The sequence below is a fragment of the Natator depressus genome, chromosome 2, assembly GCF_965152275.1.
Source record: "Natator depressus isolate rNatDep1 chromosome 2, rNatDep2.hap1, whole genome shotgun sequence".
Lineage (NCBI taxonomy): Eukaryota > Metazoa > Chordata > Testudines > Cheloniidae > Natator > Natator depressus.
The window spans coordinates 87,000,676-87,117,849 of NC_134235.1; the positions used below are offsets into that span (position 1 = coordinate 87,000,676).

The 117,174-nt window shown below is 43.1% G+C and overlaps 1 protein-coding gene across 1 annotated transcript; it reads left to right on the top strand.

Annotated features, from left to right (window-relative positions):
* The first annotated feature begins 1,801 nt into the window (after window positions 1–1,801).
* On the top strand, window positions 1,802–102,737 carry RAB31 (RAB31, member RAS oncogene family). Its single transcript, XM_074944645.1, has 7 exons — window positions 1,802–1,957; window positions 51,563–51,642; window positions 57,362–57,443; window positions 81,639–81,710; window positions 82,970–83,076; window positions 87,382–87,491; window positions 96,485–102,737. Exons 1-7 carry the CDS (start codon window positions 1,919–1,921, stop codon window positions 96,580–96,582), a joined length of 588 nt encoding a protein of 195 aa, XP_074800746.1. The 5' UTR covers window positions 1,802–1,918; the 3' UTR covers window positions 96,583–102,737.
* Window positions 102,738–117,174: the final 14,437 nt, after the last annotated feature.

A 117,174-nucleotide genomic window follows, 5' to 3' on the forward strand; every position in this document is an offset into this window, starting at 1 on the left:
GTGAAAATGTTCACCATTTTATACCAAGTGAAATTCAGAGGTTTAAACTGATTTGTGTGTCCACTCATGGGTTTGCACAGATTTAACTAAACCAATTTAAAAAAGCAATTTAAGTTAAATGGTGCAGCTTCTGCAGGTAGACCAGCCCAGAATGTGTACAGTTAAGCACATTTGTAATTCTTTGCAGGGTGGGAGCCTTACTGATTATTATTCTCATGGCAGTAAATATTTATACAATACCCCTAAGGTTATTCCTACTGATTGTTCTAGTAACAGTAGATTACTGTTTCTGAGGAACAGTTTATGTTAAAGAGCCACTTTTAGAAAAGGAGAGGATATGACAGAGGTCTATAAAATCATGACTTGTGTGGAGAAAGTAAAGAAGGAAGTGTTATTTATTCCTTCTCATAACACAAGAACTAGGAATCACTGAATGAAATTAATAGGCAGCAGGTTTAAAACAAACAAAAGGAAGTATTTCTTCATACAATGCATAACATATGGAACTCTTTGCCAGAGGACATTGTGAAGGCCAAGACTATAACAGGGTTCAAGAAAGAACTAGATAAGTTCATGGAGGATAGATCCATCAATGCTTATTAGCCAGGATGGGCAGGAATGGTGTCCCTAGCCTCTCTTTGCCAGAAGCTGGGAATGGGCGACAGGGGATGGATCACTTGATGATTGCCTGTTCTGTTCATTCTCTCTGAAGCATCTGGCATTGGCCACTGTCAGAAGACAAGATACTGGGCTAGATGGACCTTTGGGCTGACCCAGTATGGCCATTCTTATGTTCTTAAGGGAATCCCAAGAAGGAATGGGGCCAAAACGTAGATTATATTAATTACATTGTCATTTCTTTTGCAAAATGCAAAAGTTATCTTAAAATGAACCATCCATCTAACTGTTTGCTGTGCTGGATCCTATGGGGCATTACTGGTTGAGAACCCTTGGTGAAACAAGAGACAGGAGAGGAGAAGGTAACAGAACAAAAATCTCTCCTCTACAAAAGTTTTGTTGTGCAAAAAACAAACACACAAAAAGCTTTCCCCTCCAGTGATATAAAACATATTTTATTCTATTCTTACATCTCGCCCACTCCTGTTGTCCCTAATCTGAATGCCTTGTCATTTGCAGATCTGCCAGCCAAGTCTCAGTGACTGTCGAGGGAGACTCCTGTATTTGGGATTCACTACTCAAGCAGGTTTCAGAGTAGCAGCGTGTTAGTCTGTATTCGCAAAAAGAAAAGGAGGACTTGTCACACCTTAGAGACTAACCAATTTATTTGAGCATGAGCTTTCCTGAGCTACAGCTCACTTCATCGTGAAGTGAGCTGTAGCTCACGAAAGCTTATGCTCAAATAAATTGGTTAGGCTCTAAGGTGCCACAAGTCCTCCTTTTCTTATTACTCAAGCACTTTTTATAGCTTCTAACTCCAGGACGATTTTGCTGCATGCATTTGTAGTCTCTCCCCCATCATTTTTGCACCTCTCCCCCTAACTTCACCCTCGCATTTTGTGACAGCCCCCTGGCTGGTCGAACCCGCGCGGTGCACAATGGTTGGGGACCAGGCGAGGGCATGCCTGGCCCGGCAAATCCGAGCTGCCATTGCCGGGCAGCGGCGTGGGGGGGGTGTCCTGGTGCCCGCAGGGAGCCCAGCAGCAGAGTCCCAAAGAGAGAAACCGCCGCTCCTCCAATCTGCCGAAGTGGAGAGATTTGTGTGCGTGTGTTGGCTTGGGCTGGGGGGAAGCACCAAAAAGGACGAGGAGGAGCTGGGACTCTGCTCATGTGACCGGTGGCGGCTCAGGCTGTGGGGGCTGCCCAGAAAGTGCTGCAGCTGCTTTTCCGTTCCCTGCTCGGGAGAGCCGGCCGGGGAGTGACTCCGCCGGACAATGCGAAGCGGCTTCTCCCCAAGCAGATGATGGCGATACGAGAACTGAAAGTGTGTCTGCTCGGAGTGAGTAGCAGCGCCACGGCGTGCGCTGGCGGGTGGAGGGGCTCGGCTGGGGCAGACCCCGCTTGCCAAAGGGCAGACGCCGCCGGAGGGCTGCCCCCCATCCCCCGCAGTACAGGCTCACGAGAGAGAGAGACCAGGCTGCCAGCCGCCCCGGGAAGTTTGCGCCGAGTTCCTTGCAAACGGACTTTCTTTGTCCCTGGCTCTTCTTTGTGCCTGGCTTGGCTGAGCCCGCGATAAAGGGAGTTGCTTGGGCCCGCCCGCTTCCCCTCTTGGGCTGTGCTCCGGGGAAAGGCATTTGCGGGGAGGTTGTTGTGCTAAGGATGTGGGCAGCTGGGCATTTTTTCCTCCAGATTGTCTGTGGTCTCGCTCCACTGCTCCCTCACCCCCTTCAGTTCCCTTCTGCGCCAGGTGGGGCACTGAATGTTCTGTTTCCTGGAAGACACCATTTCCAGCTGGGACAAGGGCCTGCCGCACACCCCAAACCCATGGACCGCTGTATGGACCTTTGCCAGCCACTGCCCCGCGCTAAGCGTCTCTCCAAACATGGGTTGGGGGGTGTGTGTGTTAATTATCGAACTTTTAATGCTCCAGAGTTCAATGCACAGCTCCAGGGTGCTAGTGCATTAAGTGGAAGGAAGCTTTGTGGTACACAGAGATCATACCAGCTAAATAATAGATCCCACTCAGCTGAAAAAGTGCTTGTCTCTCCCTTTTTGACGGTTTTATTACCTGGCTGTGGTAAATTCCTTCAGACTGAAACTTGGTATACACCATACCAGGTTCCTGGGTGGGATTTTTCTTTCCAAAAGGAGATAAACTTGGCTGTTGAAATGAGATGCTGTTTATAGAGCCATGAAGGTTAACCTCTCTCTCTCTCTCACATCATAAATTTTCATAGATCATTTGAAGTGAAAAAATTTAACTGCTTTTTCTTTACCTTTTGTCTTTCACTTACCTTGAACAAGGAAAATGAGTCCATGTTAATTTTTGTTTCTAGTGATTTTCACTTTCTGATTCTTAACTACTAGCCAAGGCTGCAATGTTTGGGCAGGAAACAGTGAAGGAGAATTTTTAAATCCAAACTATTATTTCCATTGAAATTTTAAAAGTGAATCTCATATATAAAAGCAAAACTTAAAATTTTGCTGGAATCTGTTACTTTTGACAGTGTTCCTTTGAACCTCTTGATTACCCAGTCCTTAATACTTGCCATATACTATCTACCTAATCTAAACAATTCTTGTGGGACGTGGGGCACCTAACAACATCTGATTTACTTTCACAACACACTCCTGGGTTGCTCTTAGAGCTTCTGTTGCAACAAACTAGGATAGATAAAGAATTCTGGCAGAAGAATGTCTCTTCTAACTTAAGTCTTGCTTACACTAGAGAAACTTTTGACAAATGGCCTGTAATTATTACCATTTGTCTAACTGAACCAATGTTAACAAGGGTTAACAAGATTTTTCAAAATCTTTGTAGTGTAGAGAAGGCATTATTGTTACCCCATGTCATCGCTCGTTTCAGATACCCCAAACAAGATTTTTTGTGGTGTTTGATGTGTGCATGACTTCAGTGGAGTTACTAAAACTTGGTCTAATGAACTCATAACAGAAGTTTCATTCTGTATAATAGTAATTTCTTTTTGCTTCTTCTCTTTCTGCATTTGAAACAATAGTGTGCTTAGGTTTGTGATTTTGATCTACTCTCTGCCATTCACAAAAATAACTTTGCATTAAAATGCGCTGATGAAATTACTCTATGAATGTTAGATAAGCACAGCATGCAAAAATTCAGAGCTTTTGAGAGTCTCTGTCATAGCGTTTCATGTAAGTTTTAAAAACAGAACATGTCATATGTATGGATACAAATATTTTATATCATATCCCCATGAAACCGAGAATAGCTTTATAAACTTAGATATGTACAGTGAACTATTTTAATGCGATATAAATCAGATGCCACTTTAAAAAACACTCGCTGGCCAAATTCTTTAGTGCCTTGGTGTTGGCATTCACACCAGTACAAAGTAGGTACTGAAGAGTTTTGCCCAAAGTAGTTGGCAATAAACATTCTTCCCTCCCCAATGAAAATCTCCGCATTCATCTTTAAAATTGTATAGATGCAAAAGTAAACGCAGTTTACTCAAACTTGAGAAGTCTGTGTTAGAACAAGCAGATGCTTCTTTCCCCCCACAAACAGCAAATCCTGTAATCTTGGTGTTTATAGAGGCAGAAGCAGTCTTACGAAATGACATTCCTCTTGCAGTAAATTTATTGCTATTTTGTAACATTAAATGTAAGAGTTCTGTAGGATTTTTGTTGTTGTTTTGTTTGTTCTAAAGCAAGAAGAAGAACATACAGAACAACTACATGTGCTGTGAATTCAAAACTATTCAATACATTCACAAAAAACTTAGGGTAGCAGAGGAAACATTTAAGAAAACATGAAGAACTACAGTTACATCAGCCTTGTAGTTACTGAGAGGAGGTTCCCTCCTGAGTCTTAGTACACTTTAGTTCTACAAAACCATTCACTGCTGATCATAGTCATCTCACTTACCATGGAGGCTGGCAGTCAATTTTTCCAAGACTTCAAAAGGCTTCATCTGACAGATCCACTGGCTAACTGCAGAGACAGATTTCCAGAATTGGCCAATTGAGTGCCTGCCAGTGAGAACAAGTTCATCCATTAATCTTTTGGTCTACTTAAAAGAGCTCTCTGAAGGATGCCATTCCAAAATAGAGCCTGACAAAAGGAACCGTAGAGTTATCTTTTTAATAGTTCCTAGGATCTGGTTTCCTACGCGTTATGAAATGGGAGGGTCCAGCAGCAATGTATCCAGTAGGCCACCTGGTAATCAATAAAATCTGAGGCGCCTAAATGCTATAAAACAGGCAAATCCTTAAGCAAGGAGTTGCAAGAAACTGAGATCCTGGGAGCATCAAGTCAGATTTTGAACCCGTCTTCCTCCTCCATTTGTGAAAATAGCTCTAGATTACATTTCTCAATCTGACTACAGAGGAAGACCTCTCTTGTCCTATCCCAAACCATTACAGCGTACAAACCTATACAGCGCAAAGCACCTGAAATCTGTCTGTAGCTGTCCAGCTGACAACTCCCTTTTGGGAACTTTCAGCTGGCATAGAGCAAAACCAGCTCCTGCACAATTTGCAAACTTTCCACCCCAGTGTAGAAGGTGTGTGTTGTGGGAGAGACCAGAGCCATCCACCAGCCTCAGCTGACCATTAGATTCATAGATTCATAGATATTTAGGTCATAAGGAACCATTATGATCATCTAGTCTGACCTCCTGCACAACGCAGGCCACAGAATTTCACCCACCACTCCTGCAAAAAACCTCTCACCTATGTCTGTGCTATTGAAGTCCTCAAATCGTGGTTTAAAGACTTCAAGGAGCAGAGAATCTTCCAGCAAGTGACCCGTGCCCCATGCTACAGAGGAAGGCGAAAAACCTCCAGGGCCTCTTCCAATCTGCCCTGGAGGAAAATTCCTTCCCGACCCCAAATATGGCGATCAGCTAAACCCTGAGCATGTGGGCAAGATTCATCAGCCAGATACTACAGAAAATTCTTTCCTGGGTAACTCAGATCCCACCCCATCTAATATCCCATCACAGGCCATTGGGCCTATTTACCATGAATATTTAATTACCAAAACCATGTTATCCCATCATACCATCTCCTCCATAAACTTATCAAGTTTAATCTTAAAGCCAGATAGATCTTTTAGGGACAACAGCCAGCTATTGTGAACTACAGCAGCATTCCATAGCTGGGGCTTGAGCCACTGTACGAGAAATGGAGACCTGTAACTGGTTCCTTGATGTCCCAGTCCTCCTGCACTGAGCGCATCTTGGCACAGGAGAGAATCTGGCCCAACGTTCCTGATGTGAATGTACTGAAACTCAGATTTGGGGATCCAGGCTATATTTCACCATTTACTCATCAAAAGTGAGTAGCTCGTTGTTTTTAAAACACCTGGGTAGAAGGAAAAGGCTTGATTTCTTGCATTCTCCACCCCATGAAGCTCAGGAACGTGTGCGGTGCAGTACTGTAAGGTGACAGGAGAAATGTCCCTCCTTTTATGAGAAACCTTTAGACCAGGGTTTCTCAACCTGTGGGTGGTACCCAAAACTGGGTTGCCAGAATGTTTCAAAGGGTCGCGTAGCAGCTTCTGTCCCACAGGGCTGGCTGGGTTCACCTCCCTGCTCCAGGCACAGCAACCTCTGGGATCCCAGTGCCACTCAGTTTTGGCCCAGCCAACATGGTAACAGGAGTCCAGGTGGGCCAAATTTGAGTGAGTGGCACTGCAACTCCATGAACCAGGTCACAACTCCACTCTCACAACTTTGGTCCAGTCAAGGGGGAAGGGCCAAACATGAGCAGCGCTGCAATCCCAAAGGTTGCAACACCCAGAGCCGAGAGCCAAGCCCAGCCAGTCCTCCTGCATAGTAGCTGCAGGAGCTGCCACTGTGGGGTGAGTGCCAGAGAGGACTCATCCCACCTCCCCCACCCTGCCCGGGGGCAGGACCCAAATGAAACCGCCCCAGGCAGGGCATCCACCCCACACAATTTACTGGGTTGCAACAGGCCGTAAACATTTACAAATTGGTCCTGAGCCCAAAAAGATTGAAAACCACTGCTTTAGACAACGTTTTAAGACTACATGCTACTGGAGGATGGGCCCCCATGTGGTGTCTAATGGAGTCAGAAACATGAGAAATGAACAGAAGAGTGATGAAAGGGAACCACAGGGCAAACCTGTCCTAATCTAACCCAAATTTATACATAGGTTAATTTTATACATAGGTTAATTTTAGGATTAGGCTCTGAGCTGCTGGTATCCTTCCTTGCTGAGCATAGATTCATGGATTCCTGTCCAGAAGGGGCCATTATGATTATCTAGTCTGACCTGCTGTGCAGCACAGGCCATAGAACTTCCCAAAATAGTTCCTGGAGCAGATCTTTTAGAGAAACATCCAATCTCGATTTAAAAATTGCCAGTGATGGAGAATCCACCATGATGCTTGGTAATTGTTCCAGTGGTTAATTACCCTCACTGTTAAAAATGTATGCCTGATTTCCAATCTGAATTTGTCTAGCCTCAACTTCCAGCCATGGGGTGGTGCTTTGTTCCTCATGATTCAGTGAGGAGAAATAGTTTGAGGGGAAGCAGGTTGTGCTTGCTGGTGGGCTGTGAAGGACATTGCACCTCACTAATGTTGCAAGGTATTGAGCAGCTAGCTGTGAATTATCCTGTTTTCTTAGAACTCTTGGGGACATTTCAGTGTGAGTGGCCCCATGCCCGCCTCTTCTCTTGCTTTCTTCTAAGTAGAGCTGTTACAGCTGAATACACTATTACTCCTGGATAGCAGTATGAATAATATAAAATAGCCTTGGCACACATATTTTGCAAATACTAGGTTGCACTTAAGCATGTATGCCATGGTCATGCCCTATCTTTGCCCCTATAAGCACTTCATGTTCACTTCCTCCTATTCACCAGTCCTCAGAGATTTGCTTGAGTTACCTAGTTCTGTGCAGAGAAATCTAAACAATATAGAGGCCATTCTGCACAGGTGCTGAGTAAATCGTGAATGCTTGTACTTTGGATCTCTACTCTTCTTTCTGCAGCCTGTAGGACTGAGGTATAGCTTTTTGCCAAGTTCTCACGTAACTGCTGTGTGGCAACTACCAACAAGATTTCCAGCCTTTGGACTGAGGCTGTGCTCCTTGACTTTTGTTGCATTTTAGGGAAACTGTTAGCTTGCCCTGGTGGGGCTTCAGGAGGTCGCTTATTAGTTTTCATCTGCTGTAACCTACCTGCTCCTCTGCTTTCTTTATTTACCAAGTTTTTACGTTGTTATGTTTGGGCATGTGTTGCATGTACAGTACTGTACAGGTGTATCAACTTCCAGTGTACACACATGCAGACTATAAAAAAGTGGTCAGAATTCTTTGATAATGTAGGTAATCTGGAACACGTTGTTAATTTTAGTAAGGATAAAATCTCTCTGGCATTCCAGACGCGATGACATGATAAACTAAGGGAAAAAATAGGGCCTGGGCTGCAATAGAATGTGGAGCTGTTTTTCTGTAGCAAAATCTTTCTGTAAAAACTTGAAACAATTAATATACCTTTTAACTTAGCCATTACATTGAAAGTGTCTCTCTGAATATCTTTAAATTATACTAGTGTTTAAAAAACAACCAAACATATTAACTCTGATCTGCCTCCAAAAACTGTTATGTTATAGGGTTGCCGTCTGTGGAGTGAGGGGCCGGGGTGGGGAAATGGGGCACAGTGGGGCGGGGGGGTCCATCCCTGGAGCAAGAGGCCAGGGTGGGGAAATCAGGGCACAACAGGGTGGGGAGGTTGGGGAGGGGAAATCAGGGCACAGCGGGACAGGGAGGTTGGTTCCTGGAGTGAGGGGCTGGGGAAATCAAGACACAGCGGGGCAGGGAGGTTGGTTCCTGGAGTGAGGGGCTTGGGAAATCGAGACACAGCGGGGCAGGGAGGCTGATTCCTGGAGTGAGGGGCTGGGGAAATCGAGACACAGCGGGGCAGGGAGGTTGATTCCTGGAGTGAGGGGCTGGGGAAATCGAGACACAGCGGGGCAGGGAGGTTGATTCCTGGAGTGAGGGGCTGGGGAAATCGAGACACAGCGGGACAGGGAGGTTGGTTCCTGGAGTGAGGGGCTGGGGAAATCGGGGCACAGCATGACAGGGAGGTTGGTTCCTGGAGTGAGGGGCTTGGGAAATCGAGACACAGCGGGACAGAGAGGTTGGTTCCTGGAGTGAGGGGCTGGGGAAATCGAGACACAGCGGGACAGAGAGGTTGGTTCCTGGAGTGAGGGGCTTGGGAAATCGAGACACAGCGGGGCAGGGAGGTTGGTTCCTGGAGTGAGGGGCTTGGGAAATCGAGACACAGCAGGACAGGGAGGTTGGTTCCTGGAGTGAGGGGCTGGGGAAATCGGGGCACAGTGGGGCGGGGGAGTCCATCCCTGAAGCAAGGGGCCAGGGTTGGGAAATCGGGGCACAGCAGGGCAGTGGGGGGCAGACAGGTTACCTGGTTCCCTCCTCGGACAGCGCCAGTACCTACTTTGGAGCCTGATCTGGGAGTCAGCCAGTTCTCTCTGTCAGGCTGGGGGTGGGAAGAGCAGAGCCGCTCCTCCAGGCTCCACCAGCAGCTGCTGCTTTTCCCACCCCTCGGTGGCGGAGGCCAGTTACTGCAGGTAATCAGACACAGCTGACCGGACGCTGTCAGTTTCCCTTTTAGACTGGATGTTCCACTTGAAAACCGGACACCTGGCAACCCTAGGTTGTACAACGGTAGCCCAGAGGTCTTTGTCAGGATTGGGACCCCATTGTGCTAGGCACTGTACAAACATTAAATAAAAGAGTCCTTGCCGGAAAGAGTTTACAATCTGAGGACCCAGTCCTGCAATTGGCTCTATGGAGGCGGATCTTTATGCTGACATGGGATCCCAACGAAGTCAATGGGGCTCCAGATGGGTGCAGGGGTCCATCCACACATAATCAATTGTAGGTTTGTGGCATAAAGAGGAACAAAATGTAACGGATGGGTGCAGAAGACAAGAGTGGAAGTGAAAGGATTCCAAGATTATGTCTATTAGCTAAATGTAGATTTCATTAGGTTTTTTATTTATTTACTGAATAGCAAGATGAGTGAACAAGAGAGACTGAATCACCGACAGGCTATTTTCCAGTCAGTGATTCATCACTACCTTTTGTTCACTCATCCATGGGTGGCGGGTATCATAGGCTGGGGAAGGCTGTGCCTTACCACCAGCCAGGTGTAGCCCCGTCCATGCTCCGCCCCAGGCTCCCTCCTACTTCCTGCTCTGGCCACTTTTCCCGGTTCCCCTGTGCCGTGGCCCCGGCTCCTTTTTAATAAGCCTGATGAAACATTTTTATAAAGGGTCAGATTCAAATTTTCTTGTCAGTGTAGTGTTGGACATTGAACAATGAATATGATAAACCCAGAATGCTTCAGAATCCAGAATTTTCTGTCTTAAATGCTTTTCTGAACAGGTTCCAACACTTCTTATTATTATTCATTTCTTCCCAAAGTTTTGGGAGGAATTATTTAGTAAAATGACTCAATTACATTATGACCTGAAACATCCTTCAAGGAAAAAATAAACAGAGGCCACATTCTGCTCTCAGTTACACCTGTGCAACCTGACTGAACACACTAGGCCCTGGTCTACAACTACAGACTTATGTCGATTATAACTATGTCACACAGCGATGTGGAAAATCCACCCCCCTGAGCGTGCAGTTATTTATACTGACCTAACTCCTGGTGTAGACAGAGCCTCTCGGGGAGGTGGAGTACCTACGCCGATGGGAGAAGCTCTCCGTTTGGTGTAGATAACATCCTCACTAAGCTTTACAGTGGCACGGCTGCACCTGTAGTTCTGTAAGTGTGGACAAGCTGTCGGTTTGCACCATCATAACAGAAGGCAGAAGTGGGCCCACAAGATTTTGCACTACTTACCAGTAACCAGACTAGAAAAGGGATTCCTTTGTACAGCAGTTTGTTGTTCACAGAACTGTGTGATGCTCAGTGCATAATATGCATTTCTGAGTTCTTGATTTTACTAGTTTACTAGCTGAGGGCCTGCCATGTGATGGGGTTATAATGAATAAATTGTATGCAAGTTGTGGTTATTCTGCATGTTAAATCATATTACTACATTTTGGTTTCCAGATTATTGCAAAGTGCTTGTGTGTTTTTGCTGTTTTACCTTTCCATCTTCTCAGGGTTTGTTGCTTTTCTTTCTTAGTAATTTAGAAACAATTAAATTCCATCTTTCCACCAAAAGGAGGAATTGGAATAAATAGTAAACTCCAGTTTCTAGACACCACTTGCATGTCACCTATGGCTTTGCTAAGGAAACTCATGCTCAGGAAAATTTAATGGAGCAAACTGAAGCATTCCCTGTAAGAAATTATCCTGTAAATTCTCTTGACCATTATGTCAAGATGGTCACCAGATGACTGACTGAAAAACCAAAGCCATTCTTCACTTACAGATCAAGAGCTTTTGATTTGTGTGATTTATCCTTATCATTCAATAATACTTTTTCCTTTAAGGGCAACCAGAAAGGAAAATATTTTTTTTCTAAGGACATATCTTTATAATTGTAGAAAGACCTGTCAATCATTCAGTTCTGGTTTAATTATTTTCTTTAAAACATAGTTACATGTTTGGGGCTGGGGAGGAGGGAGAAAAAAAGAAAAACCTCCAAAAGGCAGCTTACAGAGAGAGACCAGATCTCTAAAAAGACATAACATTAAAAGACATAACATTAACATTAAGCAGAACTACCCTCATTGATAGGGTGTTTTGTGTTGTTTTTCTCCTTAAAATGGAATCTAAGCAGTGCTCTCGAGCTTTTCAAACGTTCATGCACACATCAGGGCTTGAATATGTGCAAACTCAGATATGTGCAGGTAAAACCCAATTTGTGCAAATGTATCAGTATGTGCATGTGCAAAGCAAGGGTTGCATGTGTGCTTTGGACCTTGCCAATGGGCAACTTGGACATGCACACATACATGCCTACGATGTGCAATCCTTGCTTTACACATACACATTCAAGCACAAATTAGGATTCTTTATACTACATTTTAAGTTTGCATGCTTGCAAGCCCTGAGGTGCACATGATTGGTTGAAATCAGGACCTTTATGGCCATAATGTTTAGATACATTTTTTTCCTCCTTTAAAATTTTATCAATTAATAGGTGTACATTTAAGGGTGTATTTTCCAATTCAAACTTCTGCATTCACTACACAAAGGAGTGAAAAATCATTTATATGTTAATGAAAATTTCTTCCAAGAAGTTGTTGCCTATTCTTATTAGTGATCAAGTGGCCAGCTAATTGCAATGTATGCAATTAATGTGTTTGCCCAGTTAGCCTGCGACAAGGGCACAACCCACTGGAATTAGACATGTTAATGCTAAACCAATAATGGGAAGAAAGAAGTTAAAATTTTGTTCATTTTTAACTGTAGAGAAGGGTCTGTTTAATCATAACTGGATTAGGGCTTTAGGGCAAAGACCTTTACTAGCTGAACAGTGTGAAGGGAGCATGCTGCTATGGGATTCCCAGGAGGAATTTATCTGACCACCCAGAATTCCCCTTAGGACATCCTGACAGTTAATGCTACAGTGGCACTGGCAGCTCTGCCATAATTAAAACAGTTGCATTGTGCGCTCCTGTCTCCCTGGTCAGTGTTATGGGAGTGAGTAGACACGGACCCTTTTCTTATAGGCTCCTGGCAGCCCTTGCAGGGAGTAGTGGCCCCACGCTTCAGCCACATTGTGACTGGCTCGTGAGCTGGGATGCAAAGGATGGGCAAGGCTTCTTATGTGCTTCTCTTCTCTATCTCATACATTTGAGCCCACAGTCTGGTTCTCAATACATACTTTGACAGTATTAATGAACTAACATCTACTCATTGACTGCCTACTATATGATTTTGACAGACAAGATGGCTAACTATCTTATGATTTCTGACTCCTTTACATTGAAGATGAGGGGAATTACAAATGATTTGGTTACTAGATGGGCTTCAGGTACCACATGCTGGGTACTAACACAAGAGGACTCATAAGTTTCTAAAACTAAACTGGCTCTTTATTAAGAGAATTATCTAAAGAGGGTGACGAGACAGCAAGTATGAAAAATCGGGACAGAGCGTGTGTGTGTGTGTGTGTGTGTAAGTAGGTGCCTATATAAGAAAAAGCCCCGAATATTGGGACTGTAAAATCGGGACATCTGGTCACCCTAATTGAAAGAGATGCTGTAACTGTTACAAAGAATACTAAATATTTATTCTGGGAGGATGTTACACTTCAGTGTTGTTCTGACAGCTTGGGTTCTACAGTGACAATGGCCATATAAGTACCTAGGTAAATGGACAGAAAGAGGTCATAAAGGAGGCACTAGACTAGGATAACCTTGAGTGCTTTAATCACATGGGAATGAAAAAAAAAAAACAACTAGGTCTTCTTTTGGTAACTTCATTGTGTCCGTTCCCATGAGTTTAATATTTCACTAATTTAAATTTTCATTGTTCTCTCTATTCTGTGACATACCCGTAAATACATTATTTAAGATGATTTGGGTTTTGTCTGAGGAAGCTTGGTACTCAAAAGAAAATGAAGTGCCCTCTTGAGACAATGTGTGTGACAGCATCTGCATGGTTTAAGGGTCTGGAGAAGGCAGTGCAGACTTCTATCTGGAACAGTGCCTCAGATGGGCCCAAAGGTCTCAGTGAGTGATGTACAGGAGGAGGAACAAATGACTCAAAGGTACAAAGTATTATAAGACAATTTCAGAAGAAAGGCTGCGGACTGAACAGGTCTAAAATTAGCAACTCTGTGCTGCTAGAATGGAAATCTAGAAAACCCTGTGTGTCCTTTTTATATGTAGAACCTTAGTGGCTTCTGGAAACTTGTTTTATAATTCCTGTAGTAGGAAGGTGTCAGGTATTATAGTAAATAAATCCCAAATTGCTACTAAGCTAGGATGAAAACAGAGGTAGAAACAAATTGATTGGTAGCACTTGTAGGCCTTTAAATAACAATTTGTTGTTTTATAACATGTTATGTGCTAATTAGCGGATGAAATAATACAAAAATAGAGCCAGGCATGAAAAATACCTTAGAAATCCATTTTTTGCTGCTGAACTTTTGTAAATAATGGCTTAACTGTCTCCTTAATAAAGTTTAATATTTAACTCCTTGCTACATGATGCCCTGTGATTCTCAGTGTTACATGTTGCTGGAGCCACAGATGCTGCATCCTTTTTTCCCCTGTTTGACCCAATCCACCAAAGCAAAAAACAAATCAAGTTCCTAAGAGTATACTATAAATACTTGATTTTTTTATTGTTTAACCCAGTGTTTCTTAGTGGATGGGATTGCAACAGCCCTGGGGGTCATGAGTTATTGAGTTCTGAGTTCTGTTACAGTCTAAAGCATAGAAAATCGTGCTCCCCCACTTCCCACCTTTCCTAATCAAGTATTCTCTGTCAACCTCTCAAAACACACCCACAAATAAATTATATAGGTTAATCATGGTTGCAGTAGCCTGGACTGTTACTTGGGTGTTGCCGCTAGCCACGCTTTTATCTGCACAGAAAAACCTCTCCCCTGAGTTAAGCGGTGCTTTCAGCCTGGATTAGCTGGCCTGTCTGGGGTTAGAGCCTAGGTTCCACTTTCACTCAGGGTGGTAACCCAACCATTTTGCAGTGACAACACAGGCTAAGTCACCTGAATGCTGATAGTCTTCCAGTGCCTTCCCACAGTTCCCCTTGTGTTCAGAAGGGTCGAGCAGCACCCCCCGGCACTTCAGAAAGTCAGCGCCTGTGTCAAAGAGTGTCCATAATTTTGCATACAGTGTCTTTATATACATTTCATAGTGATATTAATGACTAGTGTGTTATTAGTTTTCAAATTATATATTACAAAACACCTTTTAAATAAATAAAATCACAACAGTGTGTGAGGTATATTGAGCTAGTCAGGCCAGCTAAAACTTACTGTTACATACCAGGGAGCCCCTTACCATCTGGCATTGGGTGCTCTTAGGATACCCCTGTTTGCTCTAGTCTGATGTGGGGGTTTGTCCAATCATGCCATAGGATCTGTGTCTTTTACTTTTCCCAAATAACTCTATGATAGAGAGGATATAAAACACACTTAACCTTACCGTTGGGCTCATAGGAATAATGTTCTTCCCCGTCTGGCTGACCTTTAAAGGCAATGATTTAATTCCATCAATATAAATCCAAGGAGATTTGCAATTAATATTCTAAGATATGTTAGTAAAATCCCACTCTTTGGAATTACTTCTTTGTATTTGAATAATTTAGCATCGACTGGTCCCCCTTTTCCATTTTTTGTCGTCTTCTCACCCCTGAAGTATTCAACAGCTTTTTATCTGTGGGTGAAAAGTGCTATGAGAGTGCAAAATATTTTTTATACAAAATGCATACACACTGTAGGATCTGAATTATAAATGCAATGGGAATTCCTTCTAAACTTCCTTTAAAATATGTCCAAGGAGTCTTGTCAACTGACATAATTTTGCTAAACAAATATGATTAAGTTTTCCAGAAAGCTTGATTTTGCTTTCTTCTCTAAGAGCTTGTCTACACAAACATTATGTTCATGGCAAAAGGGGATGTAGTCTGCCATGTCTGTATGGACCCTGCTGACCCACACTTACAGTACTTTAGTGTGCTTTGATGTAGTCACTTTTCAGAGAGGGATAAATCAAAGTGCACTAAGGGACTGTTAGTTCACATCAGTAGTATATCACATGGACACTAAGCCCTGGTCTACACTGTAGGGGGGGAGCGATCTAAGTTACGCAACTTCAGCTACATGAATAACGTAGCTGAAGTCGACGTACTTAGATCGATTTACTGTGGTGTCTTCACTGCGGTGAGTTGACTGCTGCCGCTCCCCCGTCGACTCCGCCTATGCCTCTCGTGGCGGTGGAGTACAGGAGTTGACGGGAGATCGCTCGGGGATCGATTTATCGCATCTAGGCTAGATGCGATAAATCGAACCTCACTGGATCAATCGCTGTTCGCCGATCCGGCGGGTAGTGTAGACATACCCTGAGTGTGTGGCAGGCTAATGCAGAGCAGATTTACACCCGAACTTGCTACAAATTAAATTTTCATGTAGACAAGCCCTAAGGCACCTTTTAGGCTATGAAAACTGAATTTAACAATTTTTGTTAAACTTGGTAGCACCTCAAGCCCATTATAATGCAGGTGAAGTCCACTCTGCATGGATGTGGCTGAGATGTGTAATAACTAGGTTTATGTTTCTGTTTACTGAAGAAGAACCTGATTTAGTTTTGTATTTGAAATTCAGCGTTGTGGTTGAAAGGAGAGGATCGATTTCATGCTTTGACAGAAAAAAGTCTAATTTTTAAGATGAGAAAGATTTAATGCAATTATGTGTGCTATACTCAATATGCAAAACATGCACTTTCAGGACATTCAGTGGGGCCAGGTTTTTACTGTCGGCCTAGATGACTTATTTTAGATTTAGTAAAACAACAGACAAATAACCAATATAAAATATCCATGACAGAGAAAGGAGAATAGTACGTATGTTTCACTCAACAAGCTCCTCCATCTCAAATCTTCTCACAGCACTACCCACAAGCACAGTGGTGCCAAAACATTTCCTGTTATGCCCCCCCTTACTAGTAGGGTGGCCAGGTGTCTGGTTTTCAACCGGAAAGTCCAGTTGAAAAGAGAGCCTGATGGTGTCTGGTCAGATCTACTGACTGGACACCAAAAGTATGGTTACTGTGGTTGGGGGAGGTGCCGGTCATCACCTGTGCCAGCCCCTACTTAGCCGTGGCCACCTCCTACCTGCATTGGGTGGCTGCAGCTCCCAGCCCTGGCTCTGCAGGCGAGTCCCACCTGATCAGGGCAGGGAGTGGGGGAGACGGAAAAGCAGTGAGCGACGGAGGGAGGGGGAAAGAGGAGTGAAAAGCGGGGCAGGTCCTGGGACGGGAAGGGGCAGGGCAGGAGGGGGCAGGTCCTTGGTAGGATTGCCTACCCAAAAACAATGACACAAACCCAAAGACCCTTGCCCTGCCCCCTGCCCTGCTCTCTCCCTGAGGCCACGCCCCTGTCCTGCCCCTTCTCTGAGGTCACGTCCCCCCACTCAGTGCATCCCCTCTCCCTCCACCCTCATTCACTTTCACGAGGGTGGGGCATGGGGTTGGGATGCGGGAGGAGGTGCGGGGTGCAGGCTCTGGGAGGGAGTTTGGGTGCGGGGTGTGAGCTCTAGGCTGGGGCAAGGCCTTAGGGTGTGGGAGGGGGTGCAGGGTGTGAGCTCTGGGAGGGAGTTTGGGTGCAGGACGGGGTGAGGGGTCGGGCTCTGGGAGGGAGTTTGGGTGCGGGCTCTAGGCTGGGGCAGGGAGTTGGGGTCCAGGAGGGGGTCAGCGCTTACCTCGGGCAGCTCCTGAAAGTGACCGGCACATCCCTCTGGCAGTGGCTTCTAGGCGGGGGGGTCAGGGGGGTCTCCACGTGCTGCTGCCCATGGGTACCGCCCCCGCAGCTCCCATTGGCTGCAGTTCTCAGCCAATGGGAGCTGTGGAGTTGGCACTTGGGCAGGCGGGGGCAGCGTGCAGAGACCCTCCCCCCCCCAGGGGCCGCAGAGACGGTGCCGGCTGCTTCCGGAAGGGGCATGAAGCCAAGGCACGTAAGGGAGTCTGCCTTAGTCCCGCTGCCGCACTGGACTGTTAGTGCCCAAAATCTCCTGGTTTGGCTGAAGTAGCCTCCGGGAGATAGAGCGTGATTCCAGTGGACTCCTGGCGAAACTGGAAGGGTTGGCAACCCGAGTCCTCGGGGGAAAGGGGAGGTTCCAGTACTCCTGCCGGAGTGTCCGTTTTTTAAATATTACAAAGTTGGCAACCCTACTTACAGTAAAGGAATCTGTCTGTGCCCCCACCGCCCCGCTCCATTACAGCACAGTTGGCTCAGCAGAGGAGCTTGGGCTGACTGCGGAGCTGGGCTAGAGGCAGAGCTGGCCTGGGGGTGGAGAGGGAATGAAGGCACAGCTGGACTGAGGGCAGAGTGGAACTGTGACTGGGGCTGTAGCTGGGTTGGGGGTGGAGCAAGGGGCGGAGTGGAGCTGTGGCTGGGGCTAGAGCTAGGCTGAGGGCAGGGGGGGCTGGGTGGTGCTCCCACCTGGCCTGGGTCCATGCCGCATGCCCCCTGAACCTTTGCCCCACAGTTTGGGGACCATTGCGCGAGCAAAATATGAGGCAGTTCTTACATTTAAAGGTACACTACCCAGAAAATAGAATGTTGTGGCAATCACCATGAGAGGTAAATTACTTTACATGACCCGAATAAAATGATTGTCCTATGAACAGGCTTCCTAAAACAGTGTCATGTTTTAACGAATAGTCCAGTGAGCATGTCCACTGAAGCTGGCACAGGGTAGCAGAAGCCATCTTAAATTTTCCTTAAGGGCTGCTGACAGAGGCTGCCAAGGCTATGCACTGAAAGTTGAAACAGCTCATCCCTTGGCATTTGGACTCTGTGACCCTGCCCTCTGAGAGAAGAGAAATTGCAGCCACTTTTCCTTCATGGCATTCTCCTTCTAATGGACTTTCCACCACTGGAGGCCTACACCAGGATTTACATTTGCGGAAGCCACTGTAAAACAGTGCTCCGTCTAGCTCTTAACATGCAGATTGCACGTCCTAATCTGTATAACTGCCATTTGGTTGCTTACTAAACTTTAGAGCAGATTTAAAACATCTGCTCAAATTTTATAACATCATTGAATAGCCAAAGAAGGGTGGTGAGAGAGAAAGAAAGAACTTCCCCTGTCCGCTGCTAATCACACAGATTGGACATCTTTTCCTCATCTCTGCCTGGTTTTTGGACACTGTGGGCTTGATTCTCCAGTGCCCAGCACATTGTCAGAGCTGGATTTCTCATGTTCACTATGGCCACTTTACACACAGTGTAAAGGCAGCGTATAGTGGGTGTAAATATACTTTCTCTCCCTTTAAAGTTCTTTTACACTGCTTTAGCCATGTAAATGAGACTAAGACCCTACCATTCTGATATAGTAACATTTTACACCCACTTTGCATGGTATAAATAACTGCACAAGGTACAGGGTAATAAAGAAGCAGAACCAATCAGTGCTGTTTTTCCTCCTTTCCCCTCAACTTCTTAACTTATAACAGTAGAGAGAGATTTCTAAGCCCTATACTGCTGAAACATTTTATAAGCTCTCCCCATTGTGCTTTAAACAATTTTGAACATCAGAAGAAAAAAATATCGATTGAGTTTAAGGATGCAGTTGGTAAAATTGGACAAGAGGCTGATTCATCACACAGCCTGATGTAAGCAAAGAAAATTGTCTAAATCTACAATCGCAAGGCTCAAGGGAAGGCTGGAGCCACCGGTAGTAGTCACACAAAAGCTGCACATTGATCAGCTGAACAAATTACTCTGATTTTGTTGTAGCTATTTTTAAATGTAAGTGCTAGACTGTGGTTTTTTATTTCTTAGATGGTGTAGTATACTGTGTAGGATTTTATTGCTTCTCTTTGGGCTGCAAAACTACTTAGCAGTGCAGCACATAAAAGTAAATATTAAATGTACATGAATTCCGGCTGTCAAACAAGTTATGTTCCAAAGTTAATGTTTTTTTTCTTTGTCAGCAGAATGATAAAATGTTGCTGATGTCATTGAGTGTCTCAGTAGGCCTTGACATTCTTTGCCATCCAGAACTAAGCCGACTGTCAAATTCTTTTGCAGAAAATGGCTCTTATGATAAAACATCTAGTATGATTGCACATATAACTAAAAACACTCTGGGCTGGATTCTCATTCACGCTAAGGCCCCAGTATACTGTCAGATTGATGTAAAAAAGCCTTAAAGTAGGTGTCGTATATTGCACTTTTTTGCCCCGTGAATTTATGTTTGCTACAGAGTTAAACAGGTATAATTCAGACACAGTGGCTTAGATACCAGGCTGTGTTCCTGCTATAGTCAGCCCAGCTTGGTGGGAGGTGGGGGTTTGAATGTAGCCTTAAACCACCAATATGTCCTCCTACTGCACCTCTCCAATACTGAGACCTATTCTGTGCCAGGTCAGTCCCTGGCGTAGGGCAGAGCAGCTTTAAGACTTCTCTGTGTTATACTGGCCTGGAAGGGACCATTGCAGCCACTAAGGATTGCCTGGCATAGATTCCCTGGTCATGCCTACTCCCTGCTCCTGGGGCTGTGTTACCTGAGCATTCCCTTATACAGCCGGAATCCTCAGATAACTGGATATGCGGGCTTTATAGCTGCTATGTGCCATCAGAGCAATAAAAATCAGCCATTGCCCTGGTGCAGGATCATACCCAAGAGTGGGGCCAAATTCATCCTTGATGTATCTCCTTTGAAGTAAGTGGAGTTATACCAAGGATGAGATTCACTTTTGGCATTTCAATATATCATAAGTATTTGATTTAGAAAAATGTTCTCTGTGCTGTTTTCAGTATAGATCTGTTGACTCTCATGCTGGCCTTGAGGTCTACTGTTCATCAGTGAAGAAGCTGTCCTTTCTATCCCCATTGTTGAAGGAAAGTGGTTTATGGTTGTAGCTGGGTAGCTACCCCACTCCTAAAATAGAAGGGGTTAAAAGCAGCCCTGGAGAGGGCTGTGGCTGGGGATGGCTGATTGGGGAAGCAGCTGCAGCTGGGCCACGCCCCAATCGGGCCCCCACTGGCCTGTATAAAAAGGCTGTGAGCCAGAGGCCTAAGGAGTTTCTCTCCAGGCTGGGAGAGAGCAGGGCCTGCCTGTCTGACAGGGTACTGAGGGTGGTGCAATGCTGGGAGAGGAGCAGGCTGAGCGGGGGGCACTCCAGGCTGGCAACTCCCCAAGCTGTAGGGCCTGGTCCAACGCCCACTGAGGTACTGGGAGGTGGAGGAGGGCAGCATGTCTGAACCCCCTTGTCTATGATGAGTGGCCTTTACAAGGCAGTCTGCCCCAGGAAGCGGGGGCTTGGTGATGACTGGCAGTAGCCCAGACTGAGGCAAGGTGGGGATAGTGGGTTGGGGGTTCCCCAGGATAGGGAGACCCAGAGGCAGAGTGTGGGGATACTACCAGGGGGCAGAACCCCAGAGAAAGGGGCATCGGGGTCTGTGAGGGATATGGGGGCCAGAGCTCTGTGGATCACTGGCCAGGTAGAGGGTGTTCCATGTGGGAAAAGAGCTAATTCCCACTGACCAGCAGGAAGTGCCGCAGGGGTGAGTCCTGCACTTTTACACTGGTCTAGCACTGTTTTAAAGTAGAATATGGGACGTGTTTATGCATACCAGGTGAGGGCCCTCTGCCATCCAGAGAAGTAAATGTTCTGGAAATCTTTGCATGACATAATCTTGTCTGTTGATGTGAACCACTTACAATACACCAGGGCACAGTTCCAGACTGTGGCTTGGTAGAGGTGGGATGCTGCTTACAACTGCAGGGAATCTAGGAATGAGGAAAGAAAGGGAGAATCTGCCCAGAAAGAACTAATTTCCATTATTAAACAAGTCTATTTTTTAAAAGTACATGGAGTCCAAGGTGATCTTTTGTAAGAGTCATAAAAACAACATTTGGAATATATTTCCGTAAGTATGACGTGCACATGAAGCCTCCCACTGCACAGCTTTAATTTAGGGCAGGCAATCAGCCCTTAGGTGGCATATAATCCTCTTTGCAACATGATGCTGATAATCTTCATTTAAACAGTTCTTCAACATACCACAAACAATATTTCTCCCATACGGTACACATAGGTCATTTTCTCTGTTCTCTGTGCCCCCCCCCCCGACATAGTTATTGTGGCCACTACAAGGAAAATCCTACCCTGTTTCTGTTGTTAGTCCATCAACAGGAGGGACTTCAGGTTTGTGTTCCACACTTAACCTCTTTAACCTTCATGACTCAAGCAACACAGAGTAATGTGTGATGTTTAAGGACTTTCTCTAACCATTGTTTTTTCTGCAGGAGTGTGCTGTGTCCCATTGCATAACAGCATGCATGGGCACTAGAAAGAGAGCGAGTGGCTCACTTTTAGGCACAAAAATAGCTATTCTATAAAACCCTGTGTTAGAAACTAGCCCTTTATTTTCACTAGTGTTGATGAAGAAAGGTTTTTGCTAAATGCTAGTATAGGAGTGGAACCATCAATGGATCCGTGTCTAGTTGGCAGCCAGTACCAAGCGGAGTGCCCCAAGGGTCGGTCCTGGGGCTGGTTTTGTTCAGTATCTTCATTAATGATCTGGAAGATGGTGTGGATTGCACCCTCAGCAAGTTTGCAGATGACACTAAACTGGGAGGAGTGGTAGATACGCTGGAGGGTAGGGATAAGATACAGAGGGACATAGACAAATTAGAGGATTGGGCCAAAAGAAATCTGATGAGATTCAACAAGGACAAGGGCAGAGTCCTGCACTTAGGACGGAAGAATCCCATGCACTGCTACAGATTAGGGACCGAGTGTCTAGGCAGCAGTTCTGCAGAAAAGGACCTAGGGGTTACAGTGGACGAAAAGCTGGATATGAGTCAACAGTGTGCCCTTGTTGCCAAGAAGGCTAATGGCATTTTGGGCTGTATAAGTAGGAGCATTGCCAGCAGATTGAGGGTTGTGACCATTCCCCTCTATTCGGCATTGGTGAGGCCTCATCTGGAGTACTGTGTCCAGTTTTGGGCCCCACACTACAAGAAAGATGTGGAAAAATTGGAAAGAGTCCAGTGGGTGGCAATGAAAATGATTAGGGGGCTGGAGCACATGATTTATGAGGAGAGGCTGAGGGAACTGGGGTTGTTTAGTCTGCGGAAGAGAAGAATGAGGGGAGATTTCATAACTGCTTTCAACTATCTGAAAGGCGGTTCCAAAGAGGATGGTTCTAGACTGTTCTCAGTGGTACCAGATGACAGGACAAGGAGTAATGGTCTCAAGTTGCAATGGGGGAGGTTTAGGTTGGATATTAGGAAAAACTTTTTCACTAAGAGGATGGTGAAGCACTGGAATGCGTTACCTAGGGAGGTGGTGGAATCTCCTCCCTTAGAGGTTTTTAAGGTTGGGCTTGACAAAGCCCTGGCTGGGATGATTTAGTTGGGGATTGGTCCCGCTTTGAGCAGCGGGTTGGACTAGATGACCTCCTGAGGTCCCTTCCAGCCCTGATATTTTATGATCCTATGAACAGTAAAGCCCTGACTGAGCAAAGTACTTAAGCATGTGCTTAACTTTAAACACATGAGTAATCCCTGCTCAGCAAAACACTTGAGCACAACATATAAATTAAGCATTTGAGAACACAGCCTTTGCATTTCATAGTAAGAGCAGCACAGTAACTGAATGGGACAGTGTTTATAACAACATATAGGTAGTAGATTTAAAACATATATTAAGAGCTCAAGATTAACATTTCTGGTTGGTAGTGTATACTTTTCTTTTTAAGACAGTATCCAGGTTGTTGGGCTTTAAAACTAATTTTGATAGATGCTACGTATTGTGGGCCTTATATTGGTTGAATCTTTTGAGACATCTTGTTAAACTGATCTTTGTTGCAGAGCTAAATTAAAATATCCACAACGACCTCCAATTACCCAATATATTGTGTATCCCATTGTACGTGGGCTTTAGGATAGGAGATAACAAGAACTCTGGTTCGCTTGGAATAGATACACATAACATCAAGGTATTTTTAAGGCAACAACAAAGATCTTTGAGAAGTACAAATTATAGGTGTCTGTAAAGGTCTGTCTTCCGGTACCTGACAAATAATATGGTATGATAATTTGAAGACCTAACAATCTTGTCTGTGTCCCTTTAATTTTTAAAGTAACATTTGTATCTTGGAAGGGAGTGGAACAATGTAGTCTTAAATTCTTTGATGCTTCTTGTTGTGAAATTCTGCTCCTGTACAGAGAGGGAACATTCTAAACATTAAAGAACAGGACTGGGAGATAAGACTCCTGGGTTTTGTTTCTGATATGCCATTGATTTGCTGTTATTTCAGGCAAGTCACTTAAGCCAAAATTGCGTCAAATGAGTGGTGCACCTCACTTCTTAAAATCAGGCCCTAAGTGTCTCATGTTGGGCCCCCAGAACCGAGGCACTCAAAGTTAGAGGATACTTTAGAATATTTTGGTCTTAACCTGCTTCATTTTCTCCATCTGTTACCTGGCTATAATATTTGCCCGCATTTGTTGCTTGACATTATTATTATTATCAATATTATTTATTTATTATTAAATGTTTGACATCCTCAGATGAAAGTTTCTGTGTAAGTGAAAAGAAATATTATCTTGGACTTTGGTTCTTGATAAGGTGCTGAGTGCCCTTAACACCCTCAAAATGAAGTTGAGAGTATCCTAAAAGTTGCAGAATTGACTCTGTGGTCTGTTTGCTCAGTGGGCCAGTCCTCTGTTTGGGCTGCAGGACCATCTGAGATGCTTGCTTTACCTGGTCTGGTAAAGTGAGGTGAAATCTGGACCAGGTAAAGTGAGGTGAAATCTGGGTTCTCTCTCCATTGCTTTGTCTTCAGAGCCACCTATACAGGAAAGCTTCTTCCCCTAGCCTCTGTGAGAATTGTGTAACCAAGTTTCCCTCCTTCTGTAGGCCAGGGGGAAGGGGAAGGAAGCTGAGGCCTGATCTACAGTGCACAATTAAGTTGACCTATATTTGATCGACATACAGCCACCGCAGTAATTACTGTGTTTTTTCATGTCCACACTACTATCCTTCTGCTGGTGGTGCGCATCCTCACCAGGGGCACTTGCACTGACTTAAGTAGGGCAGTGTGGGGGACTGAGAGTCTCTCAGTGCTGGGCCGCCGGGCTCCCAGCTGGGAGCTCAGTGTGGAGCTCACAGCCCAGGCTCTGAGTGCCAGGCAGCTGTGCTCCTATCTGGGACCTTGGCACGGAGCTGGCAGCTGGGCTCCCAGCTGGGAGTTCCATGTGATGCTGACTGGTGATGTAAGTAACACTGTCTGTGCAGACATTGCTGATCACCCTAACTACATCAACCTAAGCTCTATGCCTCTTGTGGAGCTGGAGTTATTAGTGGGGGACTTACATCTGCGGGAGCAACACTGTTGTGTAGACTCTTACAGAATTAAGTTGACGTAAGCTGCCTTGCTCTGTAGTGTAGAACTGGTCTGAGTGACTGACCCTGCCTTGCCACATGGTTTGAGTTGAGAAATGGGGTGGCAGGAAATGGGGTGTGAGGTAACATAAGCAGAAAATGAGGATATTTATAGAGGCAAAGTGAGAAAGAATGATGGGAAAGGGAGAAACATTATTGGAGACAGAATGTGGAGGGGAGGTGTGGGGGAACTGTGGGATTGAGTGAGGAAGAGAAGGAGCAAGAGATTGAGAGGAATGGGGAATAGAGATGTACATAAAGAAGAGAGAAAGTGTGAGAGAATAGAGGGAAAGGAGAGGAAAAACATCACAGGGCCAAATATCAGAACAGTAGAACGGAGGGAGGAATATTAAGGAAAAATAAAACTGAGACACTGAATAAACAAAGACACATCAAGATATACATTAGAAGGAAAGAAGAAAACAAGTGTAACAGGACAAAGGGAAAGGAAGAATGACATCAAGGGAGATTTGCAGTAATGAAACATTCAGACATGATGTTTATATTGCATTAAAATCAAGCTGTATCTTTTGAGTAGCTCAGAACATTTTGTCGTAGGACTCTGCAGAACACACAGATTTGGTACAGAAAGAGGAATTCTGGTACAGTAACTCCTCGCTTAACGTTGTAGTTATGTTGCTGAAAAATGCGACTTTAAGCGAAACTATGTTAAGCGAATCCAATTTCCCCATAAGAATTAATGTAAATGCGGGGGTTAGGTTCCAGGGAAATCTTCTTCACCAGATAAAAAAACTAATATATATATACACACAGTATAAGTTTTAAACAATTTAATACTGTACACAGCAATGATGATTGTGAAGCTTGGTTGAGGTGGTGAAGTTAGAGGGTGGGATATTTCCCAGGGAATGCTTTATTGCTAAATGATGAACTAGCGCTCGGCTGAGCCCTCAAGGGTTAACACATTGTTAATGTAGCCTCACACTCTAGAAGGTGGCGCAAATGGAGGGAGGGGAGACAGCATGGCAGACAGACACACACACTGTGTGTGTGTGACAGAGAGATGTGCATTGCCCCTTTAAGTATGCTGACACCACACTCTAACTACATTGCCTTTAAAAAGATCAGGAAGTTGAGACAGCAGCTGCGGCCAGCTTTCTCCCCAGCTCTCTCCATCCTGAGCCCTGTTGTGTCTCTACCCTGCTCTATATGGAGAAGGGGTAAGCAAGGGGTAGGGGAACACCCTGACATTAGTCCCCTTCTTCGCCCCTCCCCTGCACAGCAAGCAGGGAGCAGCTCTTAGGCAGAGGTAGGAGCAGCACATGGCAGTGGGGGGAGGGACAGCTGAACTGCCAGCAATTGATAGCCTGCTGGGCAGCTGCTGCACAGGGAATTTAGGGGAGCGGGGAGCTGATTGTGGGGCTGCCGGTCCACCCTGGGTCCAAGCCCCCACCAGCTAGCTCCAATGGGCTGCTCTTCCTGCAAGCAGTGACAAAGCAGGCGGCTGCCAAACAACGTTATAAGGGAGCATTGCACAACTTTAAACGAGCATGTTCCCTAATTGTTCAGGAACTGTAACAAAACAATGTTAACTGGGAAGACTTTAAGTGAGGAGTTACTGTAGAAAGTCATGGGGCCCCTCGAGATACTGTCCAGGATACTTGTGCCTGTCAGTCACCTCCCTCCTCTTGCTTGTGGACAGCAATAACTTTGGACTTGATCCTGCAAGGTGCTCAGCACTCTTGCCCCACTCCAAGAAAGCACTTCAGGTGTATGAGTAGTCCCCATTGGCTTTACTGCTGTGCTGGATCAGGCCAGACTGCTCAGCAATTTGCAGGATTGAGCCTATTCTGCTTTGGAGTGAGAGCCAATCCACTTTTTGTTATGGCTTGGGCAAATGTGTCTTTTGAGCCGAGATTCCTAATTGTACTAAATTAAATGTCTTAGCATTGCCATTTGAAATTACAGCCCAGTGTATTTAAGATGAGATCTGTAAAGTCTTTTTACTTTTGATCTTTGGTTGGTCTTGTCTCTTGTTTTAGAGCTCAAAAGAGAAATACTGGCTGGGAATATTCAATCTTTGTTCTGTGAGTCAAATATTCAATTGTCTAACATCTGATTATTTTTGTGCTAGCTGTAGCAGTTTGGAAGGTACCTCTCTGTGTGTGTGTGTGTCTCTCTCTCTTTATTTAAAGGTATTCCCCTTAAAAACGTAATTCTGTTTTATGATGGGACCCATTCTGCAAGGTCTTGAACTCTCTCCATTCCTGTTGAAGTCAGTAAGAAGTTGAGAGCACAAAGTTATAAATGAACTTTGTTATAATTACTGCACAAAACCATTACACTTGATTAACCTTAATCCCTAACATTTATTTAGATTCAGTGTAACCTCTAAGTGCCCATTGCCTGCTCTGGGTATCCATTCTGTAAATTAAAATACACAATATCAAGGACTGCTCCTCTCACCTTGACACAGATAAATATCCACCAACTAATAGGTGGATAATGAAATAAATCCAACGCCCTCTAAGACTGAGCCAACTCCCTTCCCTAGAGCCTAAGAAAAAGGCAGGCTTAGCAGTGTGTCTGGAAGGATAATAAATCCAGGTTCTGGCAAGTGAGGGGGAGCGATTACCAAGGTCATGGAACCTTCACAGAGTATGTCCTACCAGCAGCTCCGTCCCATTTACAGCAGTAGCAAGAAGATTCCAGCTCAGGCACCTCCATTGATTGTATTTGTTGGTTTTTTTCCATTATGGACTCCGGATTTCAGGGCTTGATAGATCAGCTAAAAAGAAATCACTTTGGGTTTTACATTAACCATCCAAGTCTCAGCCCAAGAGCTAATTTGTCTTCAGAAAATATGAACAAAATTATCCATATTGCCACTGCATACAGTTTGCTTTTTATGATTCACATATGTAAATTAGGATAGGAGCTTTGGCATAAAACCATGGACCAAATTCTCAGCCCCTGTTCCGTCCTCTAGGTGCTTCCGGAGCAGCACAAGGGGGCTGGAGTCTGGCTGCATTTGGCCAGAAGAGAATTCCTCCAGTACAGGGAAATACTCCTCTAGTGTAAAGCTGGAGGAGCCAGCCTCACCACCTGCTTAGCAAAGAGAACGTCAGGAAGGGAGGGAGTCTGATGGGAGTGGGAAAAGACCATTTCCCTCGGGCAGTTCTGAGCTGGTACATGGTCCATTAGGGGTAAGGGTAGGTCTGCACTTGGAGATAGAGGTGTGATTCCCAGCTTGAGTGGACGTACATGCGCTAGCTCTCATTGAGCTAGTGTGCTAATAACAGTGGAGCCAAGTGTATGTGTAGGTACTTGGGTGGCTAGCCCAAGCCCAGGCCGTGGCTTAGGCTAGCCACCCGAGTACATACTTGGGGGTTCTGGCTGGGATTGTACTTGGGGCAGTGAGCCTGTGCTTCTGATTGCCACTGCCCGTGCTACCGCAGCTACTCTATTTTTTTGTGTGCTGGTTCAGTGAGGACTAGTACAAGTATGTCTTTGGGAGTATGTCAACCACCACCCATTTGTGGCACCAAAACGAGAAGTCACTTGAGAAACACATCCCTAGCTCCAAGGGTAGACATATCCTAAGGGCTCCACTAACTCATGTCAGGGCTGGGGCTTGAGTAGCTTGAGAATCAGGGTGCTATACCCAGTTCTGTTTTTAAGGGGAATGCCTTTAAATAACCTCACGGTGATGCCCCTCGCCCCCACCTGCGTACCTTGGTGCAGAAGAGAATCTGGTCTTTCATTTTCGAATAGCACTTGAATAACTTCTAATGATATGAATTTTTCCCTTTTGTTCAATATTGAAATATCAATTAATCAAATTGATGGCAAGTGCTCGACTGCAGTTTTTATATTGAATTATTTAAAGTTCATTGGACATAGTGTCCAGTTTTCAAATGTTGCACTTACAAAATGTGCATGGAGTTTACTGTGAAAAACCCACTTTGCTCTTCGAAGCAGGGACAATGTCTTCATATGTGTCTGTGCAGAGCCTACCCAATGGGGCTTTGATCTTAACAGAGGCCTCTGGGGACTACCTGATATAAATGTTAAATAATAATAATATAATAATGTATGCATATTGATTAAGTAATTGCATGCAAAAGCCCTCAATTTTTCATATCAGTTTTCATGCACTAAAGCTGTTTTGTGCACAGAGCAGGTGTTTACTCAATTTTTATTCAGCAGGTGAAACTTAGGAGCCTATGTCTTAAAAATATGGCCCATGATTATGAGATTTGACAATGAAGGAGGTAAAGTGGTGCACTTTAGAGAACACTGTCAGGCTATAAGTCAGAACAAAAGTTAAACATTTGTCAGGATGGTGGTGTTCCTTAATGTGTGTTATTGGCTTTGCTAACCTGAAAGACTCAGGTTGTGTATGTACTTAGGCCAAAAACTTAATTTAGTTTCTGTGATCACTGTAACAAATGCCAATTAACTAAATAGTTATGCTTGTGTGTGTGCACACACTGGAGAGATAATAAACTACAATCAATATTAATTAACATTGGAAATGTGAGGTAGCTTGCAAGTTGCTTCACAGCACATTTTCCTTCCTTACAGTTTTCAAATTCAGGACCAAATACAGACGTTCTTCAGCAGTTTTACTCAGTGGTTACTCACATGAATTCTCATTGAATTTAATGGGAGTTGGCCTGAATAAGATCCAGAGGGTGAGTTTTTGGGGAATAAAGATGGTGGTACTTTTCCAAGCCCTGCCCATGCAAATAACTCTCCCCAGGTGAGTTGCAGTAGATTGTAGAGATGTTCAGAATATGATTATATGTGGTCTCCAAGCTCCACTGGGCTCCTTAAGGGTGGCTTCCCCTTGTGGGGGTTTGACTATACCTACAGACTCATAGACTATAAGGTCAGAAGGGACCATTATGATTGTCTAGTCTGACCTCCTGCACAACACAGGCCACAGAATCTCACCCACCCACTCCTGTAATAAACCCCTAACCTATGTCTGAGCTATTGAAGTACTCAAATTGAAGTCCACCTTCAAGGTGCAGAGAATTCTCCAGCAAGTGACCCGTGCCCCACGCTGCAGAGGAAGCAAAAAACCCCCAGAGCCTCTGCCAATCTGCCCTGAAGGAAAATTCCTTCCCAACCCTAAATATGGCGATCAGCTAAACCAGGGTTTCTCAAACTGGGGGTCAGGACCCCTCAGGGGCTCATGAGGTTATTACATGGGGGGTCGCGAGCGGTCAGCCTCCACCCCAATCCCCGCTTTGCCTCCAGCATGTATAATGGTGTTAAATATGCAAAAAAGTATTTTTAATTTATAAGGGGGGGGTCACACATAGAGGCTTCCTATGTGAAAGGGGTCACCAATACTGAAGTTTGAGAACCACTGAGCTAAACCCTGAACATGTGGGCAAGACTCACCAACCAGACACCCAGGAAAGAATTATCTGTAGTAACTCAGATCCCACCCCATCTAACATCCCATCACAGGCCACTGGGCATATTTACCGCTAATAGTCAAAGATCCATTACTGGTAACTGCCAAAATTAGGCTATCCCATCATACCATCCCCTCCATAAACTTATCAAGCTTAGTCTTGAAGCCAGATATGTATTTTGGCCCCCACTGTTCCCCTTGGAAGGCTGTTCCAGAACTTCACTCCTCTGATGGTTAAAAACCTTGGTCTAATTTCAAGTCTAAACTTCCTGATGGCCAATTTATATCGATTTGTTCTTGTGTCCACATTGGTACTGAGCTTAGAAAATTCCTCTCCCTCCCTGGTATTTATCCCTCTGATATATTTATAGAGAGCAATCATATCTCCCCATAGCCTTCTTTTGGTTAGGCTAAACAAGCCAAGGTCTTTGAGTCTCCTTTCATAAGACAGGTTTTCTATTCCTCGGATCATCCTAGTAGCCCTTCTCTGTACCTGTTCCAGTTTGAAGTCATCCTTCTTAAACATGGGAGACCAGAACTGCACACAGTATTCCAGATGAGTTCTCACCAGTGCCTTGTATAATGGTACTAACACCTCCTTATCTCTACTGGAAATACCCTGATGCATCCCAAGACCACATTAGCTTTTTTCACGGCTGTATCGCATTGGCGGCTCATAGTCATCCTGTGATCAACCGATACTCCGAGGTCCTTCTCCTCCTCTGTTACTTCCAAGTGATGCGTCCCCATCTTATAACAAAAATTCTTGTTATTAATCCCTAAATGCATGACCTTGCACTTTTCACTATTAAATTTCATCCTATTACTATTACTCCAGTTTACAACGTCATCCAGATCTTCCTGTATGATATCCCAGTCCTTCTCTATATTGGCAAGACCTCCCAGCTTTGTGTCATCTGCAAACTTTATTAGCGCATTCCCGCTTTTTGTGCCAAGGTCAGTAATAAAAAGATTAAATAAGGTAGGTCCCAAAACCGATCCCTGAGGCACTCCACTAGTAACCTCCCTCCAGCCTGACAGTTCACTTTTCATTATGACCCATTGTAGTCTCCCCTTCTACCAGTTCCTTATCTACCTGTCTATTTTCATATAGATCCCCGTCTTTTCCAATTTAACTAATAATTCCCTATGTGGAACCATATCAAATGCCTTACTGAAATCGAGGTAAATTAGATCCACTGCATTTCCTTTGTCTAAAAGATCTGTTACCTTGTCAAAGAAGATCAGGTTGGTTTGGCACGATCTACCTTTTGTAAAACCATCTTGAATTTTGTCCCAATTACCATTGACCTCAATGTCCTTAATCACTTTCTTCTTCAAAATTTTTTCCAAGACCTTGCATACTACACATGTGAAACTAACAGGCCTGTAGTTACCCAGATCACTTTTTTCCTTTCTTAAAAATAGGAAATATGTTAGCAATTCTCCAGTCATATGGTACAACCCCTGAGTTTACAGATTCATTAAAAATTCTTGCTAATGGGCTTGCAATTTCATGTGCCAGTTCCTTTAATATTCTTGGATGAAGATTATCTGGGCCCCCTGATTTAGTCCCATTAAACTGTTTGAGTTTGGCTGCTACCTTGGATGTGATAATATCTACCTCCATATCCTCATTCCCATTTGTCATCCTGCCATTATCCCTAAGCTCCTCATTAGCATCTCTGAGATGCTTAGTCTACAACTCCTGCCTATGGTTTTTTCCCCCTTTCTTGGGATGCAGGCTTCTCATAGTTCCTTCAACTTTGACTTGAAGTAATTCCAGGCCTCCTCTGCCTTTAGATCCACAAGTTCTTCAGTCCAATCCACTTCCCTAACTAATTTCCTTAATTTTTTAAAGTTAGCCTTTTTGAAATAAAACCCGAGTCACAGATCTATTTTTGTTTATCCTTCCATTTAGTTTGAACTGAATTAGCTCAAGATTGTTCAAACCAAGGTTGTCCCCTACAACCATTTCTTCTGCGGTCCTCACCACTCACCAAAACCAAATCTAAAATGGCATCCCCTCTAGTCAGTTCAGCAACTACTTGATGAAGGAATCCATCAGCTATCGCATCTAGGAAAATCTGAGCCCTATTATTATTACTAACACTTGTCCTCCAGTCTATGTCTGAGAAGTTAGTCTCCTATGATCACACAATTCCCATTAGTATTTACTCAATTAAAAACATTAAAGAGGTCTCTATCCATATCCAAATCAGATCCCGGTGGTCTACAGCACACCCCAAGCACTATCCCGGGGAGGATCTAGTAGCTTTTTTCCCCGATGTGACTTTTGCCCAGACAGACTCTGTCTTATTCATTCCCTCTGTCTTATTTCTTTACAGTCTACCTCATCATTGATATACAGTGCTACTCCACCACCTTTGCCTTTATTTCTGTCTTTCGTAAACAGCACATACCCTTCAATACCTGTACTCCAGTCATGACTACTATTCCACCATGTTTCTGTTATCCCTATAATACCTGGTTTCACTTCCTGCACCAGTAGCTCTAGTTCCTCCATTTTGTTACCTAGGCTCCTCGCGTTGGTGTAAAAACATCTTAATTTTTGCTGTTTGGCCTCGCTCACATTCTTTACCCGATTAGGCACAGACATTCTACTGCCAGTATCACCTATTAGACTGGTATGTACACTACCCTTCCTCCTTATGTCCATTCTCCTACCCACGGCTGTATCCTTTCTTACTTCGTTTTCTTCCCTCTCAATGTTAAAATCTGGTGTGGAGATTACCTGGACATCTCCCAACCATCTCCCCCAAATTCCTTGTTTAAAGCTCTCTTAATCAGTTGTGCCAGCCTCCATCCTAGAAGTCTATTTCCCTCCCTACTCAGGTGAAGTCCATCCTGAGAGAACAGTCCTCTGTCCATGAATGCCTCCCAGTGGCCATACATCCCAAAGCCCTCCTTATAGCACCACTGCCTGAGCCATCTGTTGATCATCATAATCTTGTCCCACCTTTGTTGCCCTTCTCTAGGAACAGGCAGAATCCCACTGAAGGTCACCTGAGCCTCGATTTCCTTAAGCATCTTCCCCAGCCTGGCATAGTCTCCCTTGATACGTTCCAGCAAGAATCTAGCCATATCATTTGTTCCCACATGAAGGACAATCAGTGGATTCTTTCCTGCTCCCGTTAGGATCCTCTTCAGCCTCAGGTCCACATCTGTATCTTAGCACCTGGCAGACAGCACACCCTTCTGTTCTCTGGATCAGCTCTGGTTACAGGCCAGTCTATCCTTCTCAGTAAGGAGTCCCCAATCACGTAGACCTGCCTTTTCCTGGTGATGGTGCGATTCTCCAGTCTATCCCCTGTTCCCTCTGGCTGCAAGTTCTCTCGATTCCTATTCTCCCTTGCAATCCTCTTCAAGCTCTGCTTAGCTCCTGGGGCTTAGCTCCTACTTTTTTGGGGAGGAAAAATAAATGATGGAGCTCATCCAAACACCAAAATGAGAAGCTACCCACAGTGAATTGTGCAGATCTGTAACCCTCCCTCTCCTTTCTTATATGAGAAATTAAATAGTTAATGTGGACATTTAAATCATCATTGGACATCTGAGTTAACCCCTCAGATTTTCACACCTCTTAGGGCTAGTATTTTAGGCTTTCTGCCAATTCACATAGACAGAATGTGCAATGGCTACATGTTAATAGTTTTTGTGTTTTCTTTGCAACGATAACAACTAGCGACTTCCTTTTTTTCATGAAAGCTGAGTGTCTGGAGAAGAAGATAGTAGCTTCAGAGAGGTCTGGGTGTGGTGTATGGGCATGTACTGACTGTTTCTGAGCACTAGTAAGAGACTGAATAGCTACTTATTAAGGATATCAGGATTTGGCCCTCAGTGTACTAAGGACAACTATAAGAGACTTGGAGGTTTTAAACTAAAAACAAAGAGCAGAACTTTGATCTCCTTAATGGTCTGGAAGTCACATTTGGCAAAACCAGGCAGAAGAGATAAGAATGGCCTTACTGGGTCAGACCAAGGGTCCATCTAGCCCAGTATCCTGTCTGCCAACAGTGGCCAGTGCCAGGTGCCCCAGAGGGAATGAACAGAACAGGTAATCATCAAGTGATCCATCCCCTATCGCCCATTCCCTGCTTCTGGCAAACAGAGGCTGGGGACAACATCCCTACCCATCCTGGCTAATAGCCATTGATGGACCTATCCTCCATGAATTTATCTAGTTCTTTTTTGAATCCTGTTATGGTCCTGGCCTTCACAACATCCTCTGGATGATATAAGCCCTGGTGACCACCTGCTGCCATGGTGGCCACATTTGAGAAACACTAGGAGCCTGGGGTCTGCCATCATATTACATCATTGCAAGGGAAGACTCGCCACCTTTTAATTAAGACCAATATAGTTATTTTCATTGAGACATCCATCAAAGACACACAGTTGCAAGAGAGCAAGAGCACAGGAGAATGGGCGAGCTTTGGCTGAGGTTTCGCTGGGCAGACCTGGCAATGAGCAAAAGGGTTAAAGGACTCCAGGGTGATGGAGTACGTGGAGTGGAGAGATAGAGAAGAGGGGACTTAGAGCAGTGAATGTTGATGGATTAGAAGTAACGGATTGGGGAAAAGGAGGAGGCAGGTGAGAAATGTTGGAAGACACAAGGTGGTGGTCAGATGGGGAATTCAGCAGTGCAGAGCGAGTGGGAGAGCTGATCCAGGGTTGCAGGTTAAATGAGGAGGTGAGTTTGAGAAGACAGGAGGCTAAGGTTCAGATGGTAACTTGGTTTGTATAAAGTTCCCACTTGTTTATCAGACCCTAGATAACTAAGAAATTTTTCATGTTCACTCTCTTGACTAGTACATCTCTGTATGTCAACAGGGACCTGCTTTGTAGAGAGAAGCTCAGATGATGAACCAAAAGGATCTGATTCTTTTGTGCACGTGATTCCACAAAGTGCAGCAAGTGTACAACATTGTTACATTTTGGTTTTGTTTCCCTCTATGATTGTGTTGACATGCAGAGTAACCCTCCAGTCAGCAAACTTATGTTTGAGGATGTGTGACATCCCTCCACAACCACCAGGTGCTATTCACAATCACAAAGTCCCCATGGCAATTACAACAATTGCTCACATGGAAAAATAGTTAGGAAAGTCAGAGTTTTTAGCTGTCTTGTAGACAATAAGTGATTTGTCCTTTCTGGAAAAAGTTAATTGCACGCTCTCCTTGTACTTTTATTTTCATCTCTACCTTACATGTGGCCCGATCCTCTCTCTTCTTTTACCCCCTGTTCATGCTTCCTTACTCTGTCCCCTTTTCCTGCTATCTCTATGTACATGCTTCCCTGACACTTGGTTTCTTTTTCTCCTGAATACACTGTATGTTGCTGGTCCCTTTACTCACCTTGCTGTCCTGGATGTATTGTCTAGCTGTCTAATTTCCTCCGTTCTTTCTGCTGTTATGGCAGGCGTCATGAGGGAGTGCTAATACACAGTTAACAGTATTTTAATAGTGGGGAAGCACTGTCCAGTCTTTGCAGAAGTGCTGCATTGTTGTTAGCTTTGTGATGGAGTTTCTTTTGTAGGCAGCTGTGGCAAGCAGCAGGAGTTAGCTCTGTGCCTTCATCTCTAACTAGAATCAATTCTTGAGGCAGAGTTGCTCACTGGGAATCAGATGTTGGTGTTTTGTCTGAAACAGAGGATTGCTTGTGTGCTGTTTGTGACCACCTCTGTTCAAGGACTGGTGTATATAGTGCAAAATAAACAAGTTGAGCTAAGAATATACCCAGATTTCATGTCACTACTTCTGATGGAAAGCTGACCTGCAAGGCACTAGACATCTGATATTGAATGGGTAGCAAGATTCTGCTCTTTATTTTCAACTTAAAACTGTCTAGTAGGGATGGTTATTGCACTGAATTTGCAGTATGTGTGGGTGGGTGGGAAGGGAAATGTGTAAGAAAAAGTTCCAGCAAATTAGCTGGAAATATGCAATAGCTTGTAAATAATGAATATGCAATAGCTTGTTAATGAATATTGATTGCAGACTGTTGTCTCTCGAGTCCACACACACAGCTTAGCAAAACAATTCGGTAAACTGGCATTTTCTACAGTGCGTTGCAGTGCTCAAAGAAATATATAATTGAAAAAAATAGGTTTTTGGCTCCAATGCATGAGTTTTATAAATTGCTTACTTGGGGCATTCCAAAGGTGTTACATCCACAGACAATCTGCAGTGCTAAGTTGTGAAAAAAAAATTTAATATCTGTATTTTACATTGTTGCTGTTTTTGAGAGATTTTTGAAGAAGTTTGTTGAAGTAGCCAGGGCATCAGTCCGTAGGCCACATCCCCTCCATTTATCACACTTCTGTTTTGACTGGTCTTTATTTTACACGTGGAAGGCTTTAAAATGGCCTTAAAGGTAACGCTGGTCAGAAATGTTGCAATGAAATGAGGTTCATTGGAAAATACAGGTCTTTCAAGCCCAGAATTTCTCACAAAAGCAAGTAGTGTTTGATGAACCACAGAAACCTGACTGGTTCCCTGTCCGTTAACTTGGCGGACTCTGGGGCAGCCCCAACGTGTGGTCTGTTCTGGGGCTAGGAACCTAGCGCTTTGAAGATCTGAGGCTCTGGAGCAGTCCCACCATGCAGATTGCCATGGGTTGGGAACTCCAGGACTTCCAGGCTCTCTCAGCAGAGCAGGGAGCATGACACCTCTGGCTCTAACTTGGGTTTGGCTTCTGGCTCTGTAGCTGGAAGCCCGAGAAGTACCATCTCAAGTTATGGCTCTCAGAGTTTATGGCTCCAGCCCAGCAGTTTCCAGTGAATCATTTCAGTGAGCAGCTGCTGGAGATTGGGAAGCACACTTTGTTTTGGTAATGAAAATTTTGTGAATCCCTTGGCTTTTAAGACATTTAGGAATGTCATAGGTCCATTGCAATAGACCTCTGCCAGCTGTTGCCAGCTGAGGATCTGGCCGTTGGCGAGTAGCTTCCATTTCTATGTAAGCATGTAAATCAAAAAGTAACCCTTCACTTTGGAGTTAAGGCACAGTGACAATCTCCTTGGGTCAGGGAGTAGAGCTGGGCTGGAAACATTTTTCATGTCCCACTAAACTTTTTGAGATTTCATAATTTCTCCTTTTCCGTCTCAGGAGGAAACCAAAACCTTTTGAAGTTTTTTTTGTGAAAAATGAGACACCATGTGCCCCTCCCTAGAATAGCCAGGTTGTCAGGGCCCTCTGGTGGCATATTGGAGACCCAAGTTTAAGTCTTTAGTCTGCCTCATTTGGACCAGGGACTTGAAGCTACATATCTCAGGTGAGTATCCGAACCACCAAGTTATTGGATATTCTGGGGTGGGTCTCTCTCTTTTTGACCAGAAATTCCTCCCTGGACCCGAGAAACCTTTCTCATCAAAACTGGCATGTTCCTGTGAAAAATTTCAGTTTTGATGAATTGATGTTTTCCGATGAAAAACCATTTAATCAAAAAATTCCTGACCATCAAGGAGTAGGAGTCTGCATCTCAACTGTTAGTTTTGGTTTCTCTTTGTTTTTCGTGTGTGCATCTTAAAATTAAAACAAATCTGATTGAGGACTCCTAGTTTATTTAATCAGAACACCATAAGTTAGCAGGACCAGATGGATCGGAGAACACTGCATGGAGAACTGCTTGTAAAAAAGAGTGACTGCTTCCAGAAGCCAGTTAGTCCACCTAACTATTTTCAGTCTCCCAGTGCAACTCCAGATGTCTGCCATACGTGTAATACAGCTAGTAAGCATGGACATCTTGAAACTGATGCCTCAGTTAAGATTTTAGGACAATGTGAGGTAACCTTGGAAGCATTTTGAACAGAAATTTTTGCTTTATATGTCCATCTCTGCATACCCTGCAATGAACGCTGCTAGGAAAGTGAATTTATTTTTAATATTAGCTGTTGAGCAGACATTTTCAATAGCTTCCATCTCTCTCCCATGGACATACAGGTTGCAATAGGATGTCAGAACAGTTTAAGGCTTACTGGCCTGAGAAGCAGATGGGCACCGTTGGTATTTATTTTTTTATATTTATAATTTTCAGAAAAGATTGCAAATGTATATATGGATATAAAATGCACAGATACTAGATTATATCCTTTTCCTCCCACCTTTTGTATGTCACTAGTTTTTAAGTTCTTAGTGTCAGGGTCTGTGTCTTCATATTTGCTTATACAGTTCCTAGTACAATGGGGCCCCAATCATGCTTGAGGTCTCTGGGCATTACTTTAATATATAACAATGAGATGATGATAAATAACATTGCTATATTCCCAGGAAGAAGGAAAGATTATTTTTCTCTATGGGAGAGCAAAAGACACACAAGTATTAAGGAATGTCATAAGTGAAGTTATTGTCCCTCAAGAGATTCCCTGACTAATGAGAAGGATATAGTGATGGGAAGATATGTAAGCATTTCCTGAGAGATTGTTAAAATTACAAAATAAGCCACACAAACCTGCAACATGGCAGAACAGACAAAATTATCCATACTTCTTCTAAGTAAAGAAGATAGTCAAGAAACTATACATGCATGAGTTTACTCACATAGTGGGATGTACAGATCGTATGTGAAAGAAAACTACATGTTGAATAATCACACACAAGGAAGGGTGCCAAAACTTTGCAACAGATGTCCAGCCTAGAGAGTTGTGTGAGATCTAGAGATATGGACATGCATATAGACACTATCCAGCACTCAGGCAAAAATGCCCGATTTGCTCTAAGTGTAACCATTTTGCTAACCAGTGCAAATACTGTAAAAGAAAAACACAGCAAAGGAAACCAATGTGCATTGAATCCATATAGCAACTGCACCAGTAGACAAAGGCTGGTCTATATCAAATGAACACAAATGGCTTACAATGGCTTACAGCTTGGATGCTGACTCCCCAGCTGTGTATTTAGACCCATATATGGTCCTCATCACTGTAGAAGCGGAGTACTTTACTATTATTAATGGATTTTAGTCTCACAACATTCCTGACAGGTAGAGATTTATAATCCTCATTTAACACACAGAGAACTGAGACACAGGAGGTTAAGAGCAGGGTCGTACAGAAACTCTGTAGCTGAGTCAGGAATTGAACCCAGTTTTTTCAAGTCTCAAGCCACTGACTTAACCACAAGACCATCCTTCCTCCCTAGGGTACAGCTGGACAGATGACGAGGCAGACAAATGTGCTTGAAAGCAAGAATTGCAGTTCCTATTTCTACAGGGAAAAAATATCACTTCACTCTGCAACATGAGAGAGAAGTAAGCTTGGCTTTGTAACTATTACAGGGCATAGAACACCTATTTCAGGCCTGGAATCAGGCCAGCAATTGAAAATAAATACGTGGTTTTACTATGGAAGAATTGACTCAAACCATCACAACTTTACTGAAGAAATATACAGACTTAGTTAAAGGATAGGAAAAGTGATATTATATACTAAATTACTGTAAACAAAGATATACAACATATCATACAAGATATGATATGAGCAAGAGGACTGTGAGAGACAGCGAGAGCCCAAGAAAAAGCTGCAGAAGCAGCAGCATGAACTGGCGGTGGTGGAGCGGAGAGGCATAGGGGACTTCCCAGGGGTGAGTGGGGATAGACCCCGGGGTCTATCTGCAGGGAACCCCGACCAAATCGCCAGCCTGCTCAAAGGCAGTGAGGTGGGCATCCACATCTCCTCCCCCCCCCCTTAACCAGGGGCAGCAATTAGAGAACTGTGCAGCAACTCTTGCACAGCATTGATGGTGTAAGACCGTGCCTAACCTGGTGCGGCACTCTACATACCAAGAATACAATGCCAGGCATGTACAAGTTCTGCAGAGTGCCAGGGATAATGAATAAAGTGCCAATTCCAGAAAATAGGAGTCTTATCTGGAAGAAATGCTGTCAAAGTATAAAGATGGTTGTTTTTTATAAAGAGATAAGGACATGCTGAGTAATTAAAGTTCTATGTGAGAGATGGCTATAGAGATAAAAGATCATCCTCCACTGGGGAATGCAGAGATTGCCCCACTCCCAGAGTCGGAGCAGGAGGTGCTGCTCAGTGAGTAGATTCTTGTCTGTTTCACACAAGCCACTCAAAAATAAATAAATAAAATAAATCTTCTCTGAGAAGAGCACGACATACTCTTAAATAATGTCCTTTGCATCCACAGTGGGCCAGATGGAAAAATGAACTTTTAAAAAATAAATAAAAATAACCCTCACTTTGAAATATATGTTCTTTTGACTGTGGAAGCAAAGAGTTAGGGCACCTGAGCATAGGTTCTCCTCATGATGGCAGACTCAGTTTAAGGGCATAGACTCCTTTTACCTTCATGAGTCAGAGGTGAAAGACAGCAGGTCAGTCTAAAGGTTGCTCTTGGATTTTCACCTGTCCATTTAATCTGTAGTGGTATTTGCTGATTTGAAACATCTGCAGATGGAAGCACTTTGAATGCAGCAAAAGCTATTTCTAATTCTCACTAAGCACTGCTGCTAATGACCGCATTCTCTCTGGGACGGTTCCAGAACACACCAGTTGAATCCCCTGGTCTCCTGGAGGGTGGTAAGTTATGCCTCCAGCAGAGCCTTCAGACCAACCAGTAAAACAAAATTGTTTGTGAACAGAGAGGCTGTGTTTAAGACTAGTGCAAGTTTACTGGGCAGAATGGTTCTTTGATTAAAAAATTGTGATCAGGAGTCTATAGTGCATAACTCATGTATTTTTACACAACTGATAAACATCCACAGTCAGGTTCAAATGCTCTTCAAGTTGCCTACTAGAGCCTTTCAAAGTTTCTGCAGGAGCACAAGTGTATTAGTAAAAAAAATTAGTAAAAAATTGCAATGCTGCCCGTTTCTGCTCATCTGGGTAACCATTAAACATTACTGCTAATGTCAGGCATAGAGTACTAGGGCAGGCAGCAAATGGAAAAGCTTTATTTTATTATCATTTGGGAGTGGGAGTTAGAAGGTATAGCAGCTCCATGAGAGAAAAGGTAGCCGTGTTCCTGACACTCCTCTCAGCTGCTGTTTGGTGATGGATGGGCATCTTTGCAAACAGGATGCAGAATGAGTGACTCAAGAATATTGAGTGCCAGACACTGGATAGGAAGCTGTGTTCGATATGGAAATCAGCCTTGATCAGAGCTTAAGATGGGTTTCTGGAAAAGTCTACTAATGCTTTCTGATGTGGCATGGCAATTTGCTTGCTTGTAGCTAATAAGCTGCTAATCAGCCACCAATATTACAGTGTGATTGCACTCTACATAGTTACAACTACTGTGAATTTTTATATGCCAGAGACCATTAAAATGTTGCCATGAGCTAATGGGAATGGCTTAGAGGTTGCAGTAGAAGCTATAAATCATAGGCTAAAGTACAGCCAAATTCCACAGTGGAAAGAGCAGATATTTTGATGTGCAAAAGCTCAACTGCCAAGTCTGGTCTAGCTGTATTATATAACAGCATCTGGTAGAGCAGCTAGAATGAAAGGTCTCTCAACATTTCCATTTTTGAAGAAACTCATTGATTCCCCCCGCCCCCCCCAAGGTTAAATGCTGTCCTTCCATATTGTAAACTTGGCATACAGGTTGCCTGTCCAGAGGCAGGTTTTGTTTCAATTTAAAAATCATGTACCGGTAAATTGTCTTGAAATTATGGGTGGCAAATGTTGTCGGTAGCTACCGGTGTGGTGCTCCGCTCTTGTTCGATGATAACAGTCGGCTGCGTGCGTGTTCCCTCTGTGTGCTGCCCCAGCTCTGCGCAGATAACTAACACAGCAGACCCCGAGAGAACCCCCAAAAACCACAGACTCTAGTAAGGTACAAAGGAACCCGAGCCAGGTTTATTGTCAAACGAAGCACAGTAATAGTTCCCTATAGACTCTACAGGGCATACTACGAGTTTTTGCTCCCTGGTAATAGACATAGCTCAGTCAGTGGCGGGACACTCCACTGCCCCCTAGGCTGGTCAAAGATATGCGCTCCGGGACCTACTTTTATACGGTTGTAGGACCGATTACTCATCATAGTTCAAACGAATCTATCCATCATGTTGTCCTTTTGACCCTGTCTTTAAGATGAACCTGCCTGTTCCTTGTTATGTCTATGGAGTGTCTTGCCACCGTCTTGGCACAAGTTCCTCTCATTAGCACTTATGTGTGTGTTTGTGTGCATGTGCCTCTAACAACCTTTTCTTGCCAACTTCTGTGAGTGGGACCTGCCTCTGGCTCACAGCCCAGCTTTGCTTATCACTGCCTGGAGGTACTTTGGTTCAGGCTTCAGGCCTCAGACTGGGCCTCTGATACAAGAATTTGTTTCAGGGCCTCCTCTTACTACAGCAAAAAAGGGTTTTTTTTTCTTCTGACAATTTCAACTTTTTAATATTTGCTTTATGTAAGAAAAATCTTACCTAAATAGATGAAATTTTACCACTTAAAAAGAGGGCCACCACTCCCTTTATCACATTGGTGAATGAAGCTCCAGTGGTGTGACAAAGAAGAGAATTTGGCTTAAACAGTCTACAGAATAGACTAGTGGCTCTGTTATTTGTCAATCTGTATTGAAACTGCCAAGATGGCATGAACATGAGATTGAAAACCAGGAACTCTTGAATTCTAATGCCAGCTTCCACACTGAGGTGTGGGCCCAGTCTGGCTCCCATTGAAATCAATGAGAATGCTGTCAGTGGGAGCAGAATCGTGTCCTCAGTCTGATGTTGGACAAGTCACTCAATCTCTTCATGTCTGAATACGGTAACAATACTTACTTGACTCCAGGGTTTGTCATGAAGATTCATTAACACATTTGCCACAACCACTGCTGGTGCAGATAGGTATATTTTGCACTTGTCTCTGCCAGCCTGGTCCATTAACCCCCAAAGTAGGAGGGCAGATGGCTGTACTACCTCAAGGTTTTGACTGGGGTGGGCAACGCTAATTTCTACTTTGGGTGCGATGGGAGCTACACCAATAGAGTCTGCCTAAGAGTTGCAATGAATCAGCCCATCACCTGTGTACATTAGCCACACTCTTTCCTTGGCCAATGTAAGGTAATGTGTCACTCGTGTAGTAGGCACCCAGCCAATCCACAAGCCAGGAACTGGCCAAGTGACTCCCAGAATGGGTATATGAGCACCACAGGAGGACCAGCAGCTCAATCTGCTCAAGGCTGCTCCAAGACTTGGAACTCTCTCCTGTCTTATGGTGGCAACAGACTCCCCAGGCATTAGCCTGCTCTCAGCCCTGCTCTTGCTGTGCTCTACTCCCAGTCCTGTTCCAGCCCTGCTCCTGCTCCAGCCTTGTTCCACCCTTGCCCTGGACTCCTGATTCTGGCTCTGACCACTAGGTCTGACTGCTCAAGCTTGGACCACTAGGAATGATCATCTCCCATCCCAGCTGCTGATAGCCAGTGCCTCCTGCTTGTAGGGCTGAGCTGGTTGGCTGCAAGCCTCCTGATGGAGGAGAGTACAAAAGCTCCTTGTGCCCTTGCAACTGTGTCATTGGCTGGACTTTAATCCACTGAGTTGGCTGGACTTTAATCCACTGAGGTGCCTCGTCCAGGGAACACCAGCATAGGCTCTCCTTGAGAGTATAATCCAACTGTAGAAATCCAAAGAGAGAATCCTATTAACTTCAATGCAAGTTGGGTCCGGCACTGAATTTGGCTCAGTGTTTGTAAAGAGCTTTGAAGTGCTCTCTCATTTCAAAGTATTACTAATGTTGAAAAATAGATGCTGTATATGTACTCTAGCTGCTATTAGTAACTGTTACTAGGCATTAACATCCTCTGATTTTTCAGGGTTTGGTACTTCAGCTTTTTCAAACTGAAATTTGCTAGATTTAATTTGTAGGACCAAATTCTGCCCCAAGTTAAAACGGAGGTGGTGTGTGTGTGTGGGGGGGGAGGGATGCAGGGTCTCATGCCCTCCCCCCCAGATTGCTCATCACATCGTGCTGCAGGGCCCCCTCCCTTCAGAGCAGCTGAGTCAGCGAGCTGTGCTGGGCAGGGAAAGGCAGAGGCAGGAGCAGAGGAACAGCTTGGAGCTGCACAGAGGGGCTGCTGCTTTCCCAGAGGGGTGGGGTGGGGCTGCTTTCTGGAAGGGGAGGGTTGCTACAAGGAGGGGCATGACTTGAGCTGTACTGGAGTTGTGCCCTCCCACTGTCAGGAGGCACGGGTCATTTGTCCCTACAAATCTTGTGGCACCCTGTACCTCAAAGTAGCACCCTGGAGCCCCCGTATTCACCACTGTCATGTAATTATGATATGTTTTGTACAAAGTATGCCTTTTGAGTACTTGTTGGATTGTATGTGCTATCTTTATATGTGAAGTTATAGAGCATTATATGTGTTGCCAAAATATGTTGGACAGCCAAGCTTTCAGTTGCAACAAAGGACCAGCCAGACATGTGCTGATGGCCCGTTAAAGGGAATCCACTCTCCCAACAGCCATCCCAGAGACTTCTCAGAGAGAACACATGTGCAATGGAGACTGTTTGACCTAGGGTTGCCAACCCTCCCGGATTGCCAGGAGTTTGCCAGAATCTGCCTCAATCTCCCAGTTGTTATTGAAAGCAATCTAAGAGATTTTAATAGGCCAAAAGTCCAGTCAGTGGTGCAGTAGGGCTAAGGCAGGCTCCCTACCTGCCCTGGCTCCGTATAGCTCCCGGAAGCGGCCAGCATGTCTGGCTCAGGGGCGGTCAGGGAGTCTCTGTGTGCTGTCCCCGCCCCAACTCTGCAGCTTCGCGGCCAATGGGACCTGTGGGGGCGGCACCTGCAGGCAGGGGAAGCGCGCAGAGCTGCCTGGCTGCCCCTGACCTAGAAGCTGGATCTGCTGGCCGCTTCTGGGAGCCACTCGAGGTAAGTGCTGCCTGGCCGGAGCCTGCACCCCTCATCCCCTCCTGCATCCAACTCCCTTCCCCATCCCTCCGCCCCCTCCTGCACCCAAATTCCCTCACAGAGCCCACACCCCTTCCCACACCCCAACCTTCTGCCCCAGCCCTGAGCCCTCTCTTGCACCCAAACTCCATCCCGCACCCAAACACCCTCCCAGAACCGGCACCCCAAATCCCTTCCCGCACTCCAACCCCGTGCCCCAGCCTGGTGAAAGTGAGTGAGGGTGGGGGAAAGCGAGCAATGGAGGGAGGGGGAATGGAGGGAGTGGGGGCAGGGCCTCAGAAAAGGGGATGGGCAGGGGCGTGGCCTTGGGGAGAGGTTGGTGTGGGGCAGGGGACAAGGGTGTTTGGGTTTGTGCGATTAGACAGTTGGCAACCCTAGCTTGACCAATGTGGAGTGCCTGATTCCCCACATCACAACAAAGATCTTTCTAGCAAGCTGGAAGAAAATATAAGAGGAGAAAGGCCCAGCAATGATGTCACATCTACTCCCCTACCGCAACTCAACACCTGGAAGAACATCTGGAGGACAAAGACTTTGAAATGGGGAAGGGTGGTCCCAGGCTGGAATGTAATCCCAGCCTGTGTATTAAGGAACTGTAACCTGCTTGTACCATCTGTCTGGGTGAGAAAAACTGTATGATTCAGCTCTTGCTTAGACTAAAAGTTTTGGATTTAGAAAGCGGGTTTACGTTCTGTTTTCTTAAGGTAACTGTCTCCAGAGGTGAAAGTAAGCCTCCCCCCCCCGGACCCTTTAAGTTACTTTCACCCCTGACTATCTCTGACCACTTATAATCACTTAAAATCTGTCTTTCTGTAGTTAATAAATCTGTTTTATATTTTATCTAAACCAGTGAGTTTTGGTTGAAGGGCTTAGGAAATCTCAGCTCAGGTTAACAAGGGCTGTTGCACATCCACTACCCTTTTGTTGGAGTGGCAAACTAGGTAGTGAACTTACGCTGGTCAGGCTTCTGACCAAGGGGTGCCAGAACAGGGGGAGACAAGGGGCCATGGCCTTCCCACTTTTGAAAGTGGACTGTCCTGGTCCATCCACTTTTTGCCATGGGCCTAGCCTCTTGCTCCTTCTCTTCCCTCTGCGGCCCTGACCACCAGCCTGTCTGGAAGCCAGATCCTGGCCTGGGTAAGTGTGGCCAAGGGAACCCAGGCAGCTGTTGGGAGCTGCGGGCCCTCCACCTGCTGGGGATGGGGCTGGGGTCCTGAAAGCAGCCCCCAGCCTGTGTCCTTTATTCCCAGGGCAGATGGAGAGTCTGTGGCTCCCCATAGCTGCCTGGGTGGCTCTTACTATGGCCTGGGTGTGGCTCTTTGGCTCCTGAGGCCAGGCCAGAAGCAGGAGTTGGGTCGGGGTAAGAGATGCGCAGGCAGCTGTGGAGACCTGCGGACCCTCCACCTGCCCTGGGCGAGGCACCCAAGGGGCAGAGACATGGGGCTGGGGGCCACTCTCAGGGCCCCCCACCACCACCCAGGGCAGGTTGAGGGTTCATGGCTCCCCAGCCCCACTCTGGCTTCCAGGTTGGCTGGGGGGACAGGGCCTTGGGGGAAGAGGAGGGGCAGGGGCAGGGCCACAGAAGGGCAGGGCCTGCCCCCCCACCCCTCCACCTGTTAGGACAAATCCACTGCCCCTTCTTCTGACCAGTGCAAGGCTGGGCAGCTGGGGGGAATTGGCTGGAGCCTCCTTGTTGCTGGTTCATGAATGGCAAGGAGATCATTTATGTAACTCAGTTGGATGTGTCCCTGCCTGTGGATGTCTGTGTAAGTGCAGTACTTGCCAGAGGTTTGTAGCTTGCCATCAGCATCACAGTGTGAGGGATATCCCAGGCTGGTCGGTTTTGGAGGGCTCCGCGGTACTACAGTCCAGGTTGCATCCCAGTCACACCCATATATAAAGCTTTTTTTAACAATCCATGTTTTTTAACCAAAATGGGAAGTTAGTCACAGGATCTCCTGTGGTTCCAAAGCAAGCTGTTTTTTCAATGTGTGTGTTCTTATGCAGGTTCTTTTATGTAAAATATTGTGCAGTATTCTTGTGTATTTGTGTTTGCAAAACCCCATAGTCATAGATGGATTCTTACCTAATTCATCTTATATAAAAAACCCACCCATTGCTTGGAAAGAGACGGTAGTCAAGAATAAAACAATTGCTACTGCATCTTGCATAATTATGAGACTGCTGTTTAGTGAGCAGTCATATGTGTAGTTTCTTTGTGAGTTTGGTGCTTGTACCATTTCAGACGGAAGAATAATTAAGGTAAACTCTTTAGGCTCTTCAGTATATGTTTGTAAATTGCCCAGCGCACAAGGCCCCTCACCTGGCTGAGGTCTCTGGATGCTACTGCATTATAAAGGTTAAATAATAAGGCCCCAGTTATGCAAGTGAGTAATTCCCTAGTCCAGTTGAACTCCTTGGGCTACTCACATTCTTAAACATGTGCAGAATTGAGGCCTAGATTTATGTTTTAAAAAAAATCTCACACTCCTCCAAATTTAAACTAAAAAAAACCTTGACTTCCTCTATTTCCTTAACTTTCCTTGCCTATGTATGGAGACTTAGTACAGTGAATGGTCACACCAATCAGCTGTCTGTCCTTGGAATGTGACTTCAGAAATATATTGGACTCTTACTTTCTCTAATCTTGTGATATATTATAAGCAATTTATGCATAAATTCCTGTTAGTTTGTAAACTGGCTGCTAAAATCCAGTAATCCTACTTGAGGCTGTATATTTCCAGCATTTTCCTTTACAGTGACGTGAGCATAGAGGAGCCAGATTGTGTGGTGTTCTGTGTATGTTTAAGTATCAGGATACAGAAGCTTCTGGGTATGTCTGTTCAGCAGCTGGGAGCACGCCTTCAACTTTGAGAGAGCGGGATTCTGTGAGTCAAGTTGAAGTGTGTTCAGTATGGGAGGGTAGCAGCCAGGAGCTATCCACATTTTGAATAAAAGCTGGCCTGTCTCATGAGATTTCCAGATCAGTTTTGCAGAGCAGAGGGAGACTTGGATAAAATTCTGAACTCTGTGTACTTCTCCCACTGAACATTCAGAGGTTCACTTGATGCTATTGAACGTCTCCTTTCTCCTGTTTGCTTATGTCCATACATCTTAGTTTATATTTATATTATGGATGTGTTTATGCTGGGGTGACTAGTGATGACTAAGTATTGTGAAAAAGAAGCAAGGTAAAAAGCAAAACATGACATTAGTCCCATGAGCCATGCACCTAATATCCTTCCTTAAGCATAACTTGTTAAAATGAGAGTAAATAAATTCTGCATGCACCCCAGGCATGTGTCAAATATCCTTTTCACTAGAACAAACTTTATGTCCTGGATCCCTTGTCACATGGAGTTGTATTTTTTTGTGATTATTTTAAAGAACAAGTTGCCTTTTCCCCCCCTCATCAGAGCTCCCCTATTTTACAAGGATGATGACTTCTGAGTAAGTACAGACTCCATCCCTTAGGGTGCAGCTTGATTCCTGGGGGCAGATGCTCAGCTGCTGTAAATTGTCCTAACTCCATCCAAGTCAATAGAGCTGTGGCAGCTTACACGAGCTGATGATTTGCCATCTGGTGTGCATAGTATGTTTTAATATGTATAGCCACACAGTCTGTCTAAAACAACCAGATTACATGAGTTATGAAAATTGGCAAAGTGCAGAGCTCAGTGAACTGAAGAATAAGGTTGTTGGTGTTACCTGCTTGAACAAATCCTGTTTAGGGTCTGTCCCTGGTGGCAAGAAAAGGAACATCCTCAGATCTGAGGGAACAAGGTTTATGGACAGAAGAGCAATACAGCAGGGCAAAGTCCTAAAGCAGATGGTAGCAGAAGTATTTTCTACTGCTCTAGTATTGACACTATTTTAATGGAATGCATGTATTACTTGCCAGTAAGCAGCAGATGCCGTCACAAGCTGGGACTTCTCCCACCTGCTTCGTTGCAACAATCCTGCCTTCTTTAGCCTCTGCAAGGTTTGTCTGAAAGGCGATGGTTACTCTATGTTTAGTAAACTTGATTGACTCTTGATTTGCAATAAACTATTTCTACTAGTTTTCCAGAGTGGTGTATGGAATGTTCACACATCCCAATCCACTTTCCAGGTATGGTGGAGCAGGAGGGTGCCCCATTGGACAGGTGCATGAGAATATATTAAAAATTGTCCAAATAATTTTAAAACTAGCTATGGAATGATGGTCAACATTTTATTCCCCTCCCACACAAATGCTGCTCTAAATATATTCTGAGGGCTAGTCAAAGCAGTCACAAGGGTACAGACTGAAAGCAAGTGCGTTTAGGCTGGAGGCTACTTGAATGCAGGCTGGGTGGCTGGACACATGTCTAAGTTTAGCTGCAATTGCTGTGAAGGATGTAAGAGAAATAGAAACCACTAAAGCTTGGTTAATGTAAATGAGAAGTGGGGAAAATCTAAGCCTTTAAAATTGGTCAAAGAACTAATTAGCATCCTCTTACAAAATGAGGCAAGCTCTAAATTCAGCTTGTAGATGCCACAGCCCTGCCAAAGACCAAATCCCTCTCTTTTGTGAGCTGTAATTGGACTTGCCACTGGCCTATTAAGGCAGCTGGAAATAAATATGTATGGCACTGAGGTAGCATCAGGTCTAGTGTCTAATTTTAACTCTGGAGAGGAAACAACTTAACCACAAAAGGGAAATGCAATTCCCCTGTGCTCCGTTTGGTTTTCTAAAGCACGGTTAAAATCTGGAATAATAATTATATTATTCAGTAAAAAGAAAAGGAGTACTAGTGGCACCTCAGAGACTAACCAATTTATTTGAGCATAAGCTTTCGTGAGCTACAGCTCACTTCAGCGGATGCATTCAGTGGAAAATATTATTCAGTGTTGCCACAGAGGACTTCTTACAGTGTGCTGTGCTGTCCTGGGTTTGGTGACTCTGCAGCAACATCAGATGGAAATGATAATGAAGGTGAATTGTGGGGATAGCCACAATGTTTGTGGCTATTGACTGGAATCTGCTAGGCTAGTTTTAAATACTGTTGCTCTCTTTTGAACTTTGTATATCGATTGCACATTGCAGATAAACAACCATCTGTGCGGAGTGAATATTTATTATGACTTGGAAGCAGACTAAGTAAGGACAGCCTTGGATTAGAGATGAGAGTTTAAATGATGCTTTTCTAGTAAGCAAGGTTTTCCCACCCTTGATTCTTATACTTTTATTTAAACAAGGGAGAGGGAGTCTAAATATTTGGATTTCTTTTTTCCATCTTTGAAAAAGAAGATCTAGGTCTGCAAAAATGATTACAGAAAAGACACAGCCAAGTTTTCTGTATTATTTCTATGGTGCCAATAGCATTGCCCTGCCTCAGTTTGGAAACCTGTCAATTCTAAAACCATTTAATATATTTTATAAGTCTGGACACAAATTGAACTTACTGATCATGGGACTGATTCAATTTCAATGCAATCAGTGGGAGTCTTTCCCACTGACATTTTAATGAGTTGGATTGGGCCTTGGCTCTCATTGTTAATGTCCATTCAGTAAATGGAAGGGTCTGGATTAATACCTTTTCAACCTCTAGAAGAAGCCCTGTACATTTCTACTGTAGCCTAAGGAATCCCCCTATTTACTTACATATCCCTGTACTACTTAAGGTTCTATGGAGTGGTCAAGAAGTACTGGAAAATGCATTTTTGGCTGGAAATTTTGCTGCGGTATAATGCAAGGAACTTCTTTCCTTCCCTATTTTATCCAGAGGTTCTGAGTATGCTTCATATGCAGTACTCCTCATATTTATCCCTACTGACTGGGAAGAATGATGAGACTGGTACCCAGTAATGAAAACAGGCTCTCCCACATAGCAATGCAGACAGCAACCACTGAGACACTTGTCCTTCTGTTTTTATTAATACATTCAGTTTCATAGACTCCATAATGCATCCTACAAGTGCATTTCTAGGGGATTATTGCATATCTTGGGTGGTTAAAGTCACTCAGTCCTTGGCTTCGTACCTTATTAAAAGCACCTGAGACATTCTATAAATGCTGAGAAAGGCACTTATTTATCTCATAATGAAAAGACTGTTAGCTATTTATTTTGGAAGTATACTTACTTGGGCCATCCTTCCCCCAGCCCCACAACTAATTTGCTGCAAGTTGGTTTTGCTCAGCAAAGTAACTATGGATTTTAACATGCAGTGTTTATTTTATTTTGAATGAGTAAATAGCTAAATGTAAACTTTTATAATCAGTGACAATTTATGAATGTAAACTCCACCTCCCCCCACCAAAAAAAGAGTTGAGGTTGTAAAAGGATGGAATTTTAGAAATGCAGAAGAGTTAAATGAATAACTCCAGTTATGATAATGGCACTTACAAAAACAGTTAATGAACTATTTTCTTTTTAAACGTTTAACCTGCTCCACTTGCCTGTAGAGTAAGTTTGTTTTTTGGTTGAAGAAAAAAAAAAAAGCGCTGATTAATAATTCCTATTACCACCTGAACAGTGAATTTTTCTACTGAAGTTCAGATATCTGTACCTTGTGAATTTATTGTTCTTCCTTTCATTTGCAGGATACTGGGGTTGGGAAATCAAGTATAGTTTGTCGATTTGTCCAGGATCATTTTGATCACAATATTAGCCCTACTATTGGGTAAGTACCCTGTATAATCTTTTCCTTGGAATGTTTCACTGCTGCCAAAATCGTTGTCATACTTCTATCTCAAGTGTCTTCTCCTCCCCATGTTAACTTCCCTACGTTTCCCCCTCACTTCTCTGATGCCCTGTTTTGCACTCCACTAACTTCCCTTTGTGTGTGTGTGTGTGTCTTGCCTCACTCTCTGCTCATGTTATTCGTTACATTTAGAATAGCCTCTCCATTAATAAAAAAAAGTAGTACTTGTGGCACCTTAGAGACTAACCAATTTATTTGAGCATGAGCTTTCGTGAGCTACAGCTCACTTCATCGGATGCATACTGTGGAAATTGCAGAAGACATTATATACACAGATACCATGAAACAATACCTCCTCCCACCCCACTCTCCTGCTGGTAATAGCTTATCTAAAGTGATCATCAAGTTGGGCCATTTCCAGCACAAATCCAGGTTTTCTCACCCTCCGCCCCCCCACAGACAGACTCACTCTCTTGCTGGTAATAGCCCATCCAAAGTGACCACTCTCTTCACAATGTGTATGATAACATCAGCCACACTATCAGAGGCTCGTTCACCTGCACATCCACCAATGTGATATATGCCATCATGTGCCAGCAATGCCCCTCTGCCATGTACATTGGTCAAACTGGACAGTCTCTACGTAAAAGAATAAATGGACACAAATCAGATGTCAAGAATTATAACATTCATAAACCAGTCGGAGAACACTTCAATCTCTCTGGTCACGCAATCAGAGACATGAAGGTCGCTATCTTACAACAAAAAAACTTCAAATCCACAGTCCAGCGAGAAACTGCTGAATTGGAATTCATTTGCAAATTGGATACTATTAATTTAGGCTTAAATAGAGACTGGGAGTGGCTAAGTCATTATGCAAGGTAGCCTATTTCCCCTTGTTCTTTCCTACCCCCCCCCCCCGACGTTCTGGTTAAACTTGGATTTGTGCTGGAAATGGCCCACCTTGATTGTCATGCACATTGTGGGGAGAGTGGTCAGTTTGGATGAGCTATAGCCAGCAGGAGAGTGAGTTTGTGTGTGTATGGGGGTGGGGGAGCGAGAAAACCTGTATTTGTGCTGGAAATGGCCCACCTTGATTTTCATGCAGGTTGTAAGGAGAGTGGTCACTTTGGATAGGCTATTACCAGCAGGAGAGTGAGTTTGTGTGTGTGGTTTTTGGAGGGGGGAGAGGGGGTGAGAGAACCTGGATTTCTGCAGGAAATGGCCCACCTTGATTATCATACACATTGTGAAGAGAGTGGTCACTTTGGATGGGCTATTACCAGCAAGAGAGTGAGTCTGTCTGTGGGGGGGCGGAGGGTGAGAAAACCTGGATTTGTGCTGGAAATGGCCCAACTTGATGATCACTTTAGATAAGCTATTACCAGCAGGAGAGTGGGGTGGGAGGAGGTATTGTTTCATGGTGTCTGTGTATATAATGTCTTCTGCAATTTCCACAGTATGCATCCGATGAAGTGAGCTGTAGCTCACGAAAGCTCATGCTCAAATAAATTGGTTAGTCTCTAAGGTGCCACAAGTACTCCTTTTCTTTTTGCGAATATAGACTAACACGGCTGTTACTCTGAAACCTCTCCATTAATATTGACCAAGTTTTTCTTCCTTCTCAACAACTCCTGAACACTCACCTGATTTGTGAAGCTGTCATGAACACACATCACTACTGTGTTTTGTATTGTACAGACTCATGACTGGAAGCTTTTTACCCTCTAAGCTCTGAGTACAACTATGGGGTAATATAAATAATGCTAGGTTTGGGTCTGCTCTGTGGGTGATGACACACATGCCACTAAATGTCCCCTTTCAATATGCTAGAGTGACTAGGAAACCTGAGTAATTCAGGACCAGATTGTTCAGTTCTCACGGAAAGCAGAATAGGACGTGAGGCCAAATTCTGCTCTTATAACTAAATATGGAGTTGTTCTAGATTTGCACCAATGTAAATGAACAGAACCTGAGTTGTTGTTTCCTATTCTAGGGGCCATGGACCCAGTAAATTCAGATAAATTAATTTATTTGTTACCACTCTCCTTTTAAGTTATCCTCCTCTTCATGGTAGCACCAATCCCTCACCAACAGCTTCTTAGCTCCGGCTGTTGCACTGTGTAAGTTTCCTTTTTACTTGTCAAGAGCTTCTAGTTTCAAATGATGTCTTGGACTGTACAACACTGATGTAGGTCTCAAAATATAGGACTAAATTCAGCCTTGACATAAGTGTGTTCAGTTTCCATTGAAGTCAATAGAATTTGCACTTAACTCCAGGGCTGAATCTGAACTTTTGAATTTAAGAAACCATGACCTATTCTAAATGATGTTCACCAACACACCTACAACAAAGTAATGGTATTAAGAATTTTACTATTGAAGGATTCCTTAGAGTTCTAAAGTGTAGGTAGTGTCAGACAAGGTATAAGTATTAAAAGTACCTGCTTCCACATGCAGCAAAGCTTTCTTCTATTCCTGAGAATTCTGCACCAAAAAATTAAAACTTTCTGCAAATTTTATTTGTCAATAAATAAACGTGGAGACTCCAGCATGGCAGTGGGGAGCATAGGCTGCTGGCTGCACGAAGGTGGGAGATCACCCTGCAACTGCCTCCGCCCCCCTCGGGAAACAATCCTTACACAGCACAAGGGCTGGTCCTGTCCCAGAATCACCCCAGGGCCCTGCCCCTTTGCACTAGGCATGAGCAGGCAGGCTCAGCCTGGCAGGATCCAAGTGTGGAGGGGCTCAGTGTGGGAGGATCCAGGTGAGGGGTCAGAGGGTTCTGTGTGGGGCAATCTGGGTGCAGGCAACTCAGTGCGGGGGCCAGGTGTGAAGGAATCTTGATGCAGAGGGGCACATTGAGTGGTTCCAGCTGCAGGGGCAATGGGACGCTGCAGGAGGATCCAGGTGCAGGTGGTTGGGGCTCAGCAGGGGGGTATGGGTGTAGGAGGATAGGGCTCAGCAGTGGGGGGTCTGGGTGTGGGGGAATCAGTAGGGTGGGTCCAGGTGCAGCTGGTTGGGGCTCAGTGGGATGGGGGTCTGGGTGTGGGGGGCTCATGGGGTGATCCAGGTGGAAAGGAGGTGGGGCTCATCAGAGTGAGGGTTCAAGTGCAGGGGGTGGTCTGGATACAGGAGGTGAAGCTCAGTTGGGTGGAAGGTGCGGGGGGATAAGGCTCGGTGGTGGGGTCTGGATACACATTTAGTGGATATGGGAGCAGCTCCCCATACAGTGACCCCTCCCCCTGTGGTTGAGGAGCAGTGGGGGAAGGGATGTCAGTGCAGAGCTTCCTGAAGCCAGGGAAGGTTTCTAGGGGTGGGTCTGACCTGGCCCTGGCCACTTCTTGCAGGGAAGAGCAAGTTCTGACCTCCCTCACCCCCAGCCAGCTAAGACTTGCAGCTGAGTCTGGTGCAGGATAGAAGCCACTGGCAAGGGCGTTCCCAGCCCTACCCCCAGCAGTAATGTACCACTCCGCCAGCTGCTCCAGGCATCCGAAATTATGCGCCCGTGCTGCTGGGGAGGGGCACATGACCAATCTTGTGGCTTCCCTTTGTTTCCCCATCAGAAAGCTTTTTTTTCTGTGAAGAAGAAAAGAAATTTGCTGGGCACATGAATTCTGCATGCACGCAGTAGTGCAAAATTCCCCCATGAGTAGAATTTTTTCTAGGTTTATACTGCATCACATTCTCAGGTTTTAATAAGACCGGACAATGCATCATAATCAGACCAAATATAATTCATCTGCATCTATTTTTCACAGAAACTGCAGAACTTCTAAACCCAAAGCATCACAAGCTAGCTCCTGTCAGTCATTTAACTGGGTTTAATTCAGAGTTCTCCTCTTTCCAACACTTATCTCCAAATCCTCAGCCCTGCATCACTTGGAAAACTTTGAAGACACTTGACTTCCCTACGGCTGAGGAATCTAATACACCTTGTCCGTAAAGAAATTATTTGGGTGTGAACAGTTGCTCTTGTTTTGCAATTTTATTTATTTCATATGTACTTTAATATCATTATGAAAAGTAAGCTTTTTTTGTGTGTGATGTTGAGGTGGCTAAAAGCTTTCAGCTGTAACACACTGACCTTTGCCTTGGAATGCACAATTGGAGTCCCAGCTGGGGATTTTATGACCAGATTCCAATACAGTTTTGGATGACTGAATTTAGCAAATGGAGGAAGCTAGGCGGAGAGGAGGGGGCAAGGAAGAACATCATCACTAGCAGTATTGATTAGGAAGACATTTGCTCATAGTGATTAAATTAATGGGAACCTGAGTGGTCCTTTAGTTCTAAACCACTATCAATCCTTTATCAAAGTAAAGATATTCTACCCATATGAGAAGAAAATACAAATTTTTCATAATTGTCATGTTTAGGGGGAAAAGATTTTATATTTGAAAAAAAAAAACCCCACTTTGGCCCATTAGTGTACTGAGTTAAATATTACTAATATGTTTTGTTACCTTATGTTTTCTAAGTAGGACAACTACGTAGGTAAGGGTTTGTTGTTTTTTTGCCAAATGAACTAATGTTCTAAATCCACAATTCTAGTAACCTCCTGTAGCTGCTGCTGATCTGAACTTCCTGTTTTCAAAGCTGTGAAGTGTTGCATAATATGGAGAGCAAAAGAGTGATAGTTGGAAACATACAACCTCAAAATAACCAAAGAAAATACTGTTCTTCCTGTGTTACTTCATCTTTTTGTATCCAGTGGAACACTGTTTGAATTGAGCAATTTACAGATGGCTATCCAGGGAACCTCTTGTGTATCTTTCCTAGAAAATGTTTCGAAAACACATGCCATGTGATGTAATCTGGTGTATTTCTAATGCAAAACACATCCTATCAGATGCATCTTTATACATCAGGGATAAAAGTTATCTTTGCAGGAATGGTTCAGCAGTGTCTAGAAAGAAACACAATTCTGCCAGAGCCTGGGCAATCTCTTTCAGGCCTCCTTCAGCTCAAACACTGTTGTACAGAGCAAACCTATAAATGTGTAGCCTTCTTTCTTAAAGGGATACAATTTTGAAAACATCACATTTCTCTCTGAAAAAATTCTACCTATTATTGTTAGAAGTAACAACTAACATTACGGTGCCCAAGATTGGAGGGGATTGGGGCTAGGACTTTTTGGTGTGTTTACTTTGTACTTTTGGCAACACTTTGTGTATAGTCTATTCAGCTGTTTTGTTGCTAGTCACTTACTTTTCCTGTCTCCTACACTAGCATGATGAAATCACTCATTCACTGCTTGGTGGGGTGATAACATGTACACTCATCCCACTCCTTGCAAGAGGATGTTCACCAGGATCAGCAACAACAACAAAAAGAACCTGAAGTGCCAGCTGCCCAATGGACAGGCATGTGCACAGAGAAGAAAGGAGGTATGGGCCCCAGGCACGTTTGGTGCTGGTGCTCTTGAGCCTAACCAGAAGGATCCCTCTAAACCTCACCAGAGGAACAGAAAAATCCTAATTTGCATAAGCATAACTAAATCCAGGGGATACTACTGAATGGACGCTCTACCAGAAAATGACTTTTTCCAACCCTTAGTGGCCTGGCCTAACCAAACAAACCTGCCCGAAGTCTAGAGTTGATATAAATTTGGAATATTGATCCAGTGAATTTCATTTGTTAACCTCACAGTGAGTTTGGATCTGAACAACAAACAGTTGGTACTTTCTCATTTCAGTGCATCCTTCATGACTAAAACAGTGCCTTGTGGGAATGAGCTTCATAAATTTCTGATCTGGGATACAGCTGGTCAGGAGCGGGTGAGTATCACTGTGTGATATGTTCTGTTAAAATATTTAATACTTGTATGCCACTTCTCATCTTCACAAGTCTTTAACAAACATGTTTAATGAATTCTCACACTACCTTGTGAAGTATGTCTCAGAAACTAAGTATTACTATTCCCATTTCACAGATGGGAAAACAGAAGCAAGCAGGTTAAGTGACTTGCCTAAAAGCAGAGACCACTGGATCAAGTTTAAACTCCTGCCCTCTTCTACAAAGCCCTGTGGAACTCTGCTTCTGCCTGTATATTGATTTACAGGCTGATTCTGATCTCTTACTCTGGAGGGTCACATACTTTGACCGCAATTGCACACACCACAGCCACGACTCCCTGCAACACCTCCCTTCATCCCCGCCATTCTCCCATCTACCACATGTCCGGAGCTCTGTGTGGTCCTCCATTTCCCCCTTTCTTGAATGCCCCTGCATTATCCATTTCCCCCAAGGCAGGGGCTTTGTGTGTTTTCCCTCATTTTCCCCCTCTGACAAATGGCAGGGGTTGTGTGTGCTCCCCATTTCCTCTTCCCCACATGCCAGCAGGGATGCTGGAACAATTTGTATAGTGGGGATGCTGAGAGACATTGAATCAAACTGTAACCCCTGCATATGATGGAAACCACTTCAAGCCAAGGGATGTGGCAGCATCCATAGTTCCAGCACATATGCATGCCAGCAACCCACATTTTCCCCTCCCATTCTGTGCACCCCCATTTCCCGCCACTATTGTTTGTTTTCTGTCTGGGAGATAAATCATTCAGGGTGTCAGCATTTTAAAACTGTACTGGGACCTTGATCAGAGCTGAGATGAGGAGCATTGTTATGCTGGATGGCATTAATGGCTGTCATCAACCAGTTATTTGATTTATAAGCCACGACAATGGTGGCTGAAGCTGTGCTTGTTCTGCTAACTAGATGCCAGGGCTCCACCTGTCCCCCATTTTCTCCTTCCTGTTTTCTAGTTTTCACCAAAATCAGTAGAATTCTGCCTTCTCATGTTTATAACTTCCCTTGAAGTTTTGGAATTTGATGGGATGCAGCATTCCAAAGTTTTCACATTATGTACAAACACAAACAGAAAAATGCCATTGAGCATCTGGTCATACTTGATATGACCACTACCTAGGGGGTTGTGAAAAGGGGATATTGTGTATGCCAGGTCTATGACTCCTGGGAATTCCCCTATACTGGGCCAAAATCCAGGTAATCAGTTAAGCTGGCTTCACTGAATGCCCTCTGTGCACTGTCAGAATGACACATAAGAGGGATGGGAAGCAAGCTGAAGAAGGGTTTTGTGCAGCAGGATTTGGCCCAGTGGATTTATACTGGTAAGAACCGATCAAGCTCCTAGCTTCTTATCACACTATCCCATTGCCTTCTCTGCTCTGCTAATAATGCCAGTTTAAGCCTTGATGTCCTGTTTGTCTCCCTAAAATTGTCTCTTTGCCCTTTTGCATGCTGCCTTTATGCATAAAATTTCTTGCACCCTGGTAATGAAGTGGGGAATAAATTATCTGTAGAATCCCACTATCCCTACAAACACTCTGATCTACTTCTTCCTTACTGTCTGAGGCCAACTTTGTATCACCTCTGACTTGTTCAGCTGGGATTTCGCTACGCTTCTCCCTGTGATGTACTCAGGGTATATGGCTTCAGCTAGCCCTGCTCCACATTTGGATGGGTTATCTGTGAAACCCATTTTCCTCAGGGTATCCAGTACTGCTTCAACCTTTTCCAGATGTGTCCCCCAGTCTTGGCTGTGTATGATCACATTGTGCAAGTAAGTGTATACCTGGCACGTGGGCGTAATAGCTTATCAATGAGGCATTGGAAGGTTTCTGGTGCCCCATGCAATCCAAAAGGGAGGAACCTGTACTGGTCTAGGCCTTCTGGTGTAGAAAAAGCAGTCTCCTCCTTGGCAGCTTCTGCTAGAGGGATTTGCCAATAGCCTTTGAACAGGTTGAGGGTAGACAAGAATCTTGCTTTTCCCAACTGGTCTATGAGCTCATCTATCTGAGGTATGGGGTAGGAAACAAACTGGCACAACTCATTTAATTTTCAGAAGTCATTGTAGGACCTTGTGGTACCATCTGGTTTAGTTATCAGAATGATTGGGCTGGACCACTAACTATGGAAAACTTTGAAACGCTGCTCCAACATCTTAATTTCTGTACTTATTTCCTCCCTTTTATCCTCAGGGATCTGGTATGGTTTAAGCTTTACATTCACTCCTGATTCGTGATGTGCTTCTGTGGTTCTGGCTGGCTTCTCTGAAAACATATCTTGGTTTCATTCAATCATCTTGACAACTTCTAGAAGCTGTACAGGGATAACTCTGGAGATATTTTGACTCATTCCTGAGGCTTATCTTCCCGCAGTAGTGTCTCTAGGGTGACCATATAAGTTTCTATGCGTTGCCAGGGCTTGAATAGGTTAATGTGATGGTTTGCTCCTGCTTTGGCCTCTATTACTTTGTATGGCCCCTGCCATCTGGCCAATTGCTTGCTTTCCATTGTGGGCACCAACACCTTTGCCTGATCAGAAGTCTGGAATTTCTAAACCCTTGCTTGTCAATTATAATAGACTTGTTGGTCTTCCGTGGCTTTTTCCATATGTTCCTGCCCTACTGGGATGACTTGGGATATTCTGTCCTGCATCTGCATGACCTGTTCAATGACATTGGTTCCTTGATCAGGCTGTTCCTTCCAATCTTCCTTGGCAATGTCCAATATGCCACAGGCACGATGACGATATAAGTAGGGTGACCAGATGTCCTGATATTAGGGGTGCATTGTCTTATTTAGGCAACCTATTACCCCCCTCCTCCGGTCCTGGTATTTCACACTTTGTATCTGGTCACCCTACTGGGTACTTCCCTTATAGCAAACATTGGGTAGAGTAGCAAGATATCCTAGTTTTTTCCATCTTGACTTTCTACTTTCTGTATCATGCTCTTCAGTGTTCTGCTGAAGCGTTTGACCAGGCCATCAGTCCGGATAGTAAACTGAAGTGCATAGGGCCTGTATTCAATGTATCACACACAGCTCCTTCGTCAACTTTGATACGAAGGGAATCTCTTAATCTATCAGAATCTCCTTGGATATTTCCATTACCATCTCATAGTAGGGCTTCTGGTCCTCTCCACACAGGAGTGAGGCCAGGAGTCACACAAGGCTGTTTTTCCAAACATGAGGCGATATGCCTTGATGTCATCTGTCATCTTCTGTAGGTAGCTGCTAGCCTTTAAGGATTGAGTTCCATCATGACCACCTCCTGTAGTAGTCAGGGCGTTAGCGGTCTCACTACTTCCTGTAGGGTGGCTTGGTCCTGTGTTGCCTGGTTTATCAGCAGTTAGTTTGTCTCCTGTTATATTTGTAGACTTCTGCTGTGCAGCCACCTGGACTCTGATAACATCCTGTTGTGCTGCAGTGCCCTGCACCAGCACCTTCACCGTGTCATCCATTCTCTGGAATGGTTTCTGGGATAGTCTGCTGTGCCAAATCCCACCTCTGGTGCCATATGTGGCAACACACCTTTCATAGTGTCAAAACTCAGTGTTTCTCCCTCTGGCGTTGAGGGCAGAGGAGGGGCCTGGAGTAAATCACACCTGCTTCAGAGGTTTGATTCTTAATGTTGGTTTATTGACAGGGTAGGCCCTAGAAGTTTCTTTAAACAAAAAATGTTTCCTAACTCCCCTGGAGTAGTGCCTCCAATAGTTCTAAGGCTATGTTTCAGTCATGGGTATTTTTAGTAAAAGTCACGGACAGGTCATGGGCAATAAACAAAAATTCACGGCCTGTGACCTGTCCATGACTTTTATCAAAAGTACCAGTGAATAAAACTTGGGGGGGGGGGGGGGCGGATGCGGGGGGTGGGGGGGGCGGGCAAGGGCAGTGGCATGTGGCCTGGGAGCCCAGCAGCAGAGTTTGGGTGTGGGAGGGGGCAGAGGGTTGGGGCACGGGATGGGATGAGGTGGGCTCTGGTCAGCGCTTACTTGGGGGCTCCCTGGAAGCAGCAACATCCTCCTCGCTCAGCTACTAGGTGGAGGCGTGGCCAGGGAGCTCTGCATGCTGCCTCTGCCTGCAGGCACTGCACCTGCAGCTCCCATTGGCTGCCTCCCAACCAATGGGAGCTGTGGGGGCAGTGCCCTGGGCAGAGGCAGCATGCAGAGCTGCCTGGCCACGCCTCTGCCTAGCAGCTGAGCGAGGGGGATGTTGCCACTTCTGGGGAGCCCCCCAGGTAAGTGCCAATTAGAGCCTGCCTCACTCTGTCTCGTGCCCCAACCCCCTGCCCCCTCCCATACCCAAACTCTGCTGCAGGGGCCCAAGTCTGTCCCAGCAGCAGTGCCTGGAACAGCGGCTGCCTGAGCTGCCCCTGAGCCTCTGCAAAAGTCACAGAGATAACAGAATCAGTGACCTCTGTGACAAACTTGCAGCCTTACTGGTAACCAGTTGCCCACTCTGGGCCCAGTTATGGTGGGAACCAAGGCCTCCTTCCCAAACAGAAATAAATGCAAGATTTCCTTTATAGAGAAAACAGCTGTTTACCTAGGAGAAGTCTTTTTCCCCTTACTGCACACAACCCTTCTGCAGCTTGCTTCTCTTCTCTCTCTCACTGGAAGAGGTTTTCAAAGATCAGAGGCTGCCCTTAATTGGATTCAGGTGTCCATGATTAACTTGAGGTAACCTCTTTCAGTTCATAGGAAAAAGGGCTTTGACCATTCTAACATTAATATGCCTGCTTTAGCTACTCTTTTAGAACTGTCAAGTCTGACTTTGTCACAGCTGATAAACCCCCAAACAACACAATCCATTGTTCCATCATGATGTATGCCTGCTCTAACTGGGAAACTGCATACTTTTACTGGTGTCACTCCTGATCTTTCTCCTCCATCTTCTTTACTGTCCCCTGTGTAGTAGCATGTCTGAAACTAGATGGTAAACTCCTCCACGCAGGTATCTTGCTGCCTTTTTTTTAAAAAAAATTGCATCATAAGGCACCTCGCATGCACTTTTTCTAACTGTGTTCAGGCTCACTTCCTGTTCTTAGCAACAAAATTACTTACATATTTTTCTCAGTGTTTTGGTTTGGCTTAATTCTTCTAAATTTAAGTCCAAATGTGGGAACACGTGTGTGTGTACATTATAATCAGGGCCTGGTGCCTTCTGCATTTCCACAGCTGCCCAAACTGGTGCCACATCTGCGCCCTGATACAGAAAGCTCTTCTACTGCTTTCCCACTCACCCTGGTTTCAAAAAAAGCAGAGTGGTCATGTGCTGACCACCAGTTGGTTCACTCTGACTCTAATCAGAGGTCTATTCACCCTGCCTTTCACTCCACTCAACCCCCAAAGCCACCACGCCTTTTCACATGCGGACATGTAAATAGGAGAAAGAATACAAGAAGATGGACTGTCCCTACATCCCCCAGGGGTGCTGGAACAATTTGTATAGTGGGGGTGCTGAGAGCCATTGAACCAAACTGTAAACCCTGCATATGATGGAAACTACTTCAAGCCAGGGGGTGCGGCAGCACCCCTAGTTCCAGCACCGTTGCATCCCCTGAAGATTTCATGGCAAGGCAGGAATAGAAGCAGCTGCACTTAACTCTCCTCCCCCTAGCAGAGCAAGTAGTGGCAGGAGAGGGGAGGACGCCCCCAGTCTCTCTATCAGACAGAAGGATTGAGTTCCTTCTCCCTCACCCCTCCAGGCTCTGCAGTCAGAAATGCATATGACTGCAGAACAAAGCCCTTCCGGGGGGTTCAGCTAAAGTGACAGTTAAGATCTACAGACAATAGTTCTGACAGGAGCTAATAATAACAACCATACTTAATAGTTCCTCATCCATCCATCTCACTGTTCTTTACAATGAGGCATAAGTAATATCTCTATTTAACAGGTGGAGAAACTGATAGCTTCAAGTAAAAAAAAATTCAAAACTTGGGCAGACTCAGTCATGCAAGCACTCCGCTGGGGCTCAAGTCTGTTGGGCTAATTAGAGCTGGCATTTGGCTGTGCCCAAGTTGTCTGAGCACTAGTTCTGGCTACATCAGGCCACTGAAAAGCTTAAACTAAAAGTATGAATATAGCATAGATTAATTTTCTTCCTTAGGAGTTTACAGAAAATGTAGCACATCTTAAAGGAGCAAACAGCAGGCCTGTTCCTCCATAACATCTTCAGGAGCAGTTCTCTGTTTCTGTCCTTCTGCACCCCCAACTTCTTTCCTTCTCTGCCTTTGATCCTCCAGTGGCATTTGAATCAATATTTGGGCTTCCTCTTGTAGGGTGACCAGATGTCCCAATTTTATAGGGACAGTCCCGTTATTCGGGGCTTTGTCGTATATAGGGGCCAATTGCCCAATCCTGATTTTTCTCACTTGCTATGTGGTCACCCTGTCCTCTTGCCTCCTCATCCTCGCCCATCTTCTTCCCATCATGTCTAAAACTAGCCTGCATTTAGACTGCTCACCAGTAGGTGTCCAGACCTCATTAGCAGATGCAATTTTGTCATGTGTAATAACATTTAGCATCTGGTTGTAATTTCCAATCATCTCTGAGAAGCCAGGATGCTTGTATGGATGCTTTAGGAAATCCCACTGAGCACTGGAAACTCAGATGGGCATCCAAATGGCTGTTTGTATCAGCTCAAACTTTTGGAAACTTTGGCCACAGTGTGTATGAAAAACTGGAGCAGGAGAAGCAGTTCAACACAGTCACCCCACAGGCCGGCCAGCCAGAGCTTGGTCACAGAAAACCAGATTACCACAAAAGTCAACACTTAACAAAAGCTATTTCCCTCAACCACAGGGTGTTTTAACTCAGACTCACAGCTACAGCTATATGGGAACCAGAATTTCCTTTTAGCAGGAAATCCTGCAATTTCAAAGTTTGTTTTAGTTCCGAATCAGAACAAATTGCCAAACTTCAAACTTTCCCACAAAGAAAATTTTTTGAAAAATTTCATTTTGGGTCAATTGAAGCATTTCCTTTCAAAGTTGAAATGTTTCATTACAATTTCAATTTTTAAAAATTTATATTTTAGAATATAAATTATAATATAAAACATTTTCAAAACAAAAAGTCTCCATTCCAATAAGGTCCAACCTTATCAAAATGCTTAATCTCAATTTTTTTCAAAACAAAAATTTCATCAGAATAAACACATTCCTGTGGCAAGTATTGAATTGGACAAAAAGGGCATTTTCTGTTGGAAAATTGTAACAAGCTGTACTTGCAGCCTTTCCCCAGACATCTTTCTTCCTGTTCCTGAAGCAATTACTTTCGTAGCCCTGCCCTGGAGCGCCTGTGGGAGCCTGAGTTACTATTAACTCCTCATTTGACAGGAGTGCCAAGTGACTGCTTAACATTCCACTTCTGCAGCATTTAAGCACAAAGTGTGAAAAGCTGCTGTAGTTTCCCTTTTCAGAACCCCTGACCAATCAAAGCAGCTGCCTAAGAGGAAAGAAGTTTTATCTCTGCATTTCTTCAGGGGTGGAGGGAGGAGAGAATGGTGTAGTCAGAACAAAGCAGCTTAGAAAAAAGATGGAAAAAACAAACAATGAGAAATTTCCATGCCTAACCTATAACAATCTGCCACCGAGCCTGGACTGAGTACTGGCAACACAGCTCTGCCCCTAATTCATGAAGTGGATTTAAAAAAAATAAAAAGAGCCTGCATAAGTAACGCTAGATGGAAAATTCCAGTTCCTAAATCTGCATTTTTAATATAAAATGTTTTAATAAAAGCCTACAGCAATTTTTTGCAGTATGATGAGAGTGTTAGAAAATGGGGTTCAGAAGCAGACTTCCTGCCTTGACAGGGATAGGAGTGAATGCTCAGTTTGTTGTACAGTGGATGCGCTGAGCTTCCAGAGAGACTTTTGGCAGCGCTGCATGACTTTCCAGTACCACTTATTGAGGAGAGTGTAGGGTGTTTTGTCAGGAAAAAAAAAAAAGAGAGCTGATGCACCATCCTTCCCTTTCTAGTGAGGAGGATTTGAAACCTCAGCAGCATATTTAAAAACAGCCCTTTGCTTCTCCCTGTTTAAGTATCAATCTCTGATGTCCCAGTTTCTGTGATCACATGCTGTCAAATGATCCCACTTATTCCACTTTCCAGAGTGTCACTTTTCCTCCAGCTTGCCTTTTTTTCCTTAGTGCTTTTCCTCAAACTTGCAGTGCTGCCCTGAACTGCATGGCTAAAATTCGTGACAGTTTTGTTATTGTGAGCAAATATTGCCCCCCTACAACCAATCTCATCTCAAGTTAGCTAAGGATGTTTTTATTATCGTGTATTTCAGTTTGTGATGCCATAAGTAGTTTCTAATTACAATGCTTTTGACTGTATGCCTTGGGCTGCTGCTAATTTTCCATTTTGCCAGCCTGACGAATATTGTGGCAGCCAGAAGGCTATGTTTCCAAGACAAGGAAATGTATGTATACACTTTTTTGCTACTGTTTTTTAGTAAAAGGGCATCTAGGTGTTTGAGCCCAGCTAGAACTCATGCGCAGGGGTTTTTTCATAATTCCATATGCAATAACTTCATAAGTGGCTAAAAAGACCAATCCAAATGGATGTAGCTTTTACTCACGCTTTTACTCACAGCGACCTCTTCTCCAGTCTTTCCCACACCCACAAGTCGCTATTCACGCTTTGTGCATAGATTCCAAGGCCAGAAGGGACCATTGTGATTATCTAGTCTGACCTGCTATATAACTTAAGACAAAAACTTCCCCCAAATAATTCCTAGAGCAGATCTTTTTAGAAAAACATCCAGTCTTGATTTAAAAGTTGCCAGTGATGGAGAATCCACCAAGACCCTTGGTAAATTGTGCCAAGGGTTAATTAACCTCATTAAAAATGCACACCTTATTTCCAGTTTAAATTTGTCTAGCTTCAACTTCCAGCCATTGGATGCTCCCATCACTTAGCAAAATTCTATTCCCTGATTTCACTGCCAGCTCATGGACATCCAGCAGGGCGTGCTGGAGAGAAACTGTACCTTTCTAGTCCTCCCTTTTCCCTGCTTGAGAATCAGAAGCTAGAACCCTGGTTTCACTCAGTTTCCTTCCTAATAATGCAGCACTATGCACTAAACTACAGACTTTTCCTAGCTCATTTGACTTCTTTCCCACTTGCTGAGACACTTCTGGCTTTCTTCTGAACAGAGAATCAGATATTGTCTCTTGCCCTCCTTTACAGCAACAGGGTTTTTGCCACAGGGTTCTTGCTCTGTCAGAGCCTGGAAAGTATAAATCTAACTCTCATTGAAATCAGTGTTTAAATACCTTTTAAGATGTGGGCCCTAGTTAATAACTTATCCTCAGAATACACAGACCTTGAGTTAGAGTTCAGACTTGTCCTATTCCTGGACTTTAGCTTTACTCTAACTCAAACATAATAATACAATGTAGCATAATCTAAGGGCTTGTCTTCAGTGCAGAATTAACTCAAGTTATAAATGAAGTGTTGCCCCTACCTTGAATTCCATTCTCAAGCAAACCCCTTAGCTTGAGTACTGTCGTCCTTTAAACACAAGTTGTCTGGGTGTATAGGCTAAAGCGCAAGAGAGCACTTGTCAGCTGCTAACACAATCTGTGATGTTAAGCCAATTTGTTTAGCTTCAGTGCTATTTCATGACCACTCTCACTCAAGATGGCCTAACTCAAATGTAGGTAACTCAAGTTAACTCTTCAGTGAAGACAACCTGAGCCCTGCCCCAAGGGCTTCAGACTAGGACCTCTTCTACCCTTTCTCTAGAAAGCAGCTCTCACCTTCTGTATACCTTGCATGTTGTTAATTGTTAACAAGCCATATCTGCCATAACAAATATACAGATTTATGCAGGCTAACAGCTGGTGCTAAGGTAGGACAACAGATGAGTTCTGTCACAATTTCATGTTTGTTTGTTTTTGTTTTATTTTGTTGGGGTGGGGAGGGAATGTCATCAAAATAAATAAGCAAATAAAGGCAACATGGCATTTACACTTGTAAGACTGATCATAAAACTAAGTAACTACCTTGAAGTGTGTGTATGTATATATATATATATATATATATATATATATATATATATATTCATTAAACAACAAAAAAAAACCCGAAACTCTCACATGCAGACTACGAAAGAACAATAATTCAGAATAAAGATTTAATGTCACTAGATGTTTCACTTAATGACTGATCTTGATAAGGGCTGAACACTGTCATTTCTACAATATTTCAAAGCTTTGTTTTCTGCTTATTTTAAATATCCTCTCCTAAAATGCTGGTATATTTTTTTTTCTTTTACTGCAAGAACTCTTATCTTTTGGAGGCAATGTATATGAGTGAATAAGAGGCTTTCAGTCAACTCTGACAAATGAATAAGAAAAAAGAAAATGCTGGACTGGGTTGATAGACTAGCAATCACCTATAAAGATTTCTTGAATAAATTTTTCTGTCCTATTGAACTTTGGGTCCAGAAGAAGATGAGTAATCTGTACATACTTGTGGGAGTGACATCTACTGATTTTCAAATCTTTGTAAAATAGTGATATATACAACTATTTTTAAAAGTTTTCTTAGTACTAGAATTACAGCCCTGTGTTGTATGGAGGGAAAACTACTCAAGGTTATAAAATGCTAAATCATATCTGTGAATGGCATGCATGCATAACATTTTCCATTCACTCTTTGCCAGCTGGGAATGTTAGGAATTTCCCATCTCACCAACCCCTCCACTGTGTCTGTGTGAGAAGCTTACATTTCAGGATAATCTACTTATTGTTTCTATTTCTCTTCCATAACTCCTCTCCAACACCTAAGATTTTAAACAGTATTTCTGTGGTAGGCCATAGCATCAGAGAAGATAAGACACTGCACTAAAACTGATCTGGACAATGTCTGAAGTATAGCTAAGGGGTCTGTCTGGCCTAGCCCCCTTGGGTAAGACATAAGTATTCAGAGAATAAGTTGGCAAGAATGAAAAGGAAAATCTAGGCCTGAGATACTCCACCTCTGATTCTAGAAACATTTACAAATGCTTGAAAGGGCACCTGCTGAATTTAGCCTCGTTTAGTTTGCTTCAAGCTCCTCTGTTTGGTCTTAGATGCAACAAAGACCAAAGAAGCGATCACCTACTGCCTGATGCAGTTTATAATGGGGTGGCAAGGTCTTATGCTGCCCCCTGCTAGTTGGAAGTTGTGTGGAAATGCTGACTGACTCCTGCTGACTATGTGGCTGTTGCTAGGGTTTTCCTCCAGGGCCTCTCCACCCAAAGTGCCACTCGTATCTCCCATATTATCCACGGTGTGATTCACAAGTTGCACCTGCCACTTACACTGTCATCAGTAAGAGAAAACTGAGTGCTGTTCTATGCTACACAGGTTGTTAATGGCTGTAAGAGTCCGAAACGGCAGTCCAGGATTAGTGTAGAGTAGGGGGCATTCCAGCAATATCTCTTTTGTTCTGGCCATGTCCCCATCAGCAGGGGGTGGCATAGGAGTCTCTGCTTTGGCTGTGTGGTACAGAAGGATTCCCCTGGCACAGGCTGGATACACCAACTCTATAGACAGAATTACCTCTGTATCTGGCATTCATCCAACTGCTACTGGAATACTGTATCCAGGTCTGGTGTCGCAATTCAAGGACGTTGATAAATTAAAGAGAGCTCCCAGAAGAGGAATGAGAATGATTAAAGGACTTGAAAACATATCTGAGTGATAGACTGAAGGAGCTCAATCTGTTTAGTTTAACAAAGAGAAGATTAAGGGGTGACTTGATCACAGTCTGTAAGTACCTACATGGGGCATAGTAATGTGCTGGTGATGATGATAAAAGGCTCTTCAGCCTACTCTAGACAATTTCAGACTAGAAATAAAGTGCAACATTTTGGTCAATTAACCATTGGAACAGTTTACCAATGGTTGTGGTAGATTCTCCATCAGTGGAAATCGTAAAATCAAATTGAATGTTTTTCTAAAAGATATAGAAGTGTAGAGCTGGAAGGAACCTTGAGAAGTCATCCAGCCCATCCCCTGCACTGAATCAAGATGAAGTAAACCTCCTAGCCCATCCTGAACAGGTCCAACTGGTTCTTAAAGCCCTCCAATGACAGGGATTCCACAACCTCCCTTGGAAGCCTATTCCAGAGCTTAATTGCCTTTACAGTTGGAAAGTTTTTTTTCCTAATAGCTAACCTAAATCTCCACTGCTGCAGATTAAGCCCATTATTTTTCCTCTTACCTTCAGCGAAGAACAATTGATCACCATACCCTTAATAACCACCATTAACATATTTGAAGACTGTTACCGGGTCCCATACCTCACTTGTCTTTTCTCAAGGCTACACATGCCCAGTTTTTTTAACGTTTCCTCCTCGGTCAGGGTTTCTAAACCTTTTATCATTTTGTTGCTCTCTTTTGAACTCTCTCCAATTTATTCACCTCTTTCCTAGAGTGTTGCTCCCAGAACTGGACACATTATTCTAACTGAGGTCTTACCAGTGCTGAGAGTTCTGGCCCCTTGGTTGAGTGGGACAGTTATACAATACACCCCATGATGATATTAGTCTTTTTTGCAACTGCATCACATTGTTGGCCCATTTAATTTGTGATCCACTATAACCTTCAGATCCTTTTCAGCAATACTACGGCCTAGCCTGTTATTCCCCATTTTGTAGTTGTGCATTTGGTCTTTCCTTCCTAAATGAAGTACTTTGCTCTTTTCTTTATTGACAGGTTTCAGAGTAGCAGCCATATTAGTCTGTATCCACAAAAAGAAAAGGAGTACTTGTGGCACCTTAGAGACTAACAAATTTATCTGAGCATAGCTCACGAAAGCTTATGCTCAAATAAATTTGTTAGTCTCTAAGGTGCCACAAATACTCCTTTTCTTTTTGTCTTTATTGAGTTTCATCTTGTTGAATTAAGACCAATTCTCCAATTTGTCAAGGTTGTTTTGAATTCTAATCCTGTCCTCCAAAGTGCTTGCCACCTCTACCAACTTGCTGTCATCTGAAGATTTTATATGTATACTTTCCATTCCGTTATCTAAGTTATTAATGAAAAAATTGAACAGTGCCAGACCCAGGACTGACCTTTGTGAGACCTCACTAGGTACGGCAGTTCATATGTAATATGTTGCAGTTCAAACAGGAATTAATTCAGGGAAGTCCTATGGGCTGTGTTATACAAGAGGTTAGACTAGATGATCACAATGGCCTCTTCTGGTTTTATAATCTATGAAACTATAAATTAGTCACACTGGAGAATCTGGCCGTATGCTTCTGTCCCCCAACTATCACATTGCTGTGCAGATACTACATGAAGATTGCAGTAGAAATGCCTATAAATAAATATAAAAATGGTCCATAGGGATGCTTGGAATTGCTGTTAGTGGAGTCAGTACCTCACTGACATTCAGCATGGAAGAAGCTGCGGGATAACAGAGACTGAAGGAGCTCTACAAAGCTACTGTTGTACTCTCTTACTGAGCTTTTTTAATCACTGCTCGGGATATGCAGCAAAGCTTGTATGGGATTTAGGAAAGCCACCTTTGCTCCCCTCTTATTCTGGGCTGATCTGTACTGCACAAGTTAGAGCCGCCTTAGTGCTGCCCTAAATTACACAAATTGCCAGCAACACCCAGGGGCCAGAACCGCAGCTAGAGTGTAGGAAACCACTGGCCACTCCCCTTTTCCCTGACCACTCCATGTGAGAAGGGGTGGTGGTGTAGGAACCATTATAGCAGCTCTGTGCCACTGGAGGAGAGCCTCTGATGACTGGTTAACAGAGACTGCTTAAGGCAATCTGCAGCCCTAGCATAACAGAAGGGCAGCGGGGCCAAATGTAAGTGAGTGGTGGTGTGACCTGGTGCACAGAGTCACAGCACCACTCAGGTTTGGCCCAGTCGCCCCTCCATCATGGCCAAATCTCCCATCCTAGGCAGATCCCTGGCTTGCCTGTAGCTAGAGTGGCCTCTACTGGTCATGTTGTCTTTGGGGCAGCTTTCCACCAAAAGGAGCCGAGATAAAATTACCCTAATGCATTGCATGATGTGGCCCCTTGTAGTTTTCAACTTTATGGTAAATTATTAGAATCAGAAATGCAGAATCATGAAATCCTGGTTATAAAAATGCTAATTTCCAATAGTTAATCCCACATGATTTAAAGTTTCATACACTGCTATTTTTCTTGTCACTCATTTTGGGCCTCTGTCCCACATTTGGTCCTTGGCAGGTTGCACATTAGTATTTTGTATTCTCATACTTAGTTTGGCATGAGTATTTCATTTGGGTAATTAAGCTAGGAGAAGATCCAATAAGACTTTTTTAAAGTAATTTCTGGAAAGATTAGTATTAGAAAACACAAAAATAATTATTTGCATAATACTGAATAATATATATATGTAAGCTTTTAAAATCAGTGCTTCTGATAAAATATTTACACTTTTTAAAAGGTCCATTATTGCATAAAGTAATGAAGATTTTTTCCAAAGAGCCATTTTTTAACTCTTATTGATTTATTTATTGTTACACGGTGTCTTTCCATGTTTTCTAGTGGAGAAAAGCACATTCTGTTAATTTGTGGAGAGAGGGAATCTTGGTTTCCTAATAGCTGAGTCTCATTAGTGGTACTATGCCATAGTGTTTTTATAACACTTTTATAAGGTGATTTGAAAGCAGTGACAAAATAAGTTTAGATTAATTTTCTTTTCATCTGTTAGAGTATTCTGTGCTGTGATTATGATGGTATGATTACTAGCCCATTTCAGTTTCTTAATGAAATGGTTTAAAGGTAGCTTTCTCTCACCGATCTTGGGAAACTATAATAAAGTATGCTATTTTAATAACTTGAGCTAATGTGAAACATGATAAAATCACCAGGCAAGATTTTCAAATAGGAGTTTAAAATTAGGCCTCTAAATCCAATAAATAACCTTATTTTCAGAAATGCTGGAACATTAGATCACTTATTTAGGTGCCTAAATAGGCCTTTAGGATCCTAAACTTTAAGCTTGTGGTTTTTTTAAATCTGGGCCACTGTTTCTTTTTTTTTTTTTTTTTAACTGTTTTATGTCTAAAAAATATTAGTATAAAATAATGAAGGAAATAACCATATTGTGAGCTGGGAAAGCTGGCAAGCCTGGAAGTTCTTAAGAATAGAAGGTCACAGCTGGAATATAAGGGTGGGAATTTCAGAGGCAGTTTTGGAGCGCTCAGCCTTGCAAGAAATGGGAGTATTAAATGAATGAATTTACCTTAAAGAGTAGTGGAAACTTCCTGCTATAAACTGTCTCTCCAGTTGCAAAGTATATTTTATCAAGCCACCTTTATCATTAAGATGTCATGATTATACAGTTGACTAATTCATATGAATGGTATTTTCAAAACATTTTTGAGGAATCTTTTCAAAATGGCAATTTTTGAAACTTCCTCAGAGTCTAATTAAGTGAATTTTTCTGTAGTTAAGGCGGTAGCAAAAATCACTGCAGATTCACATTAAGAAGATCTGTCTAACAGAGATGTATACTAAAATAATTGTGAAGTTATAGAATGGTCAGTTTCCTAACACCGGCCTAGTGAATAAATAGGTTTGAGTGTCTCAATGGATTTCTTATTCAGATATAGGTGAATTGTTTTACGTCCACCATTGATAGCCTAAGTGCTGATGGCTAAAATGTACACTAGAGCACTCACCTTCTAATTTGAAACCCACTTTTTAATAAAAAGTGGCACCTAACAGATGAGAGAGATATAAATACTCTTTTCAGTGTGACCTGCAGAGAAAAAAGTTTGGACTTGTGCTTTTTTTACTGTGTTTGGACGTACAAAGAAGGCCGGAACAGTTTATTGCAAAAACAAACTAACAAAAAAAAGGGGTGGAGAAGAGTTCTTGGTTTTTACATTTAGGAATTCAGGTGTTGTCTACACTTGAAGACTCTGTGGTGACTGTAGAACTAGTGAATTGATGACATCACAAGAGACTGAGGGATTGAATGCGGAAGGGATTTTTCATTAACCAAAAGCCTAATGAGCTTTTGAAACAAAAGATGTCTTTGTTAAACATCCAACTCTTTTGATGAAGGTATGGCAGTTCACAACAAACACAAGACCTCTGCAAGAAGTCCTCCAGTGAAACTAGGGGAGACCAGCCTTGACTTTCTTGGTATTTTTGAAGTAAAAGATGAGAACACAGGGGCCCCTCTTAAAGAGCAAACAAACTTTGAGGCTTCCTTTATATTGTTATGAGCTAGGTGACACCTTGTTATGGGATTGTGAATTGATAGGTGTAGACTCACCCTTCAATTAACATAACTGTTAGCCTAAGCCCTACCTAAGACAAAGAGTATGTGAACCCACCCAGGAGCGGTTGCCAAATATTGTTTTGGGTAGGATGTGTGTGTGTGTGAGAGAGAGAGAGAGATTGTGATGGCAGAACACAAAGAAACTGAGGAGAGACAAGAAACCCTAAGCTGCTCTAGGCTATGTCTACACTGCAATTAAAAACCTAGGGCTGGCCCATGCCAGCTGATTTGTGCTTAGGGGTTGTTTAATTGTAATATAGCTGTTTGGACTTAGGCTGGAGCCCAGGCTCTAGGATCTTGTATGGTGAAGGGTCTCAGAGCTTGGGCTGCAGCCCAAGCCTGAACATCTAAACTGCAATTAAACAGCCCCTTTTTCAGAGCTAGGGTGACCAGATGGCAAGTGTAAAAAAATCAGGACAGAGGGTGTGGGGGGTAATAGGTGCCTATATAAGAAAAAGCCCCCCAAATTAGGACTGTCCCTTTAAAATCAGGACATCTGGTCACCCTAGTCAGAGCCCCGCAAGCCTGAGTCAGTTGGCACGGCCACCCTTGTCTAATTGCAGTGTCGACATACCCTGAAAGCATGGTGGCTGACCTGAAAGAAACCTGGGGAGGAGTTTTTGTGTCAGGGTGAAGGCCGAAGAGTGCTTTTGATGCTGTAAATCAGTGGTCACCAGTCGATCGCGATCAACTGGTCAATCCTGGAGACTCTCCCAGGCCATAGGTTTTCCTGGTTTCAGAATGGCTACAACCTATGCTCTGTGCCAGAATTGTAGGATACAGTTGTCCTGGGAACATTGGTTGAAGAACCAGAGCAGCCAGCTTTTGGGCCTCAGTGAAGTAGGACCTCTATATGGATATAATTCAGATGTGGAGCCTTTCTATTTTCAAAAGCATTATGGCGGTGTCCAGCTTTTTGTCTGAAAAAGGAGCATCAAGTGTGAATCCACACTAGAGCATACCACTTTTCTGTAACCTCAGTTTTGATTGCATGACTGAAAGACTTATCCAAGTTCTGTGTGTGGCCATTAGCCACTGGTTGGGATGTGATAACATTTGCAGTGACTTTTTGCTGACTTTTTGCTCCTTTTTGCTGAAGCTGGAAAGTCTTTTGATGGTCTGCTAAGCTTTCCAGCTAGAATGAGTAAAGACCACGTTTGTGACTCTTTCTCTCTCCATCGAGTGCACTGGGTTTGATCCAGCAGTTGAATGAATGTTATTCTTAGTAACAGCCTCCTGTTCATTACCAGCAGATTTAAATTCCTGGTAGAGTTTAACTGCTTCTGATGACCACCCAGGTGTATGCGGTCAGTGATAGCTTCTACAGATTGATTTCTTAGCAGCTACCTGAATTAATTTGCAGAAAACTTGATAGGAATAATTTATATTGGCTGGTCATGTCAAGTCCAGCTCAACCAGTTTGTTGACAGACATTTCTAGTTCTGCTTGAAAGACCTCCCACCGAGCTTTCTGAAAATTCCACAGGGCTTTCTGTATACTATTTGTTATTGATATTCACAGGCCTATGGTGATCAAAGACAGCCAATGGTGAGCATTTGAAAAAGCTTTAAGCATCTTCTCCTCTATGATCACTGGTGGTGGTTGTCCATGAGATGAAAAGGAGATGCTGGATGAAAAGCCTGTTGGCCATCTGCTACTGTGAAAGCCTGGCCTTTGCTTTGGGTCACAGAGGAGTTATAGGTCAGTGACTAATGCCCACTCCATCAGACTCTGTCCATCTGAGTTGTTGTCAGAGTATCCCCAGTTGACATGGCAGGAATTGAAGTTGTCATAATAGGTCAAAGGACCTGGAAAGGTGGGCAGCATGGGGGTTGACCAGTTAACTGATGGAGGCTTATGGCCATTAATCAGTGTAAGCTCATTCATCTTTTATAGCATTCTATTCTACAATGCCATTCGGACCAGATGTCAATACGGTGAGAGCGGCCAGCCCTTCTCTAACATAAAATGCCATCCCATACTGGTTGTGATGGGGATGAGCCATGAGCCAGGAACTGAAAGATGCATGTTGGCGGTGGAGTGTATCTCCTGAAGCAAGATTTCATTTGCTTCAAAGTTTATAGCTAGATGGATGAGGATATCCCTTTTCATCACCAATATCCCTCAATATTAAAATGCAGGATCTTGAGAACTGGCCCCAGTGCTAGCGTCTGCATTGAGAGGGGTCTCACTGGAGGACAGCTCTTTGGGCTGATTGTCATTTAGAACTTGAGCCTGTGTTCTGCATTTTATCTACTTTTATTTCACTTCATGCCACTCACCCAGGGATCGCCATGAAAAGACAGTAAACATATCCTCCTGGATTAGGCTTAACGGGCTGCTGACTGGCATGGCCACAGTAGCTGCTACAATGCAGAAATTTAGCTCATCCTTTTTTTCCCACAATGTGACCATGAGGCAACAATGCAGACGGTCAAACATGTGGTGGAGGAGTGCACAATTAGAAGATAGGAGGGTGGACGGCAACACCTTGCTACCTCTGATGATGTAGCAGTTAGATGGCGGAACAACCTAGATACCGACTTGTGACACTTATGAAAGACAATGATGATCCGGGTTCCCGCTTTGTCTCCTGGGCTAATTTTCTGGAATGCTAAGCATTTGAGATTAACTACCTGGCTTCTGAAATTAGTGTACTGATTACTAGCAAAGAACTGTTTCCAAGCTTATGCATATTTTGTTATCTAGATAAAAATGAATCAGCATGTATATAGACATGTAGAGTTTCTACAAGGGTTCAGACCAACAAGGCCTTGTGTATTCTCTGACAGGTTGGACCTACATTCTGCAACAATGCCCCCCTAGTTTCTGAGATGCTCTAGTGTTTTTTCATGGGAAAAAACAAACAGACTGGAAATTCTGCAGCAGTGTCAAGAAAATGAAAATTGTGGAGGGGAGATACTGAATTAAACATGAAAACAAATCCAATCTGTTACAGGTGTCTGGAGGGAAGATGAGAGTATGTTGTATCAGATTGGAAAATCTTTGGGCACAGAATTTGGGCCTGATCCTCCACTGCCTTGAACATGGTTTAGTTGGTTACAACTTTGCAAAGAGAATATAAAATCTTACCAAATCAAAATTTTACTTCAACTCTGAGCTAGGGCTGGCTGGAAAACAAGTTCCATTTGTGAAAAAATTCACAATTTGTTTTTGTTCTGCATCTAAATGAAATGGAGACCTTTTGAGGCTTTTTTTCACCAATTTAAAAAAAAAAAAAAATCGAAGCCCCACTAACCCAAAATAGCCAATAGCACAGTGGTTAGGATACTCCCCTGGAATGTGTGAGAACCAGGAGAGTGCCTAAGCCACTGGACTATTGACTATTTTAGGATTTCTCTCGCCATCTCTCTTTCCACCCCCCAAGAAAGGTTATGCTGAACCTGAGAAACCTTTGTACGAAAACCAATATGTTCCTGCAAAAAGTTTTGGTTTTGACAAATTGGTGTTTGAAAAAAACATTTCATCAAAAAATTCCCAACCAGATCTATCCTACTAATAGTACCTTTTTCTTATATAGTGCTTTTCATCAATAGATCTCAAAGCGCTTTGCAATCTTTAACTTATTTATCCTCACAACACCCCTGTGAGGTAGGAAAGTGCTCTTATCCCTGTTCTTATCCCCATTTTACAGATGGGAAGCTGAGGCACAGACAAAGTGACTTACCCAAAGCCACGCTGGAAGTCATGGGAATTGAACCTAGCTCTTTCACAGTCTGGGCCTGTGCCTGAACCATTGGACAATACTTCCTCTCTACTCAGATTTTTAGAAGTGTAAATGATACAAGACACAGGAAACTGGAAAGATCAGACCTTCTTGTCCTCTTGTGTGTTTTTAAAGTGTTATATACACTGCAACAAAACTCTGTCCTTGTCTCCATGGGTCCCACATTTCCTGGCAGATTTTGCTAGCTTCAGAGGCTCACTGTGACCCTCCATGTAACCCTTCTCTCTCTAGAGACAAGGGTCACAGTCTACTGAGCCATTTTCATCAGAAGCCCGCAAGGGAGGTGGAGGAGAAGCTATCCTCCCTTGCACAGTCTCTGTTGTCTCCCAGTCTCAGTGATTAATCGGGTTGGGGGGCAAAGGGGAAAGCTCAGGCCCACCCTCTACTCCAGGCTCCAGCCCAGGGACCCTAATAGTATCAGCTATGGTACCTGACCTTTTAGAAATATGACACGTACTATTCCCTGGGCTACTTCCCCACAGCAGCCCCTACTTCCTCAAGCTCCACTTCACCCTTACCTCAGGGCCTCAGTCCTTGTGCCTGATATGGTGTGTACTGCTCAGTCTCTCCAACAGCACAGCTTCCTCCCACAGCTCCTAACATCCACCCCTACCTGACTGACTGCGAGGCTTTTAACTAGTTTCAGACTGTACCTGATTGGCTTCAGGTGTCCCCTAGCATTCTCCCTGCCTTCTGGAAAGTGCTTAATTGGCCCCAGGTGTCTTAATTGACCTGGAGCAGCTGCCATTTAACTTATCCTGGTACCAGGGATTTGTTTAGCTTGGAGCTAATATATCAATCTCCCACTACTTTTCTATAGCCATCTGGCCTTGCCCCGTAACAAAACCTTTGTATTATATTAACCTTGCAAATTTTCCAGTCAAGGCACAAAATTGGTTTGTCTGCCCTTGACCATGATGCATGTTGATCATAAAGATGTGTCTTACTTGTATGTCAAAAAAATTACTCACCTGGGAGAGTGAACAAGCAGTAATTTGCAAGATGATGCTGGATAATTAAATAATACATTATTTTGTGGCTACAATGAGATTAAAAAGACTGAACAAATTTTTCAAGGAAGATTATTTTAGTTATATATAAGAATCAGTCTTAGGTGAATAAGCAAAAAGGCTTCCTTTCTCTGTACTAGCATAAGTTTAAATTCTAAACCAGCTATGTTGTGTTTACTCTTGTAAACAAATAAAAGTGTAGCTGTTTTTGTACAGCAATTTTATAGTAATCATTTTTATCCTTTCTTTTAAAAAAGCTGTTCCTTGAAATTAAAGCTGTAGTGAAATGAAATTAAATTTAAAAGAACTTGTATCTTCTAAATATAGATGCAGTGCAAGATGACTGTATGTCAGCTATTTACAATTTTATGATAAACTATACATTTAGATTTATTATTTTTATAGGAATGACTTGTAAATGTTTTTTATTCATGCTTAGTTCCAGGGTTGAATGCTGTTGGCCATAACTTGAATTCACACCTTTGTGAACTGCCAGTATAAATCCTATACTCCATTTAAGTCTAAATTAAACTGTAATTTAATTAAATTTAACATTCTTGGGGGGTGGGGGGAAGAGACACCGAAGAAGCCCACCACAATAGCACTGAACTTTAGGGAGGGGATCTACACAAAAATGAGGAAGCTAGATAAATGGAAATTAAAAGGTATAGTCACTAAAGTCTGCATGGAAACTTTTAAAAAACAGCATAATAGAGGCTCAAATTAAATGTATACCCCAAATTAACAAACAGAGTAAGAGGACCAAAAAAAGATGGGTTAGAAGCAAAAAGGTCCTTTACAAATTGGAAGTTAAATCCTACTGAGGAAAATAGAAAGGAGCATAAACTAGTCAAGTGTAAAAGTATAATTAGGAAGGCCAAAAAAGAATTTGAAAAGTAATTAGACAAAGGTTCAAAGCCACAAATGTTTTAAGTACATCAGAAGCAGGAAGCCTGCCAAACAATCAGTGGGGCCACTGGTTGATCGAGGTGCTAATGGAGCACTCGAAGATAAGGCCATTGCAGAGAAGCTAAATGAATTATTTGCCTCAGTCTTCGCTATAGAGGATTGAGGGAGATTTCCACACCTGCACCATTCTTTTTAGGTGACAAATCTCAGGAACTTTCCCAGATTAAGGTATCAAGAGGAAGTTTTGGAATAAATTGGTAAATTAAACAGTAATAAGTCATCAAGACCAGATGGTATTCACCCAAGAGTTCTGAAGGAACTTAAATATGAATTTGCAGAACTACTAAGTGTGGTATGTAACCAATCATTTAAATCAGCTTCTGTACCAGATGACTAGAGAATAATAGCTAATGTGACACCATTTAAAAAAAAAAAAAGGCTCCAAAGGTGATCCTGGCAATTACAGGCTTGTAAGCCTAACTTCAACACCAGGCAAATTGGTTGAATTTGGTAAAGAACAGAGTAATCATGACACATAAATGAACACAATTTGTTGGGGGAAGAGTCAATATGGCTTTTGTAAAGGGAAATCATCCCTTTGAGGTGGTCAACAAACTTGTGGAAAAGGGTGATCCAGTGGATGTAGAATACTTGGACTTTCAGAAAGTCTTTGACAAAGTCCCTCACCAAAGGCTCTTAAACAAAGTAAACAGTCATGGGATAAGAGAGAAGATCCTCTCATGGATCAGTAACTGGTTAAAAGAAAGAAAACAAAGGGTAGGAAGAAATGGTCAGTTTTCACAATGGAGAGAGGCAAATAGTGGTGTCCCCCCAATATCTGTACTGGGACCAGTGCTGTTCAACATACTCATAAATGATTTGGAAAAGGGGGTAAAGAGTGAGGTGGCAAAGTTTGCAGACAATACAAAATTACTCAAGATAGTTAAGTCCAAAGCAGACTGCGAAGAGTTACAAAGGGGTCTCACAAAACTGGGTGAGTGGCCAACAAAATGGCAGATGAAATTAAATGTTGATAAATGCAAAGTAATGCACAGTGGAAAACATAATCCCAACTATACATACCAAATAATGGGATCTAAATTAGCAGTCACCACACAAGAAAGATCTTGGAGTCGTCGTGAATAGTTCTCTGAAAACATCTGCTGTATGTGTAGCAAGAGTCAAAAAATCTAACAGAATGTTAGGAACCATTAGGAAAGGGATAGATAATAAGACAGAAAATATCATAATACCATGGTACACTCGCACCTGGAATACTGCTTGCAGTTCTGGTCACCTCATCTCAAAAAAGATATATTAGAATTGGAAAAGGTACAGAGAAGGACATCAAAAATGATTAGGGGTATGGAATAGCTTCCATATGAGGAGAGATTAAAAAGATTGGGATTTGTCATTTTAGAAAAGAGATGACTACGAGGTAATATGATAGAGGTCTATAAAATTGTGAATGGGGTGGAGAAAGTGAATAAGGGAGTGTTGTTTACTCTTTCTCATAACACAAGAACCAGGGTCACCAAATAAAATTAATAGGCAGCAGGTTTAAAACAAACAAAAGGAAGTACTTCACACAATGAACAATTAACTTGTAGAACTCATTACTGAGGATGTTGCGAAGGCCAAAAGTATAACTGGGTCTAAAAAACGACTAGATAAGTTCCTGGAGAATAGGTCCATCAGTGGCTGTTAGCGAAGATGGTCAGGGATGCAACCCCATGCTCTGTGTGTCCCTAGCTTCTGATTGCCAGAGGCTGGAAGTGGACGACAGGGATGGATCACTCAGTGATTGCCTGTTCTGTTCATTTTCTCTGGAGCACCTGGCATTGGCCACTGTTGGAAGAGAGAATACTGGACTAGACAGACCATTGGTCTGACCCAGTATGGCTGTTCTTATGTTCTTGAATTTCTCCCCAAAGCCTTTTTCACACCGATCATGTACTATGCTTCAAAAAACAAAAAAAACAAAAGAACCCAAAACACGGCAAGAAAAATATGTAGAACTCAATGTGCTAATTGTATGAGTCCAACAGAATAAAGAACAGCCCTTTTTAGAGGTCTGATTGAAACTAAAACTGGGCAAACGTTCAAGAAGCTCACTCTCTCTCTGATGAAAGAATATGATGCAATCATGGCATGTCTTTGTGACCTGGCACCATGCAAAACTTTAATTGATTTATGATGTTTTGTTGGTCTTTTAACAGTTTCATTCCTTGGCACCAATGTACTACCGAGGATCAGCAGCAGCTGTTATAGTATATGATATCACAAAACAGGTAAAGCTTTCTGTTTGCAATTCCTATATAATATATAGTTTGGTTAATGGCTTAATGTATTGGCAAAGCTGTGGTGGAAGCGCCATTCCCTGAGTCATTTAAAAATGGACTAAACAAAACTCCGGAAATTATACTGCAGGGGAAAATTCTGAATTTGCCTCTTTGAGATGGACAAGATGACCTACTGGATTTTTCCCATATCTAATTTCTACTACGAAAAAACATCAACTATTTTATAAACTGGAAATTAATCTTTTAAAAATGTGGCTACAAGCTTGCATTTGCAGTCTGAGAGCTGAATTCTTCTAGGGTTGCTTTACTTTGAAACAAAGCAATGAAATAATCTTTGGCTCAACATTATTAATTGAAATGGAAGTGTATTTTCAGCTGATAAAGTAGCCCTGTTCACATGTCATCCAGCTGCAGATCCTTGCCCTGCCCTAATGAGAAATTGCTACTCTTAAAATTCAAAGAATAAAATTTTGATTTTAAAAGAAATCCCAGATGATGGAAGCTGAGTTATAGAATAAGCATTAGTGGATGAATGGTTGCAATATTTTACTTATCTGTTTCTTCTCTCCTGCCAATTGAATGATTTACTTTTAGCACTGAAGGCCTGGCTCTGTTCACCAGTGCATTAGTGTTGCTGCATTAGGGTTGCCAACCGTCCAAGATTGTCCTTGAGTCTCCAGGAATTAAAGATTAATCTTTAATTAATGATTATGTCATATGATAAGACCTCCAGGAATATGTCCAACCAAATTTGGCAACCCTAACTGACACTGGTCATGGCTGCATAGCAGTCCCATAGGTTGTAATTTTTAACTGAAATGACTCATAATTGGTCAGAAAGTCTGTAGACCTTGTGAAGGTGGAACTTAGTCCTGAGTCATCCTTATTCAGAATGTCTGTGCAGCAACTTTCATTCTCTGTAAGGTTAATATTCAAGTATTGCATAGTATTGTGGGATGTACCTTATATCCCAAATGCTAGGCCATACTCTTCCCTCAGAGGTTCATGCACAACTCCCATTGATCTCAGCAGAAGCTACACATGCATTTCTGAGGAGAAAATTTGGCTTGATGGATTAATGCAGTTAATAAGTCTGAGGTTCAGTAACATCAGTCATGCCTTTTAATGAGAGCCCTGGAAATCATTGTCACATGACGGCTTTCTGTGTGCCCTTCCTGTAACTTCAAAAAAATGACTGTGTCTGTCAAGGAGATCCTGCTAGATGTTTCTTTATGTATTCGGTTTAGGATTCATTTCATACTTTGAAGAAATGGGTAAAAGAATTAAAAGAACATGGTCCTGAAAATATTGTCATGGCCATCGCTGGAAACAAATGTGATCTTTCTGATCTCAGGTAATGTATCTATTTGGTATTAGAATGCTGTTTGGTATGCACTGCTTTCCTCCCTCATACAACCATGTTTGTATCGTCATCTGTAGTTAGGGTTGCCAACCCTCCAGGATTATCCTGGAGTCTCCAGGAATTAAGAGATTAATCTTTAATTAAAGATTATGTCATGCGATGAAACCTCCAGGAATACATCCAACCAAAACCCTACTGCTACTCATGGTGGAGGCCCCCACTGAAATCAATATCTTTGATTTCAATTATTCAGGATCAGGTCCGACTAACAGCAGCATCACATCCTCCAAAATATTTTACTCTGAACTCCCTTTTTTGTTGCACTTCCACTGCTTTGACCAGAATTGCGGGATGTCAGATGTTGTTTCTGTGCATGCTGCTGCAGGCTCTGGCACGTTACACTGATGGATAAAATATGGGACTTTTCATTCTGTTGTACTATAACTAGTTCCAATGTATACCACATGCGTAGCTCAAAAGTGCTTGATTAACGCTGGAGTGCTAGAAATTCTGTGTTTTAATCAAATGAAGGGTTAATGCCAGATGCAGGATGATAGCCTTATTGCAGAAAATACATTTGCAAGAACATAAGGGCTCTTACTATCCTCAAATAACGGACTTATGTCCTAGGTGTGAGGAGAAGGACTCTCCTTAGAGCAGGGGTCTCAAACTCAAATGACCACGAGGGCCATGTGAGGACTAGTACATTGGCCCGAGGGCCGCACCACTGACCACCCCTCCACCAGCTGCCTCGCCCCCACTCCACCCCTTCCATGAGGCCCCGCCCCTGCCCCGCCTCTTCCCACCCCTTCCCTGCCCCCGTTCCAACCCCTTCCCTGAAATCCCCACCCCAACTCCGCCCCCTCCCTGCCCCCAGGGGGTGCAGGAGGGGTGCAGGGTGTATCAGGGGGCTCAGAGCAGGGGGTTGGGGTGCAGGAGGGGTGTGGGGTATAGCCGGGGGCACAGGGCAGGGGGTCAGGGTGCCGGGTGCAGCAGGGGGCTCAGGGCAGAGGTCAGGGTGCAGGAGGGGTGTGGGGTGCGGCAGGGGGCTCAGGGAAGGGGGTCGGGGTGCAGGAGGGGTGTGGGGTGCGGCAGGGGGCTCAGGGCAGGGGGTTCAGCTGCAGGAGGAGTTTGGGAGCCTGCCCTGCCCCCACGCCGCTCCGGGAAGCAGCTGGGACCTGGGGGTGGGGTGGGGCACGGGGGTCTGTGTGTTGCCCTGGCCGCGCCTCCAGGTACCTCCCCCAAAGCTCCCATTGGCCGGGAATGAGGAACTGCGGCCAATGGGAGCTTTGGGGGAGGTACCTAGAGGAGCAGCCAGGGCAACACACAGACCCCTGTGCCTCCCCCCCCACCCCCCAGGTCCCAGCTGCTTCCTGGTGCAGCGTGGGGGCAGGGCAGGAAGGGAGCCTGCCCTGCCCCCGGTGCGCGCCGGGCCGGAGCCGCTCTAGGTAAACGCTGTGCGGGGTGGGGTTTTAGTCTTTCGTGTTTTAGTCTTAAGGTTTACTTCATTAGAAATGGCTTAAGGTAAAATATATGTATCAATCTATCACATTAATTCCACTGAATAGAAAATACAAATACTTGTGTGCAAGGGGATTTAAAAAATATAATATAACTAATGAGAGCACACATGAGCAACCTGCTATTTCTACATTACTTTTGGCAGCTCTATTTATCTTTATGGAATTTTTACCAGTTACTTTGCCAGAAATGGTCTGCCAGACACTAGAGTCTATCAGCCATTGTTATGGCAAATGTGAATGGAGGCAAAAGAGGACAGGCTGAACAAAGTTCCACTCATCTTGATTCATCTGTCTCCATTACCACAGGAGCTAATAAGGGAAGAAATGACTGGGGAAAAATAGAGGAACAGATTTGACTTCCACTAGCAAAGGGCTAATATAGTTTCCTCTGGTACTTCTAACAATGACCACGTTACCCTTCTGTGGTGGTGGTTTGTTTTGTTTTATTTCTTTTTTACAGATCTCTAATATATAGGTGCTAGCTGCCAACCTAGAATCAAGACATCCAAAACACATGTGGTTATTCTTTGTATTATTATTATGTGGCCATCAACAGTTCTTGGCACTTCGCTGAAATAAATTCCCTCCCTCTGGCTTCCAGGGAATATTGTCTTTGAGAAAGGAGATTTTTATTAAAATCTTTACAATTTTGTTATTGGCTTTAGAATTTAGAGTGGGTTTGTTTTTTAAAAATATTTTATATTGGAATTTCTGCCCTCTGATTGATGGATAATAACCTGGACACAATCACAGAATCTCTGTTGAAAGAGCTCAGATCAGAATGTTGTTTAAATAAATGAGCTGCTTTGCCCACCAGTGACAAAACCACTGTTAAATTTTTGGGGTAATATAGATACCAAAGGCCAAAACCTTCCACTGATACTGGGTTTTCCTCTCTAAAAATTGAGATACCTTCTGAAATTTTGGTTCTCTGGAGTACTCCAAATGCCAGGTCAGGAAATCCCAAGCTTTACATTCAGGCCCTTTACGCTGTCTATACAAAACATTTTCTATTTAAATAAATATTTTTAGAAGCTTTAAACTGTATATGCTGAGGTTTTTTTAACTGCAAACAGTTTAGTCAACATCTTTCAAAACAGGTATTCTCTCTCCAGGGCTCCTAAGTCCAAACCTTCTCAACTTCCTTCTAAGTCTCTGCTCATCTCTTGACTCTTGCTCCCACTTAGTTTATGTTTACTCACCTCTTCGCTTAGAATAAATTGCTTGAGGAACAAACTCTCATATTCTGGACAAAGTAAAGTCATTGCAATACTGACACCCAGATTATCATTGTAGAAAGAAGCAACTGACAGACCTTATGTCGGTGTAGGATCAAGCATAGTGGAGCATCCTCTCCTCCATGCCCTCTCCCCTTACACCATGGCTGGGGGAGCTGGCATAGGAGAAGGCAGAGCTGTATCCACCTGCTTTCCACAAGTGGAGAGTTCCTTACACAAGGGGAATTCTCCACTGGCTGTCACTAGCTGTTTTAAAGCCTCTTTGCACCATTTATGTGGCACAAACTAACCTTTGTGGACTGGAGAATCTGGCCCTAAGATTCTTGTTTCCACTATGGAAACAAGTGGCTTGCATGTTTCTGTTAAAATCAACCACAATCTGCTGCCACTTATAAACAGCTAAACATGTGATCCTTTCAATCCAACTTCATTTACAATAGCCAAAAACCATCCTGTTTGTGTGTTCACTTTGGACAATCCTGTTTGTGGGCTGAATCTTCAGAGCTGGATGTGCTTTTGCTAATGTTTTATGCAATTCTTCTCATGCATTTTTGTCAATTGGGAGGGAAAAAAAAGATGGATAGCAGTTAAAGATCATTTCTTTTCTGTGGGTGGGTGAGGTTCGGTGGCGTGCCATGTGCAGGAGGTCAGACTAGATGATCATGATGGTCCCTTCTGACCTTAAAGTCTATTAGTCTTCAAAACTTGGTCTTGGCACCAGGCCCCAAAATCCTTATCAACGATTCAGATTGATATCTTGATATTTGAATGTGAACAGCTAGATAGAAACCACCACCACCACCACCAAAAGTATGTTTTTTATAGAATCAAAACATGTTAAATCATTTCTATCTAGGCTGTGTTTATGATTTTTTTTAATGCTTTGTGAGAAGTTTTAAATTTCTGCAATATATATTATTGTAATAGGCTGGCACTATTTGCCTGAAACACCCCCATCCTGTTAGCAGTGTTTTGGTGAGAAAAGGTTAAATTGATTATTCTGTGACATAGGCAGCTGGCTCATAATCCCACCTGAATATAAGAAAAGTAGCTTTTTGAGAGACAGAAGAATTAGGGTGTGGGCTGAGCAGTCCTGAGGGAGGAACCCCGACAGTAGCCATGCCTAGGGAGGTGATAAATGTTACGACTATCAATAATGTTATGCTGTCGCATTCAAAAATTCATACAAAAATGTAGACGGAAACAAAGGATTACGATTTTGAGACTACATCACCACATCTCAGGGAATCAAGCCCTATGTTGTGAAATATTTTGCAAAAGATTTAATGTGCTTTTACATCTTGGGTCTGCTTATACTAAATTACATGGCAAAATTCACATGGACTTCAGTGGAAGAAGGACTGAGACTCTTAAATATTTATCATTGGAGAAGCAAGGAATGTCAGCACCAGGAGAAGATCCAAACTTGTGCAGTTGAAACTAGGAACAATGTGAATTGAGATGTCTTTCAGAATGATGTTTGTTTTTTTTAATAAATAGACACTAATTTGTTTGCTTTCAAAAACTTTTTTTAGGGAGGTACCTATGAAGGATGCCAAAGAATATGCGGAATCTATAGGTGCAATTGTTGTTGAAACCAGTGCAAAGAATGCTATTAACATTGAGGAACTCTTTCAAGGCATCAGTAAGTACATTTACAAGTTTCTTGTTGATGTTGTTTGGAGTCCTTTTGAAAATGATCGTCCATATATTCATGCAAAAATGTCTTTCTCCATGAAGAGGAAAACACCTGAGGCAGTAGTGTGTCCACTGCTTATGAAAATATAGAACTAATGTGACTGGGGTCCCAGTGGGGGCCAGCTGAAGTCACTTAGTTAGGGTGAACTGTAAAGAATGGCACAGATAATCCCCAAAGATGGTGGATATTTTCAATACTTAAATTTATCAAGACAGAATAAAACAGCTTCTTTATTACCTCACTGTTTGTCCAGAAACCAGCAACGCAGTTCCCTTAAAGTAACCTAGTCTCAGGCCTCCATTCAGGTACCCAAGTCAAATATGATGATTTCTGAAAAATGTATTTCATCGTATAAAAGAAAAGGTTCTACCAATCCCAAAGGATCAGACACATTACCTCCCAGGTTAATGAATATTCCAGATCTCACCCAAATAAAGACTACAGCCAATTCTTATTAACTAAACTAAGATTTATTAAAAAAGAAAAGGGAGAGAGTATGGTTAAAAGATCAATATACATACAGACATGAGTTCAATTCTTGAGGTTTAGATACATAGCAGAGATGGTGAGCTTTGCAGTTGCAAAGAGTTCCTTTAGAATTTAGTTCATAGGTTATAGTCCAATGTCCAATATGATATCCAGGGTGTACCAGCTTAAGTGGAATCTCATCTTGTGACTCAAACTTCCCCTGATGAAGCTTAAGCAGATCTGAGATTAAAAGGATCAGGACCCAAGGATCTTCTATACAACTTGTCAAAGAAGACCAGAAATTGGAGTCCCTTGGGGAAAAATAGGCCCTTATTTCCTAAGCATCGTTGTTAGTTATTCACAAAGATTAACATAAGGCAATTTATCCATCAGGCAGTCTATCACCGGTACGTAGCTATACGAAATAACATAAGACAATTGCCTGTTCCTCCACCATTCACTGATGATTTGCTTCCTTTTCAAAGAGAGATGAATACAGAAATATCCCATGCTTACACTTAATTTAAATGCTAGGATGTTCTTTTGATCTTTGAATGATCAGAATACAGCATAGACAGGAACTGTTGATTACATTGTTGACCACTGCCCATATATATGTAAATACACAAAAACCCAAACGTTATCTCCCCACGTGTCTTTAAGGGTTGAATTGGAGTAATTTATTCTGCAGGATGTTTAGCCCTTTCTAGCCATGTGTCACAACTAACAATAACTTTGACTAGACTAGAATAGGACATAGCTTGGGTAGGTGCTATATAAGCATCTCCCACATAGCTCTTTCAGTGTATCTAAATCCTAACCTGTATCCATGCATAAACTGCTGTAGGGCAGGTAACTGTTGATCTAAGGGCTTGTCTACGTTACCCGCTGGATCAACGGGCAGCGATGGATCCAGCGGGTGGAGTGGGGGGTGTCAATTTATCACGTCTAGGCTAGATGTGATAAATCGACCGCCGAGCACTCTCCCGTCAACTCCGGCACTCCACCAGAGTGAGAGGCACAGGCGGACTTGACAGGGGAGCGTCAGCCGTCGACTCACTGCAGTGAAGACACTGTGGTGAGTACATCTAAGTACATCGACTTCAGCTACATTATTCACGTAGCTGAAGTTGTGTAACTTAGATTGATCCCTCCCTCCCCCCCCCAGTGTAGACCATACCTAATTGTCATTTTGTTGGGGTTTTTATGTGGAGGCATATTTCTGGGTGACTAGGATAAGTAGAAATAGTCACTTTTCATTGGGATCCAGCACAAGTTTTCTCCCCAGGATTGTTAAAGGGGAAGAAATCAATATTGCTAGAAAGGAAAGGAGAATACCCCATACTCATTTTTCATTCCAAGAATTCCAGTGTCATCAGCCCCTGAATAAAAACAGGATATAAAGCATATTCCACCCCACCTCATCTCTCTCTGCTGCCTTATGACCGCTTCCTTTTTTCTCACAAACTTAGTATAGGATAAATAGATGTGTGCTATGTTTCTTTGCTCCTAGCAAATCACACCATCCACTACACATTGCCGGAGAAGCTATTGACCAATCATTTCACTTGAACAGGATGTGTCTGAAAATGTTAATTGATGAGAACTGAAATTCCCAGTACAATGATTTTTGCCTGTTATACCTTTCAGAAGGTTACAGATCTTGTAATTCATCTGGTTTGGAGAACCAGTCCCTTACCCAGTTTAGTTTGCTTGATTGTCTATGTCCAATATAACCTGTTATCAGTAGGTATGAATGTACTAATACAAAAACTCACACCTGTTGCATAATTTAATCATTAATAATTAGTTTATCCCTTTGGTAGGTAATGCTACAACGGGTAGCAATGACAACCCCCTAATAACGGCTATATTTGATGTGGAAAATCAGTTAAACTGAAATTAACATCTACTAGTTTCCAAGCATATGCATTAAATATCCTAGATAATCTTTTGGATACATGGAAAGATTGTCTCAGTGGACATACTTGTGACCTTACCAGAACTCAGAAGAGAGAAAAGAGAAAGTTTGTAGGTGTTTAGTATATGGATGTGGAATCAATAGCGCATATATATGTGAACACAGCAAAATATGGTAAATTGCCATAAATAACGTGCTAAAACAGCTGGATAAAACACATATTGTCATGGCCTACAGGTTTCAAACCCAGCCTATAGGGTTCATAGGAACAACTACACTCCAACCCTCCACCTGGCAGCCTGCTGATAAGAGCTTATCTGGGACCCATGAAGTCTAGCTCCAGTGTGAGGTTCTGCCCCTGAGGTCCAATTGGTGGTGGCCCAGAATGGCTGATTGGTCCACTGGCCCTACTTAAGCCAGCAGCAGGAGCAGGAAGCTGTTTGAACAATTGGGCTCCACCCTGCTCCTGTGCCTTGATTTCCTGGCATCTGATTTGTGGTTCCTCGTGTCCAGTGTGGCTCCTGCCTCTGACTGTCTGGCATCCCGACCTACCCTGACTTTTATTCCAGACTTGTGGTTCTGATCTCCAGTTTGTCTCCTGCCTCTGACCGCTAGGTATCCTTACCTTGTCTACTCCTGTCTCATGACTGTGGGCTCTGGCTCTGACTACTAGTTCTGGCTCCCCAGAACCTGGCCATTGCCCACATGTTTTATGACCCCTCTTTTTGCCCATTTCTTCCTCCCATGGTTGTCCTTATTGAACTTGTGTGTTTCAGCTAAATGGGGGAATACAATGAACCTATGCATGGGGTCCTTACTCCCTCCCATGGAGCTGTGCTTGGTACCTGGCTCCAGTGCAGACTTGCTATTTAAGGTGATGACTTTAGTTATTGTACCTGCTACCACAGAGGTTCAATTTCTAAACTTCCCCACTGAGGTGGGCCACAGCAGCAGTGCTCCAGTCCTAAAAGAAGAAGTGTCAGAAAGTATTGGAAGTGCAATCAGAAGTATTGCAATGCCATTAAGAAGTGCTGGAACAGCCTTCCAAAGCATTCTGGCCCCACTTGAGCCCTGCAAAGCAGTCATGTAGCCGTAACCTGCAACAGCAGTTTCATATCTATTCTGCAGCCTAACTGGGAGAATTCTGTCTGTCTCTGCACATTTTCAGTGCACAACCCGTTTTCCTGCACCATGTGCTGGAGAAATCACTCACCAAAAAGTGTTATTAAACAGAACAAACCGTTCAAACCATAGTGTTTCTGTAAAGAAGGTACAAGGGAGGTGAGCTGTAAAAACTCCCACAAAAAACATGCACACATTTATGTTAACTAAACCAGCTATGTACAAAGACACAAAGCTAGAGTAGAGGCCGCACAAATCAGGAGTGAGGAATGCTCAGTAACTTAATAAAAACCCAAACCCTATGAATTTCCAAAAATACCGTAGGAACAGGAAACTCAATAGACCGCAACAGAAGAACGAAAACAGGTATGAACAAAAAAATATTTAGTATTTTGTTCCGTGTAAAAGAACTGTAACAGCTTATATCCAAGGCTGTGATGAAAATCCATAATTTTAGGGCCTATGTTTAACACATGGGTTGTGTGAAGCTATTGTACTCGTGTCTTTGCAAGGACGTAAACCTTTTTTCCTTAAATTGAACTGTAAGGAACTTTCAGCCTTCCACAGACATAGTCTTGCACAGTCCCATGTTACAATCTATAATCTTATTACAAATACCCAGGGGGTTATACTTGAAGCTAATTATTGGGCTTATTTTGCAAGAGCAGAACCTTGGATAATTCTCTGGACAGCCTCATTCTTAAATTTCTGTGTTTTAGTATTTTAAAAAACATACATGTATTATTATTTTGGTAACACTGGCGCAATACTGTTTACAACTGAGTATCAGATTCAAAAGGGATCTTTATTAGGTCTACAGAGCATCTTTGGGAACTGATTTTACTCATGCAGCTGCTCCCTCCAAAGGGGACCCTTTCTCTATGTTCCAGGCCCTTTTGTTGTCCCCCAGTCCTTGTTCTCTCCCTCTTGCTCGCTGCCCTACCCGCTAGAACCTCAGAGTTAGGAACAGGCCAGTCAACCGCACAGCTCATTTGAAAGCGGAAGTACGCAATCAGGCAGCAGCAGAGACAAAAAAAGGCCGAAAAAAAAAAGCACACACAGTACGGTACTGTGTTAAACGTAAACTACTACAAAAATAAACGGAAAGCAGCATTTTTCTTCTGCATAGTAAAGTTTCAAAGCTGTGTTAAGTCAATGTTCTGATGTAAACTTTTGAAAGAACTACTATAACATTTTGTTCAGCGTTACAAACATTTTGGAGTTACGAACAACCTCCATTCCCGAGGTGTTCATAACTCTGAGGTTCTACTGTATTTCTTTCCTTTCTATACCATTTCACTTTGCCCCCTCCCAGCCCCTAATTCCCCCATCTCTTGCCCCCTCACATTGACAGCCTCTGAACTTAAGCTCCCAGAATTCTGGCTCTTTACCCTGTTAGTCTGTAGTTCAGGAGTAGAAGTCAGAATGTTGTTAGATTTTGGAGTATACCCTGGACTGTCGTTCTGGGCAGCTCCAGCCCAATTCCAGCACACTTGAGAACGGAATAGAGTTGATTTGATGCTCCCCCTTTGCCAAACTGAGGAGTTACATGACAGAGGCTTGACTATGTTAACATTCCTGCTCCTGAACTATCTTTGGTTGCCTCCGTTTTTCATGCACCAAGCCGTGCCCACTTGAGGATCTCAAGACTCAGGCATCTGTGTCTAGAAGTGCATGTTTATAAAACAGCCTGAGTGTATAAAATAAAAAATGAAATAAAGCTGTTTGCCTGAAGGCTTTTTTATCTGTACTACTTCTCCACATATAAAAAATCCTCTAAACACTAGCAAAGATAAATCAAATATTCCAGTAATTAAAATGACAAAACCTACTTTTAAAGCAGAGCACTTAGAAACAGCAGTGATGCAAACTACAGAAAACTTAAGGTTGATTGGATCACTCCAGTAGAAGCATACAAAAGTTCCAGATTTCTCCAGTTCCAACTCAAGAGTTCTTGGACAAATGCATTTATATTTCTTCTTCTCTGTGAACCTGTTTGTTTCATCTGGACCTCTAAAGCATTATATCTATTTGCTCCAGCCAACTGGTTACATCATGGTAATATATATTCTTCTCTACAATACTTGGAGAGGAGATGAGGTCTGTGGTCTGGATTGATATTTCTGTTTAAGGAACAGAACAGTTCCATCTCTTCTGGTGGTATATTGTGAACAGAAATGACCAAGCAGGGCAGTTCTGGTTTGATGGTAATTAGTCATTTTTAAAAACTGTTTCAGTGAATGTATTTGTCCATGAGACTAGTGTTACTAGATTGCTAGTCCAGAATATAGCTCTCTTAACATTATCTACAGAACATCTATAGCATAGATGGCATCAATTTAGGCTTCCCAATACATGTAATGTGCTTCACCCCTGTTCTGGAGGGGCAACCTAAACAGACGAGAGAGTAATTTATTCTGTAAACCAATTCAGTTCTTGATTTCTCTGCTGATCCTGCTTAATATGCAAACTAGATCCAATTGGGGTTTTGTGATATGGACACTATGTCTATTAAGAAATGAACGGAGACCACCAAATATCTTTCATATAGTTAAAACTTGTGGTCACCACTGACTTGGATTTGCAGCTAGGGCTCATCTTTCCCCTACTAATCATCTGGATCTTTTTGTCAGCTCTCTAAAACATTCTTTATGTGTTACTGCGTCTGCTATGAGATTACCAATTAAAGAGTCCTGAAATAGTCAATGCTATGAGCCTAAGTATCTTATTTTCTTTCTAAAGTCTGCCAAACAGATTTCAGGCTCTAATCATATTCTCCAGCTCGTCTGCTTTGTAATGGAGAGATGTTTTCTCAGATTAACCCTTGCTCCATACCCTGAATACTAGAAGAGACTGACCTCAGTTTATTTCTCACATTGTGAGATTGATTCTATCTCAATACATTGAATTTTACACTAGTGTAACTCAATTGACTTCACCGTTGTTACTCGTGATAACTCACTCAGATCCTAGCAGTCCCTTGAGCAGAGACAAGTTTCTTGATAAGATTAAAAATATTTAGTTCCACAGTATCATCTGGATTTAACAAAATCTTGGCAATAATGATGATGGGAAAACTTGCATACCAAAAAAATATCAAAACCACAAGACTGCAAAGGAGTTTGAAACTTTGTTGCCTTTTATTGAATTAACAGAACAACAACAACAACATAGAATCTCCATAAAGTTACTCTTTGTTGCACTTTAATTTATGACAACACCAATCGCAGCATGTGTAGGTATTTATTTTTCGTATTATTTCCAATTGTTATTGTATTTTATATTGGTATGAAAAACCAATAATAAAATAAAGGCAATTCACAGCTTGGAGTATTGTGTCCTATTCTGAACTGGACAAAATAATTGCTAACTTTGGTCAGCCTGCAACATTCTCCCCCAATGGCTTCTTATTGGGTGTGGTAGTTCAGAATACTCACAGGTTTAAACTCACTAGTACTGTGAAGCTCAGGCTGAAAAATAGATAGAACCAACATAGTAAAGTGTTTACAGTGGATTTCTGAAACAGTCTCTGAATGAACTTCCACCTCTACACTCTCCTCTTCAAACTTGTTGTTCAAAGATCCAAACCTTGAGAAAACATTTGCTTAATGGTATATTATGGAAATTAAGTTTACACATTCCAACATTCTTAACTGTATTAGGCTCCCAGAAAAACTGGCAGGGCTCCAGGGTCAACTGGAACCAAGTTCAAATACTTTAGAAACATCATGAGCTCAGTGCAGTTGTTTTTCTCCATGTTTCCAAAATGTTATTATCGCCCTCTTGGGAAGCCTTTCTCAAATATTAAGCTTTTCTTTTTATAACACCTAGAATACCATCCTCAGTGCCACCATACACTAGCCAAACTCATTCATGTAACATTCTTACCTGCTGCCATGAGAGCCAGCAGGTTCTTACTTTCCCTAATTCTAGACCCTAGTTTTCACACGAGTCACTCCTGATATGCCTGCATTGAACGACCAGGCTTGTTAGTTGCAACATAGTTAATGGGCATATTCTGTGTCACCTGTATGCAGCTCGCCGATGAAACAGAAGTCACAGCAGAATTGAAGAGGCATACAGGAAGAGACTTAAAGCAGCAGGCCCTTGCCATGCATTAGAACCCCAGTTAGGACTGAAACTTTTGTTGTTGTTGTTGTTGTTAAATTCAAATACGTTTAAATAAGAATAAAGAACCTGGGCTTATTAGACAAGCAAAATCATCTGCTGGGGAGCTGAGGGGACCAAGAAACAGAGGGAGGGATTCTATTAAAAGAATGGTTTTGTTTCACCTTTCCATTTATTGTTCATGTTTGCTTGTTTACAATGCTTTTGTGCTTTGGAGAGCTCCGGGGTACAATAAATGTATGCATTGAAAACGTAGATGATTTAAACTCTTGCTAAACTAGAACTATTTTTGTTCAAGTGGGAGAGATAACAGAACCTGTGCCTTTTAATAGTCTTACAAGTTCTTAATAAAATATCTTTCCTCACTGAAGTAAATGTATAACAATTATAGTGTTACAAGTGCTTGCCTCTATATAAATCCATGGTATGCCCACATCTTGAATACTGCATGCAGATGTAGTCACCCCATCTCAAAAAAGATATATTGGACTTGGAAAAGGTTCAGAAAAGGGCAACAAAAATGATTAGGGGTATGGAATGGCTGCCGTATGAGGAGAGATTTAAAAGACTGGGACTTTTCAGCTTGGAAAAGAGATGACTAAGGGGGGATATGATAGAGGTCTATGAAATCATGACTGGTGTAGAGAAAGTAAATAAGGAAGTGTTGTTTACTACTCCTCATAACACAAGAACTAGGGGCCACCAAATGAAATTAATAGGCAGCAGGTTTAAAACAAAAGGAAGTATTTTTTCACACAACCCACAGTCAACCTGTGGAACTCCTTGCCAGAGGATGTTGTGAAGGCCAAGACTATAACAGGGTTCAAATAAGAACTAGATAAATTCATGGAGGATAGGTCCATCAGTGGCTATGAGCCAGGATGGGTAGGGATGGTGTCCCTAGCCTCTGTTTGCCAGAAGCTGGGAATGGGCGACAGCATGGCTCACTTGATGATTACCTGTTCTGTTCATTCCCTCAGGGGCACCTGGCGTTGGCCACTGTCAGAAGACAAGATACTGGGCTAGATGGACCTTTGGTCTGACCCAGTATGGCTGTTCTTATGTTCTAAATGTCCCCAGTTGACAATCAGTATATATTTTTAAAAATGGGACAAAGCCTCCTTTTACATATCAAGATATAAACTAAAGAAACAAGGTAGAAACTACATGGAAAACAATTGTTTCACATTCAAATGTGACTTAAATAGTTAAATTGCAAACTAAGCAATTATTTACTAATATCTCTGTGTGTTTTTCTACAGCAGAATATTTAATTCAGTATTTTCTTCATATATTTTAGGTCGACAAATTCCACCCTTGGACTCTCATGAAAATGGCAACAATGGAGCAATCAAACTTGGAAAGCAGACTACACAGACGACTAGACGGTGCTGCTGACCCAACATGGCTTGTTTTGATTTACTTGAAAAAAATAAAATAAAATGCCATTTGCTTATTCATTGAGCAAAGGGCTTCACAACCTCAGAGGCATGGCACCTTGCCTTGAAAGCAATCGTTTCAATACTGTGTGCCAATAAAAATGCAAGGATCATAAGCAGAAAGGATTTTGCAAAAATGGAAAATCCTCCCTAGAATCCTGCCAAAATTCCTGAGTCAAATTACTCCAATTCTCTTTTTAAACCAATGACTGTTAATTTTTTTTAAATAAAATGGCTTTTTACATAGAAACGTTAGATTTGCTGTAAAATCTCTCCTCTTACATGAGAGTGGACTCAATGTGTTTTAAATTAATCTTTAGAGGAATATAGTGCATACGATTTAAAACCTGAACTTTGGGCTGCATACTTCTCTGCCTTTGCTTTTAGCCAGGCTCCTTTTCTGTGACTTTTCTCGAGCTGTAGTTTTGTCAGATGATTTGATCAACCATCATCAAGAAATGAATTGAAGTTGGGAACTAGAAAAATGGATCCAACATGAGAGAGAGCCCAGTTTTTACAGGTTGTGAATCAGGACAGAATTTGGCCCAACAGGTGATGGATAGCCTGGGAAAATGTCAACTGAGAGACACACTTTCCGCAATCTGCATGTACCTGAAGGATGGAATTTCCACGGAGGAAGAGGAATTGTTTAGGATGGCTGTAAGCAGATGGCGCTCCCGTTCTGGTCCAGAAATAATCTACACCCCACCCACTACATTTAGTCAAAATGTACTCACTTTCCAGGGCTTAGGTGTTATTAATAACAATTGCAACAAAATGCAAACAGCAACCTAAGCCTGTCTGTTGCTAGGTTTTCCTGCAGATACTTCACTCCCCTAGGCCACCATGCCGTCTGCCCAAAGAGGCATCCCACCTCCTTCATTTCCAAGATGGAGTCACACCTGCCACAATGAGTCAGCAGAAATCCATTCTTGTCTCCCTCCAGGGTTCCATCAATGGATTAATCCTGCCGCCTGCTTTTAGTGTTATAAGGGAGTACGGTATAGTCTGATGTCATGGGGATGAAATTATGTAGATTTTTCTAAAGGTGCGGTGTGTTCAATTGTGGAATTGTCTGCCCAGGTGGTTTGGAAGTGGTATGGAACACTCTTTGCTTGAGACATTTAAAACTAGATTGAAGAAAGCACGAGAAAACACAGTGCAGAGAAAAATCCAGTATTTGGAGTTATGGACTAGATGACCTAAAACTGTTGGTCTGTTCTATCTGTAATGTTTTGGTTCTGTGATTGATAGAGTAAGTAAATTATTTTTTTCTCTTCTCCACTAAATTTAATGATGAGCTAAAGCAGAGTAAGAAATTTAAATTATGGAATCAAAAGCCAAATTCATCGTACAACATGATACATTTTTGCTTGTTAGAAACATTTGACCTTTTAGCACATTTGTTATACAACAGTGGAGGAGTTAATTGAAAAGTAAACACAAGAGAAAAATTATGTCCAACTAAGGAGAGAGAATATATATCATTTACCGGCAGGATGTAGCTGGAACTACATACTTATAAAGAAAAACAGATTCTTACTGTTTTGTTGTGAGTCAATGCAGTGGCAGAGGTAGTCTGGGGGAGGGAGGGTGACTGCTACACCGTAGTAGCTGATAGGTGTATGGGTGCCACCTCTTAAAGCCAACGGGAATAATTGAAAGTGGCACCACCAGTGACTCCCTAGCTCCACCACTCCTTAAAGCTTGGCTCTGCTACTGAGTGAAGGTGGTGGTAGGATAGTATTGATTATTTAGGGCTTGGTCCAAACCTGATTGAAGTCAATGGGAATCTTTCCATTGACTTCAGTGGGACTTGGATCAGGCCCGTAGTCATTGTAGTGCTAACTTATTTACTGGGCTAAAGAAATACTGAACTGATCAACAACACAAATTAATGTTACTTAAGGGACTAATGTTCATCTTGCTACAGGCAGCTCCACTTACTAAGCATAAAAAGGCAGAGTCTACAGCTAGCTACTACGTATTAGGGAAAGATGGCAAGGCTATTTACAAGTGTTCATTTTTTAATAAAATGTTTATTGGTTTTGTGCTATATTAGTCATGTATAAAACTGATTTCATAAACCTAAATGTGGTCAACTTCATTTTCACATGACATCTCAAACCCATTAAAATCTGCTTGAGATGGCTGTAAGCTTCTGCAGGCAATTCTACAGTTGCCTTGTAATCTCAGATTTAAATAAGAACTGGGAAATGATGGCAATCTGTGTGATATAGATTTTGTATTAAAGTGCATAACCAGCTTTCACAGCTAGCATTGAGTTATATGTGGATCAGAAACAGATCTGAGTCTTCTTATGTTAAATAGTTTGAAGTTAGAAATTGTGGAGAGAACTTTCTGGCTGATACAGACTTGCAAAATTCTAGCATTTCCAAAGCAGGTTTACATTAGATATTTTTATATTTCAGGAGGCCAAATCCTGAAGTCCTTATTCTGTTTTTATTCAATCAAATCTCTTAAGTCAATACAAGTTTTGGCTGAATACTGTTTCAGAATTTGGGTTGTGGTCAGTTTCAGTATGAAGGCAGAGATGAGAGAATAACAGGTCACTGTAATATACAGTGTACCTATGGTTTTCTTTGGATGCAAGAGTAGCCCCCAACTATTATTCCTAACAGCCAGTGTTTTTTCAGTCTTGAAATGTTGTTTTATTCTGTATTTTGGAATGAGGTTATGGCTTGGTTTAGGAGCGTATATGTCTGATAAATCATGATGTTAGCTTTTTGTGGTTGCTCTTTTTGTTTGTGAAATGTTGCCATTCTTTTTAAATACTTGGAAAAATTACAGAATACCAAAAATTAACTCAGAACCGTAAGTCTCAACAGCAACTATAATTCTAACCAATCGTAGTTTAAAAAACTGGCTAGTTTAAAAACAAAAAAAGCTACTATACAGAAGATCTGAATCTATAACGAATCTCCTCTAATAATAATAATAATGCAGCAATTCTGTGTGAGCCAGCTAGACTGGTCTTGTCAAGAGACTGGCTTCAGCAGGACAGCCAGTAGCGGGGCTAAAGCATAAGCTGCAATTTGTGTATGTTATATGGAGTCTTTGTATGCACCATAGCTCAAGACTGTGACCATCCAGTTGCAAAGTGGCATGTTTTCTGGTATGTCATGAATTAGTTACTTTAGAAAAATTGTATTAAGGAATAGTTTCCATATATGCTGTGTGTATGTGTAGATATATAAATATAGTTTTATATTTTGTTAAAGTACTTTTTTACACAGTACTTTTTTCACTACTATATCTGGTTCACATATACGGCATATTGTATTCTGTAATTATGTATATCATTAGTGATCATTTCACCTTTATGAATTTAAGGTTGAAGATAGAAGGTAGCAATAAGAGGGAGATATATGTAGGTACATTGTTGACTTGCCATTTTAAAGCATTAAATGGCATATTGCTGAATATAAGTTTGCCATGCAGGACAAGGAAATCTGGAGAAACAATTATGATCCATTAGCTGGCACCAGTAGGTGCAAAAGTGATACCCTCAAAAATTAGATTAATTAGCTGATTATTTTTATTCGTGGTACAACAGGTCAGTCTGAAGTGCTGCATCGTAACATAGGTCTACATTATTTAATAACAAAAACTACCTATCATTATTTCCCAATTTTATGTTGCTCTTCAGTGTACGTGGTATTTATCATGACTAGATAGTTTGTACATGAAAGCACTCTGATTCGTTATCAGACCTTGATTACATTGATTATATATGTTACTATCCTACCCTTAATTATTTAAACCAGATCCAGTGACCAAATGTCAGTGTAAATTTGTGTGCTAAGTACTATCATTCTGTTTGTTTATGTAAGGGCTTTGACTGGGCTGGACCCACTCGCTGCATGTATGGGATGCTGCAATCTGTTAATACTTTATCTTATGTTTACACATTAATTGTATAATATCTAATAAGAGTTTTGCCTAAAAAGTAGTTTTGTTTTTATTTAACCTACAGTGATTAATACTAATAAATATTTTAAATACTTCTGATTTTGAAACATCTCTGGGTTCAATAGAACAAACAAAAAAGTCACAGATCTCCAGAACAACATGATAAAGCTCTCATGTCTTTTTGTGGCATTTGTGAAGAGGGTTATCACAGAGTCCATGCACTGCTCAACTCTCCCTCCCTGTTCTTTACCAGGACTTTGGAGCAACAGAAGTGACACTGCACACCCCTACAGTCAATCCATCCATCCATCAATCAATACGTAAATATATCATAGATTTTACATAAGGCTCATTGCATTCTGGACAGGATGTTTTAGCTAATTCTAGTTAGGCGGTTTGGATGCATATACCAGTAGTACTTTACATTATTACAGTCCTGTATTCTAGGACTTTTTATGATCTGGGATCCTACATTTGTTTGTGAAGTTTACTAACTTAAAAAAACCCCCATATTTCCATATGAACACGACAGATTTTATCCCCTGTGTTTGAAGCAAATTGTTGACGTTTCATACTTCGAAAGTACTCCAACTTCAATCTCCTTTTGCAAGGAGTGTCATTCTGCTCATAGCTGTGACCTTGTAAGAGATCAGGACAATAAGTCTGATGAAATACTTTGTGTTTACTTCCGACCTCCACCCCCTCATTCTTATCTGTTAAAGTGTTGAGGCTACCACCAGGTTGTGAAATGTGCATACCCCTGAAAGGCAAACCTTAAGCTCAGCATCAGGCATTGTTTTCTCCTTGGCTATGTTTATTTTCTCCTTGACTATGTAATCTTCTTAAAAGCATTAAAACATGAGTGGAAGGGTAAAATGGCTAAAAGTAGTTGTATAAATGCCTCTAATAATTAATGCCGGTGAGTTCTTAAGGACTCAGTTTTAATAATAGATATATTTGTGCATAGCAGTGTTCTTGATCATTACTAAGATCAGTTTTGTTTAGGTAAATTATTAAACTTCTGGACCAGTGATGACTTGATTGCTTATTTGGACATTGTCTTTCACTACAAAAATTAAATTCTTTACTGGAAACCATGTTATTAGTGGCCAGGCAACAAAGGGTGTGAGAGTCAAAAAGGATATACAGTAGTCAATATACTAGTTTTTTTATGCTGAAAAGCTGAATTCAAATGTTCTCTCCATATTAAGTATTTTTCATATTGCAAAAATGTTCATATTTCTACTCTCTTGATTCTGCAAATCTACCACGCAGTTTGGCTCACTACGTTGGCCCCCCCACTGTTCCTCAGACGTTCTTGTCAACTGCTGGAAATGGCCCACCTTGATTATCACTACAAAAGGTCGTCGTTGTCCCCCCCCGCCCCGCTCTCCTGATGGTAATAGCTCACCTTACCTGATCACTCTCGTTACAGTGTCTATGGTAACACCCATTGTTTCATGTTCTCTGTGTATATAAATCTCCCCACTGTATTTTCCACTGAATGCATCCCATGAAGTGAGCCGTAGCTCACGAAAACTTATGCTCAAATAAATTTGTTAGTCTCTAAGGTGCCACAAGTACTCCTTTTCTTTTTACGTTGGCTCTGTACCTTTCCAAACTGTGTCTGGTCAGCACTATGGGCTTCAGCCAGTATGAGCACTACTACATTATAACAATGACAGGGCCTGGGTGTATTTTTGTTTTTTGGTAATAAAGAGTAATTATTAAGGATTAACCATAACCAGGTGACAAGATTTGAAACACAGCAGTCCTAGTCTACCTTTAATGCTAAATTGTGTTTAACATCATGTTTGTTAACACATGGTCTAACACAGTGTCCAAGTGTAGACAAGTAGGGTAATATGCTGGAGGGATTTGTGGAAGCTCCTTGGTAAATTTCTGCTGCCAAATTAAAAAGAGGGTTGAGGTGATTTGGCAGCCTTTGACGGATTTTCCTTCTCTGAATATTGCTAACATGCCTCTGAACAGGGATTACCTTTATCCCTGAGGCTCATAAAGGTGATTTAGAGAAGGATGTTTTTCTTTTGAAAAGTACCAGACTAGTTTTCTGAGCGAGGATACACCAGTTGCCCTAACAGGTCTGTGCCCCACGCTCATTTCCAACAATACATGCCAAACACTGTGCTGTACTGTTAGTATACTCTGTTGTATATTGTAGGGGGAAAATATAAATGTTTCCAGTGAAGTGCACTTAGTTGTCAGATTATTTGCCTAGTGGTGTTGCCCCCTTGATTATGCTAAATGTTTTGTTTAAATTGGAAAATAAATGAGTTGCCTCCCCACTTCCACAGTCGTTGTCTTCTCTTCAAGTACCCCACTCCTGGGACATAGGATTTATTACATACTAAGAGGGGGACATTTTTGTGGGAGTTTCTTGATTCCCTCCCATTTTGTGGGAGTTTGTGGCAGACTTGATTGGCAGAGGTAAGTTACCACTTTGATGCCTAAATGTTCAGGGTTGGGAAAAGTGGGCATATTCTGCTTGTCCAAGCAACCTGATTGTTGGGGGGTAGGGTTGGAGTTGCATAACGTTTTGCTTTTGGTAATTTTTGTCTCTGAAAATTAATGAATGAATGAGTTTATGTCAAAATTCCTGCTTTGGTGTTTGAAATATGGTGAAATTTCGGTTGAAACAACTCGTACCATTAAAAGTCTACACTTGTGATCTTCAACGTGTAAATATTTTGCTGACAAACACCCAATGAAAGACGCAATGTGTATCTGAGTGAAAGAGCAATGATTGCAACATGGGTGACATGGTGCATTTCGAAATCCTTTCCCAGTCTGCTAGCTCTGTAGAAATGAAGTTATCAGCAAGCCTAGAATTATTTCTGAATATCACAAATGTAATCCCTGCCAATATTCATCATTAATTTACAGTGTAAATATTTACCACAAAAACATTCAATGAATGCTAAGGATCTGCTGTAAACCCAAAGAAAAACATACATTCACAGTTAAGGCTTAATTTCTGTTGTGCTAGATATTCTTTGCAATGTGCAAGATGTTCCTGGCAACGTTCCTTTTAGAGACTCCATTAGCCTCCTAGGTTTTGCTCCTGCAGCCATTATTCATTGTTCTGAGAGGGCACTTCCCCTCTGAAGGCGGCAATGTGGATGTTATGTGGGCATCTACACCAACACATCTTCCCTGTGTTGGAGTCTTTGAAACTAAAAACATGATCAGTCTATTTGGGGCAAAGATTCCTCAGTACGAGACATTTCTTAAAGGAAGATAGCATGGTTTTGTGACCATTTTGAATACGCAAAGGAATTTTAAGGCTTCCCAGTGAGGTGGATAGGTGAACTCAAAATGATCCAGTTTTATTTGAGTCCAGAAAAAGGCCTCTCAGCAGACACATTAGTTTCCTAACATCAGCAGGACCTAACCTGCTGAAGTGTTTTTTGTTAATAATGCTTGAGAAATGTTTTGTTATTTTGTTTCAAAATGCCAAAGTTTTGATTTTTTGGGGGTGGAATTCCTGGAGAGGGAATGCTTTGCATGGAAGCAGGACAAAATTGGAAGAGTCACTTTTGCTAAAAGAAAACCCTTGCACTTGCAAAGTGTCGACCTGCAGAAGAAGAAAGAAACGGTGATGCTGTAGGTTTCCTGTGCTGTGTGTGGCAGTCCATTGGAGCGGGGGATGTGGAGGGAATGCAGGGGTGTTGTGCAAAACATAAAATTTGGGGGTGAATAAAACAAGGGAATTCAAATTTTAAATGATAAAAAAAGAAATGGATACAAACCTGACAAATATGTGCCAAATGGATTTGCACTGACTGATTTGAAACCACAGCATGTAGTGTATTCTGAAGTGCTGGCTACTGAGGATATAAAGGCTTAAAAGTAATGAAATGGCCATCACTGAAAAATAAACTGAAGGATTTTTTTTAGGGGATATCTGATGCCTTGCAAAATCAACAAGACTTGAGTCCTCAGGCTATCAGTGCCAGCATGTAGGCATTTATCTGGTATCTATTCGAAGCACAGAACAGTGAAAAGTGCATGCCACTGCAGAAAATTGCATCCTTCCCTGTGTGATAGGCATGGTTTAAAAAAATTATAGGGCCTGGAGCAGCTACCAGATTGGAAACAGAACCTTTGTCAACTGACATTATTTCACATCATGTCAGAGACAGGGATGAGGATGTCTGAGGGCAATGGCTTTCAAAACTCAGCAAAAGTGACTACTGTACTTAGCAAATCAGCTTGATGAGTCAGCTAATGTCACTGGTGCTTCACAGGATCTAGAGTTTGTGCAGTCTGTTCCTGATAGCTCTGTTGGAGATGACTTACTTTTTTGTAAAGCCTTGCCAGAGCGCACAAAAAGAAACGCTTATTTAGGCCATTTCAGGGAGCAAAGATTTCCACATTCAACCTGCATTACACTGGAGATTTTCTCACCTCCTACATCAGGGGTTCTCAAACTGAGGGTCAGGACCCCTCAGGGGGGTCGTGAGGTTATTACATGGGGGGTTGCGAGCTGTCAGTCTCCTCCCCAAATCCTGCTTTGCCTCCAGTATTTGTAATGATGTTAAATATACAAAAAAGTGTTTTAATTTATGAGGGGGTCGCACTCAGGGGCTTGCTATGTGAAAGGGGTCACCACTACAAAAGTTTGAGAACCACTGTTCTACATGGTACTGCGAGGCATAATTAAATCCTGACTGTAAAAGTGCTAAGTAAGTGAAAAGCATTATTTAGGCAAAAGTGGCTTTTTTGATTTCACAAACATTCACATAATAGAAAATGTGCGGTATGAAAATGTGTCACTTTTTTTTAGTCTCCCAAATGTTGCCATGTATGGAAGTTTTAGAACATTTAAAACAGGCACATTTTTATCAAAATGTTTATTACCATGCCTATTTTCCCAGAAACTGATCTAGTTACTAAGTCTAAGGGGCCAGATCCAGAGGTGTTCAGAGCAGTGCTAAGATACCTGGAGGTACGGCATAACTACCTTGGCCCTGATTCTCCACTGTGTCCAAGCCAGGGCCAGCCCTAGACCAACTGGTGCCCCAGGTGAGGAGCATCTTTGATGCCCCCCCTCCATTTGTTAAATGTTTGAATACCTTATTTTTTATTGCATTTGTAGCCCATTTCACGACTTTTGATGCACAATTTGCATGCATGATTTATCCCTGTCAGATAAGACTATAAATTTGCACACTAGGATCTGTAAATCTGTATTTATTCATGCCATATATAAGCAAATAAAAAAAGTCATTTCCTCTATACTTATAGAAACTTTTTAATTTTAAGAATAACTGAAATGTACTAACATCAAGAAATTGAACTGTGCACCAACATTAGGTGGACCAGTATTGAATAGTGCTTTCTATACTGGGCTCCTGAAGGCTTCTTTGGGGGCATCTTTTATTTTCTATGGGGGAAAACAGACAGTATTAGGGAGCTCAAAAGACTATGTTCCGCAGTCTTAGAAAGTCATCAAACATTACGTGGTAAGCATGGCAAAAGAAGTAACAGTATATCTTTTATATTGTTGTGTAAATAGGGGTTTGATAGATATCTCTGGCGTATCATTAAATATGTCCTTTGTTAGTCGCTACTTACACTCTTCAAGTCGTAAAACAAAAGTACACTTTCACAATTGTACACTAAAACAAGGTTCGTGATATCACAGCTGGGCTGTCACTTCAATTCAGTTTGTTCTGATATCTCACTGACTGACTGGCGATGTCCCCCCCCTTATATACCTGCGAGGGTGTGGCTGACACTGCATTCTAGGAAGTTCAAGGAAAACGTAGTTCTCAGAAAGCTGGAAGGTTCCACGAGATTCTACAACAGTCCAGAACATTCTAGGAGGTCAGTGAAAAATGAATCCAGATACGGAATACCTGAAACATTTTACTTCAAACATTCTAGTCTCCCTTTTGTCGCTAACAACAAAATCAGCACCCCAAGCCCTGCACCCCCAAAGCCTGTCACCCCAGGTAGTCCCCTGCCCCTAAATCCGGTCCTGGTCCAAGCTGCGGAGAGTAGCAGCAGCAGCAAGCCAATTCTGGCTCCTTGATCCTTACCAGCCCAGCAGCAGATATTAGAGCAGTAGAAGAGACTGGCTTACGATCCCAGTAAAGGATCAGGTGCAGTGGAGTTACTCTGACATACCCGCTCCTTCTTTTTATGCCTCTGCAAGGGAATACTCCATCTGCTATCTGAGCCACAAAGTAGCCTTAGTAGACAGGACAATTTGGCCTATTAGGTTTTCCTTTCCTCCTTCCTTTTATGCTGGTTAATTAAGCCTCCCTCTAATGTAGACTTTTGAAGGCAAGATTCTGATCTACAAGACCACCTGTTTATTTTTATATAATTTCCTTCTTGATCTCTGTGCCTCCTGATTTCAGTTAAGAAATTGGAATCAAGAATGTGACTGTATTCTTGTATATCTGTATTCTGTATATCTTCTACCCCCTATAGCTCTGTTCCCATGGCCTGATGAAGAAAGGGAATGTTTGATTCAACAGTGGGTGTAAATTGCAACCACTGCTCCTTGGGTTTAGTGTGCGGATGCTGGGCAAAACTGGTGACCTGTGATATGCAGAAGGTAAGACTAGATGATCTGTGTGATGTTGCACTACATATGTTTATGGAAATATGCTTATGAGTATAAATATAATGTAACTGGAATATGCTTAATGCAAAAGGTCTCTTGTAAGGTATCATTACAAAGCTTATAATCTACTGAGTGTGTTCATCCTATTTGTATGAATGTATCATTCTTGTATCTGAAGCTAGAAATATGAAGTGTTACTCTGAACTCCTATTGTAACTCTGCAAAGTGTGGGCCATTAATGGTGGCTTGGATGCCTGATGGCTCCCATCAAGTAGGACAATTGGTTGTAAATGGCTCTGTTTACTTGCATGCCTTCCTGTGAGTCAGGCCAGGAAGAATGAAGGCTTGGCATCTCACAGGACATGTGACCATGTCATCTGGTACTGGAATCCATCTTAAACCTGGTGCTTTTCCATTTAGAAGGAGGGGTGGGGACCCAGAGAGACAAAAGATTCCCACCTTGTGCCATAGCTATATAAAGGGTTGGAACAGAACAAAGGAAGTTCCAGTCATGAGAAATCCCCTAATTACCACCTGAGCTGGTGGTAACAAGAACTGTACTGGGGAAAGGATTGGGCCCAGACTAGGAAGGAGTCCAGTCTGTGAAAGAAGCTTATTGGAACATCTCTGAGGATGAGATTTTATCTGTAATCAGTTTCTTAATGTATTAGGCTTAGACTTGCGTGTTTTGTTTTATTTTGCTTGGTAACTTACTTTGTTCTGTCTGTTATTATTTGGAACCACTTAAATCCTACTTTTTCTACTTAATAAAATCATTTCTGCTTATTAATTAATCCAGAGTAAGTAATTAATACCTGGGGGAGCAAACAGCGGTGCATATCCCTCTATCAGTGTTATGAGTTTATGAGTTTACCCTGTATAAGCTTTATACAGAGTAAAATGGATTTATTTGGGGTTTGGACCCCATTGGGAGCTGGGTGTCTGGGTGCTAGGGACAGGAGCACTTGCAGTTTTCAGTTAAGTCTGCAGCTTTGGGGGCGTGGGTCAGACCCTGGGTCTGTGTTGCAGCTGATTAGTGTATCTGGCTCAACAAGACAGAGTTCTGGAGGCCCAAACTGGCAGAGAAAATGGACTCAGAGGTAGTCTCCGCACATCAAGTGACAATCCCAAGGGGGTTTCTGTGACCAAACCCATGACAATCTGGTGATCCCTTTTGGTCTTAAACTCTATGACTCAAACCAGGGTAGCTGTATCCCCATGTGTGTCCACTTGGGAGAGTGAGAGTACTTGAACTCCCATACTCCAATGCTTCTGTTGGAGAAAGGCAGTTTTAGCTGTTGGTCAGGATCCACTGGGGTCTTGCTGGTGGAGGTTGCAGAGGGCTGTGCTGAACTGGCACATCCCATTCCCAATCCCTTCAGACAGCACTGGCCACTTTTGGGGCTGTACTGGCAGGCCCTGCAAGTAGGGTGGGTTTCACGGGTACCTTATGATGGTCCAAGCCTCCCAGTAAAGCAACTGTAGAAAAATTTAGTTTCTTTATATGGTTATCTAGTATCTGCTGATAGCAAAACAGAGTGATTGATTGGATTTCACTAGCTACTCAAATCCCATTAAGGGGACATGTGGGACCAAGACAATTACACTTTAAAAGCGTAAAAGCCCATGTTGTCTTAATGTTTTAAGCTCCTGGCTCTTTATCTTGGGTTCATTCCACTTGATTTACCACTGTCCAAATAAAGAGTTGGGTACCCTGAAGGTTACATTATGGTGATCCACTCAAGTGAGCTAATTCTTGAATTTAAGAGGCATTTCATTTAATATTCTCCCCAGTCAGATTTCAACAGAACAAAAGCCTCATGAATTATAAACTGGCAAGGCCTACACCTCACACCAATAGCAGGGAAATAGAGGTTACTGAACCCTATTAAAACTATTTGAATCAGTGGCCCATATGAGACATGCAGAAACCTCCATCCAGCTAAATTTTCCCTCCGGAATATGAACGTAAAAGATTTAAAATATAATTTCTCATTGGAGACAAACTTAAAGGAAAATACCTGAAGATATGTCATATCCTGTGTCACTGAATTACTAACGATTACTCACACCCTCTGAAATCATGATCTAGGAATTTTGGAGACAAGTCTCCTGAAGTATGGGCTCTATTCTAAATAGTGAGTCTGAAAAAATGGAATAATGGGACTCTGTTTTAGGCAGTCTTCATACCGGCATTACCTAGTTTATGAGTGCTTGACTTTGCAACCTTAATAACGATCTTTCAACTTTTTTTTTAAAGTATAATAGGCATGTAGGCTTAGAAACAATGTAGTGTATGTCACTGTATGTTGAGTAAACGAAGTCAATGTATAGAAGTGAAGATTGAAAGGGTTTAAGAGGGAGCATGAAGGGAACTAACGGTTGTGGACTGGGAGGCAGAGTTTATGGCTGCTATCCTGAATAAGTGTTCCAAAGCTTTGTGCACATTCCGAATGCCTGGCCACAAAGAAAGAACTCTTATGGAATTTTTTTTTCTGTGACTCCGCAACGCATCAAAACAAAGTCTCAAGGAAGAATACGCTAGTCCTCGCTTATGCACAATATATCAATTGCATGTTTCAGCCTAACAGGTTCTCAGTGGTATCACTTGCACAGTAGCTCCATAAATAATTAAACCCAAGGTTGTCAAAGATCCCATCAATAAAACTATACAGGCTTTTTCCCTGGCTGCCTAAGGAATGAACATTTCATAAATAATCTGTCAGGTAAAAATGCAGACCTATAAGCCTAGTCAATGACTAGTTAAATGCAAACATGGAACACATTTGCAACAAACCGAATTTGGAAAATTACAGAAACCTTGTCTTTGGCCCACAATGTATTGACTGAATTTTAAATTAAAAGCAAAGATATTACCTGTAACATTCCATTTCTAGTAAATTAGTAATATTGGCCAACAACTCATCCTGCACTTGTCTAGAACCAGCCTTTCTGAATACTTGTCTGTTTTTTACCACAGCATAACTATGACAGGATCCCCGGGTGCAACCTGGGACTGTGGGACTGCTGTGCCCCCTTAACTCTTTAGCCTGGGCTGTCTCTCACAATGCTTTGCTAGTGACAAGCAGCAAACCCCTCCAGGTGCTATTGCTCAGCACAACTGCATGTGGAGCCCAGGGGTGAAAGTAAGTTTAAGGACTTACCGGTACGTCGGAGTGCTGAGCAGGGGGCGTGGCCTCAACCAGAAGAGGCAGGGCCTTAAATCCCCGGGCCCTTTAAATCTTGATTTAAAGGGCCCGGGGCTCCAGTTGCAGTAGTGGCAGCTGGGAGCCCTAGGTCCTTTAAATCACCCCCGAGCTACCAGCTGCAGAGGCGGCTGAGAGCCCTGGGGCTCGGGGGCGATTTAAAGGGTCCAGAGCTCCAGCTGCCGCTACCGCAGTGGAGCCCCAGGCCCTTTAAATCACTGAGGGCCCTGGGGGCTCCCAGCTGCCACCGCTACCCCGGGGCTCTGGCAGAGCTTTAAAGGGCCTGGGGCTCCGCTGTGGTAGCGGCTGCCAGAGCCCCGAGCCCTTTAAATCCCCGCCTGAGCCCTGCTGCCCGAGCCCTGGGGTAGCGGTGGCCGGGCTCCATTGGGGATTTAAAGGACCCCAGGGATCCAGCTGCTGCTATCACCCCGGCTCTTTAAATCCCCTCCGGAGCCCTGCTGCTGCTACCCCCAGGCTTCGGCAGCAGGGCCGGGGCAGTAGCGTCGGCTGGAGCTCTGGGGCCCTTTAAATCCCCACCAGACCCCGGCCGCTGCTACCCCAGGGCTCGGGCAGCAGGGCTCAGGCGGGGATTTAAAAGGCTTGGGGCTCCAGCAGCTGCTACCGCCCCAGACCTTTAAATCCCCACGAGAGCCCTCACTGTGTTCTGTTTTATACCGTTAGTCCATGTGTTTGGAGAACATAAGCCCAGGCATGTCTGGTGGGCATTGCTGAGTCACCAGGCAAGGCTGAGCAATTTCCCTGGTGTGGACTTGTGCAAGTGAGTCATTGAATTGTAACTCCCTTGCAGGACAATTGCTGTTGATGGTTGTTTGACACCCTGCCCGGGCACTGGTTAGCTCCCTTGTCCTTGTCTCGGGGGATCTAATATCTGGGCAATTCCCTAACTCACAGCATATTTTAGTGACAACCATAAAACACATTATCATAATGTCATATACATTAATGAATAAATATTTATATGGAACAGTGGGTTTCAGCAGATCATAATCTTTCCCCTGATACCTCACATAGAATCACAGAATCACAGAACTGGAAGGGACCTTTAGAGGTCATCTAGTCCAGTCCCCTGGCCTGCTTTATGTTCAATATCACAATTAGATATAGATGAGGAATATGGGGGCTACAGGATGCTCCCCCGAGGTATAGAATGTTACAACAACAGCGACAGAATAGCCAGTGACTGCTTACAATATTATTGAGTGTAGAGTAATAGCGGAGATACCTTTTTAGGCTCTGATCCTGCAAATAGGCATGTTTAAATTAATGCATGTGACTATTCCTAATGGCTTCATTGGGACTACTCTCATGTACAATTAAACATGCACATAAGTGTTGGCAGAATTGGAGCCCATAGATATCATAACTGTTATTGATACAATTGAGCAGTCAGTTTTTCATAAAATCATTAAATTAGTTGGTATAAAACTTGGATGAAACTGGTCTTCCTTGGTCAGCAGTTATTTAGCCAACAGTTGATCTGTCAGCACAGGTTAATATTTCATTCATATGCTGATAATATATATTTATTTTAAAATTATCTCTGTATGCATTCTGCTACCTCTGTGCCGTTTGTTTGCCTAAGTGATGTCAGGGCCTGGCTTTCCACAGTTTTCCTACAGCATAAAGTGTAGTGAGAAGTTGCTTTACTAATGGCATGTTTTACTCAATGGATCTGCTCCCCATATATATTAGGTCACAGCTCTGCTTAATTTAGTGACAAAAATAAGGGCTCTTTACTTTTTTGTTTGTCTTCTCCTGTAAGTACTGCAGAGCCGACACACTTTTGGGAGGGAGGTTGTGATTCCACTCATTCTCAAATACAATCAACAGAATTGGTAACTGAACTCCAACCGCAGCTCCATATTACGCATTCAAATAAGGCCTGAACCAGTGCTCATTGAATTCAATGGAAAGACTCGTTGATTTTAATACGATGTGGCTCAGACCCTTGGGAATGTGCAAGCCCACGGCAGATACTTAGTTGCACCTCTGCAACCCCTTTGAGCACTAAGGAGGACCGTGGACATAATTTGAAGACAATCAAACTCAGCTGCACTAACTACTTGTGAAAGCAGAATGTGACCCAATACACAGGTGAAACCAAGGGCAGAATGAGCATTACAGATTATTAGATGTCGGAGAAGGAAATCTGCAGCTTGACTTCCAGACACCAGTGTGAGTTTTCAAGGTTGCCACTTAGAAAAAACAGAGTTTTATTTGTTAATATATCAAATTTGTTAAGAAAATTATATGTTTGGACAGCACCTGGCACTGTAGAGTCCTTGTCCATGACTTTGTCTGATCTGGATACCAGCTTCACTCACCTACTTATTTTACTTTGTCTTTTGGTTGCTCTATAATCCTGCTTTTATTCATTGTTAGAAATTTAAGGGTTTGGCCAGAGTCTAGTCTAGCAAACTGCTTGTCTCTGCGCAGATTAAAAGAGTGAGAACCAAACTCCAGTTTTAGCTCTGTTATGCTAGCTGCCTATCAGATTCAGCATTAACCCCAAGTTGCTCCTCTTAATTTATAAAGGTCTTCAGAAGGTTGATCCACACTATCTGTTTGAGCTGAGAGCTTCGATCTGGTCCCCCTTTAGGCTGTGTCCACCCTAGACTTATTTCCTTAAAATTTGCTGACAAAGCAACTACCAGTAATTTTAACCCTTGTCTCTAACGCTACTCAGAGTTTGACATGGTGGTTAAAATACTGTTAGCCACCATTGCTACAGTCGTAGTGGAACTAAACCAGTAGTAACAAAGTGAGAAATTTTAAGAAAAAAGCTGGTAAAGACAAGGCCTTCGACTCTCAGTTGCCAACGGAGTTATTTTGATACTGGTCTGCTTGTCTCATTATTACTTTAATTGGCTACAGTGCATGGCTATTTCTTCACCTATTTAGCATGTTCTCCTTAGAACACCGTGCAGAGTGCCAAGTATCATAAATCTTGTGTAATACTCATGCAGTTGGCAGCCCTATTGCACATTCCCACACCTAAGCCCTCACTCCCTAGTTGTAAGAGCCCAGGGACTAAAACCTGTGTCTGCAGAGCATAGGACTGTTGCTATTCCCACACAGGGGTGGCGAGTTGTGTGGGCCGTGGTGCCCGGGCCCCAGGAATATTCAGGGCTCAGGGGCCTGGCTTCACCAATGTTCGGAGCCAGGTCTCTCCGCTGGCCCTGTCTGCCACCCCCGCACGCCTCCCCCGGAGCGTCCCCTGGCCCCTGCCTGCAGCCCCTGCATGCCTCCCCTGGGCCCCAGAGCATCCCTGCCTCAAGTGGGCGGCTACCCTGCCGCTCTGCACTGCACTCCCTCGCCACTGCCAGCGGCCGCTGCTGCCTACTGCACAAGAGCGGCGCCGGCGGCAGGCTGAGGTGGCTGCTGCACCTGCGGCGGGAGGAGGGAAGAAGGCAAGCACATGACTGGCAGCCCTCCCCTCCCCCGGCACCCACCACAGGGGGGGCGAGGGAGCTTCCTTGACCTGAGAGGGGCCCAGCCCCTAGGAGCATGTGCAGTGATGGTGCCGGGTGAGTGTGCTGCCGGGGGGGGGGGGGGGGGAAAAGGGGGCCCCTCCCCCGAGCTCGCTGCTGCCAGCGAGGGAGAGGGATGGGGGGACTGTGGAGTCCTCCACTCTGGTCCCAGCCCTGGGGCAGCCTGCCTGCACCCCAAACTCCTCATCCCCAGCCCTGCCCTACGCCAGAGCTCTCACCCCCAGCCAGAGCCCTCAGCCCCCTCCTGCACCGTGAAATCCTCATCCCTGGCCCCACCCGGCAGCCCGCACCCCAACCCTCTGCCCTAGCTCCAGCCACAGCCCTCATCCCCCCACACCCCAGCCCTCTGTCCTAGCCCTGAGCACCCCCCCGCACCCCAAACCCCTCATCCTCAACCCCACTGCAGAGCCCGCACCCCCCAGCCAGAGCCCTCATCCACCCCACCCCACATTGTGCAATATAGGGAAACTATTAAATGCTTACTCTTTCCAGTCCATTTTTACATTATTTTAAAAAATATATATTGGCTTACAAGGCAGGGGTGTGTGTGTGTGTGTATCGGGGAGGGGGGCAGCTTGGACCCATTCTGGACAGCACCAAAAATTATACAAACCTGCTGTCTCTGTTCCCACAAGTGCCACTGGGAGTTCATGCAAAGGCATAGCTAGGGAACACTATGGAGAGTAGGCGCAGCAGGATGTATTGCCCAAGAGACCCAGGGTGACAGTACCCTGAGGTCCTCTGATTGGCCAAGCACCTGAATTAACCCCACGGGTTGGCCCAGAAAGTTGTCTGAGAAACCACACAGACTTTGGCTTGCCTTGTCTCCTGATCTCTGGCTCCAGCCTGTCTCTGAGCCTGATTTCTGCCTCTGATGTCCAGTCTCCAACTCCAGCCTGACTCTGATTCCTGCCTCCTGACCTCCAGTCTCTGATCCCGGCCTGAGTTTGACCCTGACCCTTGTTTATGGAACCTGGCCCTTGTGATTCCTCCAACTCCTGCTGAGTGACTGTCATCCCTGGGAGGCAGACCTCAGCTTAGATGTGACCATTAGGCCATACTGCCTACACCTTCGTCCCTTACACTAGTTATACCAGCAGCCCCAGAACTCACCACTCCCACCTACCCCAGCAGCTCTAATAGCCCTTCAGCTACACCTAAATACCTCTGAGCACCCCAGCAGCCACAGATGATCCAGCATCCATCCTACAACAACCCCTAGTAACCAGCAAATACTCACCACACAGCTATCCCAGGCACTCTACCACTCACAGGTAGCCTTGTACCTCTAGCTACTACAGCACCCACTCACCCATCTATCCCCCACCCAGATGCCAGCTACCCTCAAACTCCCTTCAGCACACACCCACTTACCAGTGTTTGTGCAGCTTCATGTCTTATGGAGCAACTACCAGGAGGAAGGATGTGTAGACCATAAACTCAAATTTATGGCCATATGCAAATTATCTTATTAAATAATTTTGCATGAAGTGTTCCTCATGGCGCCGTGCAAAAATTGGCAGCAATGACTATCCTGCCCCACAGGTTTATGAGATACAACTGACATTTTTTTCACCATTTAAATCCAAACTAAAAATGAAGAGCTTAATTGTGCCAATGGTAGCTGGCAGTTTTGAAGACTGATGTCAATGGGAGTTGCACCCATATGCAAGAAGGCTGCATTGGGCCCATAACCTATATCCTCTTTAGAAAGAAGAGAATGCAAAAATTCCTACGGTAAAACCTATGGTTTCTGCCATCGGAACTAAATGAATCTCCAGTAATTAAAAGTGGTATTGAAAGACTTAGATCCTCTTTGTGATTACCAATAAATATTTAATGTGATCTGATAATCCAGGGATTGGCAACCTTTGGCCCACGGCCCGCCAGGGTAAGCCCCCTGGTGGGCCAGGACGGTTTGTTTACCTGCCGCTCTGCAGGTTCGGCTGATCGCGGCTCCCACTGGTCATGGTTCGCTGCTCCAGGCTGATGGTGGCTGCGAGAAGCGGCAGCCAGCACATTCCTCGGCCCGCACCACTGCCCACAGCCCCCATTGGCCTGGAGCGGCAAACCGCAGCCAGTGGGAGCTGCGATTGGCCGAATCTGCAGACGCTGCAGGTAAACAAACTGGCCCGGCCTGCCAGGGGGTGTACCCTAGTGGGCCACATGCCAAAGGTTACCAATCCCGGTGATAATCCATCCGGTATAGGGAAGTGGTGCACAGCTAGTAAATTACATACTCAATAGTCAATTGTCTATTTCCATCCGTAAAGCATGTGCAAGAAAAGCATCAGTTTCTGAACATTTGGCTAACAATGTATTACCTCAACAACTTTCTCCTTTTTTCATTTGTCAAACATGGATGTATCCCTGAGTTTCTAATGACAGGTTTCAGAGTAGCAGCTGTGTTAGTCTGTATTCGCAAAAAGAAAAGGAGTACTAGTGGCACCTCAGAGACTAACCAATTTATTTGAGCATAAGCTTTCATGAGCTACAGCTCACTTCATCGGATGCATTCAGTGGAAAATACAGTGAGGAGATTTATATACACACACTACAAAAGGTTTTCTCCCCCCCGCTCTCCTGCTGGTAATAGCTCATCTTAAGTGATCACTCTCCTTACAGTGTGTATGATAACACCCATTGTTTCATGTTCTGTGTGTATATAAATCTCCTCACTGTATTTTCCACTGAATGCATCCGATGAAGTGAGCTGTAGCTCACGAAAGCATATGCTCAAATAAATTGGTTAGTCTCTAAGGTGCCCCTAGTACTCCTTTTCTCTTTGACTTTCTAATGGATTTCAGCACAGTGGAAATTGATGTCGGGTTAGTGGAATAGGGTTGATTCATTAACTGTTGCTTTAGAACCAGTAGATGGAAGCAACAAAAATGTTATTGCCTGATTCCTTCATGAAAACCTCTTTCATACTTTAAGCAAAAATTAGCATCAAACTAATGGATTAAAAAGGGGGCCCAACTGAAGTCAGTGAAAGAACTACTTTTGTCTTTAATGCGAGCAGGAGGAGGTCCCAAATATTAAGTTACATTGAACTTTAGACCCATGCTATTTGACAGAACCCCTTTAACTGTTATCTTACTAATTATTTCCCAGGTGTGTATTTTTTTGTTTTTGTTTTTGCCAGTTGAATTTTAGAATTATATTGTATGTTTATATAGTGCCACTATTATAAAAATAAATACATAGTGGTTGAAAAAACCTACAGGATATTTAACAAACCATTTTTGTAGACTGGTAAATAATTTTTTTTTAAATAATGTTATAAATCTATGGTAATAGTG

What these genes read in the sequence shown, in the direction of transcription:
- RAB31 (XM_074944645.1), top strand. Translation starts at nt 1,919, where the DNA reads ATGATGGCGATACGAGAACTGAAAGTGTGTCTGCTCGGA. An exon ending in TGAAAGTGTGTCTGCTCGGA is followed by an intron (nt 1,958 to 51,562) that starts GTGAGTAGCAGC and finishes TTTCATTTGCAG; the next exon opens with GATACTGGGGTTGGGAAATC. An exon ending in AATATTAGCCCTACTATTGG is followed by an intron (nt 51,643 to 57,361) that starts GTAAGTACCCTG and finishes TTCTCATTTCAG; the next exon opens with TGCATCCTTCATGACTAAAA.